At 40.7% G+C, this 118262-nt stretch overlaps 3 protein-coding genes and 1 non-coding gene across 8 annotated transcripts; 1 reads left to right on the forward strand and 3 right to left on the reverse strand.

Moving 5' to 3' along the window:
• The first annotated feature begins 20729 nt into the window (after window positions 1-20729).
• Window positions 20730-73461, forward strand: LYN (LYN proto-oncogene, Src family tyrosine kinase). 5 transcript variants are annotated; one of them, XM_035553121.2, is made up of 13 exons: window positions 20730-20916; window positions 41763-41899; window positions 43054-43102; window positions 43195-43300; window positions 43657-43755; window positions 43862-43965; window positions 45638-45787; window positions 47009-47161; window positions 53998-54180; window positions 55143-55219; window positions 64259-64412; window positions 66521-66652; window positions 71821-73461. In XM_035553121.2, exons 2-13 carry the CDS (start codon window positions 41768-41770, stop codon window positions 72021-72023), a joined length of 1542 nt encoding a protein of 513 aa, XP_035409014.1. In that variant the 5' UTR covers window positions 20730-20916; window positions 41763-41767; the 3' UTR covers window positions 72024-73461. The 5 variants fall into 5 exon arrangements, with proteins under 5 accessions (XP_035409014.1, XP_035409017.1, XP_050564555.1 ...); XM_035553124.2 differs by having other exon boundaries at window positions 20734-20916; window positions 41763-41836; window positions 71821-73442; XM_050708598.1 differs by lacking the exon at window positions 20730-20916 and adding an exon at window positions 21034-21161 and having other exon boundaries at window positions 41763-41836; window positions 71821-73442.
• Window positions 73462-74808: 1347 nt separating this feature from the next.
• LOC118251213 (kinesin-like protein KIF20A) lies at window positions 74809-100930 on the reverse strand. The gene is given in 20 exon segments (XM_035553126.2): window positions 74809-75728; window positions 76934-77053; window positions 78694-78761; window positions 78839-78956; window positions 80515-80680; window positions 82567-82706; window positions 83335-83505; window positions 84793-84958; window positions 85567-85713; window positions 87671-87742; window positions 89434-89545; window positions 89625-89822; window positions 90301-90397; window positions 93849-94033; window positions 94132-94230; window positions 94233-94269; window positions 95114-95233; window positions 98001-98075; window positions 99887-100205; window positions 100824-100930. Coding segments are annotated over 20 exon segments (2790 nt in total). The 3' UTR covers window positions 74809-75455.
• An 880-nt stretch (window positions 100931-101810) lies between these two features.
• Window positions 101811-104259, reverse strand: RPS20 (ribosomal protein S20). Its single transcript, XM_035553168.2, has 4 exons — window positions 104104-104259; window positions 103102-103201; window positions 102289-102362; window positions 101811-102035 (listed from the first exon to the last, which is right to left on the reverse strand). The coding sequence occupies exons 1-4, from the start codon at window positions 104104-104106 to the stop codon at window positions 101853-101855; spliced, it is 360 nt and encodes a 119-aa protein (XP_035409061.1). The 5' UTR covers window positions 104107-104259; the 3' UTR covers window positions 101811-101852.
• LOC118251305 (small nucleolar RNA U54) lies at window positions 102435-102500 on the reverse strand. The gene has a single exon (XR_004779750.1). It is a non-coding gene; the product is annotated as a small nucleolar RNA U54 (small nucleolar RNA).
• Window positions 104260-118262: the final 14003 nt, after the last annotated feature.

A 118262-nucleotide genomic window follows, 5' to 3' on the forward strand; every position in this document is an offset into this window, starting at 1 on the left:
AAACTGTGGGTGTTTCTAAAATTGCTTTATATCAGATAATAAGTATGCTCATTCTTTAGTTACAGTAATTAGCATTCTGAGTTTGATTCTGCCACCTCAATTGCTCCAAGAGCTGGGGCTGGTTACCACATACACAAAGCTCTTAGCTCTTTTCTATAAATAGATTATATTATATATCCTAGTTTTAACTCTTGATGTCCCAGAGACTATTCTTCCTACCGCTGTCTTTTCTGTGACTCATTCCTGTCATTCCTTTACAGTTTCTCTCCCACCAAATGATATGTCTTGGAAAGGAATGCCTCTTTTTTTTTTTTTTTTTTAATAACTGAAATAAAAATGTGATTCCTAAGCAATTCCCATGTCTTGTCATGTTGCTGTGGAGCACATTTTCTCTCACTGGCTCCGATGAACAGCTTCTGTATCAGCCTCTCATGGGCCACTGTGGCATTTCCTACCACTTGTGCATGCCTTCTGTTGCCCCAGGAGGGGACATTGCAGATAATTGCCAGGCTACCACGTGGAGCAGCCTGAAAATGCAGCGAGTGACCATCTAGCTGAAAACAAGCTGGTAGGATGTGGTTAGAGCAGAGAAAAAAATCTTGCTTTTAAAAACTGCCTTAAGAAATATCTGAGTCTGTGCTAAAAAGAAGCAATGCACAAGAGCAAGTCAATACCAACAAGGAGAGGGGAGGATTCAATAGTGTGGCACTGCTGGATGTAACTACAGCTTAAGGTATGCTATTAAAGTAAAAAAAAAAAATGTTTTCCTGAAAAACTTAGGGTATTTCACTGTAGAAAGCTGAAAACAGACATTTTGAAGGAAGAACAAACCAAAGAAGTAAAAAAAATAAAATCCAGACCAGAAGATACGCTGGGAGATGGTCCACAAGGACATGCATTAAACCGAGGAAAAGAGACTGGGTTATCTAATAGGAGTGAATGAACTAATTTTTTAAAGCCTTGTTAGGAGAGTGCTTAGGTATTTTATGGTCCGTCTCCTGGATGGGAAACAATTGTCTCATGCTGAATCAAAATCTGATTTTTTAATGATGGGGAGATACCTAGAGCCCAGAAAGTGTGCTACAGTCAGCTCTAGTCAGTTAGGTAAACTGTTGTCCTCCTCACTGGGATACACGTGCACATCGTTCAGAAGCTAAAGCCTGTTCACCTTGCTGCCCAGTGCTTTGCTGCTCTTCTGTTGATAGAGCCCAGCTGGATTTCTTGCTGTACAAAAGCAACAGAATTGCTGGCAGATATTCATCACGACAAGTCATCTGTCTTGTAGCTCACTTCACACCTTGGGTTTGCCATCACCCGAGTCACTTAACCTTGCAGGCACATTATAAAGCTTGTATTTTTCTCACAGCTGGTATGGCATTGTCTATCCATGCAATAGCTCCAATTGCTCAATAGCAAACACATTCTCCATCTAACAGCCAGCTTGGGGAGAGATGAAAAGGCTGTATTGGAGCATTTGCAAGCAGGACATCTTGCTGTGAACAGGTACACGGTTCTAGTACAGGTACAGAAAGAGCCAAACAGACTTTTTGTTAAACATGCCAAGGTTAGAAACACACTGGTCTTATTTTCAAGGGAAAAATATACACGTGCTCCCATTTCTAGAAAACATATTTGATTTCTAGCAGGTCTATTTGTAGCAAGTGCCTCCACTGATAATGAGGGACGTTTCACAGATCTGACTTACCGATGCCCACCTACTGCACCCAGCCAGCACACCGTCCATCCTGTGGCAGCCAGCGGTACTGGCAGAGCACACAGCCGAGTAATAAAGGCAGCAGCTCAAATCTCTGCTCCTGGCTTGGCTGCTGCCAGGGCCTGCCTTGCAGTTGTGCCAAACTTGGACACTTCCACTTGTGTTTTACATGCTCGGGACACCTGTCTCAGTGTGCCAGAAATGCCGCAGATGCCATCTCACTCTTCCAAGGAAGGCTTCATCCCAGATAAATTCCTCACCTTCAGGAGAACGGTGCCAGCCCACTATACACTCTTGAGGGAGATTGCAGCTCATTAAGATGCAATGAGTAACATGTTTGAAAAGGTAATTAAAATGTTTTTCAATCATTCTTGTATACTCTTTTAAAGCAGTATAAAGCTTGATCATGTCTGTGATTGTACTTTGACCTGATGAAAGCTGTGAATGGAAACATGTACAGTAGGTAATATTTACTCTGGCAGTGAACCAGTAGGCAATGTCTACTGCTTTCATTGCTCTGTGGAATAAAAGTTTTGAATTTTGCACTGTACTGAACCATTTATTGTCTTGAAATTGGCAGCAGTAGCACCCAGCTGGATGCCTGTGTGTTTTGTGTTTGTGGACAGGCTGATCCATGGGAAACAATCTAGCAGACAAATCAACTTCTTTATGAATTAAACAAAATCTTTATTTGGGTATGAGGTATTTGAGCCTGAGGGAGCTATTATTTTGGAAAAAGCCCATACAAGGGCTTTCTAAAGCATGGGCTTTGTGAGTCTTACGTATGATATTCTCATACAGCCATTAGTTATGCCTTGCTCTGCGGAACCCGGTGGATTTCTGTGTAAATGGCGATGGGGTCCAAAGCACTGAGCTGAAAGACAAAACAGAGCTGGGAGTCTGGCCAAGCTATTGAGCTGTGCAAGTTGTCCTTCTGCCTCCCACCTTCTTGCAGCCTTTTCCCTAGGACAGGAATGACCATTTCCTATCTGTTTCCCTATTGCATAACACTTAAGAATTTCTTCTAACCAAAAGAGAGAAGGAAAAAAATTACCTAGAAACAGCTGAACACTCAGTACCAAAAATAAGCATTAGCATGTCAAGATAATTCTGTGTGCTTAGAGTCAGCTCTATCAAATCTCACAGTCTCATGAATGTCATGGGATCTGATGTTTTCTTAATTCTCCAGCTGATGATAATCAAGGAACCACATAATAATCTTGACTTCCTTAACAAACTTAAAAAATCTCTTGTAAATTTCTAGCTTTGTGGTTGCTGAGAAAACATGATGCAAGTAAGTCCTAAGTCCTGAAGGTAAACAAAATCATCCCACAGTCATTCCAAGCCTTTATTCACTCCTCCTAGGTTAATATGCCTAGTGGTTCTTTGCTGCTTCTTATACATGAACAGACAAAAAATTGGTTCATAGTGATATATTCTGTAACAGTCTCTGCTCTCATCCTCAGTCAGCCACCTTCATGATTTTTTTTTTGTTGTTGTTCATTTGCAGGTCCAAAGGTGTGTGCTGATAATTGGCCTACAACAATGTGCATTGGATATTCTCACAATTTACACATGCCTTGTTTTCTCTGTGCCTTCCATAACGGGCTCCTGTGTTCTTTTTCTTCCTTAAATTCTGAGTGATCAGGCTATTACACTGGTACTAAACAGAAACAGGCCCCATGCTCACAGACCTCCTGCAGGATTTGGGGAAGGTCATTGTAATAGTTCCTCATCAATTTCTGTATGAAATGAAGATAACCATATTTACTTTTCTGACCTGTTTGGGACTGCAGACTATTTTGGACAGAGTTTGCTTCTTAGCACAGTACATACATGGCCCTACACAACCAGGCTTTATTACTGCTCTCTATTTACTTTTTATTGCCCTGGGAGCAGGAACTGGGGTTCAGTTTTTCCCCTCTCCCAGGCTCCCATGGGCTTCCCCTCTCCCATGGTCCAGAAGAGATGTGGCAAAAGGAGAAATCTGGTGCGAAGTGTTCCTGCATCTGTGCATGGTCCACATGCTAATGATCTGCAACCTGGCTACTGTGAGGTGGGGGGCTTGCAGGGGCTTCCACACAGTGCAGGCTGGGCAACACTTTACAGTAGTTAACACCAGTGTGATAATGCTGGCATTCACTACTGTGAATTGTGGCTGGCATGACTAACCATTTATGGACAGTTCTTTATTAAAAAAAAATAAAAAAATAAAAAAATCAGGATAATAAATTCAGTTTATAATCCACATCAAGGAATATAATCTGGGCAGGATTTTTCTCAGTGATCCGGAAAATACTGTTTGCTGCCAGGTAATATGCTTTCAGAGGTGGACATAAATTATTTTCATGACATTTTTCTGGACTATGACAAGCATTCAAAGCACAGTCAGTTGCCTTACTCTTTCTTTGTATCCATATAGCTTTAAGATGTCTGCCATTAACCATGTTTCAGAGTTTGAATGCTTGATATTTTCAGGAAGAAATGTGAAAAAGAAAGAAAAACATAATAGTTTCCGATCATCAAATATTTTGGGTGAGTCATTCGCCTGCATAGCTAGATAAACGCAACAGGACATCCTGTAACCGTTGTGCAGTTTCTTTAACTTCTCTGTGTCTTTTTTTTTTTTTTTTTTTTTTTTTAATCCTATGACATAAATAGTGAAGTAGGGAAGAAAATGGCAGTGCAGTCCTCTCCGGGCAGTTATACTCTCCTCTGCACTTGGATCCTCTCCTACGTCTGATGGGGAACTCCTGGGGCAACTACCCTCCTAGGTACTGAGGTACAAATAGGGGTTGTGTTCTCCTCCTGGCAAGGAACAGGGAATTCAAGGGCAAAGCCTCCTGAGGGAGGTTAGAGAAGCTGATGTTATTTCTCTGAGCCTTTTGTCTCCTGAAGAAGCTTCAGGAATTACCAACATCAGAGGGATGAGCCTTCACTGGAGCTTTCCAGGAAATGAACCAAAGGGTCTGTACCAGCAGCAGTCCTTTCTCTCACCTGCTGTTCAGAGACTAACCTCCCCCCAGCCATTTGTTTTGCTCTTGCATGGCAGTAGAAGAATTTCTAGGAGATTTCTGGTCTTTCTTTTAGATACTGATAACAGGATGCAGCTGACCAGAATACCAGTAAGAATGGAATGACTGAAGTCAAATTCTGCTCCCAGCAAAAGAAAACAATAAGTCATAAAACATAATAACTCTGGTTATGCAGTCAGTATATTTAAGAGTAACAGAGAAAGAAGGAAAAGCTAAAACATTGGCAGGAAAAAAAATGTTTTCCCCATTCCGTTCTATCGGCAAGTACAAACAGAGCTTTGAATTTCAATCTATCAAATGTCAATCTGTTCATACCCAGAGGCCTTGGAAAGTATATCTGGTATCAGGTAGATAAACATCTGGTCAGTAATCTTGGAGTGAGCATGAGACAGTTTGTGTTTATGTGTTTGTGTATACATGTGTAATCAACAGAAACTAAACAAAACTAAACAGATAGCTTTATGACTACAAATCAAATGAAGGGGAATTAGTGGAGAGATCACAAATGAATAAAGCCTAACTTTCAGTAATAATTCCTGCGAGAATTCTGGAGGCATGACTTCACACCTGAAATAACTGGGATCTTCTGAAATTCATCTTCCTCCTTGAAATGCTTCTTCAAGACTTAGCACACCTGTGGCATTTAAAAGTAATTAGTTGATGAATCTGAAATGGTCATGTATCACTGGGATATGGAGGACTGTGTTGCCACTTATTACATAATGTCTTCACTTAGTATCAGGAAATGCCTCTCTGTGTTCACATAGTACGTGGCACAGTGATATCTAGTTGTGATCATGATAAACCCCATTAGTAATGACCAGGAATCAACTCTGTCAATAAGTCTCGCATCTCATGACCTGATGGCGAGATGATAGAAAGTCAGCATCTAACTACTACTATTACATATATTAAAATCTGGCACTCTTCTTCCTCTATCTCCCATACACATACAACCTCAGTATGCAGAGCAAGATGTGACTTTTTCTTTGTTTTCATTTTCTGTTTACATCAACATTTTCTCCAGGGTGAGGAGTTCCCTTTGGTTTACATACCTTTCATATGGACTTCTTCCACTCCTCATTCTTTGAGCCTGTTCCTGATCTGGTCACAGGTACATTGGCAGCAGGCATTTTGTTCTTTATATGGGCAAACTTTTTTTTTTTTTTTCCACTTTTCAATCACTGGTTCTCCTTTCCTCTCACAGTGCCATCTATTTCACAACCATTTTTGTCAACAAAATACCTCCCACACGCTATTTGCTTTCCACCTCTGGAGTCTTGCCCCAAGTGTAGACTGAGAAGTCAATAAAGTTGGCACTGTCTCTGGATTTACATGCGTATATGTTTATTTATCGGCAAAAAGCCCCAGCTCCAAACCTCAAAGCCTTATTACAGTAAGTAGCGCTGATGTGGGTGAAAAAGCTTTAACCTTTTAATTCCAGGAACTACTTGAAATGTTATTTTCTAGTCTTGACTAAAAGGTAAAGGTTAGTATACATTTCTTCATGGCCCTCAGCAGCCCTTGAGCTCTCCTTTCATCTGGCTCCGGGTTCTGCAGCCTCCATTGTTCTACAGTACTATTGTAGAGCCTTTTCTTTTTATCTCCTTTAATTGGGATAGCTTTCCTGAATAACTTGTTTTTCCCTGCTTTTCTTCAAACATTACCTGAAACTTACCTTCCTCTCGTAATTGTTCTTACACAATTGTTCTCTAAAACCTTTGATTTAGTTGGCTTAGTAAAATATGCTATGAAAAATGTCACAGGAAAGAAAGTGTTGCTTTGTTCCAGATGGTATTTTTATTTCTGTAATGGTTGGGAACTCTCTTCAGTTTACTTACTAAGCTCCTTTCAATGCTTGTTGTTAGTGACAGCAGTATCATTTTTCTGTCATGTTCTCATCACTTTGTCTGGTGTAGGCACTGCAATCCTTTACTTCTCTTTGGACATCAGAGCATATTTAATAAACCAGTTTAGGGTTGTACTTGTTTCCTTTACCTTTGATGACTGACACAGTTGAGCCAGTTTGCAAAAAATAGGTGTCTTTCCTGAGTATTGAACTGAAAAGTTTTTTATAAATTGACACATACACAAACAAATAGTGAAGCTGGAGGGGAAAGAGTTTGTGTTATGCTGCTGTTAGTTTTCACATCTATCATCATATTTTTTTTCTGTAAAACCTGTTTCATTGGAACCCACATACTGGCTAACATCAAGAAGCATAATACTCACAAATAGTATACAGAAGCACACACAGAAATCCATTCAGATGTTGCATGCCGTTTTTGCATGAAAGTGCATAATTCTAAGCCATCATATCCATATTTAGCCTATTTCAGTCTAGCAGAAAGGCACCATCGCCAGAGAACTGGTATGGCGGTCATCACTGTCCCCTTCCTTAAACTCAGTATATCCTCCTGGTTCTCATAATTGTTCACAGGCAAAGCAGGAGAACAATGAAGAGACTAAAGAAGCTGCCCTTTCATGGCTAGGCTTCGTCTCGGTGTCCCGGGGCCGGACAGCCTCAGTGAGGCAGGCCGGAGCTGCAGTGCCCATGGAGGCGATGTGGTGTCACCTCCCAGCAGCCATGGCCTGCGCCTGCCTCGGCTTGTGGTTGCAGGCTCTGCAGATGCTGCAGGACTCCTCTGCACAGCAGTTTGATCCTGGCTGGTGCGTTCAGCCTCGGAAACCTCCAGACAGCTGCTGGCAGGAGGAGGTGAACATTGTGGCCGTCCTGTGCAGGTGCTTCCTGGCTGCCTTGGAGCTGAAGCTGGGTCCGACACCCCTCCCATACAAACAGCCTGCTCTGCGTAGTCTTCCATTCAACAGCACAGCCAGCTGATTGGCAGCCATCAGACTGTCCAAGAGACATTTCTGTGCCTCACAAACATCTGGCTGTGCCTTTTGTTTTCTTCATGTCCTGTCACAGTACATCGTTGTAGGTACACTCCCCCCCATGAGTGTGAGATCCAGGAAAGCCGTCCTGAGGACCTGGCTGGAGCTATCTGTATCAGAAACTTCCCCCCTAGCAGGGCTGCAGTTTTGCCCCCAGATCTCATCACTTTTGCACTGCCCATCCGAGGATCCACAAAGTCTTGGGAGCTCCTTGCCAGCAGCCTCCTGGAGCACGCCATCAAAGCGGTCTTGCAGCAGGGCCTGGAAGTGGCAGCTTAGCAGAGAAGTCCTCTACGCCACTGAGTGTATCTTTCCTCCGGCTGTCTCGTTCAGCCTGAAAGTTTCTTTGAGCAGTAGGGACTACTTCATGGAGATTTTTGGTGCTTTTCTTCTTAAAGAAGTAGCCCCTATTGTTTCCTGCTTACCCTCATTCATATTCTCCACTGCATAGATGAGGTAAAAAAAGTAAATGGGCTACTTAGTTGTCGAAGATTTTACCTGCCAACAACATTTCTAAGTACTATAATTTAATATTTTTATCATTTTAACTAGTATTTATTCTGGGCTAACTCTTTCAGGAAGCACCAGATTGCTACGTTTCACTGCATTCTTACAATTAGCACGTAGCCTTAGCTTTGCCCTGTGTGCCATAATAGCAAGTTAATATCATTGTTGTCAGTCCAAGCAGACTCTTGCCAAAATTGCTATTTATAACTCACTTTTTAAGAAATAATCTAATGCTGAACACATCTACCATGCAGTTGTCAAATATTTGCTCCTTTGAGTTTTAAATGTCATTCAGCCTTTAAATGGAGCACAGAAATTTTGCTGTAGCAGGAAATGTTAAACCTATGCCATTAAAAGAGTTTTTTTTTTTTTTTTTTTTTTTTTTTTTCTTGTACACTTTGCCATAGTGGCATAATTGGATGAGAACAAATGTATCTTAACAACTTTGTTACATTTTACTTTTTTTTTTTAATCAGGATTTTGATATTCATGTTATGATACTAAAATGGATGTCAAGAACTGTGTTTCTAAATCCAGCTTTTAAATATTAAGCATTGAAATAACTGTACATTGTGCTGTCCTGTGCAAACACTGGATACTGCATCTAGATGCAGTCTGGATGGGTGGGCTCAACCTTGTACACAGCAAGCTGGCTGTGACTGTCTCACCAGTTTTCTTATTCAACAAATTTCTTCCAACTGCTACCTGCTCTGCAGGTAATGCTGTCTGAGCGCTAAAGGAACTTCTTCCAGTTCAAAGGCAAATGAATACTGGGAGAGCAGGCTGAAAAATTGTGAGGAGGGAAGGGTGCACATGAATCAAAAGCATGGTCTCACTTTGGGGCCAGTGTAGCTGAAGGAAGACTAGGTAGGGCAGGAGGGTGGGTGAGTTAAAGGGAAGCTTATCTGAGAAAGCGTTAAGAAAACAGAGATTAGCAGACCAAAAAGAATTGGACGGAAACATAGAATAATTTGGGTTAGACTCCAGCTCAAATCAGGGCTAACTAAGATCAAGTTGCTGTGGGCTCTGTCTGGTAGTTTTGAGTTTCTCCAAGGACAGAGATCCTACAGTCTCCCTATCCACTTGTTCTGGGTTTAACCACTCTCAAGGTGAAAGTATTTTTCCCCAGACCCAGCTGGAATTTTTATTGCTGTAATTTGGCCATTGCCTTTTGTCATTTGCTTTGCACCTCCAAGAATCTGGCACATTCTTCTCTATAACACATCTTCACATAGTTGAAAGCTATAATTAGACCTCCACCAAGTCATCTCCTCTCCATTATGAACACAGGTCTCAGCTTCTCTTCATATGTCGAGCAGTCCAGTTCCCTAATCATCTTCACGGCACTCTGCTGAACCTGCTCCAATTTGCAAATTGATCCCTGGTGAGGAAGAGGTGAAAGGTAATAGGGTAGGAGAAAAGCTACAAGACAAAAGAGGATATGGCGGAAAACCTGCAAAAAGTAGAGCCCAGAGCAATTAGAACAATGTATACAAAAGAAAGTGGAGGATGGGAAGGCAAAAAAAAAAAATAGCAGGAGGAAACTGGCCATGTAATTCCCACTGTGACCTGTAGTAACTATGTTACTAGAGCATCTCAAGAATTTGGCCCAAAATGCTTTTATCTTAGAGACCTGTTTTTTCCACTGCTTCCCTTTAAAGGTTAGTGTTGACATGCATTTCTTTCAAAAGTGGCTCACTAAAAAAGTAATTAATTTTTCAGTAGTGTGCATAAATTACGGACAGCATGAAATGGGAGGTTAATCACATAAAATAGTCACGTAAAAGTAAGTGATGTTGGCTTTTTTTGCATTAGACTTAATCTTTTACAAACACAGATATCTAAGTAAGAACTCTGAGACATAAATGTGGGGGTGACAGATAGTGATGCCTTTTCTCTGATTCCTTGATTTTCTTAATTGCAGCAGGCATGGCCATGAGCTTGCTGTGCGACCACTTTCCCATTTGTTTTGAAGCATCCTGGTCTTCCAGAAGGTACTCTCCAGCTTGGTGGCATGGGTGTCATTTGGAAGATTTTGCTTGAAATGGTTGTCAGGGCTGTAGCTCTCTCTAGTAGGAAGAGATTTCTTCTACTGCTTTGGGACTGCTGTGATCTGTTCCTCTGATCATGAGCTTGACAGATCAAGTGGCTGTTGCTCAATGACCCCATCGCCATACTTTAGCAGACATTGACTTGACGCACTGGGGCATAAAGCTACTTCGGAGGCCTGCTGATGTCAGTCCTTGACAACGCACTACATCTGTGCAAAGATGATGGCGAAGCAGAGCGACATTTTGAGTAATGTCACTGAACAATGGGACTACAACTACCACCTTGTGTATTATTAATTCTAAAAAAGGCACATCTGCTTTTTTTCAGGAAAACATTTGTGTAACTGTCTACAAATCTAACCCAGTATATGTTTTTAAGGATTCTCTTGCATTTTTTTCTCATTCAGGATATTACTTGGTCAAGCAGATATTTTACATTTTCAGCTGTATTTGCAGATTATGAAACACCTACCTACCTCTGCTGAGTGAGCTTTTTTCACTTTTGTCATCTTTTTTTATGACTAATTAGCCTGCTTAATCACCTGAAAAAAATGTTAACTGTTATCAAAACCTGTGACTTATACTGAAATAATAATGTTATTAATAAAAAGCATTAGACAATTTATAGAATCACAGAATCACAGAATCGTCTAGGTTGGAAGAGACCTCCAAGATCATCTAGTCCAACCTCTGTCCTAACACTAACAAGACCTCCACGGTAAACGGTAAAATATTCTCAGCACTATATAGTCTTAAGTCTAAATTCTGAACTGAAGAGAAAACCAGAAGTCAAACAGAGTAGTAGTAGAAGATACAGAGTCATTCTGTCTGGTCAGCTGTGTCCCACCTGAGCCCATTTAAGGGACTAAACGAGATGGAATTCAGCAGAACAATTTTGGAGAGGATATCCAAGGTGCTGGGAGTCCTTTACCAGGTACACAATGGTTCTGATACCCTCCACTATCCTTGTATCTCCCTAGTCAGTTGCCTTCCTGTTGGGATAAAAGACTTGGAAAACATGTACCATCCTCAACATTCAACAGATATTCATGCCCTAAATATTATTTTTTCTATCTACTTTTACCAGCATTATGTAGCAAAAATTATAAGGCAGGAAAAAGTGTCTGTACAGATGTTTAGGTAGTAGATTCAAATTAGATTAGAATCGAATGTGTATTACATATTTTGGTTAAAAAACGTTATAGATGGGTTCATTCCTTTTATCTCTGAGATTGCACAGTTCACAAGCACCCTCACAACTGTACCTGAAGAAACGCTGATACAAATAGCAAATTAGCTGTGCTTACTATTAGGCAATTTGCATGCCTAATGTAAAGTATGCATTTTTATGTGTTGAGGGACTACACGGTGCAGGTCTGTTTCTTTTTGTGAGCAAACTTGACTTGCTTCTGAGTATGAGCTAATAAATTTAAACCTTTGTGTGCAAGAAGGCTGGCTTGGTGACAAGAGTGTGTGCACAGGTGTGGAACCGAATTGTTGTTGTAGTTTCTAGAACTAGGTTCCTAGCTGTAGGAATTAGGTGTAAACTGTTTGCTTTGTTCATAGAAGCTGTTTTATATATATATATATTCTGTTACTGTGTAGCCCATGGGGGAAAAAAGGCACATATGCTAAATGGGCCTTTTACTTCATTATACTTCATACATGTAAAAATTAATTTAGGCAAACAGACAACTCTTAATATGCATGCCATCTACAAGACTAGCCTAACAACCCCACATCTCAGTCTTAAGTTGATTTTGGCATTTTGAGCTGTATTTCTACTGCCACCCTTGCTTCTAAGGCAGTGGTTCAATGCAAAGTAAATATAATTTTAAAGACTTCTGGACCAAAATTTTAGTGACCCTCTAATATAATGAGCTGACCTGATATCTTGAGTCATCTTATTCTGAAGGGTTAAATTTGTATCAACAGATTTTAATCTGGCTTTGCCATAGCACAAGTTCAGTGGCTCTCACACAGCTAGACCGATCCCAAGGGTCTGCCCCAGTGCCCTCTTACCTCCACACTGCTCACCCTATTTAAAGATAATAGTTCTTAGATATCATCAGCAAGCTTACAATCTTACATGCATCGGCCATCTCTGATGCATCTGTGAACACTTACGTAGTCAGGCTTCTTTGTCATAGATCATATCCTAGATTGCTGCCTTGCAACAAATCTCTTCATCAGATTTTTTCCTTAACCCTTGCCTTAGCATTCACACAAGTCTGCCAATACAGCACTGTCACTGACTCAGAGCCAAGCTAACTAAAGTCAAGCTGTAAATCTACTCAAGACATAAAAATAGCTGGTGTTCTTCAGAAACTGTCCATCCCAGTCCTGCCCCTTACACTACATCATGCTGCAGCTGTTTGTGGGCAATGCATATCAAGACACAGGTTGCCATTTTCCGCAGATGATTCAGTGGGGATATCAGAGGGACCTGGAAAAGTTAAGAGCAGAAGACAAAACTCTGAAAAGTTCTGAGAGGTGAGTAGGAAATTAAGAACGGTGGAAAGGAAAGGTGAGGTGAGATGGTGCTGACAGTTGCTATCATTAGAGTGATGTAACATATCCTGAACAGGTATATACATGTACTTTCAGAGAAAATAGAGGACTCTGTGGACAAAGAAACTAAGGTTCCCATTTGTTACGGTTGAAGTCACTCCCCTTAAGGCAGAGGAGGAGTCTGAGCACAACAACCTACCCACATGGAAAAGGCAGCCAAGGAGAAATAAAATATCCTTAGCAGCCAAAAGCGACGCCTATTCCCAAATGCTCCAAGAACACTTTTTTTTTTTTTTTTTTTTACCCTGGATAAGCTTTGCATTTTTTAGTAATTCATTCTCGTCCCAAGTGTTTTGCTGACAGACTGTCTAGTATCTGAACAATGCTGCTCCCTAACTCTTGCATGTCCCTAAGCCATGTGGTACCTCCCCATTACTGCCCTTAGTGTTCCTCTGACCCCGGCACCACAATACTTTGTGTCAAGTCAAACTGCATTTCATACTCCTGGGAGCCTTCCAGGTCTGTGATCCCAGTGTGTCCCAGTGTTGCTGACTTATCCCTAGCAGCCCCCTCACTTGGAAAGAGCCATTTTCCATATTATTAAGTGTTAAAACTTTCTATGAAAAAGGTTTCACCAGTGGAGAAATTTGCCTTTGCTACCCTCCACCCTGTTGCAAGACCACAGTAATTTCTGGCTCAAAGGCTGTAGATCATGCCTTACATCCTTCAGAAACGTATATGCCTTCCTTCAACCCAGGAGGTCTCCTTTCCCCCAAATCTAAGCTCTGTGTAGGTGGTTTTCCATCCCTTACTGACTCCAATGCACAGCCCTTCATGGGTTAGGAGCATCCTATCCAAAGAATCTGCACATGGAAGCTACCAGCAGCTGAACTGATCCAGGCAGGGCAGAAGTTGCTGGTCTTAGGCCTTCAAACAGCCTTTGGAAACGTTATCAACCTGTGCAGCTAAGGAAAGAACAAGGATTGCTTTGGTTCTCTTGCTAAACCAATCCTAACGACTTGTGGCAGAAACCAGAACAAGTACATGGCATGCATGTTAGCCAGGACACTGGACATCATCACAACCACCTGCAAGAAAGATGTGGTTGTGATGATGAGAAAGAACAGACTCTGTCCTGGACTAAATAAAGTACCCTAGGATGTTCAAAGTGTGGGGCCAGGTGACAAACATAGCTGCTGTTGAGATCACAAGTGCTGCCATAGACTCAAGAGGAGGTCAGTAATAGCCATAAGGAACATCAGTAATTCCTCCTCCCTCAGAAGATCTTTCTACCTCAGACTTAGTCTTCCTGCCCCCTTCATATCCTCCCCTCAACACCTCCACACCAGATAAGCAGCTACTCAAGGCTTGGCAGCTGCTAAGGAACAATTCCCAAAAAAGCAGGCATTGCCTGCTACAGACAGTGTATGAGATTCTTGCTACAGCTCAATCCTGGGCAAGAACTTGGGCAGTGCCCATCTTCCACACCTGCAGTTCAAATTATGTCTGGAAATAGCTGTCATGTCCAGTTTTGTTCAAGATCTGGTTTTCTTTTGCACTTGCTTTTCAGTGACTTCCCGTATTCTTGATTTGTTTCCAGCTGAGAGCTTTATCTGGGGGCTTTTCATAGCAGGGCTGGATGGCATCAGAGATATTAAGGGCTGAAATCTCAAACATTTCAAAGCCTGGGGGAAAGAGCTGCAGTGGATGGGACAGCACAGCTGGGATTTCAAAGTCAGCGGGCCTGGCTTCAAGAATGGGATACAAAGGGCTTCAGGGGGAATCAGCAACTGGGAACAGGAAAATCAGAGAAAAGCTGATTTACTGTTCATGTCCAACACATGCATGATTTCAAGTTACAGCACACAGCTGTCGACCACTCAGCAGGAAAACAATTAGTCAGGTTGTCCCTGACAGTGCGACCCTCCCCGTTTTCACAGGAAAGGAACAAGCTGCAGCTGGAGGAGGGACTGGTGGTACTTCCACTTGTTACACCCCTACCCTGCCACCATCTGCTCTAGTAGCTCTCTTTTGAGTTTCTGTGAAGGAAACCGCATACAGGCTGGAGCCTGGCTTGGAAGAGCAGTTCAGTAACCCTCCAGCTTCCTCTTAGACACAGCAGGGCCACTCTGAAGCCTGGGGGGGGTAACACAACAGGTTGTGGCAAGAGCTAGGTGACTGCTAAATGCAAGAAGGGGTAAGTGGGCTCATTCAGTGTTACAGTGATTTGGCAACTCCATTATCTAAAAGGGTTCAGCAACAGGTTTGTACTTTGCGTGGCTACAAACCATCAGATGGACAGGAGATATGGAAGACGTGAGTGTCATATGCTTTGGCAAACCAGCCAGGCCGAGCTGACAGCAGCAAAGTATCTGCAATGACCCATGATGGCTCATTTCATCGTTCCTGCTGATGGAAAATTTGCCAGGTCAGGAGACGAAGAACGAAGAAATCACCCTATCATGTTGCCACCACAGGTAGCACAGCTTTCCAACATGCCCTCTGTGGCCAAAAAGGGTGCAGTCTGAGAACTTTGTGGGTGACAGGTGTCACCTTCCCAAGGCCAGGCTGACTGGTAATACACCAGTAAAAGTCAGGTGTTTTCAGGTTTCTTATAGCCAAGGCAACCTTCTTGATGCTCAGTGACACTGGTGATGACTGTCTTCTGTCCCAGAGAGGAGCTCCTTCTCACAAACCCTGGGGAACACGCAGAGGGGGTTGATGACTTCAGTCAGTACCAAACGTTTCCATCAATGCTACCAGTTGGCCTCATTAGCTCAGTGCCCACATATGTTGCCTCTGCTGCCCCAGAAGAAACCAAAAGCTGTGCCATGCAGGGATCCTTCATACTGCTGTGTGGCTGTGAGCAGGGAAGGGCTGCCTGCCTTCCTGCTGCTACTGCAGCTGTCCAAGGGCGGCTTAAACACTGCGCTGCTCTTGCACAGCAGAATTGCTAATCGTGGTCCAATGCCTCTCTGTGAGGAAATTTTCCATGAAAAATGGCTGATCTTGGAAAGGGAAAGCTATACTTCCAGAGCAGCCCACTCTGGAACCCACCTCCAGGAACAGCACGTTGCCTCTGAACTAACATTTCATGTGACACTGGACGGGCAAGATGCAGGCTGGATGCCCAGTCAGGCTGCTGAGACTAGGCATAATGCCCATAGTTCAAGGCAGAAAGAAAAAAAAATCCACCCAAACAAAAATCTCTCTACAGTGTAATCTTTCTAACTTGAAATGACCACAAACCTGCTCTTGAATTAGCTCAGATCTGTTCTTTCAGGTAATTATATTAGTGATCACAGTGCTGAATTAAACATAAATGAAACCCACTCTTTAATAGTGTGGGCAGACTCTTTGGACCAATAAAAGTATCTGCAAATAGCCACAAATCGTTGGAAGTAAAGGGCTCCTGGAACTGCTTGTTTGCCAGCTCACCCTTATTATTGCCTACATGAATGAGCTGTGAAGAACTCATCAGTTCAGCTGCTTTTCTTGGCTCTGTGAATAAGATGATATCCATGAGAACCAAGAAGACCTTTCATTTGATCTGTCATCTCTAAAGAAAGGCAATCTGGACTTTCTACAGAATACACATAGGCCATTTTCAGTCCCCATCAGAATACTCACGAGTGCCGCACCACAAGCACAATCTCACTGATTCCAACCAGTTCTCAAACTGGCTAGCAGTGTTGGACATGTTTCAATTCACTAATGAGCGGTTTTTCTGCTCACAGCCATGAAACAAGCAGGGAAAAAAAATAGGAAGGATTCCTGTGCATAAAAAAAGCTAATGGCAGGTGAATAAAATATTTAAGATCAGCAAAGACACAAAAGAATCAGCTTTTTCTTAATTTTCAGGATCAGATTATCTCAAGGCAAACACTTTTTCTGTGTGCTGTATTATTATCGCTCATTCATGGGCATTTGAATTAACAAGTTGAAATAAAAAAGGGTAAATTTAGGTTTAATGGCCAGAAAATGTCAGTGTAATAAAATGTAAGAGGCTGTGCATTAAGCAGACCACCGTCTACAGGAAAGATGCCAGATTTCCCTAATTTAATCTACTGAGTATGTGTTGTGTTAATCCAAGTGACAGGTCAAGTGCAGGTTGAGTCAATAGAGGGATCTGTGCATTATTCTGCAAAGTGTTGTTAATTCATCACCAAAAAAATCAGCATGCAGGTCACAATCATAAAGTAAGATAGGATACACTACAAATAATCACAATGCAACTACAATAAAGACTATTTTTGTTGGTGTTCTTTTCATTTCTCTTTAGTGTGGCAAAAATTATTTTCCTAGGCTTCAAACTGTAAATAAGAATAGGAACTGAAGAATATCCACCAGAGAGTGCTTTAACCTGCTGCTTCATAGTTGAAAGTAACATTTCTTCCTTTTAGTCTTTTTCTTTGAGAAGCAAAGTCTTTGTCAAGAGAAGCACATTTATTAGAATAAAATTTGAAAATATTCTTCTTACATAGGCCAGTATAACTTTCTCTACAAACATGGGTTATAATAAGAAATGAGGCATTGCAAAATGAATTCCAAAACGTGTTGCTTTTATTTTCTGTTTGCTTTTTGTCCCCCAACACTTTCCAATGAATGAGAATGTGACTTGGATCTCATTTTTTATAACCCATTTTTCACTATTTGTTAAAAAAAATGCCATGTTATTACAAAGCAGGTTAACAATTTGGACTTTAGCTATATAATGATAATCTCTAAAGGAAGAAATAAAATACAGAAAAACAATGCAGTGACCACGTAAATGCTGGAATCTCTAGAGAAAAGCTATTTTGCTGTCAACAAGATGAGAACAAGTTTCCAAAACCAACTCAGACTAGAAAGCCAGATGATTTCATGTTTTAGTTTTACATGTATCTTTGATCTCTCTTTCCCTGTTATTCTATGCAGAATTTACATCTTTGTAAGCCTATTTTTGAACAAAGAGATCTTTTTCATTAATTAATTAATTAATTAATTTTTCACTGAGTGAACCTGGGTGTTCCTTGGGATCTCTCAAATGACTGCTCTGGATGCTCCACTTCTGGTTTCATGACTAACTAGCATTCTTCTATTTCTGCTCTGCTTTTGTTTTCAAGAATTCTCTAGAAAAGTAATCAGAAACTCTGGAAAAAAAAGGAATATATAAAAACATAGCGAGAGAAATTATCTTTTGAACTCTGGTGTTTGCATTGTCTGTGATAAAGTTTGATTTACTGTCCCAAGCCATTATTCCCTAAATTCTGTGCCACCTCATACTCCTGGATATAATCCAAGTAATGACTGGATCAGTAGTCACCTCACGGGTGAAAACCTGGATTGCTCCACAGTCTATAGGCTACGTATATGCCAGTAATTAACAGTGACTGAGGAAAAATGTTCCTGGACCTTGGAGCTCTGAGTCTGCAGATAATATAGGTCCCTGGCCAAAGCCAATTATCACTCCAAAAATTTCCAGAGCTGATCTGGAAATTAACACAGGCCAGCGACTACTCAAACACCAGTTTGCATGTAGTCCCCTTATTCTGGATGCCAAGAGAATTTAACAGTTTGGACACAGACTGTTACAGCACCAGTTGGCCTCAGCACTGGAGAATGTTCTTGCAGCCCTGTTTGATCCATTAGTAGCAACACGGTCTGGAGTTAAGCCTGCCCAAAGCAGAAAATCAATTGCTGAGTAATAAACTCTAGCTGGCTAACACAACTCACCGCCCTTCTTTCACTACACTGATTGGCTTAAAGGAAACTTCAAGTCTCGTTTTACATTCCTCAAGTCACCCAACTTTCTTGATCTAAACACAAAGACATTTTAAAACATCTAACTACCAGTAGATCTAAAGATGTAAGGAGGCTGGAACTGGGTTTTTATTTTTTCCTCTCGGTGAATATATAATGAGAGAGAGAGTGAGAGTTCATTTCCTGCTTATGCTGTCTAAGGCAGATTTGGTGCGTATTGGTTGTACCAGAGAAAATAAAGATGCATAAAATGGTGACTTATATTAAGTGATACTAACAACCTTTTTTTTTTTTTTTTTTTAATTCTATAAAGCACAGTATATTTATTCTACTCCAACCCTCCTTCATATTAGTTCTTTCAGGGCATGACTGATGAGTTTCTGCTACACCTTCCAAATCTAATATCGCTCAGCAGCCTAGTGAGTTTAGTTCAGAACTTCTTTGAGTCTTCTGAGTTATTCACACTATAGGCAAAAACGTATTGTACTAGGCTGCCAGATTGTTATGCATTTATAAAACTCAATTCTGTTTTATTTATACTGATGCTTTGGTAGGAGAACGTGGATTTTAAACCAAGCAGAATGCTTGATAACGGAGAGAGAAAATAGAGAGGAAAGTAGGGAGGTCAATACAGATGTGGGCTTCGTGTACCACTTCTCCTCTCCAAGAAGAAAGACAGAAGATCAAGGAACTTATTCTATGGAGGAAAAGGGAAGCGTGAGACCCTAGCAGTACATTCTCTTGAGCCTCTGTGACAGCACTTCCAAACAAAAGTAGCTTATTTTGCACAAACTTTTGGAATTCAAATTTCCAGCCTAAAAAAATGCCCCAAACCCAAAGATAATGTAAATTAAATCAAACATTTCCTTTTTATTATAAACTTTCCATAGGAAAAAAAGGTTGTTTTATTTTTTTTTTCTTTTTAAATGTCTTGGGGGAGGGGAGAAAATCTTTACCAAATTTTTAGTAACAGATCTACAAGACACTGGTTTAATCATTGATGGAATAGTTCAAAGACGATAAGCAGCTGTTGCCCTCCACCTTTCAGAGCTCTACAGATACACATGGACATGTGGGCCTGATTCAGAAATGTGGCAAATCGTGTTCTTAGTGCTTCTACAGATGGAGTCTTCTATGGGATCAAGGCAGTGGCCTGCGTGCTTAAGCCACAGCCTAGAGAGAAAACTGCAGCACATGCTACAGCAAAGCAATTGTGACAGTTGTACATCACTCTGTGTGACAGGCCATTAATCAATGCCAAAGTCCTACTGGCAGAGTTTGTTTTCCTGGGAATGATTCAGGTTCTTTTCTTAAACTCACAGGCTGTGAGCTGCATCGAGCCATTTTCAGCCACCTGGATGCTCTGATGGAAGTCCTTGCCATCTCCTCAGTCTGCTCCAGCTCCCAGCTAATTAGGTCTTACTGGTGGCCTTCAGAAAAGGATGCAGGGCTACTTTAGAGCATCTTGCAACTATTTACCACCTTGACAGTTCCCCAGACTTGTCGCACTGTCTTCAACACTGTATGTGGAAAGCTTCAAAGCTTTTATTTTGAAATTCTGCCTTTGTAAACCTCCACGACCCGAACCCGTCCAGGTGGCCCGGCAGTACACATATGACGCCTCAGCTCCCGTTGTCATCGAGCTGTTCAGCTGCATCCTCTAGGCGTTGTCCGCATGCTCTTGCTTCCTGTTTGGAGTTTTGCTGATGCGTGAGGTTGTATTTCACTCTCCAATTGGCCAGTAAGCCCCCCTTGAAAAAAAAAAAAAAAAAAAAAGATAATATTATTAATAATGATGATGATGGTGATGGTGATGATGATGATGGTGATGGTGATGGTGATGATGATGACAATAATAATAATGAACTAATCAAAGATAATTTGATCGTATCTACTCGTTCTTTGCTTTTTCCAAGCCAGCTTGGTGGGTCTTCCAACCCACGGACCCCAGACGTTCCCCAGACGGGTTCTGGAGAAGCTGACTCCTTTTTTTTACGGCTGCTGGTGGCCCGGGACACCCTCCTCAGCCCCGCCGTACCCCCTCCGCCGGCCGCACTCCCCGGCTGCCCCTACCGGGGGTGGCAGCGGGCAGAGCCCCCCGCGCCACCTCGTCCCTCCCCTCGCACCTTTCGCGGCTCCCCGGCCCCAGACGACCCCGGACGTGGGTCGGGCCCCCCCTCGGCTCCTTCCCCCGCCGCGGGGGCGGCCGCTGCTCCCCGGGAGCCCTTTCCTCTCTCCGTCCCTATGCAAATCGCGCCCCGCAGCAGGAAGTAGGCTGGCGGGCTCCCGGCCAACCGCCGGCACCGGGGCCAAGTTCCCTCCGCCGGCTTCAGCGCCCGTGTCCCGGCCGGCGGGGCAGCAGCGCCGCGCTCCGCAGCCCCCCGCCCCCGGCCCGCCCGCAGAGCCCTCCGCAGACCCCGGCGACTTCACCCGCCGCCCACCGAGCCCCGCACACGGCGAAGTAAGTGCTTTCGGCGTCTGTCCGTCTCTCCGTCCGTCTGTCCGTCCCGTCAGAGAGCCCCCTCCCCAGCCGCCCCCACCCCGCAGCCCCCCGCAGCGCCGCCCTGAGCCGGCCCGTCCCGCACGGAGGAGAAGGAGGAGGAGGAGGAGGTGGTGGAGGAGGAGGAGGAGGAGGAGGAGGAGGAAGGGGGGCTCCCTGCTGACGGTGGCTCATGGGCGCCGGGCAGGCTACGGGTGTCGGTCGTGGTAAGGGGCTGCGGCGGTGGGGGAGAGTATGGGGGCGCTGGGGGATGCCTGGTCCCCGCCCGGGGGGTGCCCGACCCCACACAGGGGGTGTCTGACCCCATACAAGGGGTACGGAGCGCGTTGCGGGCAGCTCTCCCCGCCGAGCAGCGGGTACTGGAGGGGGTCTTAACGGGAAACGCGGCATTAAAAGAGAGAGAAAGAAAGAAACCCGCGATAATCGTCCTCAAAATGAATGATTTACCTCTTGCTGCTCTTCCCCGGCTTGCGCTGGGATCTTCAGGGCTTCTCAGTGTGCTGTGCTGTGTCAAATTAACTGGTTCAAGGCTGCAGTCGGTGTCTCAAGCCAAGGGAGCAGCCTTGGTTTACTGGGTGTTCCTCGTTAACTGCTTTTCCTAAGGGAATAGCTCCCGGAGCATCTTCCAAGTTAAAGCTGCTTCCTCCTAACTGGGTGCTCTGATGTGCTTCGGCTTAAACGAAAGAGCAAACGGCCTCGTGGTGTTGCTTGCTGTTACCATAATGATGCTGTATGCCCAAAGAATGGTCGTGAGGGGTTTCCTCCTAATTTTCTTTAGGAGGATCTGAAAGCCAGGCTGGATCTCCGTAGTGGATGCCACACCTTCAGTAAAGCCCCTGCATTTGGAATTTCTGTTGAAATTGCATCTTCGCGTCTGCAGTGAATGGGTTCCCAAGAACTCACCTCGCTGCTTCACTGACCTCTGTTGGCACTAAAGACCAAAGAGATTAACACCTTAAACTTGTTTAGCCAGATCATACTGTCGTGGACGTACACAAGGAGCACAAAGGTTCTTGTTCTATTGTTTTAACTGAAACCCGAAATCAACGCCTCATCTCTTGTCTTTCATTCCCACCTTTGAAAAAAGCCCAGTCTGACCACTCTTATTACAGCGTGCTAAAACCAGAGTTGGAAATGACATGAAAGACCTTTGTAGTTTAGATATCTTGATGTTAGTTGCAATATCTGTAAAATACGGTAAATAATTCTATACTGATCATACTATTACTAAAGACTTAGTTTTTATTTTCCTTTAAAAAAAATAAAAAAAAGGAAAGACTTGGGGCAGTTGGGCAGTTACAAAGTTATGTTGGGGAAACATGGCTTGGTTTTGTCCAAGGGGTAGTCAAATTGTGTGAATTGCTTTCAGCCCAGTACTGAATGCACAGTAATTGTTGCTTATGACAGGACCTCATATCTTTATAATGGGTACCACCATCAACACCGAGAGTGTGGATGAGAAAAATCATACAGTTTTCTCTGAAAAAGTAGCAACTGGCTAGATATCAGTTAGATACCCGTAATAGGATGTTATGAAGTCTTGGGCAAGGATGAAAAATTAGTGAATTCTGATATCAACAGCTTTCTCATTCTGTTTCTCTCCTTCAAGATTTGTAGCATTTTTCTTTCTCCATTTGAGCTTTGTGAGATACAGACTAGAAATGAGTTCTTTCTTTAATAACATGAAGTTCTATTTTAATCGTATGCTGTTGAGATACTTTTTAAAACCATAATGGTGTAGAATGAACTTTTTTTTTTTTTTTTTTTCCAGCACTGTAGCTGGCTGGCTTAAAGTTATTCTGCTTTTCTTCTGTAGTTTGTTGAGTAAATAAGGTTGATTTGTTTGTTTCTTTTTTTTTTCCTCTTTTTTTCCCCCTCTCAATACAACTGTACAGAGAACAAAGTAAGGCTTACGCCTTTCCTCGTAAGTTCCTTGACCAGTTGCACAATGACTTTTACTGACAGTGCAATGAGTTATGAAACTTTCGCATATGAAGTTAAACCTTATTGCTTTGTAGTTGTTTAATATTCCTGTCTTTTAATGTTACCTTTTCAAGGGAGTTTCCATAAATGTGAAATTTTCTCTTGCATGTGTTTAGGAATGTATAAGCAGCTCTTTCATATAGTGTTTCCCTCTGTTTTATCTATGTCATTGGAGTGAGCTGTCTTCCTATGACCTTGTTGGCTCCGGTAAGATAAATAGCATCACACAGCAGCAGGCGTTCTGGGAAGAAATTCCTAAAACACGCAAGGAAAATAGTCCAAGGCCCTCCAGGCTCAGCTTAGTAGCTGAGCTTCAGCGTGGTTGCTCACAAGACCCGAGATGCTACGCCTGGCCTTTCTTGTGTTGCATGCCAGTAGCGTTTGACCTATCTGTAGCTATTAGGAAAGTTTAAGAACTGCCGTGTTTAATCTCAGATGTGATTCCATTTCTGTCAAAAAAATATGTTTTCCTATCTGTACTTTGCATATTATTTGGAATCTTAATGAACATCTTTGAGGTTTTTGAGTGGAAACTTACTGACCATGAGCCAATTTTTATTTTTGTCAAAGGGCTAGATGATCTGAGGAGGGAACAAGGTCTTTCCTCCTTTCCATATGTGCATATTCTGAGTAAAGGGCAGCTGTGACTTTATTTCTTGTGTTCAGGGAAAAGTAAAGCCAGTTTTTACTCTTGGGGTTCAGGGGGTCCTTTGTGAAGGCAGCTCTTCGTAAAACAGGTTGAACCCAGAAAACGAGCAGATGAGGAACAGTGTGAAGGTTTAAAGAAATTAAGAGGCAGGGGGCAGTAGGTATAGAATAGGATCCTTTGCATTCTGCCTGTGGTAGCATGCCTGTGCACAAAGTTGCCTTTCCACGGCACCAGTGATCCCTAAAGCATGTAAGATGTCATGCAGTAATGCAAGGGACTAGAGGAGAATCTGTTGGCTGGGAATCTTCAGGGTTGTGTGGAGTGGTGATACTTCCTTATGGAGCTATGGTGCTGAGTATGTACATACTTGCACAAAATCATGCCAATCTGCTATGTAGCACTCATTGTTATTTTACCCTTAAAGCATTTCCATCTCTAAGAGCAGCGGCTTCATTCTGTAGAGTAAATTGTTGCCAGCTAACAATTAGATTTATTTTTTTCTTCCAGATCATATTCCTACTTCTGTCAATTATCTGCTGCTTAATATCTCCCATTTACTTGTGTCACCTTTTTCATGCGAGTGTAGGAGTGCTAAAGATAGCGTAGAGGGAAAGACTTCCCGACTTACCAAGCCATGTCACAGGAAACTATGTAGATAAACAATACAAAATTGCATTTGTATGAAAACAGCCTTTTGTGAAGCATACAAATAGGAGGAGACTGTCGTCCTATAAACAGTAATAGTACTTTCTCAAAGAAATTAGTTCCTACTAATAAAAAGCAAATACAATGTAGCTGTCCTTATTGTATATGTTCCTAGTTTAAATGGCAGTCGTCCATCAGGGAAGGGTGTAAAGGTCTGTGCTTTCTTATTTGTTATTGCCTGATGCAAATACATTTCCTGTTGACGTTGTCATGATATGGTGTAATTTCTGAAGCTGAATCAGTCATGGTAGGGTTCGGCATCTTTCCTGAAAATGTGGGCTGATGGGACAAAATGTAAAGGCAGAATTTCATCTTGTGTTGGAAGCATCTTCTCCAAATACTTATGAAATGCTTGCATTTGTAGTGTATCCTAAAGAACTGCTCCTCAAGGTGAATAGATTGGTTATTTCTGCCAGCTGGACATCGGGAGAGGGATGATATTCTGACAGTAGTGCTTATCTGAGGGGGAGGAGGAGGACATGAAGGAAAGGTGAAGGGTGTATGAGTAGATCTCATTTCTGTGGGGGAAAAATGGAAAATTGGCACTACTCAGGCCAGTGTTTGCTGTACCCTGGGGGAGCAGTGTCTATCTTTCTCCAGCTGCTGGCATCTTAAGTATCTACAATTGGTTCCTGTGTTTGCACAGCTTACTATCTTACCCGCTCAGTTCAAAGTACTAAGATGATAAACAGTCTGAACATTTTTGCATGTAGCATGAGGCTAGTTCTTCCTGTCTAAATTGTGGTTGGTATGTCAAAAAATTTGTTACTTAATTTGCAAGGGCCTGCATTTTACTTTGCACGTTCTTCTGACCAAGCCCTTTCTTTTTGAAGTGCCTGTGATAGCAAACCATGAGGTCTTAAAACTAAAAAATTCAGTAGCTTACCATAGGAGCTGAAGGGTAGGATACAGCTACTCTTCTGGAATGGTGGGTTTTGGAGTTTTCTCTGTTTTAGCAGGCTACTGAAAGTCTGTACGTGATGAAAGCTTGGAAGGAATGGGCCCTCTCTGAGATGTGTTCTCAATTTTCTCAACTGCTCCTTTGTTGGTGTAACAGAAAGCCATTTCGGGAAGTTCGTCAACAAAAATGTAGTCTGTTAAGTGGGTTTACTGATGTGGTTTCCATAATATACTGCCTTATTTTACATTTGCTTTTTTAGTTTGTACAGATAAGTGTACACAAACTGCTTTTTTTTTGTTGTTGTTGTTGTTGTTTTTAATGATGATATCTTACATTAGAACTTTTTCTTGGGCATAGCCTGAAACAGGCTATGCCCAAGAGGTAGTGCGGAAGTATATTTGGCTGATAAACAGTTTTGTTCTTTCTGTATATGACTGTATTAGGGTATTACAACAGAATTAATATTAAAAGGTAAGAGTCTGTTTGAGTGAATTCCTACATAATGCTAACATATCTATAAATTAGTAGGTCTGACCTATGACTAAGTTTTACTCTCTCCAGATAAAAAATAAAAATAAAAAATATTTCCAAGTAGTATCACCAGAGTGGGAAAAGTTCTGAGAAGTAGTGCATCTATTGCACTTATTGAAACTGCTTACTCAGGTATCCCTTAGCAGCACCCTGAGGCTTTTATTCATTAGATCCAGTGGACTGGTTTCCTCCAGGGCAACCCCAACCCTACCGTGCGTTTTGATGTGATTTCAGAACCTCTTCAGTAAGTGCTGAATGATACCTGTGATTTAGGTATGAGCAGATGGGAGGTGGAGGACACGGTTAAAATGATTGCCAACACTAGTGTCAGCACCACTGAGGAACTGAAAGTTTTTGGTAAACGCACAGGAAGGAGATGGGCAGGAGAAAGGGGAAATCCTATGTTGGATGTCCTGGGTTCCATTTGTTCAAAATACATTGCGAGAGTCATTTCAGTGTGTAGCTGTGCGGTAGCGAAGTGTGCAAACGGGATTTGAAGTACATTTCTACAACTACAGACCTACCAGTGCCAGAGATCTGCTAGCCTATTCAAAGGCTGGAGAGAAGCATTACAGCCTGGCAGGGCTGTAGGAGAACTTGCCTTTTAAGCAACTGTCCTGCTTTATTGCTCGCGTGGCACTTTGTCTTCCTTTTTCTGTCCTGCAAGGTCTTTGTGCTGTCACCGCTTTCCAGCTGTGCTTGCAGTAGCTAGGAGAGATACCGAAGCAGCTCTGCTGGTGTTCGTGAAGGAGTTCTGGACCATGCTAAGGTGAATGCTAAGTCCATTTCTCTTGGCATGTAGATGACCTGATGGATTGCTCCTACGAGGCAGGCAGCAGACAGCAGTACTCCAACTAGGCCCGACTAGGGGAGCTTGCCTCCTTTGAAAATCTCCCTCTTGGTAACAATTCCTGTCCCTCTGCCATGACATTTACCTGCATGTCTGAAAAGTCTTAGAGTCACACTGCTTTGAATGTTTCCATTAGTAATAATGTGCTGTCCTCCTTTTTCTTTTTTCCCCCTATGTCCTGGGAAAAGCAATATTTCAATCTTTTTCCTGCTGCAGTACTACTCTCTTCCTACTGCTGCTTCCTTTTTTCTTCTTTTATTCTCTTATCATTCTGTTGTTGCTCTCCAGCTTTGCCGTCAGGACTGTCAGTGGTTTAAGTCATTTACTTCACTGCTCGATTTAGATCTCTGTGCAGCAACTTTTTCTTTTTCCCCTTCCACAAAACAGGCATTTGTAGCATAACCTTTTGTAATCTGCCTATGCTACCTTATCAGGGAATGTGTGCCCAGAAATATGTACCTCCAGCCTCTCATAGAGGTGTGAAGTCCCATAGCATACCAGCCCGGCAGTACTCACAAGGGTCTTTCAGGATGTTTTAATAAGCCTCCTTAAAGTGCAGCTCTGTACTTCTCCAGACGGCCAGCAGGACTCTTCTATCTAAAATGTGTATTATGTGTAGATACAGTCTATCTTTAGAGTCAGCTGTCACTGCTAACTGCCTTTGGTTTAAAACAGTGTCCTCAACCTTAGTTGAAAAAAGGTTAGTTTCTATCTTGAAAATAATCAGTGTGAATTGTCTCCTACCTCATTGTCTGCTATCGTCTGTCTGTGATGCTGCTTCTGTCTCTCCTGGGTCAAGTTTTGTTTCTCTTGTACACAAGAGGCTTTTCTGTGGTGTACAGTGTCACATTTGAAGGGGTTTTGAGCCAACATTGACCCTTCTTGAATATCCAACTGGTTTAGTGTAGCTGAATGTGGATTTATCAGCATGTGATGAAGAAACCAAGGCTTCATGTTGTGTGCCTGTGGTGCTAATGCAACCACTCTAGTTCCAGGATTTCTATGCTGAGCTCCTTGGTGTTGACATGCCCCGTACGTTCTGTCCCTTCAGAAAGTGAAACATTAGCAGTGAGAGGGCAGTACGAGTTTTGAAGAACCAACTTCTGTGGTGCAGGCATCAGCAGAAAATTGATTTGGCTGATGGAGCGGACAAATGGAAAAAAGGCCCTTCAAGTGAGATATTTCTGCTCTAGATGGAGCACTTAAGCAAGTCTGAGAGCATTGGATACGTGTGTTAGAAAATTAAAAAATCAGCATTTGAATAGCTTGTTTGACTCAGAGATCTGAACGTTATTCTTTTCTGTAATGTATTTGACTATTTACAGCTGAAGTCTTTTCCTGCTATGTTTTCCTCGCTCCTGTGGTAAAAGCAAAAATATCAAAATGTTTGGTACAGTAAGACACAGAAAAGTCATTGCTCATTTGAGCACAGAGTACAGGTTCAGTGGCGTGACTGTTGTGTTGATTACGTGCTCTGTGTCTTGTCACACTCATTAAGAAAATGTGCTTTCCTAGGGACTGTAATTCTCTCTACCCCATTAGTTATCCTGTGCATTCTTATTTGATATTTCATTCTCCTTTTATCTCTTTGTTGCTCTGGTCTTCCCTCTTCATTCATTTCCCAGCATCAAACCCATTTCTGACCTCTCAGAGATTTCAACATCCTTCCCTACACCTTTTCTCATATGGTTTGCGTTGTCCTGAAAACTTCCTGTGCACGCTCAACAATGAAGCAGTCTTACTGTTTATTAAAGTGTCTTTGTTGCACAGCACTTAATTCTATGGGATTCGAATGTAAGCTCGCTGTGGAGTCATTACAGTTTTCCTCAAAAAGACTTAGGTAGCAATTGTGAACACTGATTTATTCTTAGTTCTTGCTCAAGAAGTTAACTGCATGCTAAAGTCGCTGGGAGTGCTAAAATCGCATATAAACCATGGGGTTCGTGCACTGTCTGCTGTGTTTTTTCTAGGTAAGGTGTAATCGTGTGGCTTGCTTATGAGCTCCATACTTCATATTTGCAATTACAAAAGTTATGAATTCTAATGAGCAGCCGGCGTGGTCATAATAAGAGAGCAGTAAAGTTCTTGCAGTCTGCAGTATGAATGTGAAAATATTTATTGTTTTGAACCTAGAGTTTGCTGTGAGTCTAAATCTGCTAAAATTATCACACATGCTTCCATGCTCTTTAAGGTGCATGTCCTGCACTTTGTTTAGAACAGCCTGGCCTGGGGCTCTGACCGTCTGTAGAGCTCCTGCAAGAGGCATGCAGTCAATTACAGGATCACAGCCTGATTCAGTGGAGCTGGCTGTGGTCACAATAGCTAGGTCTGCATCTGCAATCAATTGCTAGGCTCTCGAGCATTAAGCAACGGAAAATACTAAATGCTGTGCAATCAACTCATGACACTTTGTGAAAGCAGCAATGTTGTTTGGTTTTAGAGAGAGAAAGCAAAGAGTGTCCAGACATAGCCAAAACAGTAGCAGCGGTCAAAGTATTATTGAGATACTGAAAATGAAAGAAATTGACATTTTAAGCAAATGTGACATGGTTCTTCAGGCCTGACTCAAAAGCTTTGTCCTCCACTCAGGACTTCTACTTGGTGTAACTCATCTCAAATATAAAAGAACTTGCAATTCTTGCACAGCTGCAATGATTTACAGAACTATTTTTTTTCTTATTCTTGGTCTTGAGAAAGGTCACCTCCAAAGACATCCATGTGTTTAAAATCCAAGGTCTGTAGTTATTTCTTAGAACACTTGAACTAGGAACAATCAAGTGAACTGACATACCAGTGATTCACAATCCTCTCTCCAAAGAGTTTCCAGATTCCCATTCTCATTGCTCTCTGAAAATTAAAAGAATGTCAAATATTTAATTTTGGTCAACTTTTGAGAAACTTCTTGTTCATGTGCACAACAAATGTGAAAAGAATGCTTAGAAACTTGCGTGTCAATTCTTATTCCATGTTCATTCAGTGATGTACTTCCTTTCATGGTCTTACTGTCACCACAGCTTGAGCATGTAGTTTCACAAGATTTTTACTAAAGTGTGCTTCTGCCTTTACAAGCCAGGCTTTCAGACCCGAACTGCAGTAATTTGCAGTCCTTCAAGACTGATTGGTAGGATTATTTGTAGTCATATCTGTTCACAAAGCCCTGAACTCAAGAACTTCATCTAAAATACTCCAAAAATTGCTCATGATATATAGCTCTTTTAGTTTATTTTTCATATTTGTAGCAAATATTCTTCTGGTACCCCTGCACGCACCCCAAATTACAGCAGTTGTTTGGAACAGTTTACTAAGCTGGGCAAGAAGGCACCTGGAACATGCATGTTTTAGATTCGTGCTCTCAAAGGAATATAATTAACATGGTGTTTATAACTCATTTATTTTTCCTAATTTTAAATAGACCTCTGTGAAATGCCAGAACATGGAGTACAATCTTGAGCCTTTGAAGCAGAGAAAGGTTCTGCTGCTGTATCTGAATAAGGTTGGGTGGTTCCTAGCATAAATACTTTCACAGTTGGGGCTAAATGTTTTCCTAGTATTACTGTAAAGATTAAAAAGCATGAGACTTCATTTCTGCTAGTGCAATTTACTGACACCAGATTCGGCACTGTCTGATTTTTACAGAACTATTGCAACTTCCTCTTGCAACCAAAGAAAATTTGTCCAAGGTTTGCAAAGTTCCAGGAGGAACTGCAATCTGAGTAAGAGTGTTAGTACACATCAGCATGAATGATTTAACCCCAAATGAGTTAAACCCTCATCTGGGTTTAGAGTTCATTCTTAAATCTTAATTACATACCCCACATCACTGACCTGTGTTTTGGAAGGCTTGCTCCATGTGTATCAAATGTTGAGGGTAGTACAGCTAATGAAACACAAACTAGTCTACCGGAGAAGTAGCTCTTTTTTGCAACTGAATCAGCTGGCTTGAAAGAGGGTGAAAAAAATCTGTTTTTCTCTTGTGGGTTATTTGCAAAAATAAGTGCTTCATGCAGCTTTAGACAGGTACCCAAGACATTGTATGATAATATAACAAGAATGCTGTGTTTAAATGGCAAGTTTGGCCATAAGTGTGTGTGTCAGTGTTTAAACATGGAAGTTAGACAGCAGAATAAGAAGGCCTCTGGCCAGTGGAGGAGGATGGTAAATGCAGCACAGTGCAAAGTAGAATGGGTTAGAAAATGGTAAATAGACTGGGTTCATCAGGTAAGAGAGATAAGGTTCATTGGTATAGAAGTCACTCTGCACTAATTTAATCACAACTATCTTAATCCATGTTGAAAGTGGATTGTAGAATGCATAAAACCAGGTAAGATTGATAATAATTTGATTTATTCCATGGGGCTAAGGTTGCCTGAATTTGAGAGAACAAACGCTAAGATGTGCTAATGATCTTTCCCTCCCTTCCCTCCCTTTTTTAACACACTGAAAACAGAAGGTAAACCCAAAGGAGAAGTAGTGACTTTCTATGAGACCACCCTTAAAACTGTCATCGTGGGATTTTTGACTGTGAATTTGCTGTTCTTAATCATGTTTTCACAGACATGTTGAGAAAATGTCATCGTCTTTAGTCCTCTGTTTACAGTATAGCAGTGGGTTTGAATTTCAGGTACATCTCAAAGCAAGACATCATGTCTGCAAAGGACTCTGTTGCCAGCAACATCCTTAACTAGTTGAAGGCCATGTTCATAAATAACCACTGTTCTCCCTTAGCCACAGCAGCTATTAACGTTAGCTAAATGTTAGCAAGCTGCTCGCTTTGTCCCACGTGTTCTTCTGAAGCTCAGTGAAACAGGGAGAAGCTAACTAATTTGTCCTTCATACGTCACATAGTAAGTGCAGACACTTGGTACTGCAAAGTGTCTTGTGCAGAGCACCTGGTTACTCGGTGTGAGTTGTGTGGCTATGCCTTTGTTCGCAAGTAAATTGACCGGAATGTTGAAATCAACAAGATCGGAGTCAAACCACTGTGTACATAAACTAGGCATTTTAGAAGGATGCAGCACTGCTTGCTGCGCACCTCACCTGCTTGTGTGTGAGGCAAAGTGTGTATGTGGGAGGCAGAGGGAAGGAGCAAGGAGCTCGGGCAGTCGTGCTGGGAGAGGAGGATGGTTCATGTGCTTCTGGCCTGGCAAGGCCCACCATGCTGAAGGGGAGCCCGCGGAGGTGTGCTCTGTGCTGCAGCTGCTCCAAATGTGTTCTTGAGACAAGTTGCCCGAAATTTCTTCCTCTGTCCTGGTGTGTCCCTTAGTATACACAGATTTCTAGACCTTGCCCCAAAATCTGACCATTTTTGCGAGTTTCTCATTTTCCCTATCAACAGTGATTGCACTAGTCATTTGCAAGAGAGGGGAGAAGGATCCTCATCCTACTTCTAAATGTTGACGTCTCTAAAGCTCAGGGTAAATACTGGACTACTGAACCTTTAGCACACTGCCTTTATTGGCCCGAGTGGTAAATTTAAAGCTGAAAAAATTGTATGTGAATCGCAGATATGCTCTGATTGGAATGCAGACATAGTCCTTTGAGTTTGTTCAAAGGAGTGGAACACTTCCGGATACTTGGAAAAATTTTAATTCTCTTCAGTGTAGTGGTTTGGCCAAATTTTCATCTGGAAATGGAGATTTGGTTATATGGAGTTGCTGTTTTTCATTACTATGGTTCTTTACTAGTAAAGAAAATTATACTTTTTACATACAGTTTGCACAACACTTAAGTCCGTGAAGTATTCGGAAACCTTCCCTTTAAGTTGGTTAACATGTTGGCACGTTTTTATTCTGTTCCATTTCATTTGATCCTTTTGAAGAATTTGATAAAAGTATTTATTCTGTTATGACAAATTACGATGTTATTTGACCTTTTCCCCGATCTTCAAAAGATAAAATACCATGGAAAAGAAGTTGAGGAAATAGAAGATGCAGTTGCCTGAGGGCTGGCAAAATGAATTAATTCATTGTTGATATTGACTCAAAATTCTCAAGGATGCAGTTGAGGCAAATGATTGTAATAAAATGAAGTGAGTGTTAGAAGGTCAGGAACCAGATGTTAGCTTAATGTAGGACTTGGTTCAAAATCAGTGCCAAAAAGACTGACTACATGAATCTGGAACATTTTCATAATACATAAAATCTATTATGCAATGTTAACAAAATTACAGTCTTGTGTGGATTAACTTTCTTGTGTTTTGGTAGTTTTATTCAACTGAATAAACAAGGAAAAGAATCAGTAGTCTGTATAAATTATATTCTGCATCATTTCAAAGTAATGTTTAGTTTCAGAATTTTATTTTCATCTTTTTATAAGCATAATAACTTTATTGCACTACCACAATGACATTACTTATTTTCAGTGTTTCTTCTTGATTTTTATTTATTTTTTATTTTTTACCATGGCCAAATTTCCCACGTGAAACCAAGCATCTAGGAAATTTATTTATTAAAAAAAAAAAAAAAAAGGATGGATTTATAGAAATAGAAAACACGTCTTTCTTGGTCTTCACTTGGTCCCCACCTCCTCACCCTCTCCCTCTATTCGTGTTATAGGAATAGACCCTTTTGGATTATCATTTATGCTGATATTTATTATACATGTTATCCTGTCATTTTGAGTTCCAATAAAGGTCAAGGAGCTGAGCGCTGATAAACTTACCCTAACCATGGAGGCTTAATGGCTAGACACATGAATGTTGGGCTGTGGATTCAAATATAGGAAACTACCTGAACTGACACAGTTAATTTTACCAAAGTACTCTATAAAGGCTGTTGTGGAGGGAAATACATAATCCTCAAAGCTCTCCTGACCACACATAATTTCTACATAGCTGTATTTGACCATTTCCTAGTTGGAAGTTTGAGGTGTGATAATTTAAGTCACCGATTTTCCATTTAACATAGCAATGTGTTATTTAATATTAGTTATTACCTAGCTAAAATGCCTGGATTTGTAAGTTAAAAATAAAACAAATTAAATTAAAAAAAAAAAAAAAGAAAAAGAAAGGAAGAAGAAGAAGGGGGAGGGGGACAGGAGAAGTTTCTCCTGTGTCTGCAGTGAAACACATCAATACAGCAGCTGCAGGTATTTTATCACACCAAGGTTTCCTGTTCTTATATCAGCTGTCTGGGGGATTTATTTTTTTCTGTGTGTTGTAATACACAGTACGCTTCCACTGTAGTCGGATAACAGCACACATTTTTTTCTCCATTCTAACTTGAATTTTGATTTTAAAAAATCTTTGAATTAGGAAGTGGCCTTAAATTATAAATGTTACCTAGCCTTTCACCTGATTTCACTTTGCAGGCAAACATGGGAAAGAAAAAAGGACACTAAAGGGTAGACGAATCAGTGTCAAAAATGCTAACGAGATCAAGAAAGGATTCTGTCAGCCCAGATTGGTGTGTAAAGGCAAATATTTGTGTGCTAATGTTGGGAATCTGGGCTCTGAAGAGGAGGACCAGAAATACTGGTGCAGGACTGAAAAAAACAAACATTGCAGAGGAAATAGAAACATGACCTGTAATGGGAATGTAATTGTTGAAGAGTATGAAGGTGATAGAGTGTAGGGTGATATTTTCTGTAACTGATACTGGAAAATGGTAAAAAAATAATATGAGATGGAGTGGGCAAAGTAGAATTTGTCTTGCTCACGTAATTGCTTTGAAAGGAATTGAGAAAGAAGCTGACTGGGGTAGTGGTGCCTGTCTGCTGCACTTCCCGAAACTCTTGGTAATACCAGTCTCTCTTGCCTAATGATACATCAGTGTTACACTGAGACTTTTTTAAAAACACTTTCATTAGCGATGAGAAAGTCGGAGTACCCTTGTGGTATTCGGAGGCATTAGAAACACACAGGCAGCTGAGAATATTGTGCAGAAAGAATGGTCTAGTAAAATAATGTGGAAAAATTTAATACCAAGGTGCAAGGTTGTGCCACTGGAGAGATGACAGCCTGCTATGATGAGAGTTTGTCATGATGAAAAATGAGACAAACCTGGATGTCTTAACTGATCACAAGATGATTATAAAGGGCCAGCGTAATGAAAGTTTGAAAACAATAAATTCATTGCTGAAATTTATTGGGGATCATATTTCTGTCTTTGGAAGAAATAACAGTGTTATTTGTTGTAAGGCATTGCTGAAAGTCATCTTGGAGTGCATGACCAAGTCCAGTCTCCTATCCTTAAGAGGGATGAGATCAAACTGAAACAGATATGGGGAAGGGCTGCTGGGATGACCAGTGCAAATGGAGAAGACCGAGAGGGCTTGGTCTTTAAAACCTAGAAAAGAGGCTGAGAGATGTGGCTTCTTAATTGTCTGAGAAGATGAAGAGCTATTTAGGCTAAATGCCATTATTGGCCTCAAAAAGTGTTTAAGACTGGGAATTATGAGACAGGTTCAAAGCCAGTGGTGGTGAGGATCTGAAAACTTTCAGCAGTAATATTTTGTTCCACCCCCCAAAGCTCTGTATAACTGGAGCTCAATAGACTTGTTACTGAGCTTATATGATGCGATTGTGCTGCTCAGAACAGATCTGCCTTTCCCACAGAGTAATTCTGTTCTGGTGTTCTGGTCGTGGTGATAAACCAGATAGCTGTGTTGTCTTGCTCTTATAAAAGTGCACCCTTGGAAAATTTGAGGGTTTGACTTAAACGTTTGATGATTTCTCACAGCCTGTTACATACACTATAGTAATATTTGGTTTTTGAAGGTTACATTGGAGATTAAATTGTTTGTTGTCTTTGCTTGTTTATATATATGGATGTCAAAATATTATTTTGTCCTTGTCTCACCTTTTGCCAGAAAAAGGTTGAAGTAGGTTAAGAACTGCCAAAATTTTCTGTTCTAGAAATGCTGCCAGCTGAACTACAGTGTCTCACAGCAACAAAAAGTCTACGCTGGGCAAGGTTGTCATAGTTAAACACCAGGTAGCTTGAGGCTATTCAAGCTCCTTCTTTATATGCATTTCAGAGAGCACATGGTGGTTTTTTGTCCCTGTACCATCTAAGGGATTGATTCAGTCTGGGAGGCATGCAGATGATGTAACCCGGTCCAATAGAAATAAGCTGAATTAAAAACAGTTTAAAACAGAGGAGTTGGGGAGCAACTGAGACATACATAACTATTTCAGCAGAAGGGCGAGGGAAGAACAAACTGCTTAAGTCCCTGTAGCTGGTCTCTAGTGCAAAAACAAGACGTAGGAAGTGAAACAAGCCCAAGATGAAAGCTGACCCAGGACTTCTGTACTTGCAAGAGTCTACTTTAATGAAAGTTACCAGGCAGTCAGGACTTACGGTAAGATTTAAATATATATGTATATATGAAATGATGAATGGCAGGTATAAGAACAAGGCTGAATAAAACCAAAACTGATCATTTTCAAGACAGCACATAGAGTCAGGCAAGGAAAAAGGAATCCACTTCAGTTCAGTTGCTCTGCAGTTCAGTTCTTTAACATCACCCCTGACCACAGCTAATTTATTTTTGTCACTGTTATTCTCACTCTAGCCTAGTAACACGTCTTGAGTGGCACTATGGAAATGTGTATAGGCCAGTACACCTTTGCTGAGCTCTACCACCTCAAAATAAACTCCTCTGCATGCCTTGGAGGTTGCTTTGCTGTTCTGCACCGTGTGACAGTGGGTCGGAGTTATGGATAAAGTTGGGTGAGGGTACTGAGAAAGCAGGTGTTTGTGTCCTTGGACAGGGTCGACTTACAATTCTTCCTCCCCAGCAGTTTTAGACCCAAGTTTGTTTGTTTTTCAAACTCTGTTTTTGTATGTTTGTTTTTCAAGACTCTTCTGCCTTAACCTTGAAGGTAATGCAGAGAAGTCTCACAATCTTTATTGTTCGGGAGATCTAACGAAGGCATCACAGTCTTTCCTTCAGGCCTTGTAACTTGTGAGGTTGCAGCAAAATAGCAGACATTAAAGGCTACACTAAGACAAAATAGTATTAAGCTACAGAAGAAGAGAGGAGGGAAAATACATTCTTTTCAATTTTTGAAAGATGTGTTAAAAACTGAAATGATTACCTCTCTGTTCTCCAAGCTGCTTTAAAGTTTCAGCTTTAAAAGCAGTGTTGTATATACATGAAAATAATTGCTTCCTGTTATTTGACTTGGGAACTTAAATATAGAAAGCAGCGCTAAGGAATTCGAATAATTTGGCGGTCTTGATTTTTTTTTCCTCCTTAATGTACCTCTGTCTTATTTGTACTGTGAAGGAACATTTCTCTCTATGGATGCCTATACACATATATGCATGTTCTATATATGTGTAAGACAGTTCAGTGACTTAAATGAAGAGTTTACTGCTGATAAAGCTTATAATTGAATACAAATTCATTTCATCCTTGTATCTATTAAAATACATACGTATATATCTGTTAAAAGACTAAGCCACCCATAGAATTGGTGTTTATATACGAGATTACTGTTCTTTTGAAAAACAGACACCTATTGAATAAAATTGTATGCTCAATGTTGTAGTTCAAATTCATTAAAATACTTTTTTATTGGAAAAAAAAAATCACCAAAGTCTAATCTATTTTAGTTGTTTTATGAAAAACTGTCTGTACAGATTAAAATAAAGCTGCTCTAAATAATTGAAAAATCTGTGAGGATTTGAAAATCATTTACTTTAATATATGACTTAACTCAAGAAACGCCAAGATGTATCAGGTTGATTTTTAGGAAATGGTTTCTAATTTGCACTGTAAATATTGTATGTAATAGAATCACAAGGATGCCAATAGTTGTGATCACGAACAAAGTGAAAAATAAGATCAGCTTCTTAGATGATACAGAAGATAAGCACTGGGAGGAAACGAAACCTCAAATACTAAAAATGGTGGATGGACAGGCAACGGTCACACGATCTCTGCCTGAAGCAGCAGAAAGCAGATAACACAACCACACTTCTGGGATAGGCAGCAGCTTTTAACCTTGAAGAAATGTTGTGCTAGTTTCTGATACCCTAGCAATCTATTCTGGAATAAAGACCCGAGTGCTGCTGTAGCAAGATGAAATAGGGGAAGATAATAGGGAATTCAGTGGGAAAAATTCAAGGCAAATGTCTCTCTAGACACCAAAGTCAGTGTCTGTGAAACAACCCAGTTGTGTCTGTAAGGATAGTTCTGTGGATTTTAGAAGGATGCCTGAACTTGGATTGCTATCACCATGCTGCAGATATTAATTCAAGCATGTGTCTTTATCCTTCAGCAATGTTATATGATATGATGCTTTTTGTTAGGAGAGAACTTATTACTTTTATTTATTTATTTTATTATTATTTTTTTAACATATAGCATAGCTGCTAACTTTTATGAAGAGTTTCATGTCTAGAAGTGGGGCGAGGACAATAAGTGAAAAGCATGGATGAGATGTAGTATTTTCTGTATTGAAAAAGTATTGGATGGGAAATGTCTGAGTGGAGACTGATAGCATTTCCTTTGGTGTCATAATTATTTTTATCTCTGAAGAACAATAACATAGTGTCATTTGTAATGTGATGCTGTATTGTTTTCTTGCTTACCATACTCTCTTTCTTTTTATATCTGCTCAAAACACTTCCTTGATATTCATTGTGATACAGGAAGAGAGAGCTATGCAAATAAACACTTTACACTAAGTAAAATATTTTATTCATGCATGACTGAACTTTCCCCCTTCGGATTTTCCTTATGAGTACTCTATAGACTAAGAAAGATGTATACTACGTACACATTTCATATTTCAAAGATTTTTTTTTTCTTGACTGTGTAATGTGCTAGGATTGAATTTTTGTGATTAACCCTGGTAATTACATAGCATTTTGTATTTTGAAATCCATTATTTAATGTGTATTGATTGGAACTCTCCCATCAGTGCCTGCTGTTTATACTAGCTCCACAAATCCTTAATACCACTCTCAAAACCCTGGGAAAGAACTTTATCAGATTTCAGTAAAAATGTGTAATATTGTTTTATTGGCATTGCATCTGGCATAGCCGATGAAACAAACCGAGTATAAACCCTTCAGTGTATATGCTGCAGTGACTGCTGCAGTCAGTCATTGAGCAGAAGCCTTTGAAACCAGGACAGTTAAGTTTGCTTTGGGTGTAGGACTGAGCTTGTGGAGTTTTACATGTGAAGTCTGGAGCCCAGTGCATGCAGCTTTACAAAGTGCTAGCATGTGTAGAAATATAAGATCTTGTGGCCTTTGAAGAGTTCAAGAATCTTTCATTTCATGGTATCAAAAGAACGTGTGCTCATTGATTCAGTTTCTAGTGCTTGAAATACTTTTTCAACTTTTTTATACTTTGTCTCCACAGTCTGCCTATCCTTGTTTAGAAATAGCATGTCAGAAAGTTATATATTATATCAATGCAGTTAAGTCTATGATATATATATGTGAAGTACTAAACATTGTTTTATGCCATTGCATTTTTTGGTATGTTTCTTTTGCAAGAAAGAGAGGCCTGCTTTGTAAGGAAGCTAAAAGTCCCAGGATGTATCTACATTAGCATTTTAGTTAGCCAAGCTCTGTGGCTAGGTCTAAGGGTTTTCATCTCCTCAGGGGGAAAAAAGAAAAAAAAAAGAAAAAAAAACTTCTTCCTGATGAGGCTCGGGATCTTCTCTTTGGTGCATCACAAGTATTATTTCACATACTGTAGTTGTGCAATTTCACGTGACATTGGGTATACTTCTGGGGGATTATGTGGCACCTGCACGTTGGTATTACTGATCTATTGTTGTTATTGTCACAAACAAATGCTAACCTTGATCTTACCAGCAGAACCTCACAATGGGCTTACTGTTCATGTGCTTTAAGCTGCAGAAAAATCAGAGTGAAAATGCTTTTCTATGAGTTTACATTGGCACTCTGTGAGCTGCAGTTCCTAAAGATATCTTCAGCTTTCTTACAGCAATAGGCGAAAGCAATTTAGATCAAATTACCTTATGTCCTCAACTTTAGCTGTTTGTTCTGTAGAAGCAGAATTATTTAAGAGCAAAAATGGTTGGCACTTAGATGGCTAAACACCTTATCTTGCAGATACAGCAAGTAATTAAACACTAGGCTTCCAGTTGTCTAGTGAGAGCACGCAAACACAAGCATGGATGTACAAAAATTTCCTGTGAGCCATTGCTACAGAACAAGTCATCCATATATCCACAATTATTAAAAATAAATGATTAAAATCCTTCTCATTTTTTTTAAATGACTAGCACGTAACCCACCCAGAACTGAGCATTTGGAAAATCTCCCAATGGGCATTTTCACAAACCAATATTAAGCACTAAAGATTTTGGCTTCTAAGGGAAGATTCTGGCTGAAGGTCCCCTGCAGGGCCTTCAAGCAAGTAGTGGAAGATTGAAGTGTTGACAGACAGGAAGAGGAAACCGTATGCTCTGCATGTGTGGAATGGTGGTGCCTGGTCAGTGCCTATTGCTTTTCTGTATGGTTCCTTTTACTTCAAGAGAAAAGAAGGGGAGCAATGAGTTCTCATGCTGCTTGTAAACCAGTATCACAGTTCACTAGATCCCTGTTGAAATTATACGGACAGCCAAAATTTGTTGACAATAGATAACATAATTTGCAGAATTGGAGGGGACAGCAGATACCTTCCTCTCATTTTTAGAAGAAAACGTTCAGCCCACACACAGGACAGTGCATCTGTCATTATGTGGTGCTTCCTCAACAGCAGGAGGGGCGATCAAAATGAAAGTGTGGGAAGGTGAGACTTGCCACATAGGAGTGCTGCATCTGGGCTTTGTTTTATTGTTATAGCAATGCCAGTTAGTATCATGACTATTGCCAGTATTATTACAAAAGTACAAGTCTTAATATAGACCCAGACCAATACAGCTAATTCTGCCTGCAGGGATAGGGTGCTTAAGGTGCCATTCCACTGAAGCAGTCAAACAGCCTGCAAGTAGGCACCTCTGCTATAATTGTTAGCTGTGATAACCTTTCCTTCACAAAGATGGAGGTAAAAGTGAGCTGTGTAGGGCATAGCAATCTGCTTTAGCTTCTCCAGGTGTGTTTCATTTACTTCTGGTTTGCTTGAGCCCGCATATGCACTGAGCCCTTTTTTAAGTTTTACATTGTTCTTCAAAGAACTGGCTTTAAAGATTAGTTAGGGCAGGGGGAGTGAGAGTGTGTGCCTGCAAGAGAAAATATGACTGTAAACCTAGTATTAGAGCACTGACCTGAAAGGAGGGAGAGATGAAGGAAGAAGAGGTTTGTAAAGCATTCATAGTGGATTCTTTCAAGAGTAAGTATAATTACTATCCTCTGAGGGAGGAGCGCGGAGATAACATTGTATATGTGCTTGCTGAAGTACTGTGTAATTACATCATGGGATTAGCAGTCAGGTTCCAGTCGTGTACATGCTAGCAGCTGTATCTCATCCGATTTAGCAAGGATGCACATCCTGAGAGGAGGATTATTCTTCTAAATTATATTGGAGGATAAATACTTGTGTGGTGGTTTATCATCATCGACACAGCTATGGTCAATTTTAGACCTTTGTAACAGGCTCATCTGAACAAGGAGATTCACTTCTGAAAGTCATAGCAGCAGCATATCTGCCATGGAGCTGGGACTGCACAAATCATCAGCGCTCACCTGAGGATTGAATCACGCTGAGCTCCCTGTTAGACTGGCATATACAAAATAAAGTGGGGAGATACAGGAATTGCTAAATCCAGCTGCAGTTCTCATCATTTGGAGTGGATTTTTTTATTTAGTGCTTTTCCTGAAGATCTGCTACACTAGAGCCTCTTCAATATTTCCTACATTTTACGAAGCAGCTTTCTCTCTAAAACACTGAAACAAGTTTTCACTACAGTAATTACATTTGCTCTTACATTTATTTGGAAGTTCACAGAAGAATCAGAAAAATGGAAAGGGTTTGGTGGATGTTTGAGGAGAAAAGATGATAAATCTAAAAATGTTAGAATGGGAAATGAATATTTTGAAATATTTACTTCATCTGTGGACTGAGATAAGAAATCATTTATTTCCTTTGCATCAGAAATAAAACTTTCAGCATGTGTTCCTAACATTAAGTTGTTCTCCCAGTAAACCGTTGTGTATGAAAAGGAAGTAAATTTTTGCTACATAAACCAGGTGACTGGATGGGAAACTGCTTGGCTTATGGCATAATGTTTTTGTTTAATATATTTTTTATTCCAACAGGAAATATGGGATGTATAAAATCAAAAAGGAAAGACAATCTGCATGGAGATGGGCTAGATTTGAAGAATCAACCAGTACGTAAAACTGAACGAACTATTTATGTGAGGGATCCAACGTCCAATAAACAGCAAAGGCCAGTAAGTAGATAGTCTCAGGGGAGAATTTCAGTAGCAAGATCAAAGCATGACTGGCATAGCCTAAGTTTCAATCCAAAACATATGCATGAAGAAATCCAAATTGATCATTAGTCTACAGTTTGGCTTTGTGCAGTTCACCCTCAAAGAATAAACACTTTAAAAAATATTGATTAATTACTTCATTACATATCATAATTTCTGCATGAAAACAATAATCGTTGGAGACCTTTGATCTAGATACAGCTGTGTCTGTAGAATAATGCTAGGTAACTTTAGAAACTTTTTTTTTTAGTTGTATTTTATCAGTGTTGTATATTAATAGCTGTGGGATCCAGAAGTTGTTTATTTCTCTACCTCTACCATTCCTAGTCAACTTTCCTTTTATTCACTGAAGGCCAGTATTTGACCTTGCACAAGCTGTGTATGTAAGATTGAAGGGGAGCAAAATGGATGCAGTTCTAAAGTGTGTAGAACTGTGGTGTAAGAGGAACTAGCTAAAGGAGGGGTGCTGGGAAGGGGAATCCCATTGGGTATTAAGGGGGTTTGATGTTTCTCAGATTTGCTAGTTCCTCTTTCCCCCACCCTCTCTACTGTGCTGAGGAAATGATATTTCCTAATTGTCCTTATTCAGGGACCGTATTCTCTGTGGGTGTGACTAACACCCTTCTTTTGCATGTCACCAGCTGACACAGTGGACTCAGTGGACTCTGGATCAAAGTACACGAATCACAATTGCCATTTGCGTTTTTTTTTTAATTATAATTTTCATCTTTCAGAACCTTAGAAGTGTAGCTGTGCTTGTAGTTCTTTAGCATGACAGCTCCTCATACTGGCAATGTGATAATAACTGTCCTGTTATTGCAACTGTCCCTTGCATTAAGCCTGTTCAGCAGAAGTCACAAAATGTGAACTTCCCCACAGCTTGTGTCGCACTTTCCTGAGGTCTGAGCTGCTCAATTTGAAATCTAGTTGGGACTTGCTATATTTTTCCACTGTAATTTGCTTTTGAAGAATGGTCAGAAATTATTGCAAAATGCTTCCTTTTAATCTAAGACATAGAGGATAATACTAAAGTAACTGAATAATGTATAATTGTAATGTAGACTTGTCATAAAAATGTAAAACTGCTTAATTAAAGACATATTTCATTGTAGGCAAATACAGAGGCACACCTTTTACCAGGACAGATATTTGCCAATGAAGGTATGTTTTCCTAGAAATGTTACTGCCTGTGTGCTATGCTTTGTCAGCCTGTGAGGTAATGAGACCATTCCTTTGGCCTTCTACCTTTGTAGAAACGGAAGAGCATGGAGTCATTGTGATAGCTCTGTATCCTTATGATGGCCTTCATGAAGATGACTTGTCCTTCAAAAAAGGAGAAAAACTGAAAGTTATTGAGGAGTAAGTATGACAGTACTGATTATATGGTATTTTTCTTCGGACTTATCTAAATCCCTTTTAATTTTTTTGATATCCTACTCATAACATGAGTTTATGAATGTTAAGGGAGATCCCTTATAAGTGAAAATATAAATGTACGTGTAGTTTTGATAGGACTTGACAGCCATCCTTGGTAACGATGACCAAACTTTGATCTGATGGAGCCAATGGCTTCTAAGAGGAGCTTGAGTACAGAGGCAAGGTGATTTTGCACTTTCTGGCATAGGCAAAGCTCTCAGCACAGTGGAACCTTAACAACCCTTTATGACTTTGCTTTCCTTTGAATACTATCATTTTTTGTTTGTTTTCTTTTCTAGGCTGGGAGAATGGTGGAAAGCTAAATCTCTCATAACAAAAAAAGAAGGTTTCATTCCCAGCAACTATGTAGCAAAAGTAAACACCTTGGAAACAGAAGAGTAAGTTCCTCTATCCTCTCAGTAGGGGCAAATTTCTTTTTCACCCTGGTGTTGTATCCTTTGTGGGTGGGGGGAAAAGGTTCTAACTCTTTGATGTACTTTCCAGGTGGTTCTTCAAGGACATAACCCGAAAAGATGCTGAAAGGCAACTTCTGGCTCCTGGAAATGCTCCTGGAGCATTCCTTATCAGAGAAAGCGAAACGTTAAAAGGTAGGCTTTGGGATGGGTGATTTTGGAATTGATAGTGGAGTTAAAAACACATGATCTGGCTTCACAAAAAAATGCATCAAGTGGCACTTGGTAGGGAGTTATTCCAGTGTGTCTTATCTGAATTTACTGCAGCTACTTAGGAATGAGAAGGATGAGAAAGTCATCAGAGAAAGAGAGGGGAGTTACAAATTATTGAGTTGAGATGGGGCATGGTGGCAATGGTGGTTGTGTATATATATGGCTTATTACACTGAGGAAGAAGCAGGAGTGAATGAAAAGATCTTTTTCCTTCCTAACATTTGTGATTCTTTTATTAAAGGACAATTTTAGTTGTAATTATCAAAAGCTGCATTTTATAATAAAGTCTTTCATTATTGGGTCTGTATCCATCACTACAAGTTTTAAAATATAGTTAGTGCATAATGAGACTTTACTCTTCTGCCTTGTAGTATGGTTTAAAATAAATAAACTAAAAACCTTTTTGATAAATATTTCTACACAGCTCTTTGTACTGAAATGCTTAATAAAAGCTCCAGACTTTTCAGCTGAGACAGAGAACATAAGGTGGTTCTCCTCCCATATCTTGATTCTAACAGTGTCCTAACTGGATGCTTCAGTTGGATACTCTAATGTTGGACCCTCCAGAGGAAGACATGCTAACCCCTTCAATTGATCATATGTCTTTCCTCTCCACATGGGTAGTTTTTTGGCCCTAACATTGCAGATTCTTGGTCAAGCATTGGAATGGGCTGCCCAGGGAAGTAGAGCAGTCCCCACTCCTGGAGGTAATTAAGAGGTATGTGGACATGGCATTAAGGGACTTGGTTTAGTGATAGGACTCTGTAAGTCAGGTTAACAGCTGGACTTTATGATCTGAAAAGTCTTTTCCAACTTAATTCAATGATTCTTGACTAGGTAGCTCTTTGTAATGGGCCCACATCACTGTTTCTGTAGTCTCAAATGAAGACAGAGGTCTAAGTTCAGCAGAGACTGATGGGAGTAATGCAAAGTACCCACAAAATATTTCTTCCTGTCTTCTTCTGTCACTGGATCTGCATGTGGAGGGAGAGGAGGAACTGAGGTGGTTTCTTGTCCTTTCAAAATGGATGACAAGAATTGTATAAGTGGAAGAAATTAAGAATTTTGTAGTTTAGGACAGATACTATGCTGCCGCATCTTAAATCCTAGCTGAGGTTAGGATCCCAAGTATTCAGAGATCTTCTTTCCCTCCTCAATGCCTCAAGCCATTTACAAACAATCCTTTTGCTAGTTGGCCCATGGCCCCCAGTGTGTTCCTTTTCCAAGATGCTAATCGCCAAATTTTAGCTCCTGTCTCATTAGTGTGATAACTGTGGAGTTGCTTTCCCAGGTGGTTCCACTCAAGTCAGTGGGACTTTATGCAGAAGTGTGTGTTAGTCATGGAGCTGTCTGAATTATGGAAGTCTAAAGTTAATTGAATAAGATTGAAAAAGAAAGTCTGACTGTAAGCATTTTGGCAACTGGTTCAGAACCAGCTATTGGCTAACTTCCTCATGCTGATTGCAAAATGGTTTTTGAGGAAATAGAGGAGTGGGAAAAAAAAAGTAGACAAGGTAATTTTGTTGAGCTCAGCTGTGTGTGTGGACAGTACAGACTTGCTATCTGTTAATATTCATTCTTTCTTTATCCACAGGCAGCTATTCCTTGTCCATAAGAGACTATGATCCGCAACATGGTGATGTCATTAAGCACTACAAAATTAGGAGTCTAGACAATGGAGGGTTTTATATCTCTCCAAGAATAACTTTTCCCAGCATCAATGATATGATCAAACATTATCAAAGTAAGTTAAATCCATTAGTGGATTACTTAATAGAATACAGCCGTTATTTCCTGTGAAGGAAAATAAATGCTTTCTTGTTTTGTTTCAGACCTTTTCATCTTTTTTTTTTCTAAATAACTCAGACGTGCATGTTATTGAAGATAAAGTAAAACTTGTTGGAACCCAAGTAAGGTTGTTATATAATCAGACCTAATACTCCTTGCTCTGTTGCATACCGTTGTAAAATAAAAAATAGTTCTCTGAAACATCTCACCATAGTGATGATGATGTGAAACTATAGTAAGAATTGACTGCATTGGAAACAAATTCTGTATTTGAGATTAAATTTGTAATCATGATTAGCGGAAATAGGTATAGACTTGTAACTACTGTCTTCTTATATCTGATGATGAGAGTTGAAGTGTTTTTTTTCCTGCAGATTTATTTATTTATTTCATCAATGGAGTTTTGAAGGCTGTAAAAGAAAATTGCACCTACAGAGAATGTACGCATTTATTATTAACAAAAGGAGGGGGATAGGAACAAGTTTCCACCTATATTTTAGCTACAAAAATGACTTTTTATTCTGTATAACCTCGTGGTGGGTAACTCCAAAATATATTTTTTTGTCTTGTCGCTGGGAAGACAGAATAAGAAAGATGTGAGACAGGAAAATCACATTCATTTTTCAAAGCCACGCCGAAGACTTGGCCATGACATTTCTCTGAGTTGTTAGATATGCGTGGTAATTCTTCTGCACGGCTTATAAATCTGAGAATTATTTTACATTTGTATTAAAGTTATAGGTGGTAAGTGACTGGAGAAAAAATAATTGTGACCTGTTAATGCTTGCATTCTTATGTATGCACACATCTAAAACCACACAGCATAAGAAAACTTAAGACAGATTCAGAATAAAGATTTCAAGCCTGACACCAATGTGCATCTTCATATTTGCTGTTAGCAATCAGATCTTATAGCTATTTGGTACAAATTGTACTAAAACAAAATAACCTGATGGTAGCCAGATGTGTGCGGCACTTCTCTATTAAATCTGTCCCTGAATTTCAAAGTATAGAAGCACTTAAAGTTGTGTGAAAGCACTAAAAAGATTACATTTTCATAAGGCACTGACTTGTTTGAAAATTATTTTGAGCTGGTTAATGCACACCTAAATCAAGTGGTCTTTGACTAAATGGATTGCAATGGATTTTATATTTTGTTTTTCCTTTGAAAAAACAGAGCAATCAGATGGCTTATGTAGAAGGTTGGAAAAAGCGTGTATTTGTCCTAAGCCTCAAAAACCATGGGATAAAGATGCATGGGAAATTCCACGGGAATCAATTAAATTAGTGAAGAAACTTGGAGCTGGTCAGTTTGGAGAAGTCTGGATGGGTAAGTTTATTTCTCTGAAAATAATATTTAAATCTGCTGAAAGAAGTACAACTTAAGAATCACTCAGAATAATAGTGGACATAAGCCTGGTATGATATACTTGTGAAAACAGAATAGTCAGGCTCAGAATATACCTTCTCATGAGGAAAAATAATAGGAGAGAGGATCTGTGAAAGATAAGGTACCAGACACAGACATGGAACAAATTGTCTTTCAGTGAATTATGTGTAAAGTTTTCATCATCTATTGGCAAAGAAGAGACTGAAATATAATGGATGGGACTACCATAACCTGGTGAAAAAAGGAGATATTTAATACAAGATTATTGTTGGAGCTTGCTACTCAGGAAGCAGGTGATGTAGGTAGAAGATAAGAGACTGATCACCCCCAGCCTTGAACTATCATGCAGGTCCCCAATAATGAAAGTGTTGTAAGACTTACAAGTAGTAAATTTTAATATATAACCAGCTAAAACTGATAGTGTTAATTATTATAATCATAATTAACCTTGCTTGTTTAAAAACATTTTTATTTTCTCAGCCTCAATGGCTTCCCCTGGCAAAGGGCTATGACCACTGTCTAATCGTGTTCTGCAAAAATGTTTTAACTCTCTTGCTCTTGAAGTGCTGCCTATTCAGGGGTCTGAGTATTCTTTTGGGCAGCATATTATCTGTTCTGTGTGTTATTCATTAGTTACGCACATGTTAACAGTTACCATCTTACTTGACTTAATAGAGATAAACTATGCCTTCCTTCCAAAGTCTTCACTATGATGTTTCTTCAGGTCAAATCATTGTCTAAGCCTTCCCTGACTCTCCTTTTTGGAGGTTATATTTAGATAGCAATAAAATCACTTTAATACTATTACAACATTTTTTTACTGTTGGTATTATCAAGATTCTATAGGCGGGGCTTTTCTAAGAAACTTAGAAGTATATCCCAAAGCTTATTAGAAGATGCAAAGGGTGCTCTAATGACCCACAGGAGTGCAGCAGTCTAACAGGAACACACTTGATATTTCATTGTTTTAAAGAGATGTTTGCTAATAGGTGCAATTTGCTGATACAAATTATGCAAAAATGTCAACAACACATCTCTGTGATGCAACATAGACAAATTCAGCCTTTCATCTGCTTTCACAAGAAAAGGCTTAAGAAAGCCTCTGGCTGTGTTATACATAAATGACAATTTACTTGCCAGTTGAGACAAGCGTCAGCCATTGTACAGTTATTCTCTTCCTGATAAACCAGGGCAAGAAATAAACTGACATTGAAATGCTGTGGAAGACTTCATGGCAGAACGTTATCACCTGCTTGAAAATGTAGATCATTATGGGAAGTGACTACTTCTGCATACACACACAAAGGCATAAAACTTTAAAAGGGTGTTTCTGGTTCAAGATGCTTCCTCTTATTTGTGTCGTTATTTTGACATCTAAATTGGGCCTAACCCTTTTATCTGAATTGTCACTCTGTGAGAAAAATTAATGTACTGTGAAATGATCACTGTGTTTCCTCTTCTCTGCTTCATTTCTGAAGCGAGAGAAGCTAATTTGCTCGGTGCAGATCCTTTCAAATCAGGAGCATGGTTAATCTTAGAGCCAAGGAAGTTCAGACTGAAAAACACTTATCAGGTCACCTGTGCAGGATATGAACAAACACTGTTTATTGTAATGATGACTAACCAGAGGCATCAGGAGTTAAATAGAGATACTGAGAAATAAGCTACTTGTTAGACTCTCCTGATTACTTACCTCATCTGGAGCAAAATCATGTTTAGGCCATAGTATGAATGAGAAATACTATTCCATAGCTTCAATACCAAATAAATTTCTGCTTGCTAAAGGGTACCTAGAATTTTGATTTCAGAGGGAACCTGTCCAGTTCAGAAGAGTTCTGGGCTTCCCAGAACAAGAGGGATATGGAGCTACTGGAAAGAGACCAACAAAGGGCTGTGAAGATGTTGAAGGGACCTGAGCATCTCTTCCTCTGAGGAAGGGCTGAGAGAGCTGGGACCCTTTCACCCAGAGAAGAGAAGGTTCAATCTTATCAGCATCTAGAAATACCTGAAGGGAGGGTGGAAAGAGAATAGAGCCAGTCTCATTCCAGTGGTGCCCAGTGCCAGGACAAGAAGCAGTGGGAACAGAATGAAATACAAGAGGTTCCATGTGAACATCAGGAAGCAATTCTTTACTATGAGAGTTGACCAAGCACAGGATGTCCAGAGAGGCTGTGAAGTCTCCTCCTTGGAGATCTTCAGAAGCCGCCTGGACGTGGTGCTGGGCAGCCTGCTCTGGGTGGCCCTGCTTGAGCAGGGGGTTGGACAGATGGCCTCCAGAGGTCCTTCCCAACCTTAACCACTCTGTAGTATATGGGAAGATAGAGACAATATTGTTACTGCAATGTGAAGATTTGCGAGCATTCTCTTATAGTCTTTTCAGTTCAACAATAAGTACTTTTTGAGCTTCCAAGCTGACATCCTCCTCCTGCACATTTACTTTTGGGTTTTGGAGAAAGCTAGCATATGTTAGAGAAGAATCTCTTGGTTTCAGCTGGAACAGAGATAATTTTCTTCCTAGTAGCTGGTATGGAGCTGTGTTTTGGATTTAGGATGAGAATAATGCTGATAACACATCTATGTTTTAGACCACTCAGTCATTGCCCTCGGGGGGGGGGAATGCGGGAAAGAATCAGAAAGGTAAACAAACGTGCAAGAACTGATGGGCTGAGATAAGGGCAGTTTACGAGGTAAAGCAAAAGCTGCATGCACAAGCAAAGACAAATAAGGAATTTATTCACCACTTCCCATTGTCAGGCAGTTGTTCAGCCATCTTCACATGTGACAGTTTCCTGGGAAGACAAATGCCATCACCCCAAACACCTGCATGCCTCCTCCTTCATGCCTACTCAAGTCCTGCACACAGCTCTAGGGTCCCCAGCATGAGAAGGACATGGACCTGTTAGAGCAGGTCCATAAGAGGGCCTCCAAATGGCTGGCACACCTTTCCTGTGAAGACTGACTGAGAGAGTTGGTACTGTTTAGACTGGAGAAGGCCCAAGGAAGACTTTATTGTGGCCTTCCAATACTTAGAAGGGGCTTATAAGAAAGATGCAGAAAGACTTCTTACCAGGGCCTGTAGTGATAGGACAAGGGGTAATTGTTTTAAAATAAAAGAGGGGAGACTTATACTAGACATAACTAATTGTTTACTCAGAGGGTGGTGAGGCACTGGCACAGGTTGCCCAGAGAAGCTGTGGATGCCCCGTCCCTGGAGGTGTTCAAGGCCAGGCTGGATGGGGCTTTGGGCAACCTGGTCTGGTGGGTGACATCCCTGCCCATGGCAGGGGGTTGAAACTAGGGGATCTTTAAGGTCCCTTCCAACCCAAACTGTTCAATGGTGTAGATGGTGAAGGAGGAGTGATGTGTTGATGTGCAATAGGATGCAGAGAAGCTATTGCTCAGTCTCTTTCTAGCCAGCATCCTGGAAATACTGTACCTCCTGCAGCTGCAATAGCCTGAGACATTGTCTGACTTCTAACAGTGTCATACCTCTGTAGCTCAGGTTGTTTCCAGTATAACTTTATAGGGAATTAGTGTGAAGGCAGAGGAAGGAGAAAGCTGCCTCTTGTAGACTCGTTCACAAAGCCGTTCATCTTCAGTCCTGGAGATCTGGTCAGAAATGCTTTTGGTAGGCTCAACTTATTGCCTATTATGAGCTTGTATCACAGCTAGGCCTGAATAAGCCCATGTGAAAATCTGGCAACCTGCCTGTGAAAATACCATAATCAACTCCAAAATAAATGGGCGAAACACAATTTTTGGAGGATTCTATTCATACAGACTAGAATCTATTCATACATGTAAGAAGAGCATAGCTCTCTGTAAGCAATTGTCAGATTCCTCAGATTCGCTTATTATTTCTTGCATTATATCTAATTTTTAAATTTCAAAAGCCTAAACTGCTGAGGGGCTTGCTTCCTGCCATGGTATGAAAGGGTTTTCATCTATGGAGTTTAGTTCATTTGGGCATCTTCTTTAGTGAAGTGATGAACCGGAGTAGCACTGTAAGAGTAGGGTCTATGTTTTATGCATTTTTGTTCCTAGTGTGCACAGATATGATGTGAACCATAATGCTCTGTGACATTAATAATCCATGAATAGAATTCTCAAGTAGGGATAAGAGAAAAGTTAACAAGCCAAATGGAGCCATTACGGTGTATTTTATTAATGAGACACATTTTGCTCACATCTCAGGTGTAAAAGATTCTCTCATTTTGTAAACCCCAAATTAGAATATAAGTAATAAACATTTTGGGGTGTATTTTCTTATGCAGCTGTTATTAAAATCAGAGTAAACTGTACCTCAGAAGTACTATTATTTTCACGAAGACATCTAAAATGAACCAAGAAAACTGGCTAGTACATCTCATCAGCATCACATATGTATTTTTACAGTACCATACAGGAGCTGAACATTAGTTGCAAAGAATCTGAATTTTATGTCAGATGACCTAGATGTAAGCAAGAATTTCATTGCTTATCTATCTGTCCTTTTGAGTTCATGTTTAGGTGGCAAAGTGAACATCAGTTCATTCATACTTTACGCCAAGGAATACCATGACACAGCAAGTGTGGGGTCCTCTTGGTAATCATAAGTGACCCGACCTGAGGACTAGGACATTAAGCTTTGGTGGTACAGATGCATACTGAAAAGATGCTACCTGTTTCATGTCTGTCTAGCATGATATTGTAATATAATGCTCCCCTTCATGTGTTATTTGTACTCTGCCACTTCTGGCTCACAGATGATGGGAGCTTTCTCTCAGGTGGCTAGGTGATACCAGCTTATCTGAAGAGGCAGGGACTCATGCTCTGTGAGGGCTTTACTTGTAATGGGTGGGGGAAAGAGGTAAAACAAATTCCAGTTTTGCTGAACTGTTTAGAGACCATTTTTTACAGACACCATAACGTGTGCTGATGAACCCCTAGAGTTCACAACCACCTTTCCTCACTGGCTGTGTGTTGTTCTCACCACCTCCCCCAATACCTGATGAAATAAATGAATGAGAGACAGATCAGGGTCAAATGTCTCTAATGCTCTCATGCTACTTTGTTTTGTATATTACCACCAGAGGACCAGGATAGACTGTTTTCCTGCAGAGAACATCAGTATTGGGTGAGGTTTTTGTTCTTAGTAATGTAAATTTTCTGTAAGCAGAAACCTAGTCTGATGAATCTCTAGTGAATATAAAATACTGTTATATTGTTAGTGTTAAGAGTGTAGATCAGAATTGTCTCACAGAAGTAAAGGTATTAATTAGTATGTTTAGCAGAGTATTCAACAAATGGGGAGTGGAACTGGTGCTCTCATTCAGGGTATGGTGTAGAATATTACAAACTACAGATATAAGCCTTCTGCTTTTTAAGCAGAAAGAGATGTATTTAACACCTGTTTTTTTGATGGATAGAAATTGTATACCTGAGTTTTAATGGCAGAATTTGACCTGTTATTGTCATTTCTTCTTATTAGACCATCTAGAGGAATATCTGTGTTATGCTTTGACCATACTGTGCTTGGAAAAAATATGTTTAATAATCATGCAGTTGAATATTTGCTCACAGTTATAGTGGCTTTTCTCAGGTGATGATCTTTCTTTTAAAAAAGGTGATAAAATGTGCAGTGATTAGAGCAATTACTTAGGATCTGGAAATTATTTCCTTGCTTTGCCACTGAGCTCCTATATTAAGGCAATAAGTAATATACAGAAATTGCAGGCTCCAATTTAGAGGTACATCCATTGTGGTAATACTGTCTGGATTGTTGCTGAATGTGGAACTGAGGTTATTTCTCTGAATCACAAAAGCTTTACCTCTCCAAGAAGCGTTTTTGCAATGTTGAAATGTGTGTGGTGGGGGGGGGCAAAAGGCTGCGGTTTGATATTACTGGAGTAATCTGTAAATCTGGAATGAAGATGTTGCATTTATATCCCTCTCTTTTTCTATTTCTTTTATTTTCTTTTTTTATTTTTCTTTTTTTTTCTATTTCTTTTCTTTCCTATTTCTATTTCTTTTTCAAATTAAAAAACTTTACAAGATAAACTTTAGGATCAGTTCTTGCTATTCTATTGATTTTATTTAATGCTATTTTAACATTTATTTACTGATATTTGCGTTTTATATAGTCAGAGTATTACATTACAAGGTTTGATAAACAGAGAAATGAAACAGCCGCAATTGTTTCTACTCTTGGCATGTGCTATGTGGAAAGGAATTATCATGTTTTAAATCTTGCACTGAACACTGCAGGATTGCAGTGCTGCCAGCATATCTGTGATGGTCACGAGAATGCTCATTTGGTTGCACTTTACTGAAGAGTTCCATTTTGAGTACTGAGGGTTAAAGAAAGGATTATAAGCACGAGACTGGCATGCATAAAATGGTTCTAACCATGGTATTTAAAGATGCTCTGCAGTCTTGTAAGCAATCCATGGGCTCTATTAGATTTTGAGACTATTTATGTGGACGTTTATTAAAACATCTCTTGACTGTTTTAGTATTTTCTCGTGGGCTACTTATAAATGGAAGCTTGCTTTCTTTATTTTTTCAGATAAAACATTCATAAAAGGTAGAAAATTGATTATAATTGACTGCAGTGTATCACTGGCAAAACGTAAAGGAATTTTAGTGTAAATATTTGTGCTACATGTGATTGCTTGTTGTCAGGCTCCTAGCTGTTAATGGAATCTAACCTCACCTGCTTTATGGGTTCCTGCTAATCAGGGTGCTGCGCGGTGCAGGGTGACTGCAAGTGCACTGAACATATTTCCCCCTTTTAGGTTATTATCATAACAGTACAAAAGTGGCCGTGAAGACTCTGAAGCCGGGAACAATGTCTGTGCAAGCCTTTCTGGAGGAAGCCAACCTCATGAAAACACTTCAGCATGACAAGCTAGTTAGGCTTTATGCTGTAGTGACCAAAGAAGAACCTATTTATATTATAACAGAATTCATGGCAAAAGGTGAGAATGACAGAGGATCTTCAAGCAGGGTTTTAGTAAACACTTCTGTTTATTAATCATTCATTAGTCAGTGCCCATCCTTTAAAAAGGAAGCAACAGAAAAGGAAAACTTGGGATTTTAACATTTTTCTTTTGTATGCTCTGATATAAGCGAGGGATCTTAGAGGAGGGATAAGGGTTTGATTTTATGATTCATTATTGCATTTTTGAAATATTTTTTTTTTTTTTACAGATTTCTTAAATGTATCATTTTTAAATTGTTTCAGGTGCAGAGCACAACCCTCAAAATAGCTCTGGTTCCTTTGGGTTCTAATACTTAACCATACTTAACTTTGGTGTCATAACAAGACGCTTAATAATTAAAACCTTAGAAATTGTCTTATATAGCTCTTGAATTGATAAATACTTGTTTAATGAGGGGAGTGATGAGTGTTCCTGAAAGGACTGCTGCACTACTAGAAAGGGACAACCTGTAGTAGAGTATCACTACACAAAATAAGTGAGGTTTCCTTCTCAGATTGTTTTAGTTAGTAGGGTTTTTGTTTGTTTGTTTGTTTTGTTCTGTTTTCAAGCAGTTCTGCTGATGACTTCATAAACACTAGCTACCATTCAGCAATTTATTCTTTACCACCTTGAAAGAATTAATGAGTGAGATTCTCCTAGAGAACTTTCCTGATAGTCTGTAGATTAGGGTAATTATCCAATTCAGCACCGCTGAACTAAGGTATGCTCTGATGTGAGTTTTCTACACCCAGGGAAATTGCAAAACTTGGATACCTGCCATGCTGGCTTGAATGTTACTGTTATTAGGTCGTGTAAAGAGATGGGCTTACTGCAGTTGGCTTGAAAGTACATGAAAACCATTCACTGCAAAACTTCTGTGACTCAGAAAATTGGGGACCTAGTGGGAACTTTATTCTGATAATAAGCTACACTGACTTAATCTTTCTCTGTTGTAACAGGAAGTTTGCTGGATTTTCTGAAGAGTGATGAAGGAAGTAAATTGTTGCTTCCAAAGTTAATTGACTTCTCTGCTCAGGTAAGTTTTAAGAAACATGCTCAAAATTAAGGGGTTCTATTTCTCTCCAAGTCTGAAACTCAGAATGGGAAGCTTTATCCTAAACTTTGTCGCATTAAAGGAGAATTTAGTTTTCACATGTTTTGGTCTGAGTAAATATGGTTACTTGGAAGGAGAGAATAGAGGAAAAAGGTGTTTCAAAGGGAACTTGTGAAGTTGGGTCTCCCTCTTCGATACTGCTGGCAATCTACTTAGATGGCAGTGGTATACAGTCACTTTCCTTTGTGGAAAGGCTGTTTTCATTTCCAACAGAAGTGAAGTGAAAGTGTACAAGTTCTGTAGAGTGAGTGCTTATGAGATGCCTCCAAGTAGCATTCATTGGTGGTGTCATCTTTATTTCTTAGGTTAGGTCAATTAGTCAAACTTCTATGTTAACTTGAGTACATGTACTCCACAGAGTAATGTCGGTTTCAAATTCATATGTAAATTACTGTGAAGTAAATAAAATCTAATCAAATGATATTTCTTGTGAAATATCATTTGGTATTTCTTGTGAAATATCATTGGTTGTGAAACCATGGAGATAGTCTCAAAATATACAAGTTATCCCACATCATAAGAAAAAATTTAGAGAGAAACCCCAAAGTGATTTGCATGTCAAGGTCTGTATCAAAGGTGCCTATAGTCCAGTGTTCTGCCACTGACAGTTATAAACTATAAATATCCAGAGAGAAAACTCATGGTGAACTAAAATAAGATCAGGACTATTTTTTTTTTGGCCTTGGTTGACACACTGTTGAGCTCTGCATGTCTCTTTATTCACACTATTCTGGTAAGGCAGTTTACCTGCCTGTCCAAACTTCTCAGGAAGACTGAAAACACAATAAACGGTAGCTGAGGATTGTCTTCTTTTTTCTCCTTGCATGCCTGTGATGTTTCCCAAGGCTGAGCTGCTCACAGCCACGCTGCACAGCTGGCGTGCCTGCATGCACATGTCTACGCAAGAATTATGTTGCAACAAAAAATTTTGAAACTCTCTCCAGTGCGGAACAATACGTTAGCAATGGACTTGTGATTCAGCAGTATGAAAATGGTCAGGAAGTGTTTGCACTTAATACGTTGCCTTTTTATTCTAGAGGAATGGCCTTTGTCACCTTTGGCCTTGTCAGATAGGGAAGGACTGGGAGTGAGACAAGGGGAGGGGAGGCTGTGGCTGTGTGACTAACAGATAGCTGAAGAATGTAATGCCCTTCAACATGAACCCACTTCTGGAGCTGATTTTCTCAGTATTAAAGACTGCTGTGAGCTGGTGTTTGCGTTGCCAGATGGCTACTCAGTGCTTCACTCACTGAATTCATGAAGCCTTTGCCTTGAACAATCTTGAAAGAAATCTGTATTTACAATGGATAAAATAGTCTGATTTTGAAAAAAAAAAAAAAAAAAAAAGTTAGGACTGCTCCCACAGGTGAAATAAACATCTGGTAAAAAGATAACATTTTGCAAGCAAGTAATTGAATATACTACTACTCTGCTGTACTGATTCTGCTGTTTTGTTGTCTGAGCATCTGCATGCATCAATTGCCATTGTTAACAGCAACAAAGGAGGATTTAGGTGGACTGAAGTCTGGTGGTGACTTTAAGTCTGGTGGTGACACAGTGTACAGCTGTGGACTCAGGGTTTTTATTTTATTAATTTCTGTATTTTGCTGTACTAGCAGTCCCAATTTGTGAAATTAGGTCTGTGGAAAACATAGCAAGAAAATGCTTGCTAGGAAGGCAGTCCAGCTCATTTTCTAAAACAATCTGCCCTCTGGAAGAGCTGAGGTTTCTCTTTTATGTTTTAATTAATGTGTATGAGTAGGGGCTAGGGAAATCTAGGGTTGGTTATGCCCTGGCAAAGATAATTTTGGCCACTAGAGATGAATGCTAGCAGTCGCTCTAATGAGAGTGTTTTAAAAGAAGCTGAGTTTTGCAAACATATCTTCAGCACGTACTGCCTGCTTTAATACAGAACAGAACAGTGGCATCCCCTGTAGAATTCAGCAGAATTGTGAATTTTTAATATATGCCAGAAACAAAGTCAGGTACGTAGAGAAATCAACACCTGAGCCTCTTTCCCTGTACTTACAGCCTATGAGACCACTGCTTGGTGAGTGCTAAGTAGCCCAGCAACCTCACCAGCTGGTCCTGTAACTTCCTTGGTCTGACAGTCACGAGCTGACACAACTTACGAGCAGTTCCTGGTACTTCTGCTTCTCAGCTCAGCAAGCAGGCTGAGGAAATGCAAAGGTGCTGTTGGCTGTCGGTTCCCAGTTACAGGCTTGGGCGTGAGCGAATTTCATTGCTTTGTCCACAAGCTCTGCTGCTAGATCTTGCTAAGGCAGCAGACCAAAACACGCAGAGTGCAGGCTGCTTGTATTCCCCTCTGTCACTTACAGGCAATAGCCTGGCTGTTGCATCACCAGGGTGACTGGCAAACTGGATCTTAGTAGTTGTTTCCTGTCTTGCCCCACAGCTAATTTACCCAAAGAGCTTCCAATTCTTTGTCTCCCAGTTATTGAAATCATGCTTGCCCCTGTTTTATGAGGTCAACTAATAACGTGTGATGCAAATGCAGTGAACTTTTTGCATGTATAAACTCTTCCTACTTCTTATGCGAATCTGTTATCTGCTGCTTAGCATACTGTCCTGGTTTCAGGTAGGACAGAGTTAATTTTCCTCCTAGTAGCAGGCAGGGTGCTATGTTTTGGATTAGGATGAGAAGAGCGCTGATAACATGCTGATGTTTTAATTGTTGTAGAGCAGTGCTTACACCAAGCCAAGGACTTTTCAGCTTCTCGCTCTGTCCTGCTAGCGAGCAGGCTGGGGGTGCAGCAGGAGCTGGGAGGGGACAGACCCAGGACAGCTGACCCAAACTGGCCAAAGGGGTATTCCATCCCATCTGACGTCATGCTGAACAATAGATAGGGGTGGCTAGCCGGGGTGGGGGGCCGGCTGCTCAGGGATAGGCTGGGCATCGGTCAACGGGTGGTGAGCAATTGCATTGTGCATCACTTATTTCGTACACATTATTACTATTACTATTATTATTATTATTATTATTATTGTTATTATTTCTCCTGTCTTAATAAACTGTCTTTATCTCAACTCACAGGCTTCACTTTCCTATTTCTCTCCCCCATCCCGGAGAGGGAGGGGGGAGGGTGAGCGAACGGCTGTGTGGTGTTTGGCTGCCAGCCGGGCTAAACCACAACACATACACATGCTGTGTTTAGGAAAATTATATCAATTATTAATGAACATATTCATGTCATACTTTTCAAACTGGTCAGTTTTATCACAAAAACAGTCATTTCCATGCAGCACTGATACTTTAATTAATCCTTCCATGATTTACAATTTTGTTAGCAACTCTTATTCCCTTCTTTCTGCCTTTTAAGACTGCAATGCCATTAGACTAATAATAACATTGAAATAAAAATAATGATGCCCTCTAATATTCCAGTACATAATTACTCTTTTTTTTTTTTCCATGTGGGTCTGCTTTAACTGCATAACTCTTTGACTGGAGAAAGTAGAATACATTTTTGCAGTCTTTCCTGGCTCACCTTTAGGATAAACTCTGCTGCAAATGGAAAATAGATATTACAATAATTATCATTTGAAGGATTAAAATGTCTCTGTTTCCCAACAGTTTTCAGATACAGAGGGTCTATACCCTCTTCCTAGGCAGTTACCCTAATGATGTGAAGATGAATTCTTTTTTCAAATTCTGCAAGCAAGTGTATTTTATTTTATTACATGTCTGGCCATCATTGAAAGGAATCTGGTTTTGGTTAACCCTAGACCAAATAAAGTCTTATCCAGGTCAATAGCATGTGTTTGCTTAAACCTTCCAAAACCGCAGGTTGTTTTTTCTGACACTCTTCCCTAAGAACTGGGAATTACCAAATTTAAAGCAGTGTGAACCTCAGCAGATACTACATTACTTCCTCTTCTTTAACCTCATCAGGATAGTCCCTCACGTTGTAGCTGCTTTTCACTGATTTCCTGTGTACTCTGACTTACATAGGCTGCTTCACCTGCTTTAGCAGGAGCTTCCCACAGAGCCACGGGCCTGGGCTGGTTTGCAGTGAGAGCAGCTCTGCGGCCACCCCCCGCCCAGCCCAGCAAAGGAAAAGGGATGTGGCCAGGATGTCCTGCACACTGCTGAGCCCTCAGATGCAGCCTCAGTTGTAGAGCACCCTAGGGAGTGAGAATCACTTGTGTAGCAGGCAGCAGCAATTCAGAGGGATCATTGAAGCCACCTTTATTCACAAATCCCTGGCTTCTACTGGGTGCATTTTCACCTGTAGCTTTCACATGTACGGATCCTGAATGGGCAAAAAAGCCCCATCTGTCAATGCAAAGGAAAGCCTTTTAAAAGTACCTAAACCATATCCAAAGAAACCGTTTCTAGATGATTTTGGTTTAAAAATTATAGATGAAATAGGGCTGGAGAGGATTGGGGATGATTTAGCCTAGTGTTTCTCAGTCTTTTGGACATCATAACATCATAGGTCATGTCTTTTTCTTTTCTTTTTTTTTTTTTCCTTCTTTTTCTTTTTCCCCCCAGAATTGATTTAATTTGTAACCAAATACAAACTAGGTGCAACCTTGAATACTGATTCATCACTTTAATTTATTTATTCTTTGTCCGTATTTTACTTCCCTGTTTTGCAGGTGAGTAGAGGCTCTGTGACTTTGGATTTACTGACAGTGTTCAGGTGTCTCACAAACACCCATATCCTTCTAAACTGTTCTTTCCTTTTTACACCCTGAGTTCTTACCCCTTTGTTATTCATGTCAGCCATGCGTGCATCCTTGATGCTTTTAGTGAAGACTGAAGCAAAAGCAGGCATTTAAAAACTTCTCTGTGTCATTTGCATGTAGCCTTCCCCATCTGTTTAATGTAAATATTTTTGTTGCTCATCTTGTTACAAATGCACCTCTAGAATGTTTCCCGGCTTATGCTTTCTATTTGCAGAATATTTTGTGGGTGAGTTCTTCTGATTTTTTGTCATATTTCGGTATTCTTTTACGATTTATAATTTGACTGTATCATTTTCAGGGCTTTCAGACCATGTAAGATTTGGCCAACCTTTTCTTGTTGAGCACTTCCTTTACAATGTGTGGTTTGCCCTTGCACTTGTAATTGTTGTTTCCTTGCTGGCACGGTTGTTCCTGAGACTATTTTCCCATAAGGTTGCACCTGCCAACTCTCCAAGTTGTTTAAGATTTGCTTTCCTAGGAAAAACAGAAGTCTTCATATTGACATTCTTTCATTATGTTTCATTTTCATTCCCATCTGTTTCATGATCCCCGTCACCCAGTTTTCGTTCTCAACATGATATCATATATTCTCAGCATGATATAAAAACATCCTATCAGGTTAACCCAGAACAAGCCCATCTGGCCTTTTTAGTATTCCACATTTTTACACATAGCTTACAAATGCACAAGTGGAATTTGTTACAGATGTTACTGTAACCCGCTCTCTGCATTAACAAACAGCATTGCAAACAGTATGTAAAACATGTCTTGTTTGAAATAACTCTTGCAAAAATGAATCACAGGCCTTGGAATGAAAGTTGAAATGAAACATGTCTTTCAATTGAAAAGCTGAGCTGTTAAGGAATCCAGAAGTTCTCCAGTTTTGTAGAAAAAAAAAAATAAAATAAAAATGGCAGACCTTCACACTTTGGGAAGGGGAAAAAAAAAAAAAAAAAAAGAGAACATCCCTGTATGTGCTGTTTAGCTTCAGCTGTGGCATTTCACCAATGCAGCCTGTGAGTTGTGACCAAGTGCTTTTCATTTTCTGAAAGCGTAGCTTTCAGAAAGCAGAGTCTCCTCTCCTGAGATGCTGGTTTGTTAGGTTCTCCCCTCTCCCTTCAGAAGTTGTGAAGGACTGGGGAGAACACGTGGAATGCTTCTTTTAGCATCATTGTTTGCTCCCTGCTTTTCCTACCATTTTCTTTAAATGTTTTGAAATAGTTTTATTGTTGTGTGTGACATGACCCAAAAGCATGCTGGAGAGTTAAGTAATCACCATGTTTTACAGGCAGAAAGAACAGAAACTGAGAGAAAAGAGCAGAGCTAGCTGAAATCACCACGTCAGTGGCAGAGCTGTATGCAAAACATTGGCTCCGAGTCATTTATTTATCGTCTGACTTTCAGCTGAAGATTTACAGTCTGGAGGCTGTCTTACGGGCTGATTTATTCCTTCCAGGAGTTAGTTAGTTACTTGTCATTCTTACATTGTATACATAGTTCCTACCATTTAGTGATTGCTTTTTATTATTGTTATTGTTAAATAATCTAGCTTAGGTAATTCTACAAGCATGCCAGTGGTTGATTACAGGTTATGAGAAAACCGGTTTCTTTTTGAGTAGCAGTAGTGCAGTGTAGGCAGGATCCTCTCTTAAAGGCCACAGAAAATATCCTGCAAGCCCAAGTAAGCTTTCCTTTCCTGCTTCTGACTTGCATGTCACTGAACAGCCTTGACAGGTACAAATGATCATTAAAAGAGAGGGAAAGAGCGCTTTCTTTTTCTTTTGTTCCCGTGGATTTCTCTACATCTAACATACCATTTGGCAATGAAAACCCAACAATTATCAGAAAGAGTTATCGCATGGGCTCTGGCACACATTTCCTTCATCAAAAAATCCTTTTGTGTGGGTTGTTTTGTTGTGGGTTTTTGTGTGTGTTTTTTTTTTCTTTCTTTTTTTTTTTGTTTGTTGATTACAAGGGCTTAACATGAACTGGATGTTTGAAATGTTTGAATTCAGTTCTTGATTTTCTGCCTTTCCCCTCCTGTTAATCGGAATTCCTTGCCCACTCATTTTTGGGAATTTTTTGCATGCCCAAATGTTTGTACGTACACAGCTTCTTTGAATTTCTCTGATTCAATACAGTCAAAACCATTGCCCTGGAATTTCATGGACGTGTAATTTGTATTTGCTGAAAACATAGTGAATTGTTTGCTGTCACATTCTTAGTTTGTGACTAACAGATGATAAGTTCAGTGGATTTGGCAAGAATAAGAGGAAATAAAAAGGTCTTTCCAATGGCTTTGCTTGGCTGGGCTTGGAAACTGAAAATCACGGCCGCAAACTTCTCTTCCATGAAGTGGTTCATCATTGACCAGCCAGCAGTTAGACTAAATGTTGGATCTGTGCAGGGAAGTAAGAGGAAAGTTGATTCCTTCTTGATTGTTGCTGTGTTTTCACAGTGGCATTAGTGCACCTGTCTGCGTTTCAGTCGCATCTGCCAAGCTGGCCGGTCCCATTTCAGCATTGATCTTAGAGCAAAACTTTCGCTTTCGGTTCTCCTTCTTCCCCAAACCCAAATCATCATATGTGGAGGAGAGAATTAAATGCTACCCTTCTATTTTGTGAGTAGTCTTTAAGTCTCTAGTAAGACTCTCTGTGGCAACTATTCACTAGTAGCTGCTTCCTTCATTGTAAAATACCTTTTACTTATTCCTAGAAAATTTGAAATGCAGATGTTCTTCACTTTCTTCATCATCACAGATTTTCTATCTGGTTTAGAGTAAGAACACCCTTGTCTTGTGTAAGTGAAATTTAAGACCGCTCTGAAGAAGTGGCAATATATTGGTTTGTAAGAAAAGTTTTTTGGTGGCAAGAGGTGGGAGGGAAAGTGACTGTGTGTTCCATTGCCTGAACAACAAAAGAGGAACGAAGGTAACGGGGTTTCACTGCTGTAAGTGGTAGTACTGTGTGCGTGTGGTGTATCCCTCGGGGACTTTTTAAAAACGGATAAGCAGAAGTGGTGTGAATGTTTTCTTAAAATTTTGCCAGGTGCTCCTGCCTGCTCTACTGCACAGCTGAAATGTGCAGCTCTGGCACTGGCAAGGTGTCCGTGTGCTTGTCTTCTCCTGAGACGGAGGGGAAAGAGCTCGTGTACGAGTGTGGTAGGGACTGGGGCGAAAAGGGCCCTTATGTTTCACTGCTGCTTCATTAACAAATCTGGGAGCTTGTGCTCCCCAGACGATGTGGATGGCAAAGACATGTCACCTACAGAAATTCTGGAGTAGTATCTGTGGCACAGATAGCCTGTGGGCCTTGCCTGGGAGTGGCACCAGCAGTCTCACAAGGAAAAGAAATACTGACAGCTCCCAAGCGCTAATCTGGTGTTATTTTTTTCCTAGCTCCTATTAAACTTTTGGACAGCATACTAATGACACAAAAGTTTTACTGCTCTGAGTTGAGAAACTATTTGCCATTTCTTTTTTCTTCCCCCTTTTTTTTTTTTTGAAAAGTGTGTTTTTCTTTGGGGGGGGGAAATAGGGCAGTCTGGACAAATGCATTAATCACCTTTAATTTGATTTGGAAACTAATTTTGGTTGCTGAAATGCAAGTTAAATTTACTTGTGATAGTATTTGAGTACTTGCTGTTGCCAAATGCTCCTCATGTATGAGCAGGTAGATGTTGTCGGAGGTGAAAACATACATAAAGTTATTTGACCTGTCTTAGTAATTACCCAGGCTTATACCAGGTAATTAGAAAGCTGGTGGGTTTTTTGTTTGCTTGCTTGTTTGCTTTTGTTTTGCTTCATTTTCTTTTAAAAAACTTTCTGCATTGTTTCTTGATGATACTTGAAAGATCACGTCTCTCATTTAACTTACTAATTTCTTCCATTTTCTTATTATTTTAAAAATAAACTGGTTAGTAAATTAGGAAAGAAAATATTGTAGTAGAAATCTTATGAACATTTCATTTAAATTTTTGATTTGGGTATCTTATCCTACCGGCTTTTATTCATCCAAACTATTCTTTTGAAGCTGCCACTGTAAGTATCGTTTTGCAGGACTGGATCTACACGTAAGTTTTGCATGGCAGTCAACCTCTTCTAGTTTCCATGTACAAAATGCTCCAAAGTTACTGGTGATGAATAAGTGAACGTGCCTTTGCTGGTACATTGAAAGAACAGAGAGGCCTGGCCTGCCGATGGCATTGTATTGTGCTGAAATACCAAAATAGTTGTTTATTTTGTTACAGATTGCAGAAGGGATGGCGTACATAGAAAGGAAAAATTACATCCATCGAGACTTGAGAGCAGCTAATGTTCTGGTTTCGGACTTACTGATGTGCAAAATTGCTGATTTTGGACTAGCTAGAGTTATTGAAGACAATGAATATACAGCAAGAGAAGGTATGTTCTTTTGTTGTTTTGTTTTGTTTTGTCTTTAAAACTTCAGTCTCTGGGAGGAACTGAGGCTGTATCTAAAAATAATACGGTCACCAAGGATAGAAAATGCCATAAAACTTCCTAGAGACAGTGTTCTAATGCCAACAACTTTTAAAAAGACCCGCAGCTTTCATCCCATTGAATTAAATGCTGAGAAATTATGAAAATTATTTTTTCTTCACATCCTAAGTGCCACGTGCACCTCCCTTCCCTTACAGAAAGGAAGCAGCCCTGGTAGTTGTTGTTGGGAGAACCTTTTGCAAAATTGGTTATCTTTTGGAGCTGCTTTAGGAGCTGCAGCGTTGATTTGTGTGTTCAGCAGCATTGCTCCTGTGAGTTAGGGATGCTCAAAGGCTACCTCCATTTCCCTGTTCAGCACATGGCCGGGAGGTAACACTGCAGCAGGGGCAGGACTGGTGAGAGAGGAAAGCATACTATCATAGATTTGTCTGTGTTTTGCCATATGTGTTTTGCTAATATTGTCACGGATTGTTTTAAGAAGGGCGTAGTCAACTAGCTGTAGTGAAAAGGTGTTTTTTTTTTTTTTTTTTTAATGTTCCCATGCACAGATTGCATTAGGGTAAATACCCTAAAGCTTTTCTGAGCATGCCTGTTGGCTGGCTGTCCTGCTCTCATTTTAAGGACACTACCTCATGTTTTCACACTGGCTGGGTGGAAACTGTGGTAATGTAGGATGAGAATGGAAGAACCAAGGTACACGGAAGAAAGAGAATAATGCGTTACAGTTGAGATTAAAGGGAGACGATTAAAGGGCTACTCAGAAGTCACTAGGTAACCAGTGACTAATTCAATAGGAGTTCAGAGGGAAGGACATGATTAAGCAGCTTTCAGAGGTACAGAACCCATACCTGTGTTTTTTTAGCTAGCTCTGCACACTGTATATTGATTAAATGATCCTTTCATGTTATAAATTCCTTATGCTGGGTTTCTTTGACTGGTTTCCTGGCATTCAGTAGTTTCCTAGCTGACCTGGTATTTTGTGCCAGAATGACAGAGCAGGGTAGAAAGGGCATAAATAGGATCTGTTCGCATTACTCTTCTTTGTCTGAAGAGCTAAAGTAATATTCCCTAATAATGGCTGCTTAAGGGTTTCATTTCTAACTAGATGTAGTTTGCATTTATATGGGATTTTTCGGAATCAGTTATTTAGACACGAAAGACATATATTAAGATATGACTTGCTACTCCTTTTGCATCTATGGCTGTTCAGAAATAACTGAGTGTGGCATATGTTAAAGTGCATGTTGAAGTAAGATGGACTTTCTTTAAAATGGTAGAAGTTAGTTAAGTCTTGTGAAATTCCAGCTGATGCTTTCCTGGTTTCAGCTGGAATAGAGCTAATTTTCTTCCTGGTAGCTGGTATGGTGCTGTGTTTCGGATTTGGGATGAGAATAGTGTTGATAATATTACCAGTGTTTTTAGCTGTGGCAGAGCAGTGCTCACAGAGCCAAGGCCTTTCCAGATTCTCCTGCTGCCCTGCCAGGTGCACCAGGAGCTGGGAGGAGACACAGCCAGGACAGCTGGCCCAGGCTGGCCAGAGGGATGTCCCATACCATAGGGTATCATGAGGAACGATAAAAAAAAGTGGGAGTTGGCTGGGGTATGTGTGTGGGTGCTGCTGCTCATGGTCTGGCTGGGAATTTATTTTTTATTTTCCCCCGATTCTCTCCCCCGTCCCACTGGAGGGAACGGCTGCGTGGTGCTGAGCTCCTGCCAGGTTAATCCCCAACAAACGGGATTTGTAGGATTTTTCCCTGATCACTGGCAGAAGGTAAAATGTTTACTGCCATTTTAGCAAAAATTCACAATACCCGAGAGGCGAAAGGCGCTATGTAACGTTCATCATTTTATTTGCACCTTTAATGCAGGACATGCAGCATGGCAACATGTGTCTTCCAGCCCATCTGTGTTGGTAACTCCTGGATAGAAGGAGCTGCTGGTAGCTTTGCTGATCTAGGGGTACCATAGACAAGTCTCTTAAATCCTTCCAGTGACTTGATATAGAGTGTTTAAATTTGCCTTTGACTGATTGAAACTGTCTTGTTTTTCAGGTGCAAAATTCCCTATTAAATGGACAGCACCGGAGGCAATTAACTATGGATCTTTCACTATTAAGTCTGATGTGTGGTCATTTGGGATTCTCCTGTATGAAATCGTCACATATGGAAAGATTCCTTATCCAGGTATGGACGTGTGATTATACCATTGCTCTGTATTTATGCTTTAGTGTCAAAAGGCAAAGAAAATACTCAGGGAAAGAGCTGGCATCTGATGGTAGCAACACCAGTGATTTGAGAAATGTCTTGCGGGTAATGTTAGTGTTCTGAAAAACTATCATCAGCGTACATGTAAGCCATGTGCCTCTTGGGGATAAATTTTAGTAAATGGACTAATAGCACCTTGAATGAGGAGTCATTTTTATATATTTAAAAGAATTTACAGCAGAATTGCTGTAATTGTCAAAGATCCCAACTTCACAGGCTAAAGCACTGTCACGGGGAGGACACAGTACAAGTTTTAATGGTATCGTGTAAGCTACTGGCTTTTTTTTTAATGTCATAATATGTGACAGTACTGAAGAAGTGTGTTTTCACAAGCAAATAGGCACTAATACTTTGTCATCATGAGCTAATCTAAACAAACAAGAAACAGAGCCTAAAGCAGTGTTGCTGTACCACTTGGAATAGTTTCTCTTTGTTCCCATGGTTCAGATACAAGACCACAGGGGAGTACCTCAATAGCGGCTGCACTAGGTAGCCATGAAATGGTGATGTGCTTCATGTTTCCTTTTTCTTTCTGTTAGACAAAATACGTATTAATGTTTCCAGTGCATAGAAATAGCTTGCATAAAGGATATTTGTGCGTATAAAACTGTCACATCTCGGGCATAGCTGATTAACTCAGGGCAGCAGAGTGCATTCACATAAGCTTGCTGAGGTTATGGAAAATTAACCTAAATTCTCTTATCTTGTGGGCAAATGGAGAAAGTGCAGCCGTATTCACCTGGCCTGCTCACTTCCATTTAACAGATGGAGTTGCTCCTGAGATAAAGCCTTCAGATCCGGCAGTTTACAGGCAGGAAAGGGAGAGCAGATATTATATATTCAGGCAATGCTTTTCCAGCACTTCCAGTGCAGCAGCTCTTGCTGTTTAAATGGTGAAACCGTTTTCACCACCACTTCACAAGCAGCTGGAACTCTGCACCCTGAAACACCAGGGGTGTCAAAGCGACAGAAATGGGTGACCTGAGTCCCCAAACCTGCCGTAACAGTATGCTTAACACCTGTGGGCACAGGGAGACCAGACTTCCCATGCGGCTCAAGCAGCCAGAGGAAGGTTGATGGCAGCCAACTTGATGTTATGTGAGGGAAGACCATATCACCTTTCTGCGCAGGAGGCAGAGCCAAAGCAGACGTTCTTATCTCTCCTCAAGGCTCCAGTCCAGGGAAGCACTTAAGCTCAAGAGCAGCCCCCTTAAACTTCAAGAGGTGATAGAGCTGCTTGCATAGCTAAATGTTTAAACATACGCTCAGGGTCATTTTTTAGGTAAGGGCTATAAAATATGTGACTGAGTAGCTGGTCCTCCCAGTCTTATTCTAAAAGAGCTATTCATGTCCCCAAGGAAAGATCAGATGGAAGCTGTCAGCAGCAGGGTAATTCATGGCTCTTCCCACAGTTGCAAGACTTTATTTCCCATTAGCACATGCCCGTGCATCCAGACACTAGCCCATGCTGAGATGGCCTCACAAGGTTATTTCTGGATGCCTTGAAAATTGTCGTTCCCCGAGCAAACCTACAAGCTCACCCAGAAACCAGCACTACAAAAATACAAAACCCCAACCAATACTTAATTCTGCAGCTAAGTCTGCTGTCTCTCTACCTCCGTAAAACACATCATATTTTTATTTTAAGAACAAAATCAATCGGTGCAGCAGACACTGTACTACTGTGGGAAAATATGTCTTCTAGGGGAAGCCTGGGCAATATTTTTTTTTTTAAATATGGAAGCATTTTTTATGAGTATCATAAATAAGCCATACACTGCGAATTAATTTGTCAGCCAGCGATTAGAAGGGGAAGCCTCTTGACTGCATACTGCTTGTAATAGTTTGCAGGCATTGCTTGCATTCAACTGCAAGAGGGATAAATGTCTATTTTAAATAAAAGTATAAACTGAAGTAGCCTAATAGGCAGAAAGCTGATACTGAAGAACCAGCAAGACAGCAAAATAAGTGGATGACCAATTTACTTCACATGAAGAAATGTGACAGGTTTAGGCAAATTACCCTAGCGTGGCAAGAATAGCCCAGTGATAGGTTGTGAGCAGCAGCTGCTGGAGTAGAAACAGTAAATTGATTTTTCAGTTCTAATGGGAACACTTCAAAATATTATTTTCAGGTATTAACCAGCTTCAGCAACTAGACAATTTTCAGCATAAAGCTGCATACAAAATGGTTTGAGTTATAGCTGACAAGTAGTTAATGCTAGGAACAAAAATCTAGGCAGGCAGCTTGGTAGGAAGCATTTCCAGCCAAGAAACTTGGAACTTCTGTGATCTTTGTTCCTAAATTCCAACAGCTGTTTCTCTTCCTGAGAAATTCAAAGCAATTAGTGGGACTATAGTTTCAGGAACTACCTCTGAAATATGAAACAAGTGTCTGATTCTGTAGGCAAGTAGGTCAAGTTGGTTGTAAAAAGCTAATTTCCAGGTGATTACACAATATGTAATTTATTGGAACGAGCCATGTTTGCATTCCAGTTATGTCAGCTGTTCTTCACAAGATGCGCCACTTTCTGTACACTGGGATTCTTCCTTCACATTGCTGTTCTTACATCATTTCCCGGGCTGTAACATAAGGAAATCTTTTATCTGTGAACCTTAATAGGTACCACAGCGTAAATTAACACACACATACGAAACCTTTAGAGTTAGTCCTTTGCTAGCATATAAGGTGTAACAAATATGCATGCAGGATGTCTTTTACTGACTAGGACATAGTTTTGATGAAACAGGTATCTCTCTAGCTGAAAGGAAAAAAAATAACTTGGAGAAGTTAAACAAGTATCTACTCTGAGAGTACTACATCAAATGTGGTGTAGACAGGTAAACCTATCTGTTTTTAAAAAATACGTAAGTATGTTCATGATGCTGTACTTAGTATGCAATACTGATAAAAGGCTCTTCATTTTGGCCTTATGAACTTAAATGATTATTTAACTTTTTTTTTCTGCAAGTTAGCTGAAACACAGTACTCAACATTCAGAATGTATCAATAATCCTAAAGACACTAGATCTAAGCACAAGCCTATAAAGTACTTAAACCCAAGCAGTCAGATCATTGTTCCCTGTAAAAATACTTCATCGGCTTTCTTTCTATATTTATTTTGGCTTTACTTTATCTTTATATAGCAGTAATTCCTTATTCTGTGGAAACATCCTATTCCACTGCTACCTTCAAAATACTCTTTTGCTATAACACGTGCAGTGTTAGGAAAACTTCACTCCTCCTTCCAAAGCAAAACTTTGAAAATACAAAAGATGTGCCCAAAGTAACCGCTCTGATTCAGACCCAGATTTCATGGCTGATTGTATTTCTAGAGGTTAAAGCCAAAACGCTTGAACTGAAGGAACTCCGACCTTTGGAAGAATTTGGAGCAGTGTCCTATAGTTAATGTCAAATTATTTTGGGGAATTGATCCTACCCTTCACAGATCTTAGAATTAACCTCTCCCTTTGAAATGAAGGGAAAGAGGATCCACTGTGTTCTGTTATAGTGGTATCTGCTCTTCTAATTGAGGAAAAATTGGCTTGGTCTCATGGTGTGTATATTGTGATTGGCAGAACTTCCTTGTATATAAGGAAAATCCCCTTAATTCAAGTCATCTTGAATAATCAAAGTAGTTATACTGAATTAATTTGTCATTTGGTTGTGATTCAAACGTGTCCTTACCCACCAAGTGGCTTAAATCATAGCCTCGGTGCTCAGGCAACGCGTGCAGTGCTCTGCAGCGGCGGAGCTGCACGGTCACCGCGTACCCAGGGGAGCAGCACACCTGCACCTCCGCTGCAAGCCTTGGCATCAATCGGAGCAGTGCATGGCACACACTCACCTAACTGGAGGTTAAAAAAAAAAAACACACCACACGTTAGTCTTAGGCAGAGCTGCACCATGTGGGGAACTTGGTCTGAGGAGCAGCCAGCAGCTGTGGGGTCGGGATACCCTTCTGGGTAGAGGTAAAGTCCTCACTGATGGCAAATGTCCAGGCTGGAACACAGGTGCTTCCTGCATGCCCTGTCCCTGGAAGAAAGAGCGTTCACTGAAGTACGAAAAGCTTAGAGTCTGGCTTGGGAGAAGGTAAAGCTGGCAGGAAGGGGGGAGCTGAAAGGCAGGCTTCGGGGTAGGAAGTGGTTTTCTTGTTGGCCTTGGCATAGCTGACCTCATGTGCAGGCCTGCCTTCTGAGAGCAGGTGTTGCAATCGTTCTGTGAGCCCATCTCTCAAGGATATAAAGGAGGAAAAGAACAAGATTTAAAAAAAAAGAGGAGGATGCAGTCTGGGGCTGGTCCACGAGAGAGGCATGTGAGGCTCGGGATGCACTGCTGGTTGTTACTGTTCTTTTCCTCAGAAAGAGAACAACAACGGGGAAACAAAGCAAAGCTCATCACAGATGATATGTTTTTGCGCAACAGGAATAGTATGAGCAAGAGGGAGAGGAAATTGCCTGTTACATGTAACGGTATCAGTGACGTCCACTATCTTGCAATCAGCAGCAAATTTGCAATAGTTAATATAGGAGAAAAATCTGAGTGTGTAACTACACTGAAGGGTGCATGAAAGTGGGGCACCGGCAGTGTGGTTGAACAGGCATGCTGCTATGGAACAAGCAGGTTTGAAGCTCTGCAGCTAGAGACAAAGAGGGAAGAATGACACAGTTGGCCAGGGAGGGATTTTGGCTGTGGATCTCACCACCTCTGAAAGCAGGAAAAACAGGAGGGATCTGGGGAACAGAATGGAGCTGATTCTGGAGACAAGCTGTATGAACTCTTCCAGGCGTTTTAGACTTGGCACTAAAGACAGTGCTATACTTGAAACAGAAAATATATATATACTTGAAACAGAAATCTCCTCCCAGGATTTTCAGAGCAAATCCCGCTGTGTCCATGCGCACCTAGCCCTTGTTTACTGAGCCCTTATTAGTAGCCGCCTTTAATAAGTAGTAGTAGCCCTCTATTATTGGGTTAGATGTGTGAAGATCTTTAGCGTGAAGTAAATGAACAAGAAATCAAGTCAAATAGTTTCTTAAGGACTTAAGAGATCAATTCATCAAAACCTTTTATTGTTATTATTAAAGGTATGAGCAATTCAGATGTGATGGTTGCTCTCCAGCGTGGGTACCGGATGCCACGTATGGAAACCTGTCCAGCTGAGCTTTATGACATCATGAAAACATGCTGGAAAGACAAGGCAGAAGAGAGACCGACGTTTGATTATCTACAGAGTGTGCTCGATGACTTCTACACAGCAACAGAAGGGCAGTATCAACAGCAGCCATAGAACAAAGAACACTTTTCCTGTTGACATGGAGCATTGTCACAGACTGTTACCCGGACAGACTGCTGTAATCAATTACTCCGTGAGCTTGGATGTCTTAACCAAGTGTGGAAGCTGAAATGCTGACGGAAAGACTAATTCTGCAGTGAAATAATCACGCTTTTCTTTGGTTAAAACAATTCCTCTAGAGGTTGAAGTTCTCTTTACATGCTCTGTGTTTTGCAGCTGCAGAAACATACCAAACCAAGTCAGCTTTTTGGGGTGGGAAGGGAGGCAAAAGGAAAGCAACCATGCACCTGTACAGTCTGACAAATCCTTCTCAGGATCAGTCACGGAATACATTACAAGGAGGCCTTTATAAAAGGGATGCATGAACAGCTGTCTTCAAAAGAAAAAGTCATGAAGGAGACCTTACAGATTTAAGACATGGTGTTGCTCTTAAATCACCTTTTTTGAAATGCAGCGTAGTGTGAAAATTAGTTTTGTATCCTTGTTGTTTCGCAGTCGCAGTTGGAGTACTGGCACCTCTTGTAAGACTTTCTAAATGTAATGATTTCCTTTAAGGAAGGGTTATGTATGTAATTCTTTACATTGAAGATGATTCTGTTTTACTGCTCTGTCACTCGTATTAAGTTTAAAATAATTTTCAAAGCAACGCAACAGCCCTCTCAGATGCAGAAGCGCGTACATGACAGGAGAAGCAGCAGCATACCCGGCTCTGTGTTCGACCTTCGGTTTCCCAGAAGGCCAAAGTCATCATCAATGGGAAAGCACAGGAATTTGAAGGAAGTTAATATTTTTATTGCAGTCACTGAGAATGTTACCCGTGAAAATATTTTAATCGTAATTTCTAATGGTCTGTGATTATTCGAGTATTCCTTGTATTTTTGCTGCTTTAATCGACTAACCTAAAAGCGGTTTTAAAGCGAAAACTAGCTCTAGCACAGTTGAAACCCATGTGTGGAGATATGCAATAGGCTATTCAGTTACGTGGCAGTAACACTATAACGTCATTGCTCAGTATCTAAATCTGTAATTCATAAAAATGAAATGCAGTTTGCTAAGCTCTCTAGATCAAATTGTTCTATCCGAATGAGTTACCAAAACAGCTGAGCTAGTGCAATTACAGTATAAGTGGGCTTTTTCTCTTGGTGACACTGTTCCTACCACTGAAACCCAGCACATCTTTGCCACCTCTCACCCCAATTATTTAGGCAAGTGGTACTTTGCAGAAGCTTACAACCCTTTCGATAAAGCTTCGGTGTGCCTGCAGCTAAAGTTCAGCAGCATAAACAATCATTGCTTTTGTTTTCCATCAGCTTCCTTCAGTCAAACTATGCTGGTTAAGCAGACTATCAGATAAATATGTAAATATTGTTTCTATTGTATGGTGATTTTTAATTTTAATAAACGCTTAGTCTGAAACAAGTTGTACAGTAGTAATTTGGGGAAAAATGCCTGATGTTCTGTCCATAGCAGTAGTTGCACATGGAACATAGGAGCCTCTGCTTATTACCACTTAGAAGGGTAATTTAGAATGGTAAATGTTGATGGACTCTGCACGCCTTATATCTATTCAGTCTTGGTAAGGTGAAGCAGGTTGAACCACCCATGTCTGCAGCTCGTTTTGGGTTTCTTTTCCGCAGGCAAGAAAAGGTTTAGTCCTGAATTGTCCTTTAAAACAGCTTCCCAAAGTTCTTTAATGTAACAGTCCATTGCAACACTTTGGAAAAGATTACAGCTAAAACTTGGTAAGTACTTCACTACAGGTTGTGTTTTAGCTTAAGGAAAAAAGCTTAAGAGATACTATAACTTTGTTTTTCAAACCATTTCCTGAAGCCAACAACCTGAAGCCAACAAAAGTGATCTGGGAAGCAGGAAGGTGCATGGAAATGCCGTTTGCTCAGAGTATTTATAGATAGCGTGCTGCAAACGTGCTAGCATACAACCTCAGACAAGTGACAGCGCATCAAAGCGCAGCATGAAATCATTTGAAGTGATATTATAGTAAGTTTCTAGTATTAGCCTATTGTTTGACCATTGCTGGTCCAGAGCAATTTGTACTCAGCAGCCTTCTTGTTCAAGGGATCAGTACTCAGTGCACTGTAGCACTACACCAAAATATTTTTTAATAGTTGGAATATTTTGTGTGGGAATAGAATAATATTTTAGAAATTCTACCCTGGAGATAATCCATATTTAAGAGTTAAGAGAAACAGTTCAAAACACGAGACCTGCACTGGCTCAAGTCCCACCTCTTCAGACAGGTTAAAGACATACCAGAGTGATTACTTATCTGCATTTGAGCAGACCAACTCAAGCAACTGGTTGGTAAGAGCATTCACATCCAAAAAGGGCTGTTACAGTATCACACAGGAAGGCTGCACCACCTAGCGACTCCACACGAGGGGAAGGTTCTCACTCCAAACTGGGTTCCCTTCCACCACGAGAAGCAACAGAAACTGATTAATTTACAGGCTCTGCTTTGTCTTAAAACAATTCTTCAACTCTTAGAGGCATAGTATTTTCACAGTAGTTAAGGAAAACCTCACACTCACTGACTGAAATTGCCATAAGGAAGCTATTTCAAGTTTTATCATGCCCCAGTCTTGCTCTTACATCGCATTAGTAGATACGGGTAAGTAACAAGCAGAGCTATGATTCTTTCAGCTCAATATCACCAACTGTCAATCGCTATGACAGCTCAGCCTCAAAGCTTATGATTTTACCTTCTCTTTGGTTTCATTGATTTTCTCACCTTTATAAAAGGAACAGTCAGAGCTTAATCTACTAATTGAAAGCTTTATTATAAATAGATTTTTCAGAGTTTAATGCATGTCCTTAGTGGTAAGTCAAACAATACTAAAACAACTTCCTTTACAAAGTCAAGTTAACCACAAAATAGCAAGAAGCCAGATAAGACCTCGTTTTATTTCTTTTATGAGGTCAAATATTAAACAATTTGGTCAGTTTAGGCCCAGGAGGGTAGTTCTCAGGTGAAAGTCACTGTATTTTCTGAAGAATCAAGGTAATTTATAAAAATACAAGCCATCTGATTTCTGGGAATCAGCAACAAAAGCAAAATATTTAATTTTAAAAGGTAAGCAGCAGAGGAGGAACATCCCACTTTGAATGAATCACATTTATAAGTACAGAAGACCTCAATGGCAGTTACTCAAGAATTAAAATTGTGTATCTATTTTATATATTGATATACATCTCAAATCCCATCCCCATATCAACAGTAAAAGCAAGAGTTTAGGTCTACAGTTACATAGCTCTAAATTTGACCCAACGTGATTTAAAAAGTCTTGCATTAAACATTTGTCAGTTAACATGACAGTAAGGATGGCATCTAAGGGTAGAAAAAAGCAGCTAACAACAGTTTAAGACTGATGAAGCAACCCAGTAATTGCACATTTTATTAATCAAGTATTATTCTTTTGTTTTATGAGCAAACAGTACATGTTTTCTTGAAGGGGTTGAAACATCTTCACACTTGCCCCAGCCTTTACCAAGAGGTGTACTAGCAGTGCCTGCTACCGTGGATTTCAGGTTGGCCAACAAACCTCTCCGGGGTTTTTGTTGTTTTGGTTCCTCAATAGAGAAATGCTTTTTGCGTTCGAGTTCTTTTTGCAGGGAAGACACTGTTTCTTCAAGCTCAAGAACACGTTTAGCCCAGTTCTGAAGATTATTCATTTCTTGATCCTATGAGCATATGGCTGTGTTAGATGCATGAACACCCCAAAGACTTTCATATAGCTTAATTTTCTATTTTTTTCTATATTTCTATTTTACTATTTTCAGTAAACACCCCTGTGATTACTACACTAAGTGGCTATTCAGTAGCCATTTCTTTTATGTAATTAAGAGAACAGCAAACTATTGGGCCATCAGATATAGAGACTAAGTCTGACTGAAGCAGCTGACGCTAAAACGCTTAGCCACACCATGCAAAGAATGTCAGTTGTTCAAGAAACCAAAAAAAAAAGAAGGCTTTCCAGTCTTAAGCCACAAACTAATTACTAAAGCAAAACTGGTCAAATCAAAACTCATAAGTTTCCTAACCAGGACTAAATAAATCCGTTGAGTGGGCAGAACAGTCTTCAAGATACTCTCTAGTCCTTGTGGTTAAAAAGACATCTTTCTACGTCTTAACACCAATTAAGAAAAATGAAATGCAATATGAACAATTTTCAGTCTGACTTTTTTTATTTGAAAATTACTTTCTGCATAGTCCCAAGTCTGATATCAGTCTTACTTCATCTGGAAGTTACATACGAGGCATTGATGCAAAATGTCAAAAGGTCAAATTTTTCATTTTTTACTTCAGAATCTAGTTGATGCCTAAGGTCAGACGCTGACAGCTTTATGAAGCTTTTGAAATATTAAGTGGTTTACCTGCCCATAGCTCTTATCCAGCTTGGGCACCTCTGCAGGAGCACCAACACAGCTTTCAAGCCAAAAACGTTTAGGTTTGTTTGTGCTAACATTAGTGTACTAGCTTGCTTGCCCTCCCTCAGCAGACCATTTCATGATTAGACAGGAGAGAGGATTCCGCAAATGTTCCAAGCAGTAGTTTCTGTGCTTGACAATAAATTGGGGCATCTTCAGATTGGCAAGAAGTGTCAGCACTGTTTCCCTATCAACTGAGTCTATTACTTAAATTGAAAACGGAGTCTTAGGAGCCTTGTGTCACAGGATACTAAGCCAAAAAGTGAAACTTGAGGGGTGTAAGTTCAGGAACTTCAGAATGGAACAAAGGAAAACAAAAAACAAGCAAAAACATTATGCTAACATCAAAAGCAGTTAGCGAGACTGAACAGTGTTTTTACATGTAGAAAGATGCAGAAACATCAAATGTAACTGCAGAAACAAGCCACGTTAAAGTTGTTGTTAAATGGCTGTCAAACCTTGAGCATGATTGTATGCTTCAGTCTGCTGTTCTCTTCTGCCATTTTTCTGTAGCCTTCATTAGCTTCTAGCAGAGTTTCATTTAATTTCCGTATTTTCAACTTCAGAGATTTTATAAGCTGAAAATAAAACCCATGCACACTGAAGTTCAAGACATCACATTTTACAAGCATTTGGTTTCTGACTAGAACTCATACAGACACTGTAAGCATTTCTGATTAATACTGAGCAGTGCAAACTGGGAGATCAAAGCAGCGAAGATGAAGACTACTTCTTCCAACCTGCCACGTCCCAACCCATCATTTCTAGTAAAAATACAGCTGGAGTATTCAAGGGCCATTGTGATGAAATTGTACATTGATTGCTCAGACCTGGCAATCAAAGAACAGCAGCACAGACTTCTAGAACAGTCTGCTCCTTTTCTATAAGGGTAGTTGTTAGAAGAATGCTCTCATCTCATTAATACTATTTATGCTCTGACCTGGAGTACAGTTACAACAGAAGGCTTCACCTTTCTGCTAGGAAGATGGATTCTTATATTGGCAGATAAAGTCTTGAGAGGGAAAAGAAAGTCAGAACCAGCAATATTGTATCAATGTTTAATTCTACACGGTTGTAGGGGAAACATCTACATTGCTAAACTGGAAAACCTTTGCCCCGTGTTTAACAGCTGAGTGGGAGGGAAGAAAAGCAGTCACTCACATGCACAGATACTGTGAAGCAAAGCAGTGGAAGGGCATTGATGACAGCAGCTACATTAAACCACACTCACTCCAGTTATTGCCAGGCAGCAATCCCATGACTGACATTTTCCAGCCTCGCAAAAGAATCAATATTGAATCCTCAAATCAAGCGTAGAAGACAAACTTGCTTTCTAGCATCAAAATTTGAATTTGACACAGGAAATGGAAAATGTTGCAGAGCTCTTGAGGACAAGGAGTGGAAAACAAATGCCAGGGCCATAAAACGAGACATTAAACTTGGTAAGGAAAAAGTTATTTTTGGATTATACTTTTTCAATAGAAAGGGATTTAAGTTCACTTTCCATTTACAGGGTTTATTAGAACCAGCTGGAACTGTTTCTCCAAACCCTACTCCTATTTGCTATTAGTGAAAGGAGCAAGACTCATCTCTACCCTCCTCCCCATCTTCTTTAAACACAGGCCTTACAATAAGTTTGTTTGAGGTGTGGACTGAAAATGCCTACCTAAAAAATAGTATTTTGTTTTCCATAACACAGCCTGAAGCCCATATTTCCACCTCTACAGGCTATTCAGAACTGGGGGATCTTGTCTGTTTAAAGGACTGAGACCTCACCCCTTATTTAGGTGGATGGTGGAATTCAGTATTCGCAGCAAGGATGGGTTTAAAGCACTATTTTGGCTCTAGATCTAAACATCTACCAGATTCTTTTAACTGTTCCCTCGTGTATGAGCAGGCAGCATTTCCAGAAGGAACGCACCAAGGCCACAGCAGCAACGTTTACAATACATTACAATACAAGCCCATATATTCCCCTACTTCCACCTCGTATTATGTTTGCCACGTGACTTGTCAGAGCAGTAGACACCTCTACAAGCCACAGTAATGCCAGTCAGCCTTCGACAAGAGGCATCCACAACTGGGTAAGAACTCTTTTGTAAACTTGACACCCATTTGCAGGAATTTTCATCCCCACAGTGGGATCTTAAAGCATTGAAGCCATGCCAGAATTTAGGACTGTCATTCCCAGATTTGTTAAATATTGAGCAAGAGCTACCTCATCCTTCTCTGTGCATTGTTTCTGCAGTCCTTCATTGGCTCTCTTCATAATCTTGTTTGCAAGATCTATAGACAAAAAAAGAGTTTGATTTTATACACAAAACCAAAAGTAGACGGAACAAACATCCAGATTAGATTCCTACCTAGTTCCGTGCCATTTTCAGTAGTCAGTATATCTGAATTTGGACTTCCCAGAGCCAACAATCTCTGTGACTGTTCATCAAGTTGTCTTTCTAATTGCAATATTTTACTCTCTCTAACCTGAAAAAAGAAAGGGACATGGTAGAATTTATCTAAACTTCTACTTAACCTTACCTAATTTTCTACCAAGACCATCTTGGGCTTTGAATCTTCCTTTATACTGGCCATGCAGCTGCATAAGAGGCAGATATAACTACAGAGAACACTATTAAAAACTTCTCCCCCCAAAATGGTGTATAGCTGTGGCTTAAGTGGACATATAAACAGAGTCTAAGTAGGCAAAAAAAAAACCATTAACAGTTCTGGTAACTGAGTCATCATCCCCACCCTCAATTCCAGTCTGAACTGCAGGTAAGAGTCAGTTATTTTGTTATTTTGCTTGCCCATTTTTAATCATCTGCCAGCCTGAACTAGCAAGTAGAGGTAAACTAAGTCTTATCTTTTAGCAGCAGCCCAACTTATCTCCATTTATTTTTACAAAAGCCAAACAAAAAACAGCAAAAACACAAACGGAAACAACAACAAAAAGAAAAACACATTTGATCTAATATTGTTTTAGAACAAAAGAAATCAGAAGTAAAGAAATCAGAAGTCACACAGAACTGATCTAGAGAATTACTGACAATTGTTCCTAAGGAGACCTCCACAGAGTTTGATCTGGTAATGTTTTGATAGAAAATTAGGTATGCAACCACCTGAGGAGAATAGCCATTACGTGCAAAAATAAGTAACGCTTGTCATACGAGATAAGTATGAAGGAGTTGGAAAAAGGAGAAGCCATTGCACTACACAATATTGATTGTCAGCACCTGAATAGAGAGCTGTAAGCTCAGAAATGTTTACCTATTACAATGTACAACAGAAAACACTTCCCTCACACCTTGAGAGAATCCTGCTTAGTAGTGGACTGAGATGTCTGATCAGTTCCTGGACAGGTGAGTGCAGGGAGACACCACCTCCCGTGTACATCTTTCCAGATGTGCTACTGTGCACTTCTTTTACAAATACTTAACACTAAGGTAGCATACTCGTGCAGTTCTGAGAAGCTGCACACTCTTTACGCTGTGCAAAGGAATAGTAACCTACTGACACTAACTACTGAGCAGCCCTAGCTGTGAGTACATCCAGATTAAGCTCTCTCCTGTGTAAAGTTTTATTTCTCATCACTGCTTTGTTTTCCATAATCCTCCATTACAGACCTTCAGAGCAGAAAATGCATTATCATTAAAATAGCAATCCTTTACTAAATTGCCCATCTGCCCTTTCAGGTTAACTTTTCACTCTACACCCTGCAATTCCAAGGATATTCACACAGCCAGACTGCTGTATACACTATCCCTCTAGGTGTTGCAGTCATTGCATTACAGAGATAAAGATTTAAGTGAACTGGGCTCTCATAGACTAGTAAGTTTAGGTATACGCTATCAGTAATGTTAGACACAAAACATGTCTATCCCTATGGATAGTTTTAGGCATCGGAATAGCTAGGCTGAACTGCTAAAGTTATTTTGAATGTTCAGTGTTACATTTAGAACTCCTGAATGCGTCTGAAAAGCACTATTTACAGTTAAGAGGCTAACTTATCAGCACACAGTTATTAGCAGCCATCAAGTCATACCTCAACTTTCTCTTGTTCAGCTATAAATTCTTCTATGGGAACATAATGGTCTTCAAGTTGTTCCATTGCACACATGTACGCATGTTTCTTGATGGCCTCTTTATACATTTCAAATTTGCTCTCCAGTTTTTCTTCATAGCTGTCTTTCATATCTTCCAAGCGGTTGCTGAGAAGGATATGTTAGTTTATTTAACAGATTAGAATTATACAGCTATTACAGTTTGGCTACGCATGTTCAACTTGCAACACCGAAGTTATTTATCTAATAATAAATAGTAAACATAGAAGACAGAAGTACTCTTCTCCCTCATCTCCTTTTTATTCTCAGTCATCTTACAGACTTGCATCAAGGCATAACTTCTAGTTGTGCATACCAAACAGAATGCTACAGAAGAGTATGTATTTAACCCTTGAACTCAGCCTTGCTGTGGTTATTTCTGACCCTTTCCTCTCTTCCAAATGAGAACTATTAAACACAGCTGCAGACCTCAGCACAAACTACACCACTCTTGTTTAGAAGCTGAAGGTCATAATAGTAGTGGCTAATAGTAAAAATATCTATGTGGTATTTTGTTGGTCTACCACACTACGCTACGTAAGCACTTCACAGCTCAAGTGCATGAACCTCCAGTGACACTGAACTAGGTATTTTACAGCTGCAGAAGCGGTAAGCCAGTATCAAGCTTACTTCAGACATAAGCACTCAAACGAGTGGAAATTGATGCCTAGGAGGAATTAAGATCCTCTATCACCACGACACACCTTTGTCAACTAACTCACCAACCCAAGTTGCAAACCCTTTATCATCACACACAGACACCACTCAGCCCCCAGGAACTACAACCAGTTAGAATCCCAAATGCTCAAGTGATTTTAACAAGGCTAAACAAAGCTCAACCTGAAAATCTAACTTTGAGTGTAAGCACAGTCCTTGCTTCAGTTTCAGTTGAGGCATTGAAAACCTCCTGATATCTCAAATTCTGTTGGTATACCAGTGATCAGTGCTTGTAGCTACATCACTCATAAGACTGCTGTTAGTATGACTATTAAAGAGACAGGAGTCTGCATAATATTTTCAAGTATGGTGTTTAGACCATGTCTTGAAAGATCTGTGAACCAGAAGTTTTACTAAAAAATTCCACGAACATGTAATGGTAGGTATGATTACACTCAGACCTGGTATTTGAAACCTATTTCTGGGGGTGTGGGCAGGGTTTTTTTTTTTTTTTTTGTTTAGTCTTTTCATTAAAGATCAAGTTTGCTTTGTTTTATTATTTCAGGTTACAGAAAGTACATGTTAGTTTTGTCACAATTTAAAATCTGGCCCAGCAGAGACTGAACATCAGCCCAACAGATAAGTATCACTAATAGCTAGCTTCATGTGTTTGGCCAAAGTCACCCAAATGACTTTGAAGTCAGAGGTGTTAAAGCATAGAGTGTTCAGCTGGCAACAACTTAACTTTGGGCTAGTGTTCGTTAGCAACTCAAACAGCAGGAAACCATTTTCAAGAAGAGATGAGATAAGAGGAAGTAAATTCAGCTTGAGCAATCTGGACACACTTGAAGAAATCCCCAAGTTAGTAACATAAGTTACTGCGGCTGCCTGCATTAATAAGACAGTAAGATAAGTTCAAAAGTCATCAAGAAGCCAGGAGGAGAGCTCAAAGAGATACGATTCAAACCACCTGAAGCACACGCATGTATATTAACATGTGGTGACCAAGTGCTTGCCTTAGAGCAATCAGAAGCCTCAGTTAGGTACCTACAACAGTCTTCTGTATTTGCCAAATATTAATAACAAGACAGGACAGCCTGCAGTAATTGCAAGTTACAAAGTTCATCAGAAAGCAGCATTACTTTCTCCTTGTACATAGGAAGAGGCAAATCTGTAAAGTTTATTTTAATGTTCCTCTTCTCTTTTCATCTGAATCTTTGAAACTAGTCAGCCCTAACTTTTCTAAATAGTATGAGCATGCATGCCTTGCATATATGTAAGTGTATGCCTTTATATATGTGGAATTCAGTTTTGAATAGGATTGTAATGTGACTTGCCTCCAGGCTTCCTCTGTTTCCAGCAGCTGTCGGAACATTTCTTCTGCCATCTCTCTACGTATTTTCACCTCCAGAAGGAGTTTACTTTGCCTTTCTGCAACTAGCTTCTCTTTTAGATTCTCTGTAGTTTTCAAGAGATCCTAAATTTAACATATTTCAGTTCAGAAAAGAAACTAGAAGAACATATTGATATGCACGTCAAAAAGATGTGTTAATACAGATGGACGTTCACAATGGGCATTTCTATAAGCCTCTTTTCATGGGGGCTGCACCGAGGATTAAATATTTTCAAATTTGATTTTCTTCTGGTGCAAAGCCAGTCTCCCTCCATCTTGACAGTTTATGCTATCAAAAATATTTTTGGTTTGGTACATTTTGGCATTTAAATATTAATCAGTTGTTAGTTACCACTAGATTATAAAACTTTGTTTTTAAAATGCCACATCTTAACTCGCTCCTGCCATTTCCAAGAGCACAAGCAACTAAATAACGTTGTGTTTTAAACAGACATACTGCTTCCTGATCTGTCTCATTGTGCAATCAGTTAAATTTTAGCACTTGGCTTATCTACAAAGCCACAGAAGACCTCCCACAACATTAGTTCCCTCGGAGCTAGATCGCTTTAGGTCTAGGTTTACTCAACACTGAGCAGATGTACGCAGTTCTTATTTGACACAGCTTCCAGCACACCTCTTACAACAAGTTTCTAATATCAGAGCTAATAGCAACAGCTTTCCTAGGTTCAGCTTTGAGTAGATGTTTATCTACCTCGTGACTCAGAATGGTGATGTCCACTTCCTCTTCTGTGGAGGCTTCAGTACAGCCAGGAAGGTCATCTAAAGATGTGTTAGCATCAAAGCGTACAATAGGTTTGCCATCACCTCCAAGTAACTTTGGTGGGAAGTAACCTAAACTTTTGGGCAGGATTGTCTGGATTACCTGAAAAATCCAGAGGTGAACACAATGTTCAGTGCTGTCAACATTGCAGAAATCAGAATACTAGGAAGTAGCATGAATGTGTTGTTGTATTTACAATAACGATTGCAAGTACATTAACAACATTTTACATGGCTTTTAGCAGATAATCATCTATACAAACAAAAAACTATAGTACTGTAGCAAAGTGAAAATGGGAAAAATAATCTGCTAACAAACTTGGTGTGGTTGTCTAGAAAGGTGTTCTCTTTCCCCCTAAAATAACAGAGTTTAGCTAGCATGGTTTCCTGGAAAGCTGATGAAAAGCTGAGAGCAAACCCCTAAAGCATTTGCTGCTTTCCTGAAATTCTGCGACCAGGATCCAGCAATTCATCCTAATTAGGGAAATACAATAAGTAATTATGTCATAGGACAGCATATTAAAGAAGCTTGTCTCCTCGGTGTATGCTCTTATCTTATTACAAAAGCTGCAGCCAAAGATAATTAGAAAAAATCTGAGATGAGATTAGACATGCCATTACAGACTTGAGAGGTATAAGAACTAGTCCATGGACTAGAAATGGACTTCTTTTTTTTTGCCATGAAATAGAATCCCACCATCCTACAACCTGCAAGAAGCAGCTTCTATGGAAACTAAGTGAACTTAAGACCAGTCACCAGCTCCAAGTCCTGAATTTACTGGGAGCAGAGCTAGCAGAAAGCATGAAAGTATGCTTATCTTTTTTGTTGTTGTTGTTTAAAGGCCTGCAGAAGAACAGCACACTACCTTCAAGCCTTAACTTACAAAAAGATGCCTTCCCTCTTTGTTATTACTTGCATTTAGCCAAATAGAAGCAACACAGGCACAAGAGACCTTGACTGGACTGCAAAATGAGAAGCTACTTCTTTTACTACCACCACTAGCTGTCTAGAAAGTTTTGGAACAATTGTCAGCTTGTGCAAACAGATGCTTAAGTGCACACAAATTAAACAATTCATCCAAAGCTTTAAATTTAATCTTGCACTTCCTCAGATGTACGGCATAACCAGTCATGTTTGAAACTTCCCAGACTACTTTTCAGCGTCTGCGGTACAGTCCTCAACAAGCCACAGACAGCTGCGGCTATCTTGTCTTGCTACCACAAACAGGTTTGAGGACAGGCCAGACTACTGGAAGCCATAGAGAGGAACTGTGCACAAGAACTAATATGACACATCTACAGTCCTAATCGCTGAAGTCCATACTATGTGATCATTCCACAAAATGCTAGCAAAACTGCAGAATAGCAAGGAAATTAGATGCACCCTTACCTGTTTGGCTATAGCTGAAAATTTCATTACATGCAGCGTTTCGTCATACATGGAAGCATGCTGATTGATGTTTACAATCATACAAGCTTTGCCTTTTCCACAGAAGAATGGCTGAAACAGACGAGTCAGTTTGCTCTCTCTGAACGGAATATAGCTTGGCTTCATCCTCGTAGAAAAAAAAATAATGAAAGTGTGGAAAAAAAGTGAAAAGGCCTGTGTGATACTGCAGCTTGGCTTAATTCTGTTTCTTTCAGGAAACAGATCAAGTAAGATGCTCATATTTGAACCTAAACTATTTTGTCTCAAAGATCAAAGTCTTTCTTTTCTCATAAGCTCTCCAACAAATTAAAATATTTAAAGCTAAGAGAAGTGCCTGCATCGCTGTTCCCTAGTGTTAGAAAACCATTTTGGCTTGTATCAGTATCTAAGTACAGGACATCTGTCAATTGTCTGATGAGTCCCCCTGTATGATTTGTTTTGTCTTACTCCCTTCCACCTCAAAAAAATACAGGAAGTATATTGCTTATATGAAAACACTAAGAAAAAGCTTGGTAGTCTTGCTACTAATCCCCCCCCCCTTTTTTTTTTGTTCTCCACAGTTTTAAAGAAAATGTTAAATTCAGGTATTCCAGTGACATCTGCAATAGAGAAGGCTTAACAATATTTTACAGATTTGCATTTTCCTCTTACCATGTGAATCCCTCACAGAAGCATAAACGGATGCTTAGGGTTTCAACCTAACACTCAGCATGCTGTTTACAACTCTTTACCTACTTTGGATTTTGATTCTGCTTCAGTGCTGCAATGCATTTTCCAAGGATATGAAGGGAATTATTAATATTCCCTGCTTCTTTTAGTCTGTCTCCAAAGGCTTGTGTTTTATTACACCTCTCTGATCCAGCCAAGTCACAGAAGGACAACCTGCATGCAAGAATTATCCAGAACACACAAACGAACATGTTTCTAAACAGCATAAAAATAGAGTTTTGGTTTTTTATTTCTTTATACATTTAAGTTGTAAATGTGTAACTCATGTCAGCCTACCTAGATCCTGGAATAAGTTGTACTTATTATGTACCTTGTCCAGAAGGCACCATGCAAGGTATTTAGCACAACAGCACTGAACTGTTTTCCCACTGTATATAAAGATATTTGAATAAAATTGCTGCTCCTGAGACAGTCTATTCAGCGTCCTTAAAGAAGGCTGCTTGTAGGCTTCATTTTAAAGTCTGTAGGCATTCTTACATTACAAAAAAATCACTTTAGGAACTCAAATTTTGTGGCAATAACAATTTAAGTGCTTCCAGACAAAGTGAGAGAAATGCAGAAACAGTTTTGCACTTTGACCATCTTCACAGTTCAAGGAACGCAAGGACAGAAGATAATAGTATGCTTCAATAAACTGCAGTCTGCCTCTTTTGGATGCAGAAGAAGTGGTTTTCTTCTGCAAATAAGCAGCCAGAAGCCTTTCCCAGAACACCTCAGAGTTCTTTGCTCGGCTATAGCAATTACGTGCTTCTGAAGTCAGGCCACTGAATTGTCCCTTGTGACACAGCAGGCTACAATCAGAAAATCAGCCTGGCTAATCATGGAATTTCACTTTTACTTACTATACAGAGAGCTCTTAAAATACAGGAAGATCTGGAAGTTAGATAATTTACATAACCCAACTATTGCTCACTTACACATTTATTTACATAATATCTTCATAAGATTGTAGCCTTTCACAAATTTGAAGTACATATTAATACTATACATACTAGTCATTACTACTAAGGCACATATTTGAACTGTGTGAAAGGCTACAATCTTATGATCTCTATCCTTTTCAGTAGAAGATTAACAGCTTTCAGAAAAAAGCTTCAGCAACATACCAACTGTCACTCATTTAACAGCTGCTACAAGCCTTGACAGCAGAATACACTAGACAGGAAGCGGTAAGGAATACAGCAGCAGTCATTTCCTCAGGTGATCTTAGAATTTTTAATCACGGCAACATCTGACATTAAAAGGTGTTATTTCATGGTGAGGTGTATTTGTTACTATCTCTGCTCAGCAGAGACAGATCAGTAGGAGCTGTGAATGAACTAAAACATTCTGTTGCAGGACGGCCTTCATTCCTCCATGTCAAACTAAAGGGACAATTAATCAGGGGAAAAAACTGAACAATCATTTAAATAGCCAAAAGGTTAGGCCACTTCCTCTAAATCAGAAGAGAAGCGTAAGGACTTAATAATTGCTCTAATCCGGTGCACCTACAGTAGCATTCTAGATGAGGAGAACAGTTTCCAAGCAAATCACTTGATCCCCTCCTACTGTAGTCTACACCACAGAGCAGGCCCAGAGCATGTCACCCACATTCTTTCTGAGTGAAAATAAACTTGAATTTGTGTTCCAGGTGTACACCAAATGTGCAGCCCCAGATATTCAACCCATAAACTGGTACAGCTTGCACCTTCAGTCTTCGGTGTTAGCTGCTGCTCGCTGACTTGAGAGGTTGGCTTCTATCAACCAAACATTTGAATTTTGCCGACCTGAATATTTTAGTGTTGTATTACTGAGTACTGCTTTGTCCCCACTCCCACCCCTCCCACTCCTGCACTACATAAGATATTTCCCCAAATATATGTATTACTGATAGAGTTTTAACAGGTTCCCTCAGCCAAGCTTTTACAGCGTAAGAAGGACAGGAGTAGAAATGTTGCCCTATCAGATGTCCAGTCAGTTTTATGCAGCCAGTGCAATTCTGATTTCCTTCTCAGCAATCAGATGACTTGGTTTTTGTATTAAAAGAGAGTTCACCAGTTTAGAAAGTGTGATAAGGTGTAAGCATGCTAAAATATTTACATTCTGGTAATCAGCTGAAGCATTCACTTACTCTGAAACTCCAAGAACATGTGGTTGATGTTCATCAGTTAGCTTTAGTAGCCGGATTGAGAATATACTGTGACTGGAATGGAAAGAAGCCCTTTTTAGTAACTAGAATTATGAGAATTAAGCAGCCACTGAAGCAAAGTAAAATGTGTAATGCTACATAAAAATTCAGTGCAAAAGAACAAGAATTCACTGATTTACAGTAGTTACTTTTGCAGTGCATTCATCCAGCAGCAAAAGGCAGAAATAAAGTTTTATTTTGGAACTTTTCATTTCCTTCTATACAGGGGAAGGAAAAATATTGCATGAAACCTGGAAGCTGTCCTGAAAAAAAAAAAAGAAGCCAGTTCCCTGAAGTCTACTGATCAGAAAATGAGTACTGAGGTGGCCACTTGGTGTACAAAATTTAGGTGGTATCTTAACTCAGTGAATCTGAAGCATTAACTTCTTAGAAATGAACAGGTTAGGGACTAAGTTAAGGTTAAACAATCCTGTAATTCTTTCTAGTTCTCAACATACACAATTATTTGTTTGGTTTCAAAATTATTCTCAATTTTCCAGAAAGGTTGAATTTTCAATACTTGAAATGCCATAGTTATTCTGTTTCAGACATCAAGCTGCAAAGGCAAGAAAATGGATATATGCTAACTGAAACCAAAGAAAGCTCCAGAGCCATAAGTGCCCCGTCCCCAGTTTATCCAGTAAATCAGGAAGCACGTACTATAGGAGACAAAATTCTCCAGTAAAGATTTAAAGCGGTGCTTTAGCCCTCAACACCAACCCTCAATTAAAGAGTGAAGTTTCTTAAAAAAAAAAAAAAAAAGCAAATTACACACAGCATGGTTCGGGAACAAGCTAAGTCTAAGTCAGTGCATTCTCTTGAGCAAATAAATATTAAATAAATATTACATGCTAGGCACAAAACTCTGCCAGAAAAGCACACATTTCTATTCTGCACTATAATCTTTAGTGAAATTCATGTAGAAGCATAGCTTGAGATTTGATGGAAGCTGTTGTTAGCTAATGCAAAATGTATAACTATTGCTTTTTAGAGAAAAAGCAGCCTCAGTAACACTATGATTGTATTAGTTGAATATGCAGCATGTCCCTCCACACTTAAGAAACAAATTAGTAAGAGGACTTTTAGAAACAATTAGGAAGACAGTTTCAACAGAAAATATACCACCTTATTTTATTAACTTCCTCTCATTTGATCAAACCAGTCTCTCCTTAACTCCTCTCCCAAAGCTGGCTAAGAGCTAGGGTCTTAAATCTTAAGATACCAAGCAAGCTCAGCTACAGAACAGCAATCTAGCAGCACCAAAAGGCACTGCAAGACTCACTCCCTCCTACATTCCCTATTGACAGGCTCCTGGTTTCATGCTGGCAGTATAATTCTTGGCAGAATTATCCAGCTGTTCCTTCAAAGCCTTTGTGCAGCCCTCCCCAATCAGTCATTAACACTTGTTAAAATCTATAGCCCTGATAGTACTCAAAAATAGATAAGGTTTGATATTTTTTGGTTGTCCAAAGCCATGAATGGCAACCCAAGTCCAGCTATTGCTGAGGTCAAAGGGCTTCTCTACACTTGTCTAAGCTTTCTTCCAGAAAGAATTTCAATAATAAAACCAGAATCAAGGAAAGTCTTAAGCTAATGTTGAAGAGTGGTTTATTTCACAGATATTCTGAAGTTTCCTCGTCCTCCTTTCCCCTCCTCCCCATCCTTAAAAGGAGAGAGAGAGTATTCTTATAAAGAGAGGAACAAACCTCCTACTTGATTGCTCATTCATTCTAGTACAAGCAAAGCTTCGGTTCTTGTTTCCTATTTTTAGTATCTTGCAGGCTTCTTCGGTACTCTGAGTGTTAATCCACTTTAAGTCTGTGAAAAGAGACCTTTTACACTTCTGATCTCCAAAGACATTCTGTGAAACTGCTGAGGTCATAAGCAGCATTGTTACCTTTAATATAAGAATTGCCTCCTTGATCCTCACAAATTCTTAAGACTCTACGCTTCTGGTTTTTAGACGTAGATAATACACTTAATAGATCATACACATATTCGTTATAAATCTCACAAAAGGAAATCCACACAGATGCTTGTGTTCTTTGGCCTGTATTGGTCCTAGGTGTGTCAATTGGAACAAAGTTCTTCTCTGCTAGCCAAAAAAGAAAAATTAGTTTAGTGGTCAAATGACATGAATAAATCTTAATATTTTAGTAGTCTCTCATGTTGAGGCAATATATAGAACCTTATAACATGAGGAGGTTTGTATATATGCATTGTACAATGAGATACAAGTACTGGATAACTGAGTTTACCCAGAAATCTTCATACTTCATAGCAGCCATGTGTACCCAGAACATGCACAAGTTCTAAGCTATTCCCCTTCTATTGCAAGCTTTCAGCACATTATCCATTAGCTTTGCAGAATGAGATCTCCCTCTCCCCCCAAAAGGAGCAAAGCTATGACAACATATTTTACATTGTTACTCTTCCTCTGAGTTCAACTATTTAAATTTGGTAACGTTTTTTGATTTGTAGTGCAGTACAGAGATTTTTAAATCCACCAATAGTTACCCACTTATATTCTTAAGTTCCAGAGTTTCTATTCATTTTTGCCCCCAAAGACTTACCTAGTGGATCAGAAGGCTGATTTTTTGAAGTACAGTTAGAAGAAGTCAACTCCACATGACACATATTTGTAACAGCACCTGAGATACTTTCCGTCTCCTGGAGGAAACAAGAGACTGTTCCATCCAAATGAACAGACTACTAGACCAGCAGAAGTGAAACATGACAGTCATTCGAGTATTTAAGATTTAAATATTGAACTAGCATAAACTGTCAAGCCACCCTTACTCCAGCTGTGATAGAAATGTTTCTGACAATACTGAACTCAAATCAGCAAGTGTTCTTTCCCTCCTCACAAGAATTATTGCCCTCTGCTACTCCAAGCAACATGTCTTGGGGGCCACTTGCCACTACTATAGGAGAGACGTTACAGTTCAGGGAGAAACAAGGACATCTGTCAGATTGTGACTGCCCAGAGCGCCTTTATGAACTAGTGGACAAGTCTGAACAGTATTTTGGGTCAACCAAACTGGAGAAATAAGCCTCTTCCAGGGACAGGTGGCAGGGCAGGGGGCAAAGGACAGACAAAAGCAGCACTTAACAAATAAAAGTCACAGGCTTGTGCCAAGTCTGTGAGCATGAGTCAAACTTTCTTTAAGTTCTCACACCAAAGGGAAGCGATGGATTCCTAAGGGACTCAAAGATCTGATAAACCAACAGCCTAGGACTAAATTAAAGGGCCATAAAAATTCTGTATAGATAACAGCACATTTTGAGTACACACCTTTGATAAGTTTCTTCATGTCAACAAAATTTGAAAACCTGCCAAGACTTGTCAAAGCATAGGCTTCAAATTATCTCTAGGACAACAGATGTAACAGAAGTAGCATCTCCTACTACTTAGAGATTCCTACATCTCCAGGTAGGACTTCCCTCCCTGCTTCCCCATATTTTATGCACCTGTGTAAGTTCTCATTAGGGCATTCACATGGATTTCCCCAAACCCAAAGCTAAATAGAGGTCATCCGACAGCAGAAGAGAGGAACAGATTCAAAAAAGCAGCAAAAGTCACACAATGGTCTAACTATTAGAGCGCAGGGATATGTTTATTATGCATTATTATTATGGATTGCCTACTGATGCCTGTGGTACCCACTTAGCATATCTAAAATGTAATCTTCACAAATAGCAAAGTACAGAGTACAAAGCCAGATCTTGCCTTTATAAAACGTAAATAGCATGCAATTTCATTGCCATTAATTTAGAAGTGTTCATTTTACAAAGACTGCACTGTCAGTATGTTTATGTTGCTTGAGCAGTTACAAGTAAAACCACAAACTGGGACTCTATTCATTCCCTTTGTAAAGTACAAAGAGAAATTCTAAAGCAGGGAGAGAGACTCACATGTGTACACCCATGAAAAACTGAATGTAAAAAATATTTGTGCACGTGATAACAAATAAGTTTTTGTAACAAGATTTTAAACCTGAGTGAATTAGCCATGATTCTATACTATTCTTCAAATCATAAGATTACAGGGAAGAACACTAAGACTGAATGAAAACAAGTGGGAACAGGAACTGACTTTGTTTGCCAGTGACATAGCCTGACATTTAATAGCAAGTAAGAGAGCAGGTGGGAATAAAAGTGTCGGTAAAGCAGCTTATAATACAGCAAAAAGCAATATTTAACCCAGTGAAAAGAACAAGTAAAGGGAAGGAAACAGGGTGCAAAGTACACCAAGCAAGTTTTTGCAGCAGTAGTGTATAGCAAACAAACAGCAGAACATTAAATACAAGGGTATTACAGTAATTCAGAGCAGTTTAAACAGAGAACGAAAGGAACAGCAGATTCTTTCTGCATGACTTGTAAACTGAGCCTGGGAAAAGGACCTACAGAAATCCATGTAAACCAAAACCAAGCCCACCAAACCATATCTGCTCTCAGATTACAAGCCTGAGCGAGCATCCGAACAGTGATGCTATTCACAAGCTATCAAGAAGCATGCCTTCAGCACGGGGGACAGCTGAGCTATCAGCAAGGAAGCATTGTAACGTATAAGCAAGTTCTTGTTACGCATTATTTTCTATTTTTACCTTTCTTTCCTGATGGTGGAGTCCTGCTTGCTTTTCACTGTAGCACATCAGCATCTAGATCACCTACTGTAACATTCAGCAGCTAAACTATTAGCAAAGTCAGACAGTGATTTAACAGAGAGGAATGTTTGTGAAGTATGGCATTATCTTCAAAATACAGTATTTGACCTCCTGTTCTAGACCCTGACTTCCTGCTTGTTCCTTCTTGTAAGCTGGTAGGTTGCATAAAGATTTTAAAAAAATATTTACCCTCTATCCTCCTGAGTATGAGTGAGCTTTTAAGACTCACAAAATACATACGCAGTCTTCAGACCTGTTAGATTTTTTATCTGAGGTCTTACCTCAAAAGTTGATCAGACTGACTAAAGTTCAGTTTACAGAATTTAAATTAAACAATAGAATTTAGAGGGGAACTTTACATATGAATTGGAGTCATAGAAGGATATTCTTTCAGAGCTAACCAAGAACTTGAAGAATGTTGGTATTAAAGGCCATAGAAAAAAGAAAACCCAGGCAATTGTTACTTCTATACTTCCCAGAATTCAGACTTGCTCTGAATCATAATCAGATGAACCTACTGAATTTTGGCATGAAATATGGAATCATACTTCTGATTTACCAGAAGTAAATGATCAGAACATAAGGAAAAAAAGCCAGACATCCTGTGAAAATTTGCAAACAGACTTCCAAGTATAGAACAGTCAAGCATACAAGGGCGCCCATTTTTGGATGAGAGCCTTTTCTTACCCTGCAAAAAACAGAACTCACTAGATATAGAGAAGTCTCTGCTATTGGAGCTATTATACCTACAGTCTTGGTGTTGAACTAGATGATCCCTAAGGGTCCCTTCCAACCCAAGCCATCCTGTGATTGGCTCGGAGACCAGTAAGATACCTAAAATCCTCTAAAGCAGGCTGCAGTCCTTTTAGGAAAATCATTTTGTGGCATTTCATTTTACTTGCAGTTATCAGAGAACTTTCTATATGAAACTGCATGCATAAACTACAGGTTTACAAGTTTTTAACCTGCCTTAAAACCATCTTCCACCGAAAGAGACTCCTCCTCTTTCCTGCCCCTGCTGAAGAGTTGTCGTCATCTCCTCTGAACTAGCACTGGAATTTGAGCAACTGCCCAGAGAAGCAGTCTGAGGACCTGACCCCAAAGAAGATTCAGTAAGCAACAACGAGGAGCAGGTTTTAAGATGGGTCAGCTCTTTCAGAGACTTTTCAAGGGCTAGGTGCCACCACTTGGAGAACTGCCCCTCTGTGGAAATCCAGGCTTTGGCTTTGCAACAGATTTTGTTTTGAACTGTATGCTGCTGCAGAAAGTTCTTGCAGTTTATCCCGAGTCCCAAAACCACCAGCTGCCTTATTATTCCAAAGTTCATAAAGAATCCATACTGTAGACTAACAGAAATCTAAAGAATCAATAGTGAAACAGATCAGTGAAGACTAGCCTGGTATCAAGTATTTAAGAAGCTTTATACAGTATTAAAGAAGTATTTGGTCACTGACCTCTTTAAGTGATGCAAGAATAGCGGCTTTAATGGCTTCTTCTTGTTTAACTTGTGCATCTTCTAGTTTCTTAACATCACTGCTCAAATACGGCTTAAAGTTCATCTTCAGATACTGTCTTCCCCTTATGTGGTTAAAAATCATGTCAAGTGAGCGAGGTAAAATACCAAAATCTTTTGAAGTTCCTTAAAATAAGGGGAGATCAAAGTTTAGATATTTGTACAAACTTCTTATTGAATTTTGACTTGGTTGATATAGATGCTCTCTGGCAAACGCTTTATACCTTGGATAGTGAATGTCTTGCCTGCATTTGTAACCCCATAAGTAAACACCAGTCCATTCACTCCATTAACGTACGCTCTTACTATCTCTTTTGTTGAGCCTTCAAAAATTCACTTTGAGAAGTTTCTGGTCCAAAGACCTTGGGGAAGAGAATGGAAGAAATGAACGATAAGTGCATAAAGAAGCTTAACATATCAGAGCATTAAACACTGAATAGCAGCGACTCGTTTTGTCAGAGCAAGCTGAGTAGGAGATATCAGCTTGGTTTTCTGCAGAATGCCTGCTAAATTCTTAGAGACACTCAGATTCTTTAAAAATATTTTCCTACTTCTAAAATAAAGTGCTCAGAATACTACTCAGCACGTACTGTTTAATGGATACCTTCAACAGCTCTGCTAGTGATGCACAGCTCCCTCCTCCTCTGTACCAACCACCCGCAATTGAGGAGATCAGCAGTTACAGTGGCCTAAATGACTCAAAACCTGGAATTGTTTCTCTTTTGATATGGCAAGAACAGAAGTTTTTGTAGTAGGTAACAGAATTAAGAAATTTTTCTCCATTATAGAAGGTTTAAGCAGTTAGGCTGCTGTTCTTTCAAAAGTAAGTCCCTAAACACATGCTTACATAAGTCCCTTTAAACATGCAATTTCCTGTAACACTTTCCAGATGAGGACATCTGCAGGAACAGCAGAAACACAGTAAGTTTGTGCCTACAAGAAGCGCCTGTGGCATCTAATCCAAGAAAACAACAGAGCTGCCAAAGAAGCTTCCTTGTCTCATCTAATAGGAAACTGCTTGTAACACAGCCCTCTTGACAGCCTATAAGTAAATAATAAGCAGTCTGCTGGGTTTTTAATGCCGGGGTACCAAAGACGAAAAATCAAATTGCACAATGTAGTAGAAAGACTCCAATTTTTATCACTACAGTGGATAAATAGCTAAAAATAACTGTAACTAAAAACAAGAAAAAAAAGTTTGCTTACCTGAGAAAAGGTGAACCTGTGCACAGACTGACCAATCCCTCTTTCACTGTTTTTCATTGCAGAAGACTCTTTGGGTGCATGAAGAATTACTGTCCGGGGATCTTCAATAGTTACACAACCCTTAAAAAAAAAAAAAAAAAAACAACAAGAGAAGGTAAACTAAAACATACAAATTATTTAGGTAAAAACCTATGTAAATAAAGCTAGTGTTTTCATCCATTTACCACAACTCTGAACTCTTGCAAAGTTTATAGATAATCTCTTTTGAGGTGTGTAACAGCTACGGAGATAGTCACTTCACATGAAAACCGGGGTGTAGATAAAGTTAAGGCAATTGTCTGGAGCCTTCTAAGAGCTTTAATCTTTTTCTTGGATTCCTTCCACCAACTTCTCTCACTTTCCCTTTTTCTCTCCCTCTTTTCCTTCTCCTGCTTCTTCCTTTCCTCCCTCCCTTTTCTCTCCTCTTGTGCCCCTCTCCTTCTTTTTCCCTTCCCCTGCCTTCCTTCCCTTCCCACCCTTCCCTTCCTCTCCCTACTCACCTCCCACCCCAAGCTGCCATTTCCAAACCCTAGTATTTTGTGACTGGGGCTTGCAGTGTAAAAGCTATGAAAACAAAGCTATAGAGAACCTTAAAATGATTGAAGTGGAAAAATGGCAACGTGAAACAAGTTATGAATAGCATAAATGAAGTAAATTTGAAGCATACCCTTTGACTGATAGATGGTGTTATCAGTAGTGAAGGAACCTGAATTAGTTTCAAGTCTAGTTTGATTGCTTTTTCCCAACCAAGTAAAAGGCGAGATACAATTACCTGGCATTCACATAACTAGGTAAATGTAGAATATAATATGACAGGAAAACTGATTTTACACCAGACAGGCTACCAAAACCACAAACTGAACTGTCAATATAGCCTGATGGTGTTTTGAAGTATCAGCAGCAATGATTATCAATTGTAGCTAAATCTGACGTCTGTGTGAAGAGGCTGGCCACACTAATAATCCACGTGCAGCACGTACACAGGACGTACTGCTTTGCCTAGCAGTCTCAATAACAAGTCGGTCTGACAACTCATTTAGCAGCTCTGAGAGGCTGGGTACTGAGTTTAGGCCAGTCATTTACTCACTGTACCAGGCTCTAAGCCCCTGTGCTCTCTAACGTCCCCTCCAAATTGCAGGATGAGGAATGCATGTTAGCTGTGCCACATCCTAACGAGCTACAGAAGGATCCCACCTCAGCAGCACATGCCATCAGCTGCCTCCAGCCTCATAGAAACAACGAGTAGAGGCCCTGAAGTAGTCAGAACTGCAGAGCTGTGGCGTGCCACTCTCATTGTCTATACCAGCTAACCCCACAGCCAAGTTGGCATGAGTTGGACCACTGCTGTCAGCGTACATACCAACCATATCATAAAATGGTTTGAGTGAAAAGGGACCCCAAAAATCCCCTAGTTCCAACCCCCCTGCCATGGGCAGGGACACCTCCCACCAGACCAGGTTGCCCACGGCCCCATCCAGCCTGGCCTTGAACACCTCCAGGGATGGGGCAACCACAGCTGCTCTGGGCACCCTGTTCCAGTGCCTCACCGCCCTCTGAGTGAAGAATTTCTTCCTACCATCTGATCTAAGTCTGTATCTGCAGAACAACTTTCTCCAGAGTCACTGATAGGAGAGTAGGATCACTACCAGTTGTATCAAGAACAGAATTTCATCCTGTGCTCTTATGCCTTGCTTGCATATATCGTTATTTCTATAAGCAACAAGTGATCAGTTAACCTGAGATTTTGCAAACATTCATAGTTTTGGGAGGCTGAGAAAGCCTTCATACCACGCAAAATACTGTACAGCTAATATCTTGGAAGATTAACAATTTTATTATCTACATTAAGACAAAAGCTTTAAAACAAAAGTCTTCAGCACTTATTCTTCTCCTCCCTCACTGCTTTTAAGAGCATACAAGTAGTTTCATTGATGGTCAGGCATTCAGAATTTCCCATTCCAAAGAAGAATGGGAGACAACTTGTAAAACAATTTGATTTTGTAAATCAATTCATCCTCACAGCCAGCTCAGATGGCTGAATGACACCAAACTGGAAACACTGTGGCAGTGCATATTAGTCAACAAGGACTGACTAGGGAAAACTATATTGAAATTGGGGGAAAAATTCCTACTGAAAAAAATTGAAAGGTTTCACCTCTGGCAGATTAAATGCTAGAGCACACACGAAAAAAGGAAGCAGCAAATCTCAAGAAGTAAATCAGAGCAAATATTAAATCCTTCTTCAAACAGGTCAGGTACAAATTATAAAGCCCATGGGGCCTTGCAAAGATCAGGGCTGACAGACACACTGCAGAGAGCTCATCCTCCAAGGACAGCTGAGTACAGCAGTGTCTGCAATAGGGGAGTAGGGAAGGAGGAGAATTCCTGTGTTTGCATGTGCACGTGTGTGTGTAAAACACCAAAGCATCTAAAACTGACAGAATAAACTGTAAAAGTTATAACTGTAAAAGTTATAGAAAAAAATGACAGGAAGAAGGGCAGCAAATCAACCAAGACCAGGCATTTTGGACATTCCCAAGAAACTCAAGGGTCATATACATGTATTACTCCTAGAAGTACATGATATATTGCATGAAACTTTCATTTTTTGAGCCATGTACAAACACAAGAGTGACAACAACTTTTAAAAAACAGACCAATGTTGTTTCACAAGAGCTACAGGTCTGTATTGGGTAAATTAGTAAAAATTGTGATAAAGTCATTTACACAGGTATCCACTAATTCTATCCAGCAGAAGTACATGGCTTTAAAAAAAAAAAGTCACAACTTACAATACTAGATCTATTAGGGGTGAAGAAAAAACTTATTTCTTAATTCTACAACTAACCTGAGATTCATGGTTTTCCAGTTCTGCTACAGAAAAGGGCCTCACCCTCAAGAAAACTTTCAAAGGTTGGTATACCTATTCATAAAAAAAAAAAAAAAAAAAAAGCATTGTTATAATGGCCTCTTTTTGAATAGAACAGCCCCAAACCACACCAGCATATATCTCTGATGTACTGTTTCCTATTTTATCTTGCTGCCTCCCTCTCTCCTTCCTTGTGAGGTTCACACCCTGAGCTGTCACTTGCTTCTCGACCTCCTAATGCCCTGAAGTTACCTCCTTCCTCCACGTCACCCTACAACTTCGTGGTCTTTTCTATGATGAAGCCGATATTTTGATTTTTAAAAAAAAAAAAAAAAAAAAAAGCTATTGGAGGTGCAAAATGCACTGTCTCCACCTTCTGGCCTCCCTCTGTATTGAATTCAAGCTGCAGTTTTTAATTGCTGCTCCGTATTTCTGCACTTCCATTTTGTACAGAGCGTGTTCAGGTAACAGACCGACACATTCCTACCTTCAAGAAACCACCTCTTTACCACCACCTTCCTCCCAGTAACAGCTCTCACTTGCTAATACAGGCTTTTCCACACTGCTCCTCATACAAAGGTCCCCCAGTCCAAGTGAAGCGATAGCGACAGGGAGATTTTGAGGGACCCCAAAGCTCCCTCCTTTCCCAGAGATATTCAGAGGCCCTGCTTTGGCAACATGATTCAGCAGAGTCTCACCAGTTCCCCACAGCCTTCCCATGATCAGCACACTGCTCAGTGTACAAGGTTAAACCACCTGAGTGCAATTACGGAACCTACTACTCTAAAAAATGAGCTATGGTTATACCATCTTCAAAGACAGGCTGCAGCAGAGCACTGAAACTTTATTTCCAAGCACCTAAGAAGCTTTCGACAAGGATCCGTATCCTTTTTTAGGTTACTGATAGGAACATTACAGTCACATTACATTCAGTGCAATTACTGAAATCCTTTACTTCTTAACCTCAAAATCCTTTACTTCTTTACCTCAAAAGCTTAGCATGCACCACTGAGTATTGACCACCTGCATTTGCTACAGGTTATAACCTATTTGTGAGCGATGAGCAGTAAGCAGAATAATCACATCTTGAGTGCAGAGCACTTCTTACTGAAGAAATGCTTGCCTGAACTAAAGCTTGAAAAATACAATAAACAGAAAGCATATCACAAAACCAATCCACACCTCCTGCTCCTCTGGGCTGTACAGTACTGTTGACTCCATAGGTGAGGGGTTACCCACCAAGTCCAGAAAAGAAACTGATGATTCCAACATATCAGATACTTCTGCAGGAATGCAGCTTTTCCCCTCTCATCGTCCATTGCTCTGTACAAAGGAACTCGTAAGAAAAAGGAAAGTATATATCATTTTTTTCCACAGAACAAGCCAAAAGACACAGGAATAAAAAAAAAAAAAAAGGAGCAAGGTACTGTGTACGCGATCAACCAAAAAATACCATTTTTTTTTTTCACAGAACAAGCCAAAATACACGAGAATAAAAAAGTGAGCAGGGTAGTATGCACATGATTAACAAAAAACATCATTTTTTTCACAGAACAAGCCAAAATACGCAGGAAGAAGAACAGGGAGCAGGGCTGTATGTATAAAACCAGCCACTTCTGAGGAAAAGAAGGTGCGCAGAGCAAGGCTGGGAGGAACCCTAAACACACCAGGGCTGTACTTGGGAACCCAGAGGCTGGGGCACACGAACTGCCTCGGCCGGGCGCCCCTTTCCCCTCAGGACGGCCCCACACCCGTGAGGCGCCCAGCCCCGAGGCCCCCCCCTCCCGCCGTAACAGGGGGCGCGTGCAGGGCGGGAAGCCCCAAGGGCGGGAAGCTGCAGCACCGCGCCCCCAACGGGCACCAACCGCCACTACCTCGCCGCGCTCGCCAGAGCCCGCCAGAAGCACCCCCAAGGCGCGCGGGGAGCGTTTTGGGCGGGGGAAAGGCGGGCGCTGATTGGCTGACGGGGAGGGGGCGGGGCCAGCGCTGCGGGCGGCAGGGGGCGCCCGCTGCGCGGCGTGAGGCGCTGTGGGGGATGCGCAGCGCGTGACGCGATCGTGAGGCGGCTCCGGCCGCTGTAACGGGCGCGGGATCGCGCTCTCAGGGGGCCGGGGAGCTGCGGGGCTCGGTGTGGGCACCAGGCGGTCCTGTGCGGGGATCGCGGCCGTTACGGAGCCGTGTCGGCTAAACAGGCGTTAGGGAAACGGGGGAGCAGGGGAAGGGGCTTCGCTCTGCCGAGCAGGAGCGGGGCTGAAGCACTGAGGTGCCTGGGTTTGCTTATAAGGGTAGGATGGGAGGAGGACAGAGTCCAGAAGCTCACAGGAAGGTCGTAGAGCCCCAGCCGATGGGTGAACAGGGACGGGACATGCCTAGGGGGCACTGTGTAAATGAGACATCCCTCTCTGCATCCCTCTGAGTGCATTAGGTCAGCAGGTTACTGGGTTAAGCTGAGTGAGGAAGACTTGGGTGCAATATAGCTAATCATATACAAAGATCAGCCAGTAATGCTCCCAGTCCGTTAGTTCGTTGTCTGCTTGCTTATCCCCTCTAACCTGACTGAAGTCATGAAGTCCTAACCATGCTTTTCAGATACAACTAACTTTAAAAATGACACTAAAAAAATTTGTCAGGCAGCTCACTTATAAACCATTACCAGAGATGGATCTTTAGGAAGACACTGCTTTTTTGCCCTCTATTGACGTATTTCTTTAAACTATTCCTACCCAATTCTAGCTATCTGTGAATTGGGCTAGCTATCTGTGAATTGGGCTAGCACTGTGTAAATATGACAAGATTTCTCACCTCCTCAGTTCACCACAGCTCTTGAGCCTGCTAAGACCAAATCCTTCTAAGGAAGGCTTTAAATTTAATGAAATTAAGACAAGTGGGCAGATGAGGGACTCCTGCATCCCTTGGCAAAGAAAGCTCAAGCTTTGGCCTCTGTTTTGGGTCTTGGTGAATGCAAATGAAACATGAAGCTCTCCACATAAACTTGCGTCCTCATTGCTGCTTGTTTAATTACAGTTCTCCAATGTGCTCAGGGCAGAAGCTAGAATGGCAGCCTCATCTTAAATGCATGAAGGGCATTACCTGACTCAGGGCTTTACCTCTTGTACATTTAAGAATCACCTTTCCTTAAAAGATTAGTTTGCAGAATAAACCCAAGCCCACACAACCACACCTGAGAGCCCCAAGTAGCAACAAATGGATACTTTGTTGCTTTACATAACAAAGTATAGTTTACATTTTACATTGCTTTTAATATTCCATCTATGAAAATCTAAACCTCAAAAAAACTATAGTTCCACGGCTTCATTTTGACTGTGGTTCTACAAACAAGTCTATGTTGAATATAGCAAGTTCTTTCTAATCACCACAGATTTATTTATTTTTTAACAGCCTCAACTATTGGACTGTGAAAAGTGTGGGGAAAAAAGTGCTGCTTTAGTTCAGTCTTGCATAGCAAAAAAATTCAAAACCCTGTAAGTTTACCTAGGCATCAGTTTTAATGCTATTGCTTGTCTATGATTTCAGCCAGAATTAAATTACTGATTTTTTTTTCCATGAAGGATTCAAGTGCTGTGTATGTCCATACAGTCAAACTCTAAAGAAACTGTGATGCCCAAGTTTCATCTTCCTCGTGTTGCAATTGACGTATTCATCCTCAAAAGATCACCAAAATGCTGTCCTCCCCCAAAGCACGCTGATTATGATTTCTGCTGCCTTTCTTCACGAAAATCAGCGGACTACCAGAGACTCTGGGCACAAGTATAAAAACGCACCGCCAAGAAAATTTGTAAATCGGCTTTATTCAGAGTAGATGACCATCTTTTAGGCATCGGCAATAGTGACTTCGACTTCTACACCTGGTTCGATGCTGATAGAAGTGATCTGCTTCACGATCTCAGAAGGGCTGTGCAAGTCGATGAGCCGCTTGTGGATGCGCATTTGGAAACGGTCCCAGGTCTTCGAACCTTCACCACAAGGTGTCTTCCTGGTAGTGATTCGCAGAGTCTGCAGCGAGATCATAAACACCAGGTATCAGGCTGAGGCACACAGAAGCCCCTTCCCTTTTCAACATTTATGGCACTACTACACAGCTGTCCCAAGTGTCAAAGCACCTTGTCAAGTCATTATCTGTTCACACTATATCGCCCTCAATTTAGCAGTACTGCTTTTCATCTCAACTTTTGTTCTAAAAAAGATGTTCTCAGTGCTCATTTGCAGAAAAAAAAAGTGTTTTTTCCTGTCTTGGAAGTTTCCGTACCTTGGTGGGCATGCGAACAGGTCCTTTCACCTTTAGGTTTTTCTCCTTAGCACCTCTGATCAAGTCGGCACAGACTGAAAAAAATACAAAATAGTTTCAGGCTTGGGAGCTTTTTGTTTGTTTTAAGTGAAGATTAAGAAAAGACACATTGGCTCGGAATAGCGTATAGAGTGATCACTGTGATTCACGTCTAAGAGTTCTCTTCATAGCCAACTGCATCAAAGTGGAAGGCTTACCCCACAGCTCACAAAATCACCTTGTAACAGCAGCCAACAGCTCTTACTACACGTTAAGCTACATTTAAGCTGTCAGAACCCCAAAGACCAGGCAACAAACATTGATTCTACAATATTTACAGCATATAGCTAAAACACTAGCAAAGTCAGTTCCTAAACAAGACAAAACTCCTTGCTGCATGTTAAACTTGTAACTGACCACTTAACAACAACGACGACAAAATAACAAACAAGAAACGTGCCTTCTGGTTCTTACCCGTTCCACCAGTAACACCTAAAATCCCCGCAAGAATTGCGGGACAGAAACTGCACTCTGACATTCATACTGATGGTGTGCACTTTCAGTACAATGAAAAACCCTACACACTAGTCTCCATTATAAATTAAATTAGAACCTACCTATCAGCACATGAAGCCCTTCACACGGCTAACTTTGTCAGCTGAAGTCTCATACAAACAGGCAAATGCTAAGATCTCTAATTCCAACTAGTTTCAACATATTACATTTTGCAATACATCATATGTATCAGTTACTTAAAAAGCTACCCCAGTTAAAACAAAAACAGGTCTCACTCACCCTTCTCAAGTGATTTCACGTTGCGACTTGTCAAAGTAATTCTGATGCGATGAATTGCCACCTCTTGTTCCACAGGTGCCTTGCCAGTATCCTTAAACGCCTAAAATGTCAAAGGTGTAAATATCAAACCCTACGGTCAGCACCAACTAACACCACAGTGCAACCTTTTAAAAAACATAAGTGTGGACTGTCAAGAACGACTTAGCTTAGGGACTATTTATCGGACCGAGCAGATGGCATTATCAGGGAGATACAAGGGTACGGAGCAGACAGAGGGAACACGGAGGATGGTGAATGCTGTAACTGCTCCGAGGAAGAACAGCAGGAAGAAGAGGCAAGCTGCAACGCTATCCCTCCCTGGCTTGCCTATATATAAAGCAGGCTGTCCAGACGCTGATCCTCCTTGGACTCAAAATAAACACCTTTAAGATTTTATACACCTAGCAACCTCGCCACAAATCAATTTAGGAAGATATCGACTCCACAGGCGCAAACCTGAACAGCGAGAACAAAGAGAGGCATCTGGCCCGAAGAAGTCAATTAGCCCACCGAGGAGACCGAATTTAAGAACAGAAGAGTCTGAAAAACAGGTGACGGCACCGCGGCGCCCCTCCTAACGCCGGCCGCACGCCCCCGGGCCCAGCCCCGCACCGCGGGTCCCCCCCCGGGAGCCCGGCGCCGGCCGAGTCCCGGCCACGCGGCGCCGGGAGCGGCAGCGCCATGCCCGCTGCGGCCCGCCCCGGCACGGCTCCCCGCGGGAGGAAGGGCGGCCGGAAAGAAGGAAGGAAGGGAGCGGAGCCCTCGCGGGGAGCCCTCAGGAAAGGCAGCGCCCCCCGGAGCCCCCCGACCTCCGCGCGGCGCCCCAGCTCGGAGCCGGGCAGCGCGCAGCCGCCTCCCCTCCGCAGCGCGGCCCCCGGGCCCGCAGCCGGCGCCGAGCCTGCCGCAGCCCAGCCCCGCTCGGCTCCCGGCTCCTTCCCTCCCCGCTCCCTCCCCCCGCCTCACCATGGCGGCAGCGGGGCCTTCCTGACCGACTTATTCCCGGGCGGGGGCGGCGCGGGGCCCAGCGAACAGCGGTGAGCCAGGAGGCGGCGGCGGCGGCGGAGCGGGCTGCGCGGCGAGAGGAGGGCCCGGCCGCGGGGCCACGCTTATATAGCGGGCGGGGCGCCGCTGTGCAGGGCCGCACCGCCTCCATCCGGGAGCTGCGGGACCTTTCACCCCCGCTGCAGCACCGGAACCGGCTGGGAGAGCTTCGTGGTGGTGCTGGGGGACGGGGACGGGTCCTGGGCTGCTCAACGGGGTGTCAGCGCGGCCCTCCGCCTCTCCTGCCCCAGGGGAGGCCAGACAGCTGAGGCTTTAAGTGGTGTTGAGCAAAAATCCTGCTTTCATTCCCTCCCGGGCCCAGGAACTTTACTTAATTTTGTTTATTGAACTCCTTCCTTCGGGTTGTGCTCCAGAGGGATGTTTTCCTGACGGGAGCATTCGTTGGTGTGGCCTGGACGTCCAGCGTGCAAAAAAAAAAAAAAAAAGTGCCAGCCGCAAAACTTCGTGCTCGAAGTATGCCCATCCTGCTTCCGTTGCTACTAACCTGATGGAGAAATGGGTGTCATAACTTAAGAAACAATGGGTGATAGTAAGATCATTGCAATTAGCTTTTAAAAATAGTATATCAATTCTAGCTGTGGGTATCTTGTCCAGTAATCACAGACGTGCATAACGTTAGCAAAATTAACTGCCACCTTTGGAAGTTTAGTAATTACTACATCTGTTCAAAAAAGCCTGCTTGGTGTTTTAACCTGAATTTTGTTTCAGGTGTCACACTGCTATTTATATATTTTTTTCCCATGATCAAATACTTCATGGGTCTTCAAATGGTCCTTAAATTTCACATGAGATGCATAACTTTTATATGCCAATTACTGCACCGCTCAGTTTTGGATTTGTTTTGTAGCTGGATCACTTGTACTTGCTCTTTGTAGTCTCTCATTTGCTAATGCATTGTTTCTGAATTTGATGGTGTGTTCTGATAAAGCAGCTTCAATAAACATGAATACAGAAGTAGTCATCCTGTTACAGCTTCCTTTGCCAATCGCAATCCATACTTGGAAAATCTGTTTGGTGATAGTCCTGTTTCTCCAGCCCCTTCCTCCCTGCAGTGAAAGCAGCTTTTGTTTCTGGTAGTTTGTTTTCTGATCCGATTAACAATTACATTAACAACTTTGAACTCAATTATGCATAAGGAATCCATGTTTACGCTGTTATCAGCTGTTCCAACTACTTCCTGAGGAAGTTTTCCATTCTAGAAGTGTTTTATATTCATCATTCTTAAATACATAACCTCACACCAATCATGCTAAAGCACTTGATGTTTCCAGTAATACAGATGATTCCAAATCAGCTGTCTACAGCTACACTATTTACTTAGAGCGTTTGTGAATATCATTAGTAAACTTTATTTCCCAATAAAATGTTAAGTAGCTTGGTGCCAAGAACTAATTCCAGTGGGATTCAATTAGAAAGACGTCTGACTGATTCCTCATTGATGACACACACCTGTAACCTTAATTTTTTATTTACTTACATTGAATTATATGTGCACAACTAAGCCAGTTTCTAGGTGTTATACCGAATAAGTCCATATACAAATATGTTAGATCAATACTGTTCCTATTGTCTACCAAACATATGCTCTAATGGTAAGAGAAATAAAGTCAAAAGGTGCGTTTCATATATTTGATCTGTGTTATTTAAGTGTTGTCATTTTTTTCTTGTTCCTCTACCAAGGATTCAGTTGTTCTTTTGTTTTATTTTTTTCCCCTGGGATTAATGCAAGGTTGACAGTAAATTCCTGATTTTGTTCCTTTCTTACATTTTTCTGATATTGGCGCCACCTCAGCTTTCTGTGAGATTTTTTTTTTTCTGAGCTTCCCCAGATTTCTCAAAGCTTATGGAAAATCCACATTAACAGCACACAAGTCTCCTTTGCCAGCTCTTAAAATTCTTGGATGCAAGCTATCTGGAGCTGCTGATTTAAAAAACGCCTTACTTTAGTTCCTATGTTTAAGGCTTTCCTTAGTTATTGTTAGAATTTTCTGATACTAATGTTTTGTTGTTTTTTTTTGCCAAAAATCTAGAACAGAAATTTATCTAAACTTTCTGCTTTCTCTGAAATAAATTTTTTTAATTACTCCTTTCTGCTCTTCACATGGGTAAATATCCATTGTCAATGTAACTTTTAGCTCACCTTCTGAATATTCTGCAGCTTTTAGGATGTAATTCATATCTTGTATTATGCCTGTTTTCCCTTTGGTTACATATCAGTTTTAATACAGGTTTTTCTCCCAGCCTGTGCCAACTTCAGTTTAGCTATGAAATTCTGAGTTTGGACATGTAATAAATACGGTGTTGGCATATGCTTTTTAGATGAAGTTCCAAGAGTGCTTTCCTTATATCACATAACTAAGAAGGTAAAAGATTAAGAAGCAAGCCATCCTTTTAACACGACCAAATAGCCTGTAGCAAAAACTATTTAATACCTAATTTCATGATTTGTCACTCAGAATATTCTCCCATGTCCATTCATGACATTTTCTTTTTTTTGTTTAATTGCTTTTAATATATAGATCACTGTTCTTTCCTTTGACCAGCTTGTCCTTCAGAAATAGCCTGAGTAGTGATCTGAATATTTTGTTATCCATATATTTTCCACCAGATTGTAGTAAAACCACTTTGATGCAATTTATGCTTCCAAAATAATTATTCAGTTCATCCTGTTAATTACCCATGTATGTGTTGGGAGTTAGGTTCTTGTAATCATTTGTGGTCCTTTGCTTAATTTTAGCTTGAACATCTTTACTTTGTGATAAATGAATGCTCATCTGATTCTTTATCTATTTATTGCCATTGAATTTAATCTTGCTAAGTTTTGCCTGGGAAGATATTTTTCCCCTGTGGCTGAGGCTAACACCCAAATTATCCAAAAAATGTTCCAATATTCTACAAATCTAAATCCATTAAGTCTATTGTCCGTCTAACCTTCTGTCCTCCTTTGCTCATGTGACAAAACAGATCTTTGAGATCTCCTAGGTTCCTCCTAGTGCTGGGGTGGTCATGAATCAAGAGCAGATTCTGCTATGAGCCTACCTACGTGACTGAAGGACTAACGGAACGAGCATGTGCCTGCTGGCACTCAGCATCTTCTGAAGTACTACAGTAACCAGTCCCGAAGCGAAGGCTTGTGAATGGTTCAGACGGGGCTCACAGTAGCTTCCTTAAATTTGCTTTGTCATTTTGGATAGCGATTATTCAATGCTGGCATCTCACTGGAAGTGGGGCCAGGGTTGCGCCAGGTTAAGCCTGTAGTCTTTGCTTTCAGTGGTGGTGAACATATTGCCGAAATACATTCCTCTTTATTTTGAAAATTACTTTCTTCTCCAAGTTCTTTGAAAACTGAGATTTTATTTGAACTTCTGGTCATAAAATACCTGTGAAGCAGGATCGTACTCAAGGCTTCTCAGGAAATCATCAGTAGGCAGTGGAGTATTTAAACCAGTCAGCAGCAATCCAATAAAAGCTATTTTCAAGCATTTTCGGAAAGGCTTCAGCGTTTGCTTGGGCTTAGTTGCAAGTTGCAAGTGTCTGCAGATCCTCTTGTGTTGACTTGAAGTTATTCAATTGTCTCATATCTCAGAAATCTCCGACAAGTTCTTTGCTCAGCACTTAGGTAGAACCTGTTAGTATCCATCTGTAAATTCTGAATATCTGTATTTACTCTGTCCACAGCTACCTCAGCTATTGAAGCTCTTCCAGAAAACCTGCCAGAACTGAAAGCAGACCCTCTCTGAAGACTGATTTTTGTAGTTGAGTAGCTAGTCGGTGACTTAACGTACTTTGCAGGTGGCAGATGGACAGAATGCATCAGCACCAGTCCATAGCTGGAATTCTAATACTGCACCTAGCCTGTCCATTTAAATTTTAAAATTTTTTTCTGCCACTTCCACCATATAAAATATAAAAAAAATTCAACATATTAGGCTTTCTTTACTTTATTATGTAATTGAGGAGAAAGTGAACTAGATCCATGACTCAGAAAAAGAGCAATTGTGCTTTGAGGGAGTCCTTTGTAGTTGATAAATGTAGCCACAAATATTGATGATAAAGAGACTTTTTCAAATGGGCAGCACCATCTTCATAGTCTTCATAGTCTTCATAGTCATCGCAAGCTCATTCCTCGCATATATGTACTTTACCACTGACAGGTAATACATTTGGCTACTAGTATCATCGACCTGGTTAGAGCCTGTTGCCTTGTTCTTCTGACAGGAATAGTAGTAAGAAAGGTAGTTAACGGCTAATATACTACAGCATTTCTGTTGATACTTAATCTGGTACATCACTGCAACATACCTTTGAACACTCGGGACTGAAATAAGACAGAAATGTAATTTGTCAGTAATCAGTGAACTATGTTCTGTGGATCAGTGTCAGCGGTACAACATAAACCACAATACTAGATGCTTACAAAGTGTTAATAAGCACCAGCAAATTTCCTAAATATCCTGCTGTGCCAAATTCCCCAGATTTTAATCCCACGTACACATTCACGCACCTCCATGAGCGCCTCCCAGCCTCTTGCCAGAAGTGTGGTTTACTTCCCACTCTTGGGAGCGCAGGTACCCCTGTTCCTAAATGCTAGCTGGAGATGTGGGCACACATTCTTGTGCAAGCCACCCCACGTGCTGCCAAAAATGTACCCCGGGTTCCCACCTGCTCCCCAGAGAGGGGGGGTCCCAGCTGGTGGCCTCTTGCTGAGGGTCCCCTTGTGGGTGGCAGCTGCTTGCTGAGCGCGATGGGGAGGACACCTCTCTTCAGGCTAACTCCTTTCCCCAAAAGGCACTCGCTGTTTAATCTGGGTGATCATTGTATTAAGCAAACTTTGTTATTGTTAGTTTCCTCTTGGCATTATCAGCTTTGGGGCAAACACCCTCTGAGAACAGTCAGGTTTGGGCATTCAGCTCACACGCACCATTTACACTCGCATTCCTACCGTGTCATCTGCCGGTATCGAGGCCACGCTACCAAGGGAGGGCGTGCAATTCCTGCGCAGAAAACCCCTAGCGTCAGCCCAGTAAAAGCAGATCTAGTGGGCACAGAAACAGAACTGGTATTTCTGCACCCACTTTCCACTTTAGACATCACCTGGGAAGACTTCATGTGTGGAAGGGCGAACCAAGTACAAAAAAATGTATTCCAAACTACTTCTCCAGGACAGCTTTTGCCACTTCAGGCAGTACCACTAGGCACTGTTTGTCACAATGGCTGATTTACCTGGGAAGAAAAATAGTTCAAGACGACGCAATAGCTTATAGCATGTGTTGAGAAGCTGCATCTATTTCCCCAATATCCACATGGCTGTCTGAGCACAGCAAGCTCTTCTAGCAACTGGAAGTGGCTTCCAGGCCAGGTGTTGGCTGCGACGCTCACCTCACTGGCTTCTCTGCAGACTCCGTGCTCAGAGCACCGAGGGATCAGCAGCACGCACTGGTGTGTACAAACTCTCACAAGACATTTTGGGCTAACGCAGACTCTAGGAGTTGTCTTTCTCTTCAAGGTCTGCCTCCTGCAGAGACTTTGTGGCAAGCTACCAGCAGCAGGGTGTTTGCAAGGCTGGGTGTCTGTCCTTAGGAAGAAAAGGTTGATACTGCTGCAGTAATTATATTTAGCAATATATGCAGTACACATATTTTGTGAACGATGTCTGCTGTTTTAGAGCCCTGTTATGAAGTCATCGATCACATTTTATTTTTTTCTCTTAAAGACCAGTTTAATTTAATCTAATTCTTTGGTGAGGCAGAGTAGGAGGGAATAGTTTCACAGTGCTTGTGCTGCCTCTGTCGTGGAGCAGGGATAATTTCAGGAATGATTCGGACCTCACACTGCCTCATGCCTGATGGGCTAGCCTCTTGACACAGAATGCATCACGTATTTTTTTTTTTCCCAGAAGTTTTTCTTCATCCCTTCAAGATTAATTTCCTCCTTGCGATATTCCTGAATCACCTGTTTTTCAGGTGATGAATGTTTGCAAGCACCGGAAAATTTTAGGAAATGCTTGCTACAGATGATGAGGAGATGTAAAACAAGGGGGGAATTGGCATCATGATTGTCCAGGAACATTAGAGAAGGAGATTGATTGCATCTCATGGTTTTATTTAGATTACAACCCAGTGTCAGATTGACTTCTTTGTCACTTGTGAAGAGCTGCCCTTCCCAACCCTGCCGTCTGTAAAGGAAAAACTAAAGCCAAATTCAGTAATGCGTCTCCTGTTGTGACCTGACCCTGCGTGAACTAGCGAAGTATAATTATTCAAAAACTGACAGAAAGAGGAATAACATAAAACTTAGAACCTGGAACTAAATGAGATACCTTTGGTGCTAAAGATGTGCTTTAGCAACAGGAATTAGCTGCTGAGGAAATCATTACACTGATTGTTCGGAACAGCTGGACAGATCCACACTGTAACATGAAAGCGATCCAAGAGGCATCAAATATTAAGAAGTTTTGGTTTCAAAGGTCTTGCTAACTTCTTATAAAGCTAATGTGGCAAAGCGGCAGCTGCAACCTACTACTTGGAAATTATGAGGTTGTGGTTGGGGGGCAGGAACAACAACTGTAGAGTTTCTCATGTCGTTTCACAGAAGACTCGACCATCCTGCTTAGGGGAACTTACACGAGAGCAAGGTAAGTCTATTAAAGCTTGTCTTTGACCTAAATACACAGCAGAAGTTCCTATTTGACTTGTAATGAAAACATGGCTTGGACGTTTCCTTTCACACCAGCCTGTAAAACATCACTGTTACAAATACAGAATATTGCTTATTATCCCAGGAAATGTATTATAAAAATACTATAAAGTACAAAATACATTTCCCCCTGCAACAATCACTTAAACTGTAGTAAGAGCAACTATACCTGAGTGCACATGATCACTCTTCCATCCCAAACATCCCCACCTCCATGCACAGTGAAAACTCTAGCAACAGGTTTTCCAAGGGGAGCAGGATTACCTACTTGTTTAAAACTGAGGTAAAAATAGCATTAGGACAAAAGAAGGTTGTGGTCAAGTATATTCAATTTTTAGGCAAGTAAAGTTAATTTTTGTAGTATACATAGGTGTTTTTGAGTATGGTAGCGATGCCCCCTGAAAAAATAAATATCAATACCTATAGTTTTTTCAGCATTATGATCTCATGTTTTTCTTTCAAGTAAAAAATACTTATATTACAACATCTTTCAATAATTTCTTCTGTTTGAAGATGTTTCTAAGACCACCCAGCCTGTACTTTGTTCTATCAGTGGCCCCCTTTCCGCAAACTTGCAGCAGGTACATTTCCTTTCTGAGAGTCCCTGATGCATTCGGAGGAAGAACTGCTTCAAATACACTCTTGTGAAATATTCCTGGTGTGAGGTAGAGTCAGTCACTTTGTTCTGGCTGGCACAAATGTATATGCTAATGCCTAGGGACTGCTTTTCCCATTTCCTGGAAAAAAAAAAGAAAAAAAAACACCTTTGATATGGAAAAATCGAGCTTTTTACTATTAAAATCACAATGTATATAATGTATTATAAAGTATAGAAAAGAAATTTCTTTTCTTTCACTGACAGCCCGATGAGCAGGTACCTCTAGCATACAGGACAGAAATTCAAACACCATCATAAGATGATTCTTCAATGGGAATGTCACTGAAAAACTTGGAGCAAATTGCCTTTTTTTTTTTTTTTTTTTGGAGTTTTTGGTTTGCCTCATTGCCTCCTGCAGCCACCCCTTGTCTCCCCGCACAAATGGCTCTTTCATGCTACCCTTGCTATGATTTTTTCAGGTAGTGCTAATTTTTATGGTTAGGACACTTTTTCCAAGCACAGTTCGTATTTCAACACACAACTTTATAAAATAAGATATGCAATATGAAAATATTCAAGTTGAACAAAAAAATCAAAGAAATTGATTTCCTCTGATCATCAGCCTTTGATGTGAAGGAGATATTAAAAATAAAGAACATCCCCTCTCTCCCCTTTAAATCAGAAAACATCTAACAGCAATCATTTCATTCCCAAAAGCTGTACAAGGATGTACAACTTTAAGTGTCTGGAGAGGTTCTGTTGCATTATATGCAAAGAGAAATTCAGGTGACATGTCAACGCAATGATACAGTCCTTTAAAAACTTTGTGAGTGGCTTTTGTGTTGTCTGCAAATCCCATTAATGAAACTGTTGGATAAGAGAAACAAGGTTGTGGCCAAAGTACATGATAGCTATCTGTCTAAACTTACTGTATTACATAATACATACTATTAACTGCTATTAAAAAAAACACAGCCTCCCTGGTGTATGAATTCCCACGTGAACACTCATCTTTTTTTAATACCGCTGTTAAGGTGCAACTTTCCATACTGGTCTCTGGGGCCAGTTTCACTGGTGGCATGTGTGAATCAAAACTCTTTCACCATTTTTGAAGTGGCTGAGCAAAACACATGGCCTGAAAATAAAACTGGCTTTTCCTTCCACCCCTTTTAGGTGGGGGGGGAAATAACTTAAAAAGGGCTGGACATTTACATTTCCAATATGCAGCCTACATTGCTCTTTGTAGCCTGGCTCATGTGCAGTAGAATATTTATTAAGTTATGAATTACTCTATTATCCCAGGTGCCCTGCAAAGGCAAATGCAGTCACCTCCCTGCTCTGCCGAACACTCGGGCTATTGAACGTCAGGCTGGGTAGGGAGCGCAACAACTCAACCTCGTGCACCGATAAATCCAGGTCGGATGGTGCCTCTACTATCAAATTGTCCCACGGCATCCTGAGCTGACGGCGTACTGGGACAGAAGCCAGTAGACTTTTCTTTTTGTTGTAGTCGTTGTTGTTCCATTTTCTTTCTTTAACTGGTTTAAAGGCTGTTCGTTTGACAGGCAGACAAATATTTGGCAGCTGGGTTAAGTGAAGCATAGAAAGAGGCTCTTTGAACGCTGTATGAGATATTTGCAGCAGATGAATGACTAAAATAAAGTATAAGTAAAATATTCAACATATAGTTAGTGTTAAAAGTAATCATTAATTTTCTACCCCTATTTTTATCTTTGTTCTAGTCCAGGCATTTATAAACACAGATGCTAATAATGCAAAAAACCCACACCAATACAAATATTAAGCATCCACTTAAGCCCCCATTGATTTTAAATCACAAATATTTGTGGTATTCTGTAAAACATTATTTCTTTGCTTTGCTGCAGAGAATAAAACTAGATGCCTATGTTTAGATTATAATCATAAAATACATGAAGGTAAAAATAGGGAGTATAAAAATAACTCTGGATTGTGATTGCTGAAATTATTTGCATTTGGAGTCTGTGGTAAATGATATGAAATGCAGTCCACCTCAGAAAGGTCCAGAATTCATTAAAAGTCCAAAATTTCTTATCATTACAGAAGCAACCCAAAAATCTTCATGCTTCCCATCCTGTATTAGTGACATCCTCACCTCCTAGTTATATAGTATTTTTATCACATGACTATAATGTTATTACCTCTTGCTTTCTGGGTTGAGATACAGTATCACAGCAGAAAAATAACACAAAACACAAAAGGAATATGAAGTAAGGAATAAGAAGAAGCCTCTAAGGAAAGAGAAGCAAACAACAGAACACGCCAAGAGCAGGGCTACAGGGGCTCCCTGCTGATGGGAAGCCAGAAGCCATGTAACAGTGAAATAGATAACCATTGCCTGCTTAATTAGCAAATTTGTCTAACAGTAATGCTCCCACACCCCCCAAAAAGAGTACTATGAAATATCTGTAGATATTTCTACTTGGAAACTAAAGGCATTACATCTTCAGTAACAGCTTATAGGACTGTAAGATAAAAGTAATACAGAATGATAAACTACACTTCCATGTTTTTTTTTTTTTTTCCCCTCTTTCTTTCTCATTCTTCCCAGAAATTGGTTATCAAACTGTGGAACTTAGTTGATGGTATGACATGAGACACCTGACACTTACCAGTCGGGACAACTGAGGCTTTGTTCCTTCCTAGTCACAGCCATGATGATGTGGTCACTCTCGTTTGAGGAGACCTATGCTAAACCAAACAGGGTGTACCTGGCTGGTAGGAGGCTGGAGGGCACAGCCTCTGGATGCGCTACAGTGCCAGTGATGCTGCACTGGCTGAATCCGTGCAATGCTGGGTCCCAGACTTCCCAGTTTGCTAGACCTTACAGAAGTGATCAGGATGAGAGTGCTAGTTCAGCCTTTCAAGCTCATTATGCCTATATATAGCCTGCTGAGGCATTTAGTCCATAGATAGAAAAAGCAATGTCCCTTTTTATATTTTACATCATGGCAAGGTGACACTGATATCAACACTCTGCTTCCACCACAAGCAGTAATAAAAAATTCCTCCCTCCTTTGACCTCTGCAACCCAAACTGGAAAGAGACAAATGAGCAGTGCACTGGCTTCACAAGTATTTCATGCTCAGGAAGTATAGAAAGATGTTGGTAAACTACAATTACCTGGTTGTAGCACTTTCTCCAGGCCTTCAATAAATCCTTTGTTATGGCTGATAAGCTGCAGGTGATCAGTTTCAGGGATGAGGAGAACAAATGAGAGATGAGATATCCCTAAAGTTTGTATCCCTTAAATTTTAGCTTGACTTGTAACTGTGACTTACTAAACATCTGGAACATCACGTGTTGCATACGTACGTATGGGGAAGGAAAGAAAAAAAAACAGCTTCCAGGCTTGGGGAAAAAAATCAGATGAACAGAATTCCACAGGAGCTGTAACGCCATCATCTGAAACAGCGCTCTGCTAGCATCATGTGTCCTCTGCTAGCATTTTATACGGAGGTATGCACTTTGCTCTCTCAGACTTGCAATGTGCAGCTCCACTCATTGGCTTTTATGCCAGCTTTAGAAGCAAGAAGGCATCTTCTAGAAACCTGAAGCTTGAAATGAAGAAAACAGAGGATAAGGCTCCAGTGGATTAAATGTAAGAATATAAGAATAGATGGTAAGAAATCTTCAAGGAATTAACAAAAAGTTAATTCATAATTCAAAAAATATGAACAATTCATAACTAATATTTAATAATTCATAATGTTCAGAATATAAAAAACGAGAACTCTGCCAAGACTTTCTGGTAGGTCTACTGATGTTAGAGCGTGAAGAAAAAAAAAAAAGCACAAAATTCCAACCTGAACCCCAAGACAACAAAGTCATTGCAAAGAATCAAAGTGTTCCTTGCATTTATGTTGTCCCTGGAGGAAACAGAGTATAGGTTTATGCTAGAAATATTTTTGTAGGAGGACTCAGGAGCTCAGGCACTTATAAACGTTATTATAATCGCAGACTTATTGAGGTTGGAAGGGACCTCCGGAGATTGCCTAGCCCATCCCCCTGCTCAGTGCCATATCCATTTGGTCTGAACATCTCCCAGGCTGACACCCCAACCTCTCTGGGTGACCCATTCCAGCGTTTGACCATCCTCACAGTAAAAAGGTTTTGCTTAATTTTAAGTGGAGTTTTCTGTACTTCAGCTTGTGCCTCTTGTCCTGTCACTGGGTGCTGCCGAGAAGAGCCTGGCTCCGTCTTTACTCCCTCCCAAGCCTTTACACAAGCAGGTAAATCCCTCTGAACCCTCTCTTTTTTGGGCTGAGCAGTCCCAGCATCTCCCCCAGGCCCGTTTCCCAACCCTTCGGCCATCTCAGCGGCCCCTTGCTGCACTCCTTCCAGTCCCCCCATGCCCTCCTTGCTCCAGCGGTGTCCCGAGCTGCCAAACCAGCCCCCCAGACACATCCCACCAGGGCCGAGCAGCGGGGACACCCTTCCTGGGGATGTCCTGGAGGAGCTGGGGCTGCCCTTGGCTGCCACGAAGATGCTTGGCTGCTGTTGGCCGCCGCTGCCACCAGGGCGCATCGCCGGTTCACGGTCAGCTCGGTGCCTGCCAGGAGCTTCGGGGCCTGTCCTACAGACCTGATTTCCAGCCCCGTGGCCCCCGCTACGGGTGCCTGGGGTTCTCCTGCCCCACTTGCCAGGCTTTGCAGGTCCTTGCACGGATTGCCATCAGCAGATTTCTCCAACCTGGCAAGGTCCCGCTGAATAACAGTGCAACCATCTGGCGTATCAACCACTCCAACCAATTCAGTATCACCTGCAAACTTGCTGATGGTGCCCTCTGTCCTATCATCCAGGTCGTCCCTAGAGACATTCGACTGTACTGGCCCCGATATTGATGTCTGGGGTGCACAACTGATGACTGGCCCCCAGCTGGACTTCACCAGTTTACCTAAGGATGTAACGGGAAACAGTGCCAAAAGCCTCACTGAAGTCAAGATAAGCGACAACCATTGTTCTCCCTTCATGTAACAAGCCCATAATGTCACCATAGAAGCCTACCAGGTTGGTCAAGCATGATTTCCCCTTCATAAATCCATGCTGACTACACCCAATTACCTTCTTGTCCTTTGTGTATTTGGAATTGTCTCCAGGGTTATTCGTTCCAAGGGACTAAGGTGAGGTTGACTGCCTTGTAGTTTCCCAGATCCTCCTTTTTGATGATCTTGCAGATAGAGACATTTACCTTCTTCCATTCCTCATAAGCTTCCCTCTCTCGACACAATTTTCAGATATTACCATGGCCTCACAGTGACATCAGCCAGGTCCCTCAGCATTTGTGGGTGCACTCCACCAGGTCCCATGAACTTGTGTATGTCCTGTTTGTTTGAATGTTCCCTAACCTCTTCCTTCCTCTACCAAGGGTAAGTTATCCTTGCTCCAGACTTCCCATTGGTCTCAATAGGCCCAAGATTCCTGAAAGCAAATCTTACCATTAAAGACTGAGTTGAAGAAACAATAGACTAGTACCTTAGCCTTCTCCAAATTTTTTTTTGTCACCAGCTGTCCTGCCCCACTCATCAGCAGGCCCAGATTTGACCTGGTCTTCCTTTTGCTGCTGATATGCCTATAAAAACCTTTCCTGTTGCTCTTCACAGATTCAGTTTGAGATGGGCTTTGGCTTCTCTAAGCCCATCTCTGTATGTTTTGACAGTGACTCTACATTCCTTCTGAGTGAAGCCTATAAAAAAAAAAGAGAACATTGTTATGACAGGAGCTTCTGATGTTCCTACACCTTGAGTACCTTGCAGAGTTATCACTCCATCTTGAAAAAGAATCCAGTAAAATTGACAGAGACATCTGCACTGATGATTGTGGTTCAAGAGTGGGTCTTGGCTATCCAATATTCTTCTGTCAAGTATAAGAGAATTTGAAGGGCACTGGGTTTTCACAGACTCAACGTTATCAATAAGCACAAAATACCAAGTTTCTAGCAGTTTAATCAATACACTATCTAGACTGGCAAAATAAACAACACTTATAAGCATCTAGGAACTACTAAAAACTTTTTTTTTTAATGGTATTCTTTTGAAGACTGGAGAAAAACCTCTAAGGTCTGATATTAATGCGAGGCGTGCCAATGGCTTTATCTGACAGTTTATCTTATGTGCCCTCAGCTAATCATTTTAAAAGGTAACTGGCTTATTATGATAAATTTTATAAGATTTATTGCTTATTAAAAAAAGTTATGCAACATGAAAAACAAGTTCTGGTTTTATAGCATAATCATTTTGACAAAGAAAACACAAAAGAAGGTTATTCCAACATTTACCTTATTTTTTTCCTCAATTCCGGCAGGCATTTTATAGTTCCACTAAAGAAGGACAGAAGAGCAAGAAACAGTTAAGCTTAGATATGCTTTATAAAGCATTAATTTCAATGAATGAACAACCCAAATACTGTAAAGACCTACAGAATCATCTCAAATTCACATAGTTGCTCATTTCCAGGATTTCACGGGGCTGAGAACAGATGTGTGTCAGAAACCAGGAAACTGGCTCAATTCCTTTGGGATTTTTTTCCAGAATGGAAGCAAGGGGGAGGAAAGGGAAAGAAGAAAAACAATTTGACTGAAACATCACTCTTGCTCTTCTGTCTTAAGAAGCAGAGTTTTTGAGTAGAATGACAACATTAGCTACAGCAGCCAGATCTTCGTAGTTCCAGACAAGGGCTGAGATCTAGACAGATCTGTAATTATTGGTTTTGATAAATCAAGGATCAG

The sequence above is a fragment of the Cygnus atratus genome, chromosome 2 (genome assembly GCF_013377495.2).
Source record: "Cygnus atratus isolate AKBS03 ecotype Queensland, Australia chromosome 2, CAtr_DNAZoo_HiC_assembly, whole genome shotgun sequence".
NCBI classification, from domain to species: domain Eukaryota; kingdom Metazoa; phylum Chordata; class Aves; order Anseriformes; family Anatidae; genus Cygnus; species Cygnus atratus.

Coding starts and splice junctions, on each gene's coding strand:
- LYN (XM_050708597.1), top strand. CDS start 21,128: ATGGGCGCCGGGCAGGCTACGGGTGTCGGTCGTG. Junction 64,413..66,520: donor TGAATATACAGCAAGAGAAG/GTATGTTCTTTT, acceptor CTTGTTTTTCAG/GTGCAAAATTCCCTATTAAA. Junction 66,653..71,820: donor TGGAAAGATTCCTTATCCAG/GTATGGACGTGT, acceptor TTATTATTAAAG/GTATGAGCAATTCAGATGTG.
- RPS20 (XM_035553168.2), bottom strand. Junction 102,363..103,101: donor CGTGAAATCACTTGAGAAGG/GTGAGTGAGACC, acceptor TATTTTTTTCAG/TCTGTGCCGACTTGATCAGA. Junction 102,036..102,288: donor CTGTTCGCATGCCCACCAAG/GTACGGAAACTT, acceptor ATCTCGCTGCAG/ACTCTGCGAATCACTACCAG.